Source organism: Oncorhynchus kisutch, linkage group LG1 (assembly GCF_002021735.2).
Source record: "Oncorhynchus kisutch isolate 150728-3 linkage group LG1, Okis_V2, whole genome shotgun sequence".
In the NCBI taxonomy this organism is placed as follows: domain Eukaryota; kingdom Metazoa; phylum Chordata; class Actinopteri; order Salmoniformes; family Salmonidae; genus Oncorhynchus; species Oncorhynchus kisutch.
In genome coordinates, this window is record NC_034174.2 from 61,833,128 (window position 1) to 61,976,558 (window position 143,431).

General features: G+C 41.9%; 6 protein-coding genes, 1 long non-coding RNA gene and 2 pseudogenes across 25 annotated transcripts; 6 read left to right on the plus strand and 3 right to left on the minus strand.

The window, feature by feature from the left end:
- Window positions 1-3,735: 3,735 nt before the first annotated feature.
- Window positions 3,736-7,426, plus strand: LOC109889883 (BTB/POZ domain-containing protein 3). Of its 3 annotated transcripts, none has more exons than XM_020481669.2 (5): window positions 3,736-3,910; window positions 4,240-4,510; window positions 4,696-4,786; window positions 5,087-5,205; window positions 5,545-7,426. In XM_020481669.2, exons 2-5 carry the CDS (start codon window positions 4,365-4,367, stop codon window positions 6,575-6,577), a joined length of 1,389 nt encoding a protein of 462 aa, XP_020337258.1. In that variant the 5' UTR covers window positions 3,736-3,910; window positions 4,240-4,364; the 3' UTR covers window positions 6,578-7,426. The 3 variants fall into 3 exon arrangements, with proteins under 3 accessions (XP_020337258.1, XP_020337268.1, XP_031684783.1); XM_020481679.2 differs by having other exon boundaries at window positions 4,261-4,510; XM_031828923.1 differs by having other exon boundaries at window positions 4,311-4,510.
- Window positions 6,944-23,141, minus strand: LOC109889874 (ESF1 homolog). Its single transcript, XM_020481658.2, has 14 exons — window positions 23,027-23,141; window positions 21,287-21,750; window positions 17,634-17,965; window positions 17,404-17,517; window positions 17,180-17,289; window positions 16,863-17,015; window positions 16,379-16,493; window positions 10,071-10,239; window positions 9,683-9,850; window positions 9,340-9,467; window positions 9,154-9,244; window positions 8,944-9,029; window positions 8,621-8,770; window positions 6,944-8,264 (listed from the first exon to the last, which is right to left on the minus strand). Exons 2-14 carry the CDS (start codon window positions 21,723-21,725, stop codon window positions 7,923-7,925), a joined length of 2,397 nt encoding a protein of 798 aa, XP_020337247.1. The 5' UTR covers window positions 21,726-21,750; window positions 23,027-23,141; the 3' UTR covers window positions 6,944-7,922.
- A 713-nt stretch (window positions 23,142-23,854) lies between these two features.
- LOC109889324 (arginine-hydroxylase NDUFAF5, mitochondrial-like) lies at window positions 23,855-35,491 on the plus strand (annotated as a pseudogene).
- Window positions 35,492-39,838: 4,347 nt separating this feature from the next.
- Window positions 39,839-69,882, minus strand: LOC109889809 (kinesin-like protein KIF16B). 14 transcript variants are annotated; one of them, XR_004210626.1, is made up of 29 exons: window positions 69,508-69,882; window positions 68,129-68,198; window positions 67,525-67,638; window positions 66,149-66,265; window positions 64,025-64,122; window positions 63,346-63,455; window positions 61,459-61,601; window positions 61,004-61,172; window positions 60,495-60,626; window positions 58,585-58,760; window positions 58,095-58,160; window positions 57,839-57,898; window positions 57,543-57,662; window positions 57,350-57,401; window positions 57,096-57,233; window positions 56,474-56,556; window positions 54,346-54,434; window positions 53,224-53,256; window positions 52,840-52,893; window positions 50,052-51,413; window positions 49,294-49,470; window positions 47,821-47,926; window positions 47,549-47,596; window positions 47,174-47,224; window positions 43,060-43,185; window positions 42,785-42,874; window positions 42,598-42,681; window positions 40,640-40,998; window positions 39,839-40,457 (listed from the first exon to the last, which is right to left on the minus strand). XR_004210626.1 is itself a non-coding variant. In XM_031828951.1 (28 exons), exons 1-28 carry the CDS (start codon window positions 69,552-69,554, stop codon window positions 40,828-40,830), a joined length of 4,083 nt encoding a protein of 1,360 aa, XP_031684811.1. In that variant the 5' UTR covers window positions 69,555-69,882; the 3' UTR covers window positions 39,839-40,827. The 14 variants fall into 14 exon arrangements, 12 of the variants coding, with proteins under 12 accessions (XP_031684811.1, XP_031684807.1, XP_031684826.1 ...); XM_031828951.1 differs by having other exon boundaries at window positions 39,839-40,998; window positions 43,060-43,182; XM_031828947.1 differs by having other exon boundaries at window positions 39,839-40,998.
- Window positions 69,883-69,899: 17 nt separating this feature from the next.
- LOC109889860 (U2 small nuclear ribonucleoprotein B''-like) lies at window positions 69,900-75,736 on the plus strand. Of its 3 annotated transcripts, none has more exons than XM_020481627.2 (7): window positions 69,900-70,003; window positions 70,268-70,362; window positions 70,545-70,717; window positions 70,960-71,094; window positions 73,712-73,750; window positions 74,699-74,787; window positions 75,348-75,736. In XM_020481627.2, the coding sequence occupies exons 2-7, from the start codon at window positions 70,299-70,301 to the stop codon at window positions 75,505-75,507; spliced, it is 660 nt and encodes a 219-aa protein (XP_020337216.1). In that variant the 5' UTR covers window positions 69,900-70,003; window positions 70,268-70,298; the 3' UTR covers window positions 75,508-75,736. The 3 variants fall into 3 exon arrangements, with proteins under 3 accessions (XP_020337216.1, XP_020337226.1, XP_020337235.1); XM_020481637.2 differs by having other exon boundaries at window positions 69,997-70,106; XM_020481646.2 differs by having other exon boundaries at window positions 70,002-70,023.
- On the plus strand, window positions 75,516-80,120 carry LOC109889253 (prokineticin receptor 2-like; annotated as a pseudogene).
- A 2,307-nt stretch (window positions 80,121-82,427) lies between these two features.
- On the minus strand, window positions 82,428-100,369 carry aplf (aprataxin and PNKP like factor). 2 transcript variants are annotated; one of them, XM_020481516.2, is made up of 11 exons: window positions 100,238-100,369; window positions 99,385-99,477; window positions 94,496-94,567; window positions 93,596-93,759; window positions 91,988-92,192; window positions 91,544-91,670; window positions 89,208-89,410; window positions 87,382-87,677; window positions 86,523-86,654; window positions 86,060-86,109; window positions 82,428-84,880 (listed from the first exon to the last, which is right to left on the minus strand). In XM_020481516.2, exons 2-11 carry the CDS (start codon window positions 99,475-99,477, stop codon window positions 84,684-84,686), a joined length of 1,539 nt encoding a protein of 512 aa, XP_020337105.1. In that variant the 5' UTR covers window positions 100,238-100,369; the 3' UTR covers window positions 82,428-84,683. The 2 variants fall into 2 exon arrangements, with proteins under 2 accessions (XP_020337105.1, XP_020337124.1); XM_020481535.2 differs by lacking the exon at window positions 99,385-99,477 and having other exon boundaries at window positions 100,238-100,362.
- A 14,690-nt stretch (window positions 100,370-115,059) lies between these two features.
- LOC109889189 (uncharacterized) lies at window positions 115,060-122,796 on the plus strand. The gene is made up of 7 exons (XM_020480472.2): window positions 115,060-115,304; window positions 117,222-117,514; window positions 117,668-117,764; window positions 120,348-120,521; window positions 120,626-120,793; window positions 120,907-120,953; window positions 122,168-122,796. Exons 1-7 carry the CDS (start codon window positions 115,060-115,062, stop codon window positions 122,719-122,721), a joined length of 1,578 nt encoding a protein of 525 aa, XP_020336061.1. The 3' UTR covers window positions 122,722-122,796.
- A 14,026-nt stretch (window positions 122,797-136,822) lies between these two features.
- LOC109895520 (uncharacterized) lies at window positions 136,823-139,192 on the plus strand. The gene is made up of 3 exons (XR_002255999.2): window positions 136,823-138,271; window positions 138,679-138,791; window positions 138,903-139,192. It is a non-coding gene; the product is annotated as an uncharacterized LOC109895520 (long non-coding RNA).
- The last annotated feature ends 4,239 nt before the right edge of the window (window positions 139,193-143,431 follow it).

Sequence of the window (143,431 nt, forward strand, 5' to 3'; positions counted from 1 at the left end):
TGGACAAAGTCAAGGGGTCTGAATACTTTCCGAATGTGCTGTATACATCCCCAAGAAGAAAAGGACAGTTTAAAAAAAACTATCATCTGACAAGCAACCAGTTAGATGTGGTAATTTTCACATTGTCATACATTCTTAGAATGTTTGGGAATTACGTATATTAAGGCATTGGTGAAAATTCTATAGCAATATAGAGTGGGAAAGCGGCCGTACATTTGGACAATTAATAGACCACGCCAGTAAATAAAACCGGGGGGGAAAAACATCTATCTTGTCCAGGACTGGAATCTACACAGACGGTGCACTATAGCCAATCAGATCTACAGTAGACCTTTATACAAACAAGCCATTTGCCACACGGGCCTGCCATCATTCACTTTGAACTGGACTATGTGTTATTACAGGCAGTTGCAGTAGCACAACTTTAGATCATTAGAATGCATTCGGCCAAAAGCCACAAAATTACACATGAATGGATTTCTGCAAAAATGTAAACACCACGGGAGTCCACTTACATTTGGGAACTTTACATTCCTATTGATCAAACAACCATGACAAGGTAGGCTCTTGTCTCCCTCAATTATGCACATCAACAACAAGGTCAACATCTAATGCAAGCCAGAACAAGATGAGCTAAAATAAAAAATAAAAAGGAACACTAGATAAATTCTCTGAAACTTAAAAAAAATCTAGTTGGCCGTCAAAATTGCACTGATAAACGATGGAGAATTGTAGCCTCCTCGTCCTTCTGCAGCTTGCCTGCCAGTGCATGCTTGCCCCAACAAAGCACCCAAGCTAAAGGTCTAGAGTCGGCTAAATTGAAAGCTAGCTACTTCCAGACACAAATGAGAGAACACCTCACTCTGACCATTTTACTCACCGTAGCAGAGCTGGTTGGGCTGTTTTCATGTTATCTACAGTAGAGTGTTTTTTGCCTATGTTTACTGACACGGTCATATTCAGCAGGTGTTGCGCGTTTGTAAATTCATCAGTTGTTCAGTGCTATGTCAGAGTATATAGTCAGTGTGAATTTATGAATGCAAGAAATATGCTAATTGCATCACAGTATAATAGTTCTTGCTAGCTAACCAAATAACACCTGCGTCTCTCGCTGTGTATAGCCACCGAAATATGATATGAGGGGAAAAAGTCACACTCACCCACTCCTCCAATGGCATGAGAGGACATCCTCCTAGCAGCTAGCTAGCTAGCAACTCTAGCTAACGTTAGGCTCTATGTTTTTAGCTTGCTACATAAATAGATACTCTAACCTATTAGCCACATTGACTGACTTGTGATCATTGCCCTTGCTAGTTTGATTGTATTGACCTTTCCAGCCTCAGTTACATTCATTCGTTTTTTGTCCAGAACATTGAATCATTGAAACTGAAACAGTACATCCCGAATGGAGGCAGCAAACAATGTACCGGCAGCAAACAATGTTCCAGGCCAGCTGTGATTTACAACCTGATAGCAATATTTTTTGAACTACCAAGAAATGTATTGGTGAATTATATTAATCATGCATTGAACGGCATCCATCTATTCAGCCAACAATGCCTTGGTGTAAGTCATGGGACATTGAGTCAAATAGAACCTATTTGTAAAACCTCTTATAAAGTTGGTTTTGTAGCTTAATAAACTGGAAATTGTATATTTTTGACTGATATTATGATTGTCTGTTTGTTTCTGCAAAGTAGTTCAAATGCTATATGTTCCACTTAAAACTTTAGGTCAGGTTACTGTGTGCTAAATGTGAAATGTTTTTTTTGCAATGGGAAGTAATAGTTGTACATTTTGATTGTGAAATGCTTAATGGCTGTGTTTTTGTAAACTTATGATTGGAACCTACTGGTTTATTATGTCTGAGTTTATGGACTGCTTATCCTTTAACATCATGCTGTGTGTGACTCCTGTCTTTCCATCGGCCCTATGCGGTGGTGTAGTGGTGCCTAGAGAAGTGGGTATACTCAAATGTTGCCAAAACGTTCCCAAACGGCCCGCCCAGCGAAGGAAAAGCACCATGTGTGAAAAATACTATGTTTTCCTGTTGTTTTTTTTGTTTTCCAAAACATTTTTAAGATATTCACTCTCAAAATCACACATTCTTTTTTATAGAACGTGGTGGTCTAAATCTACAACAATGCTTAAACCACATCAATGTGATTTGATGGGCCTGTCAGGGCCTGGCTTCCCAGTGATTGGGCCTCTGTCCACAAAGGCCTATCAATGTCTACGCCCCTGATACCCATTGTTCCTTAGTTAGCATTTACTGGTAGAGATCATAAATTGAAACATCTTTCTTACCCTACCGATGTTAAAACCAGTTGAGAGCTGCACACTCTTGCTGCCTGCGGATTATATCCCGTTGAAACTAGGCTGTGTGCGTCGAGTTTATTTTTATTGGGACAGTGCACATTAATCAAGGTTTCAGTAAAAGTGCCGGTTTTAGCCAGCCGGCTAATTTTTTACCGCAGTCCCTGGTCAGGTTATTAAAAACAATTACAATAACAATACAGACAATCAATCAGCAGTGAACACACGCAGAGCAACATAGGACAAGCAAGACGTAGTATGCAGACAAAGTAACAGCACAAAAAGCAACACGACAAAATCCATAAAAGCAACATAGTGTTCCCACACCTCACAAACTACAGACAACATTGAAAGCGGCAATACACAACTATGGATTATGTTCACAAATCTGATTGGCCTTTAGCGATGTATTCATGTTTTTTGTGAAAGTGTGATAGGTAGTGCAGTTGTGTGTCTGATGGCAATGACTTCCAAACATGGGCAGCTCTCACAGAGAAAGCAGATTGACTAAAGGTGCTTTTCCTTAAGGGAACTATATAGTCACCTCTCATGGCAGACCTTGTGGATCAGCTGCCATATGGTTTTCTGTGTAGAGGGGAAGCCTGCCCATTTAGGATCTTGAATACAATTATTGCACAAGATTTTCCAGCTCAGGAGGTGCGGTGCGAATGTGAATATATTTCACGTACTTTGCGATTGTGTAGGCTATTTTGTGCATAATTTCTCTATTGTACTACATAATTGATCAATTGTACACCACTACACTACTTTGATACGCATCAATAGGGACTAAGAAATTAATATGAGCAATGACCACTGACAAAAAAATCGTATACATACGTTGCGTATACCCTGCGTATACCCTCCACTACACCACTTTCCTACATGATTGCGCTGGTATTGCGGTTGCTGTCCTTCCAGAATCACGAACCTGTCACACAATGAAGGCCTATAGGTTCGTCTCTGCGCAATCATGCCTATAATATATATAAAGGCTCTTAATAACATAATCATGTTTCAAGAAAGGAGTGTATAGATTATGACTGGCGAAGGGATTTTATGCGCTGACTGAATGGAAACCGGTAATTATTCGTTGTTTTACTCCGCTTGTCTCGGGAAGAAATTATGAGTTCTCACTGTCGGAGACCGAGTCAAGACCGAGTACAAATGTCAATGACACCGAGACGGTCAATACGTGGTCTTGAGACAGAGTACTAACGTGACAACACTGGGCAGAGGCAGCAGAAACACACACATACTGTGTTACATTTACTTTGAAATAACTTCAATACCTACAAAAATATATCTCAGTGACAATCTGCTTTAATATTTTTCTTCTTTATCAATGTCACAAAAATGAACAAAAGCGTTTTGAAAGGATTCCTGTTCAGCATTCTACAAAAAAACAGGAGTACAGCCCTCCTTAACTCGTAGTGGTATGAACTTGTATGACACCTAAACAATAGTGCCTGGCAGATGTGTATTGTGTACACTCGAGTTGTGTAGCAAGCTATTTGGATGTGGAAACGTTTCATACAATCGTCGGGCGCCCACTTTACGATTGGTGATAGCTACTAGACGTCAAATGCGGCAGGTAAGAGGATAGCTACATTTCTTAGTTTTGCCAAATAACAAAAAAACAAGCGTTCATTATTAGCCACTTCCTGTATCACATCTGGCCAGTCTTGGCCGCAGTCTAGCAGTTAGCAAACTGGCTAAAGGTAGATTTCTAACGTTAGCTAATACGTCTCAAATTAAGCGAGGATTTAAACAACGCTCTAGAATCTTGCTAGCTAACGTTAGATGTTTATCGTGTGTATTTATGCATGTATTGTTTGCCTACATTGCGAACTATTTTACGCTAGCTAACATTAGCCAGCTACAGTAGTTAGGCTAACGTTAGAACTTTGTTTTTGTTGCTAGGATTTCTTTTGTCCTTTCCAGTGTCAGCCACGATCGTCAAATAAGGGCAATTTAAAATATTGCCCCAACAGTCGCAGCCTCGCGCCTGCTATGAGATCACCCTAACAAAAAATAGTGGGGTAAAGATGGCTGCAGAGCTCTTTCCCACCAAGAAGCTGGCCCCAGTATCCTCAACCAAAACAGCTGTGCAGCAATACCAGCAGCAGAACCTGAATAACAACACCATTCACAGCTGCAACTGGCAAGGGCTCTATCCTACCATCCGAGAGAGGTAGGTAACCCCAGTAAGCGGTAGTTCAACTGGGATTCTACTGCATTTTGAGGGGCGGCGATGTGTACATTTTAATAGATTGAAAATGAACAAAGAAAACACATTTCTTGGGTCTACCAGCTCTTACATGCAGATACTGAAGCCATGGACACTGTTTATTAATCATATGACTCGTGCTTTCACAGGAATTCAGTCATGTTCAACAATGAGTTGATGGCAGATGTTCACTTTGTTGTTGGCCCCCCAGGAGGGACTCAGCGAGTACCTGGGCACAAGGTAATCAATTCCCTTTGAACCTGTCCAACATATGTGAGTACTTCACTGCACAAGACAAAACACAACATGTACAGACAGATGAGTCTACTAAATGACCAAAATGTTAAATAAAATGCAATTAGATGTCTCCACACCAGTCTCTTTATGCCAAATCCTTTTGCAAATATCTACATTTATATATGTGTAAATGTATATTCTCTCCACCTTCTATCCCTCATACATCCTCCCACCATAACTTGCTCCCTCTTTGCTTCTCTTCCTTTTATCATGTGACTCCCTATCTTCCATGTTGTCCCTCAGTATGTGCTGGCTGTGGGGAGTAATGTGTTCCACGCCATGTTTTACGGTGAACTGGCAGAGGACAAGGAAGAGATCCGTATCCCTGATGTGGAGCCTCCCTCGTTCCTAGCCATGTTGAAGTACGTGGCCGGTACCTCCTGACATCTCATTAGATGCAGTCCCAGTGTTCATTGTACATTTCAGAATGAGGGCGACCTTAGTTCATTTGAAATGTAGGCTGATTCGTGGTATTTGCAAGTAAGCTATAAAGGAAAAATGCCTCGACTGAATGATGGGACCAAGTTTTTTTTCCAGATTAAAAGTTTTACTTGGCCATATTCAGGTTAGAATGTGTTCCTTTGAATATTCAGCTGACAATGCAATGGCATGTGAAATTATAAAGTTAGCCTCCCCATAAATGAGAAGTTGAAGTGAACTTGTCGAGCTCTAATCTGACTCTCCCCACTCTGGTCTGGCAGGTACATCTACTGTGACGAGATCGACCTGTGTGCTGACACTGTCCTGGCTACGCTCTATGCCGCCAAGAAGTACATCGTGCCCCACCTGGCTCGGGCATGCGTCAACTTCCTGGAGACGAGCCTGAGCGCCAAGAATGCTTGCGTTCTGCTCTCCCAGAGCTGCCTGTTTGAGGAGCCCGACCTGACGCTGCGCTGCTGGGAGGTGATCGACGCCCAAGCTGAGCTTGCGCTGCGCTCCGAGGGCTTCACAGACATCGACTCGGTGACCCTGGAGAGTATCCTGCGCCGCGAGACGCTCAATGCCAAGGAGATGGTGGTGTTCGAGGCGGCATTGAGCTGGGCTGAGGCCGAATGCCAGCGCCAGGACCTGACGCCCACCATTGAGAACAAACGGCTGGCGCTGGGCAAGGCCATCTACCTGATCCGCATTCCCACCATGACGCTGGATGACTTCGCCAACAGTGCGGCACAGTCGGGTGTGCTGACGCTCAACGAGACCAACGACATCTTCCTGTGGTACACGGCTGCCAAGAAGCCTGAGCTGCTGTTTGCCAGCAAGCTGCGCAAGGGCCTGGCGCCGCAGCGCTGCCACCGTTTCCAGTCGTGCGCCTACCGGAGTAACCAGTGGCGCTACCGGGGCCGCTGCGACAGCATCCAGTTCGCCGTGGACAAGCGAGTGTTCATTGCCGGCTTTGGCCTGTATGGTTCCAGCTGTGGCTCAGCAGAGTACAACGCCAAGATTGAACTCAAGAGGCAGGGCGTTCTGCTGGGCCAGAGCCTCATCAAGTACTTTTCAGATGGCTCTAGCAGCACATTACCAGTGTGGTTTGAATACCCTGTGCAGATCGAGCCCGACACATTCTACACGGCCAGCGTCGTGTTGGACGGCAACGAGCTCAGCTACTTTGGCCAGGAGGGGATGACTGAGGTGCAGTGTGGCAAGGTCACCTTCCAGTTCCAATGCTCCTCGGACAGCACCAACGGGACAGGTGTGCAGGGGGGGCAAATACCTGAGCTCATCTTTTACGCTTGAGGTGTCGAATGTGAGGGAAACGTAACCCTCCATCTTTACTGCCACAGTAAATGCACCCCTCCGGCTGTTCAGAAAGCATCAGCTCTTAACTATGGCTTTAAAAGTATACCTGGTTAGGAAAAAAACAAACATATCCAATTTATTGTGGTGGTTATTTAGTTCACTATACAATTGCCTTATGAGTATGTTGGACCTAGTGTGACTGGGTTGCAGTGACCAAATATTTTCTTATAAAGGATAGGTCATAACACATTTAACACTTTTCACACATTTTTGTTCTACTGTTTATGAAGCACAGTTCTCATTTAACAAGAATATTAGTGTGTTGCAGGTATCTTTAAAATTTATTTTTACTTCAAACATTCCTTTTTTTTTTTTTTTTAAGAAAACACTACAACATGAAAACAAAATATTTCAACCTGTGCAAGAAACTCGACATTGATATAGAGGATACTTAATGCATATCAAATATTTTTGTACTTTGTAACTTGATAAATAGTTAAAAAATTTGATGGTGCAATTTCTAAGATTTTGTATTGTTAATATTATTACCTCAATCCAAGTAACCCCTTGGGTTTTCTGTGAGATTAATAAAACTGAGAACAGACAAAAACGCAATGTAAACCTGTGCTGAGGTTTAAGATACGTGGGTATGTTGCCATCTCAGTATATAGCAAACTTTTTTTTGCACTACTATTGGTCCTCTTTTCAAACGGGACAGCCTTTTTGTATCTTGCTTATATTAATTTAGGGCTTAAAAAAATAAAATAAATGAATGAATCAGTATGAATTGTTGAAGAATGAGATTCCAATGAGAATGTTGCCATGCGGTGAGGTTGACAGTATCAATGGATCAATGAATGTGTACTGTTGTTGCATATAGAAAATACAATTAACCAGTTCTCTAAAATTGTGTGAAGTGTCTTTTTATATAAAAGTATTTTAAAGGGCTCAGACTGGGGCTATAGAGCAGGTTTGTATAATGTAAATCAAGAGTAAAAAAAAATACTATTCAGAGATGTATCAAACCACCATTTACTGTTGGCAGTCCCTCAGAACATGGTTTATACAAGTGTCTCAATGTTAATTACGGTAGCATATTTTCACATTCAAATACACAAACTATTCTATCTTCAACTTCGTGTTCCTGATTAGGCCTCTTTTGTAGAGTGATAGTTCACAATAAAAGTGGGCAAGGCTTTTGTCTCAGGCCTCACACACACCAACAGTATCTTCATCACAAAGAGATAGTGTAGCGTAAGGCCGCTGCACATAGCTGCTGGTTAAGAGCAGTCCATAGCTTTTCACCCAGAAACATAGTCCTCAATAGTCCAGTTAAAAAGACCTACATGGTCTTCTGTTTCTTTCGTGCTTGAAACTGCTCCGTTTTGTTCTTAATAGACTTGATGAGCATGGACAGTCCTGGGTCCATTTTCTTGGTGGGTTCAGCCACCGCATGGCCACTGGCATCCGTTTCCTGTTTCTTTGCTCCCACTTCCTGTGCGGGCGGGGCCTGTGAGCTCTTGAGTGCCTCGTCCTGGTTGCGCTGGCGCTCCTCCCTGCGGCGCTGCTTCTCGACCTGGATGCTCTGGGTGGCCTTGGTCTTCTTGTAGCCCGGGTCGGAAGGGTCCAGGTTGTAGAGGTGGGAGGTGAACATGGCCTGGAAACGAGGGTCCTTCACATCCACCTGTCAGAGAGAAGAAATTGGGGGGTGGGGGGGTGAGATTTCATTGAAGTCTATAAAAAATCCTCGACAGTAAAACAAATTGTGCATCTTAAGGCAACAGAAAAATGGTCCTTAATTAATGTTAATGAACTTTGGCAAAGTTGTATGTGTAACCAATTCCACCTTATTCCAGGAAATGTAACCTACACTCCCCTATCAATACATGTATTCATGAAGCCTCTGATTTGAGACTTTACAAAATTATTAATTGATGTCAATGGGAAACGATGGTAAAAAAAAAGAACCACTTCAAAATACTGCCTGTTGAGTACAAGCTATTTCTTTGCCATGAAAAGAAACCAAAAGGCTGCTCTGACCTGGAAGTTGTCCTCCTCCAGGCTAGTGTTGTCCTTCTTCAGAAGCTTCTTCCTCTTCTTTTTGCTCAGGTTCTGCTCCTCTACGATCTTGTCGTAGTTGAAGTGTTTGTGCTTGTCGTCGTCGTCGTCCATGAGCAGGGCCATCTCAGCCTGTGGGTTTATGGAGAAATAAAATAGGTTACTTTTGTTTGGCTTAATCACGAACCGTGTCAAGGCATCTGCTCACAAAACGTAATGTGCAACGTCCTGAATACCAGTAACAGTATTAAGTCCATTGCATTAGTGTATACGAGTGCTTTCAACTCCACGTCACTGACACCTACCTTTTGTTTCTCCAACTCCTCCTCCTCTTCAGGTGTCCTCTCCTCCACCTTTTTGTTTTTCTTGCTCTTTGCTTTCTTTTTCAGATCTGGGAGATTAGGAAGAAAACAAGTCATGGCCAAATCATGCATAAAAGCATATTGTGATTCGTTTTACCAGTGCACTCGAGTAAATGTGGCAACTGATTGAGTATGATTCACGACGCGACTCACCCATAGAACCAAGCTCTTCAGCAAAGAACGGGTCATCAAAGTCGACGTCTGCAGGAAGCTCATCGCCACTGAGGTCCGAATCATCAGATTCCTGGAAAGGGAAAGGAAAGGGGAAAAAAAGTCTGTCACCCTCCAATACAATGTGTGTGAGACATTTAACAACCTTCTTTAATCTAGTGATCTCACCTGCTTTCCTTTGGTCTTTTTCTGCTTTTTCTTGTCCTTCTTCTTCTCAATGAACTCTTCCCAGGGTGTCAGCTTGTCCTTTCCTTCTAGCTTCTCCTTCACCAACTGTTCAGTTGTCTCCTTCAGTCCTGAGGTGAGGAAGATGGGAGTGTAATTGAGGCTGCTTAGTGGTTGGTTGTGCCAACTAAATGCAATTTGTATTGACGAGTCAAAGTCACAGTCTGACAACAAAAAGTTGCACTGTCTGACATATGGGGAAAGGTCGCACTGACATAATGAAAAGTTGCACTACTGACAATGAAAAAGTCTGTCTGACACAGGGGAATTTTTTATTTGTCCCTACCTGGCACCCATGTGATCTCCATCTCCATGCCCTTGTCCTCCTTCTTCTGGTCTTTCTCCTGGATGCTCTTCAGTATCTCTCTGTATTTCTCTATCTGCTTACCGCTGCTCTGCTTCCCTTTCCTGACCTTCTTTTCCACCTCCTTGCTGGCCTCTTCTGGCTGTTTAACTAGGTGACCAAAAGGGGAAATAAAAGTCAACGCAACAAACATAAGCAATAAACATAAAATAACATCTCTCCTTTACATGACAGTAATAGTGATTTGTCCCCGTTGGCAATAATCTACCAGCACAAAGAATAATACCCTTAAAGTCCTTCGGGTATACAGGATTGAAAGGTATTTTATAAAAGCTAATCAAAATCACTTCAAGTGTTGTTTTCTTCTTACCCTCAGGAAGCTCCTCTTCCTTCTCCATCTCCACTCCATCCTCATCATCATCATCGCTGGAGGAGGCCAGGTAGGCGTTGAAATCCATCTGTAGCAGCTCGTCCTTGTTGAACTTCCTGTTCATGGCAGTGACACGCTCATGGTCTGTCTCGTCCCAGGTCAACTCCACCTGGGGTGGAAAACACACAATAGGTCATAAATGTAAAGAACCTGAAATATACAGAGTCCTTTCTCAACTAAAGAAGATGATAGGACTAGAGGGAAATGTACGAGATGCAAATATTCAGCAAAAAATTTCACCCTGAACAATTCATATTTATTCTGAACAAAAACATTTTAAAAAATGCAACATGTAAAGTGTTCCATGTTTCATGAGCTAAAATGAAAGATTTCCCCAAAACTCAATTCACAAAAATTTTAGGCACAAATTTGTTTATATCCTTGTTAGTGAGCATTTCTACTTTGCCAAGATAATCCATCCACCTAACAGTTGTGACATATCAAGAAGCTGAATAAACAGCATGACCATTACACAGGTGCACCTTGTGCTGGGGACAATAAAAGGCCACACAAAAAATTGTCAGACAAGTTTGGTCTCAAGTTTTGAGGGAGCATGCAATTGGGTGGCCTTGGTCTTCTTGTAGAGCTGTTGCCAGATAATTGACATCCGGCTTCTTCACCTGCAGGACTGTCTAAGACCAGCAACTCGGACAGCTGATGAGACTATGGGTGTGTTCACGGATTAATCCTGGTTTCAACTGTACCGGGCTGATGACCGACAGTGTATATGGCGTCGTGTGGGCGAACAGTTTACGGATGTCAACGTTGTGGACAGTGTCCCATGGTGGCAGTGGGGCTATGGTATGGGCAGGCATAAGCTACGGACAATGAACACAATTGCATTTTATAGAAGGTCATTTGAATACACAGAGATACCATGATGAGATCCTGAGGCCCATTGTCATGCCATTCATCCGCCGCCATGACCTCATGTTTAGCATGATAATGCATGGCCCCATGTCGCAAGGATTTGTACACAAATCCTGGAAGCTGAAAATCTCCCAGTTCTTCCATGGCCTGCATACTCACCAGACATGTCACCTATTGAGCATGGTTGGGATGCTCTGGATCAATGTGTACGACAGTGTGTTCCAGTTCCCGCCAATATCCAGTAACTTCGCACAGCCATTGAAGAGGAGTGGGACAACATCCCACAGGCCACAATTTTTATTTATTTTACCTTTATTTAACCAGGTAGGCAAGTTGAGAACAAGTTCTCATTTACAATTGCGACCTGGCCAAGATAAAGCAAAGCAGTTCGACAGATACAACGACACAGAGTTACACAAACATACAGTCAATAATACAGTATAAACAAGTCTATATACAATGTGAGCAAATGAGGTGAGAAGGGAGGTAAAGGCAAAAAAGGCCATGGTGGCAAAGTAAATACAATATAGCAAGTAAAACACTGGAATGGTAGTTTTGCAATGGAAGAATGTGCAAAGTAGAAATAAAAATAATGGGGTGCAAAGGAGCAAAACAAATTAATTAATTAAAATTAAATACAGTTGGGAAAGAGGTAGTTGTTTGGGCTAAATTATAGGTGGGCTATGTACAGGTGCAGTAATCTGTGAGCTGCTCTGACAGTTGGTGCTTAAAGCTAGTGAGGGAGATAAGTGTTTCCAGTTTCAGAGATTTTTGTAGTTCGTTCCAGTCATTGGCAGCAGAGAACTGGAAGGAGAGGCGGCCAGAGAAAGAATTGGTTTTGGGGGTGACTAGAGAGATATACCTGCTGGAGCGTGTGCTACAGGTGGGAGATGCTATGGTGACCAGCGAGCTGAGATAAGGGGGGACTTTACCTAGCAGGGTCTTGTAGATGACATGGAGCCAGTGGGTTTGGCGACGAGTATGAAGCGAGGGCCAGCCAACGAGAGCGTACAGGTCGCAATGGTGGGTAGTATATGGGGCTTTGGTGATAAAACGGATTGCACTGTGATAGACTGCATCCAATTTGTTGAGTAGGGTATTGGAGGCTATTTTGTAAATGACATCGCCAAAGTCGAGGATTGGTAGGATGGTCAGTTTTACAAGGGTATGTTTGGCAGCATGAGTGAAGGATGCTTTGTTGCGAAATAGGAAGCCAATTCTAGATTTAACTTTGGATTGGAGATGTTTGATATGGGTCTGGAAGGAGAGTTTACAGTCTAACCAGACACCTAAGTATTTGTAGTTGTCCACGTATTCTAAGTCAGAGCCGTCCAGAGTAGTGATGTTGGACAGGCGGGTAGGTGCAGGTAGCGATCGGTTGAAGAGCATGCATTTAGTTTTACTTGTATTTAAGAGCAATTGGAGGCCACGGAAGGAGAGTTGTATGGCATTGAAGCTTGCCTGGAGGGTTGTTAACACAGTGTCCAAAGAAGGGCCAGAAGTATACAGAATGGTGTCGTCTGCGTAGAGGTGGATCAGAGACTCACCAGCAGCAAGAGCGACCTCATTGATGTATACAGAGAAGAGAGTCGGTCCAAGAATTGAACCCTGTGGCACCACCATAGAGACTGCCAGAGGTCCGGACAGCAGACCCTACGATTTGACACACTGAACTCTATCAGAGAAGTAGTTGGTGAACCAGGCGAGGCAATCATTTGAGAAACCAAGGCTGTCGAGTCTGCCGATGAGGATGTGGTGATTGACAGAGTCGAAAGCCTTGGCCAGATCAATGAATACGGCTGCACAGTAATGTTTCTTATCGATGGCGGTTAAGATATCGTTTAGGACCTTGAGCGTGGCTGAGGTGCACCCATGACCAGCTCTGAAACCAGATTGCATAGCAGAGAAGGTATGGTCAGATTCGAAATGGTCGGTAATCTGTTTGTTGACTTGGCTTTCGAAGACCTTAGAAAGGCACGGTAGGATAGATATAGGTCTGTAGCAGTTTGGGTCAAGAGTGTCCCCCCCTTTGAAGAGGGGGATGACCGCAGCTGCTTTCCAATCTTTGGGAATCTCAGACGACACGAAAGAGAGGTTGAACAGGCTAGTAATAGGGGTGGCAACAATTTCGGCAGATAATTTTAGAAAGAAAGGGTCCAGATTGTCTAGCCCGGCTGATTTGTAGGGGTCCAGATTTTGCAGCTCTTTCAGAACATCAGCTGAATGGATTTGGGAGAAGGAGAAATGGGGAAGGCTTGGGCGAGTTGCTGTTGGGGGTGCAGTGCTGTTGTCCGGGGTAGGAGTAGCCAGGTGGAAAGCATGGCCAGCCGTAGAAAAATGCTTATTGAAATTCTCAATTATGGTGGATTTATCAGTGGTGACAGTGTTTCCTATCTTCAGTGCAGTGGGCAGCTGGGAGGAGGTGTTCTTATTTTCCATGGACTTTACAGTGTCCCAGAACTATTTTGAGTTAGTGTTGCAGGAAGCAAATTTCTGCTTGAAAAAGCTAGCCTTGGCTTTTCTAACTGCCTGTGTATAATGGTTTCTAGCTTCCCTGAACAGCTGCATATCACGGGGGCTGTTCGATGCTAATGCAGAACGCCATAGGATGTTTGTGTTGGTTAAGGGCAGTCAGGTCTGGGGAGAACCAAGGGCTATATCTGTTCCTGGTTCTAAATTTCTTGAATGGGGCATGTTTATTTAAGATGGTTAGGAAGGCTTTTTTTTTTTTAAATATCCAGGCATCCTCTACTGACGGGATGAGATCAATATCCTTCCAGGATACCCCGGCCAGGTCGTTTAGAAAGGCCTGCTCGCAGAAGTCTTTCAGGGAGCGTTTTACAGTGATGAGTGGAGGTCGTTTGACCGCTGACCCATTACGGATGCAGGCAATGAGGCAGTGATCGCTGAGATCTTGGTTGAAGACAGCAGAGGTGTATTTAGAGGGGAAGTTGGTTAGGATGATATCTATGAGGGTGCCCGTGTTTAAGGCTTTGGGGAGGTACCTGGTAGGTTCATTGATAATTTGTGTGAGATTGAGGGCATCAAGTTTAGATTGTAGGATGGCTGGGGTGTTAAGCATGTTCCAGTTTAGGTCGCCTAGCAGCACGAACTCTGAAGATAGATGGGGGGCAATCAGTTCACATATGGTGTCCAGAGCATAGCTGGGGGCAGAGGGTGGTCTATAGCAGGCGGCAACGGTGAGAGACTTGTTTTTAGAGAGGTGGATTTTTAATAGTAGAAGTTCAAATTGTTTGGGTACAGACCTGGATAGTAGGACAGAACTCTGCAGGCTATCTTTGCAGTAGATTTCAACACCGCTCCCTTTGGCAGTTCTATCTTGTCTGAAAATGTTGTAGTTTGGAATTAAAATTTCTGAATTTTTGGTGTTCTTCCTAAGCCAGGATTCAGACACAGCTAGAACATCCGGGTTGGCAGAGTGTGCTAAAGCAGTGAATAGAACAAACTTAGGGAGGAGGCTTCTAATGTTAACATGCATGAAACCAAGGCTATTACGGTTACAGTAGTCGTCAAAAGAGAGCGCCTGGGGAATAGGAGTGGAGCTAGGCACTGCAGGGCCTGGATTCACCTCTACATCGCCAGAGGAACATAGGAGGAGTAGAATAAGGGTACGGCTAAAAGCTATGAGAATTGGCCGTCTAGAACGTCTGGAACATAGAGTAAAAGGAGGTTTCTGGGGGCGATAAAATAGCATCAAGGTATAATGTACAGACAAAGGTATGGTAGGATGTGAATACAGTGGAGGTAAACCTAGGTATTGAGTGATGAAGAGAGAGATATTGTCTCTAGAAACATCATTGAAACCAGGAGATGTCATTGCATGTGTGGGTGGTGGAACAAATAGGTTGGATAAGGTATAGTGAGCAGGACTAGAGGCTCTACAGTGAAATAAGCCAATAAACACTAACCAGAACAGCAATGGACAAGACATATTGACATTAAGGAGAGGCATGCTTAGTCGAGTGATCAAAAGGGTCCAGTGAGTGGAGAGGTTGGTTGGGGGTCACGGTGATTTAGACAGCTAGCCAGGCCATCCGTAGCAAGCTAGCATAGGATGGAGGTCTGTTGTTAGCCACCTCTTGCGTTCCGTCAGCAGATTAGTGGGGTTCCGTGTGGTAGAGGGGATTAATCCAAATCACACAAAAAAAAAAAAAAACAATAGATATAGTTATAAAGGCCCAAGAAGAAAACATAATAATAATAAAAATAAATAAATTGTCCGATTGTCTATTCAGATAGCAGCCGGTAAGACAGCTAACGGTTAGCAGGCCGCAGATGGGCGTTCAGGTAACGTCGCGACGGAGGAGCCAGCCGGATCTCCTTCAGGTAGATAACGTCGGCAGTCCAGTTGTGAAGGCCCGGTGGGGCTCCGCGTAGGCAGTAAAACGGGTCCGGATAGGTGACTGCAGCCCAGGAGTGATTGACGGAGCTGGCTAGCTCCGGAATAATTGATGTTTGCTCCGGAATCAACGAAGGCCGATAGTCACACGGATAGCAGCTAGCTAGCTGTGAGATCCGGGTATGAATGTCCAGAGAGCAGTCGAAATCCAGGGACATGGAGAGAAAAATTGGTCTGGTATGTTCCGTTCCGAGCCGCGCTGCGCCGTACAGAACTGGCGATAGATTTTCGAGCTAAAGGATAGCTGATGACCACAAACCGTGGTTAGCTGAATACTAACGATTTGCCAGTAAAGGAGCTAACTAGCTTCTGAACTAGCTTCAGATTAGCTTCTGGCTAGTTTCAGGCTAGCTTCTTGGAGTTTCTGGCTAGCTTCTTGGAGGATTACAGATTTGAGGTAAATAATACTTTTTTTATAAATATAAATTGGTGAGGCGGGTTGCAGGAGAGTGTTTTGAAGATGAGTTGATGGAAAAAAAAAAAAAAATGTATGTGAAAAAAGTTGTAAATATATATATATACACAGGACACGACAAGACGAGGACAAAAGACGTCTGAACTGCTATGCCACCTTGGAGTCAATCAACAGCCTGGTCAACTCTATGTGAAGTAGATGTGTCACGCTCCATGAGGCAAATGGCGGTCAAACCAGATACTGACTGATTTTCTGATCCACGCTACTACTTTTATTTTGTAAGGTATCTGTCACCAACAGATGCATATCTGTATTCCCAGTCATGTGAAATCCATAGATGAGGGCCTAATTTATTTATTTAAATTGACTGATTTCCTTATATGAAGTGTAACTCCGTAAAATCTTTGAAATTGTTGCATGTTGCGTTTATATGTTTGTTCAATGTACTGCAGAACCACCGCTCCACAGGTGGTAAGCCTGGGACCGACCATGGAGGAAATATTGCTATGACCATAAGAGATTATTAGACCGAGTGTGTCTAACCTTTGACGTGGCTGCTGCTGTGGAGGTGAAGAGCTTGGGGGTGTAGGCAGACAGGTCCACGTCTGTGGCTAAGTCCTTTGGCTCCTCGTCAAACGTCACATCATCAGGGATAAACCTGTTCCCACAGAAAAGAGGGACCACCACAACAGTTAGCATGGGAGTATAGCGACATCCTAATGTTTAGAATGAACCAGCAGCACACATAATGGTATCATGCTAATAAGTAGTTAGCATGTACAAACGCAATACCTTGATGTACGATATACTGGTAATATATTAAGCAAGGATAAGATTCCTCACTATGTGTGCCATTATGTTATTCTATGTATTGATAAGATGTTGTGTACCACCTCTCTTTTGAGGACAGCTTCCTTACCATGCTTTACATTATCAAGTTATACAGTACATTCTATTACACTTTTATTGAACACATTTTCCTCCAGTGTACACTTCAGTATAAATGAGTGTCTGTCTATTCCCTCACCGCAGGTCCAGGATGGAGCAGCTGCTCTCGTACTCAAAGCCGTCACACTCCTGGTAGATTTTAGCAGCTGTGTCAAGCGAGTCGCACTCCACCACCGCATAGTAGTACTTTAGCCGCTTGAATTGGTAGTCCCGCATCTTCTCTCTGTAAATCCTGCAATACACAAACACATAAATGAATACCAATTCACTTTTCATAGAAACTATTTCACTGCCTACCTTTGATCTGTTAGGACCACTACATGTTATCTCTGGTTCATTTCTGGTTGAACAATACAGGGAGGATAGGGATGTGTGAATGGGGTATCTAGATCATACATCTCCTCCTCTGTGTCTTTGTCCGGATCCTCCGGCAGGGCAATCAGCTCCAGGGGACCCTGGGTCTGTTCCTGCTGAACCCGCTCCTTCCCAAACTCTGAGGGGTAGATCTAAACAAACACACAGTGTTAAACATACACAACATTTGTGACTTGGTCTGGTGAAGCAATGTCACTTCCATCATATTTGAGTGACAGCCAGCAGGCAAATTAATGTAGCCTTACCTTCACAGAGAGCACAACCCCTCCTTTAGGCTTGAAGGAGTTAAACAGAGCCAGCAGGTCCTTGGCTTTCATCCGGTCCCAATCCATGTTACACACGGCCAGCCTTTGCGTTACCTGTTGTAGTAAAAAACAACATTGGAACATGCAATTTCTTATGTCATTTTAGATGACGAAAGGAAATGAGAAGAGGAAGTCCCTCTGGACAATTGAGACACAGCCTTAGACCTCACCTCCTCACTCCGCGGCGCGTCTTTGCACAGCTCGCCCCAGTCGTGCTGGATCTCCTCCTCCTCATGTTTCAAGATGGCTTCCACATCATCATCGTCGTCTTCGTCCGAGCTGGTCTCCACATTGCCTTTCCCCCTGGCCAGATCAGGCCCACTGCTGTTACTGTCCTCATCTGACTCTGAACCGGACTCGTCCTCGGAGCCGCTCTCCACATCTGCTTCATCCTCGTCATCGTCTTCCTCATCCTCACTGCCATCTGAGATGCTGGCCGCCTGGTCCACATCGTCCCCGTCCCCCTCAACGTGAGGCACCTTGTCATCTTCCTCTTCGTCACCTGTAAAAACAGCATGTATTGATTGCAGCAACAAACTTCAAAACAATGAGCATATATATATATATATATATATATACAGTTGAAGTCGGAAGTTTACATATACCTTAAAACTCAGTTTAATCCTGGTAAAAATGTAATCCTAGTAAAAATTCCCCGTCTTAGGCCAGTTAGGATCACCACTTTATTTTAAGAATGTGAAATGTCAGAATAATAGTAGAGAATTATTTATTTCAGCTTTTATTTCTTTCATCACATTCCCAGTGGATCAGAGGTTTACATACACTCAATTAGTATTTGGTACCATTGCCTTTAAATGGTTTAATTTGGGTCAAACGTGTTGGGTAGCCTTCCACAAGCTTCCCACAATAAGTTGGGTGAATTTTGGCTCATTCCTCCTGACAGAGCTGCTGTAACTAAGTCAGGTTTGTAGGCCTCCTTGCTTGCGCACGATTTTTCAGTTCTGCCCACAAATTTTCTATGGGATTGAGGTCAGGGCTTTGTGATGGCCACTCCAATACCTTGACTTTGTTGTCCTTAAGCCATTTTGCCACAACTTTGGAAGTATGCTTGGGGTCATTGTCCATTTGGAAGACCTATTTGTGACCAAGCTTTAACTTCCTGACTGATGTCTTGAGATGTTGCTTCAATATATCCACATAACAGTCCTATTTTTTCATCAGACCAGAGGACATTTCTCCCCATGTGCAGTTGCAAACCGTAGTCTGGCTTTTTTATGGTGGTTTTGGAGCAGTGGCTTCTTCCTTGCTGAGCGGCCTTTCAGGTTATGTCGATATAGGACTCGTTTTACTGTGGATATAGATACTTTTGTACCTGTGTCCTCCAGCATCTTCACAAGGTCCTTTGCTGTTGTTCTGGGATTGATTTGCACTTTCCGCACCAAAGTACGTTAATCTCTAGGAGACAGAACGCGTCTCCTTCCTGAGCAGTATGACAGATGGGTGGTCCCATGGTGTTTATACTTGTGTACTATTGTTTGTACAGATGAACCTGGTACTTTCAGGCGTTTGGAAATTGCTCCCAAAGATGTACTATATTCGTGGAGGTTTCCAATGGTTTTTCTGGGGTCTTGGCTGTTTTTCTTTTTCTTCCCCATGATATCAAGCAAAGAGGCACTGAGTTTGAAGGTAGGCCTTGAAATACATCCACAGGTACACCTCCAACTGACTCAAATTATGTCAATTAGCCTATCAGAAGCTTCTAAAGCCATGACATCATTTTCTGGAATTGTCCAAGCTGTTTAAAGGCACAGTCAACTTAGTGTATGTAAACTTCTGACCCACTAGAAATTGTGATACAATGAATTATAAGTGAAACAATCTGTCTGTAAACAATTGTTGGAAAAATTTGCCAAAACTATAGTTTGTTAACAAGAAATTTGTGGAGTGGTTGAAAAACAAGTTTTAATGACTCCAACCTAAGTGTATGTAAACTTCCGACATCAACTGTATATATCTGAAACAATTTCTGAAAACCTGTTTCCACTTTGTTATTATGGGGTATTGTGTGCAGATTGATGAGGTCTCCACTTGGTGGCAGCAGCAGCTCTGCTAGGACTGAGCAAGCAGGTCAAAGTAAAACCGTCATCCTCTCTAGAGCGCTATCTTCATGTCTTCAATCCAACTCATTGCCCAATGTTTCATCATTTTTAAGTAGAGACTATGCACACTCACAGGACGTTACATACTCACACTCCAACACACACACACAAACGTAACATGCACACACATTCATACTGACTCTACACACACAATCCTCAAATACGCTGCTGCTACTCTGTTTATTATATTTCCTGATGCCTAGTCACCTTATACCTATACATAAGACCCTTTTCCAGTACAAGACATATTGACGGCACGTACAGATGCGCACGACTCTTTGCGGCAGTTGGAAAGCCATCGCCATCTGCACCCATTCAACTTAGCTTAGATTTACGTTTTTATTACTTCTTAAAATAACTGAGGTTCTCATACGCTTACAATGTTTTGATTCTTGCTTGAACAGTCACTAAGATTATATTTACTCATACTCTTCTTATTTCTATTTCTCATGTGTCTTTGTTCTACTTTACTTTACTACTGATATTGATTACTGCATTGTTGGGAAAGAGCTTTTTTTTTTTTTTTAACGGCATTTTACTGTACTTGTGCACGTGACAAAACTTCAAACATTTGTTTTTAACGTATTTTCTTTAGCAGGGGCCCTGAGGCATAATGCATCTTATGGGTCATAAGTAGACGTCGACCGATTAATTGGAATGGCCGATTAATTAGGGCCGATTTCAAGTTTTCATAACAATCGTAAATCGGTATTTCAATGACGGCCTAGGAACGGTGGGATAACTGCCTTGTTCAGGGATAGAACGACAGACTTTCACCTTGTCAGCTCGGGGGAACCAATCTTGCAACCTTACAGTTAACTTGCCCAACGCAATAACGACCTGCCTCTCTCGTTGCACTCCACAAGGAGACTGCCTGTTACGCGAATGCAGTAAGCCAAAGTAAGTTGCTAGCTAGCATTAAACTTATCTTATAAAAAACAATCAATCATAATCATAAGTTAACTACACATGGTTGATGATATTACTAGATATTATCTAGCGTGTCCTGCGTTGCATATAATCTGACTGAGCATACAAGCATCTGACTGAGCGGTGGTAGGCAGAAGCAGGCGTGTAAACATTCATTCAAACAGCACTTTCGTGCGTTTTGCCAGCAGCTCTTCGTTGTGCGTCAAGCATTGCGCTGTTTATGACTTCAAGCCTATCAACTCCCGAGATGAGGCTGGTGTAACCGAAGTAAAATGGCTAGCTAGAGGGACGGAAGCTATACTGTTACACTGGCAATACTAAAGTGCCTATAAGAACATCCAATAGTTAAAGGTTAATGAAATACAAATGGTATAGAGGGAAATAGTCCTATAATTCCTATAATAACTACAACCTAAAACTTCTTACCTGGGAATATTGAAGACTCATGTTAAAAGAAACATATGTTCTCATGTTCTGAGCAAGGAACTGAAACGTTAGCTTTCTTACATAGCACATATTGCACTTTTACTTTCTTCTCCAACACTTTGTTTTTGCATTATTTAAACCAATTTGAACATGTTTCATTATTTATTTGAGGCTAAATTGATTTTTATTGACGTATTATATTAAGTTAAAATAAGTGTTCATTCAATATTGTTGTAATTGTCATTATTACATAAAAAAATAATTGTTATAGGTAACGGCGTTGAAAAAAATCATAAATCGGTCGACCTCTAGTCAGGTCATACAATAAGGTCCCCTCTTCTACTTACCCTCCTCACACAGTCTGACTCCTCTGATAGGCTGGTCTCCTTTAGGCCCACTCTTTATGGACTGTGAAGCTTTTCCTTTCTTCAAAGGCTTTTTAGGCTCATCCACTACCTTATCCTCTCCCTCAACAGAGCCCAACTTCGCTTGGGTCTTATTTTTCTTCCTCTCCTCCTCCTCCTCTTTATCCTTTCCATCCTCCCTTTCCTCCTCAGAGTCAGAGAGATTGTAGAAACGTTTCAGGTCCTCGGAGGAGGTGTGGTTGATGGGTCGGCCGCGCTTGTCGACCGTGTACTTGAGCTTGAAGCGATCGTCGTGGAACATGGACTGGAAGCGCTTGTCAATCTTGATTTTGTGCTCTTTCTCTGGCATTTCCCAGAAGCGGGGGTCCTTTTTCACTTTTTGGAAGCGGTCATCGCCGCTTTGGTCCTTTTTGGAAGCCATGATGGCTAAGTCGTCGGAGCAGTATCTATAAAGAGGACAGACAGTTTGTCAATGGAAGTTATTACATCAAATATATTTTTATATATTTGGCACATGCCGAATACAACAGGTGTAGACCTTACATTTTAAGAAAATACCCCCAAAAAAACAAAGAGATAAGAATAACAAATTATTAAAGAGCAGCAGTAAATAACAATAGGTGGTCTATATACAGGGGGTCCCGGTACAGAGTCAATGTGTGGGGGCACCGGTGTCGAGGTAATATGTACATGTAGGTAGAGTTATTAAAGTGGCTATGCATAGATAATAACAGAGAGTAGCAGCAGCATAGAATATTGGGGGGGGGGGCAATGCAAATAGTCTTGGTAGCCATTTGATTAGCTGTTCAGGAGTCTTATGGCTTGGGGTAGAAGCTATTTAAGAGCCTCTTGGACCTAGACTTGCTCCGCTACCATTTGCCATGTGGTAGCAGAGATGACTAGGGTGACTGGAGTCTGACAATTTTTAGGGCCTTCCTCTGACACTGCCTGGTATAGAGGTCTTGGATGGCAGGAAGCTTGGCCCCGGTGATGTACTCGGCTGTACGCACTACCCCCTGTAGAGGCCGAGCAGTTGCCATAATGATTCATGCTATGTAATTTATGATGACAAAGGGCAAAGAAAACCACATTTTGACATTCATTTCATAGTACTCTCTTGAATTGCCTCATTTTCTATACATTGTACAGCAGCAAGTGAACACTCTACATTATAGCATATGTGACAGAGCCAGAGGCCATCTCAACTTTAAAGTAGTCCATTTTCTTCTTCACGGTTGGCTGATCCCTTCTAATGACCAGGTTGGACATGACTCAAACTGGATCATCAGGAGGGATCAGCCAATGAAGTTGGAAGTCCCATCCAGTTGACTACATTAAAATGGTGGAAGCCCTCAATGGCGCTAACCTTTTGGCCACTATCATTCTCTATGGGCACCCAAGCTAGGTAGTTAGTTAGTTAGCTAGGTAAGCTCAGAATGACATAAGCTAATTCCCACTCTCTATTAGTCCTAATAGGTACACTGCACCACAATGCAATACCCTAGGTGCATAATACTATTCTAACGAGTGAGTGTTTTATTGCATAGCTTACAAGCAAGCTAACACTTTTGATACATAAGTCAGACACACGAGTCAGATATGTAAACAACACTTGATAAGGGCCATTCCAAGACCTGCAGTTAGCACAAGGAACACAATTAAACTGAGAAATATTTGGCAGAGATAAAGAGTGCAAAAGTATTTTAGTGAATAGAGACTTACCAAAACAACTTCTCCAGTGAAATCGTACCAATATCCACGTGTTCTCCCAGCATGCACCACTTCCGTGACCTTTTTCTTGTCCCACCCCTTTTCGCAATACGGCAAGCCAGGAAGTACAAAACCACAGTTCAGTCCGTATTCAATACATAATGTATTCAAATTCAATACATGTATCATTCGAGCTTTAAAATGAAATCAGCACCATATGCATTAGCCTTTACAACAAGAAGAGGGGGTAGAACTAGTGAACAGACTTAAATCCAGTTCCACATTTTCTATCAAATGAATTAAAAAACTGTTCCATATTTTCTGTTTGTCCACTTTTATTTATTTTATTTATTTCACCTTTATTTAACCAGGTAGGCTAGTTGAGAACAAGTTCTCATTTGCAACTGCGACCTGGCCAAGATAAAGCAAAGCAGTGTGACACAAACAACAACACAGAGTTACACATGGAGTAAACAAACAAGCCAATAACACTGTGACGAGGTCAGTCAATGGGGACGACTGGAAGAACACGCTCCAAAAATATATATTTGTTGTGCAATGGTTTGCTACGTATTACTGTAAATGGTTCGTTTGTCTGTAAACAATTAGTAAAAATGAACAATGCAATAGGTAGTCGTTTTCTCAATGGTAGTTGTGTCTGCCGGCGAGTCTTGAAAATATGCGGCTTTAGATGTCTGGTCCCTCAGCAACATGATGCAGCTCATTCACAAAGAAATGTCATGACAGCTCATTCAAGGTTTCCACCGGTGAAAGAGTTGACTTCTTCCAAAATGCGGCGTTTTCAATGGGCTGGAATTCAGATGCAGTTGTCAGGCAGGGATGGAGGTACAATGAATGTATTTGACACGACTATGAAGAGGAGTCAGAAGAAATGGGCTGCATCAATACAAGACAGTGACAAATATGACTATCTGAAGAGATGAGGTATACAGTAGCTGTATTTGTATGGGATAGTTTGTCCCGTCCTAGCACTCTTTTATCCAAGAAAATATATGTGTTCTGGTACTGTTCATATTCATTTGTAGGTTGGAAGCAGAGTTGCAAACAGGGCCTATGACATTGCAAGTTAAAGCAACAGAAGTTGTGATGCATGGACATAGTCTATGAAAATTGTCACATTCATGGCACTGTTGTTGAAATTGAAGTTTATATCTGTGCTTGTGAGGGTGTGTATTTTGCTGACATTTTGGAATTATTTTCACAGGACATTTCTTTTGGCATTGGACATTGGCTGTGGGATAAGTCACATTGCTGAGCATTTGTACAAAGTAGCCTTCAATGGTTGCTCATAAACAGGCAGGCAGCTTTTTAAACCATAACAAAGCATTCCCCGCCCCTGTTTCGGTAGAAAGTTGAGGGATGAGGCTGGAGAAATGTAACCTCTCTCAAATGCATAGTCAGAGCTATGGCTGCAATATATCCATGATATTAAAATTATAGTTTTAACCATGTTTTGAGGCTATATTGTGTTTGTTTACTTTTACTTTGTTGACAAACATTGGAGTAAAATAAGCTTATACATGTTTTGGGTTCTGATGGGGTACAACAGTTGAACTAAGCTTATGAGGCATTTATTAGCTGTATTTGTCAAGAATCAATGGGTACATATTAATTTATATTAATTAATTTATAAGTCAAAAAATGGATGTAGCAACTGCAAATTGCCCCTTTTAGGGAAAACGTTAACTCACTATGTATGGCTGAATAATTGGCATCTCAGAAAAGTCTTTGGTGAGTTAAATCTTCTCCTTATATCCCTTTAAATTACTAATAGGAATTCTAATATGTATTTCTGTTAGAACATCCATAGCCTAGGTGGAATGATTGGGTTTTTGAGCAGAGACCACTAATTATAGATAAATAGATTGATAGAATGGTCTGTAAAATCAGAGGCATGTTATGGAGGGACTTCTGTTTTTTGGGGGGATGATCTAACGCTCTTCTCGCTCCTCAGAGAAACACAAGAGAAAGTGAGATCCCTACCCGCTGTGTCATGGCCGATGAAGAGTTTCTGCCCTTTAAAGAAAACACTGGTGATCTGGTGGTCAGCAGCTTGAGGTGATTTGGCCCTGTAGATGTTTCTGACATAATATTCGATTTGAGCCCTCCATGTCCCATTTCCCAGGGTTTTGTATGGCTTACTTGCAGCACGCATTTATCTAGGACTGTATGTTTCTCCTGTTTAGCCTACACTGGATCAATGATCTCCCTGGTGCCTTGGGACAGATAACTGACAGCCTCATACGATTTTTTACATCAGTACTTTATTGTCTATTGCCTTTTGCCGGCTGTTTTTTCAAATACGTCTCCTTCTTATAACAACATAATTACACATAGGATTCAGGATTACAACAATCCAGGTTTTCAGTGTGTATCGCTGTGCTCTCATTCTAATCCCTTTCCTTTCCCAAAGATCAACCAGGTCCTGAAGCCAGATGTGGTGTTCATGGGGGCCATGGTGGGCAGGGAGACCCTGTACAAGCTGTGCTGCTCCCTGCAGCTGGCTGAGCTCGAGCGGGAAGGGGGGTTCTCCCCCCACGTGTCCCCCTACATGGCCGTCACAGACCTGGGCAACCTGCTGGACCAGGCAGGCAGGCTTCAGTATGCTGACAGTGGTGAGGCCTTGGGTTTCTTCGCCATAGATATACAATATAGGCTAATATGAGTGTTCTATTTTATCCTGTGGTCCTAGCTGTGATACTAGCGATTAGCGCAAAATGATAATGTTTGTGGCAAGCGATAATATTGCATTTTCTTTTTCTGTAGGACATTGATGAAATTCAAGTGCACTATCCTGAGATACTTGAGGTCATGAGTGACCTGCAAGGTAGGTTTACTGTATACCACAGTTATACTGTTGTAGATCTGTGCTTTTTGTTCATAGTGAGTTTTTATAGTTTAATTGTTTCTATTCTATTTTTGTTCTATTCATCATCTGAGGTGATTTGGCCCTGTAGATGTTTCTGACATAATATTCGATTTGAGCCCTCCATGTCATATTTCCCAGGGTTTTCTATGGCTTGTATGGCTTACTTGCAGCACGCAATTATCTAGGACTGTATGTTTCTCTTGTTTAGCCTACACTGGATCAATGATCTCCCTGGTGCCTTGGCCATTAAATCATGTTTAGTGCCCGAATGCTGAGTTTTCACCGTTGTTTCAACTCTCTAGGGAGAGCAACTGCACTTGGAACAAGAAGTCCATGTTGAACAGAGACACCATTTTAGCTGCAGCTTCAATCTACCAAGGTGAGCTACATAGTGGAGAAAGACGTACTTGAAATGAAACCGTCTTATACTATTATTATTATCATCCACACAGTGCATTCGGAACGTATTCAGACCCCTTGACTTTTTCCACATTTTGTTACATTACAGCCTTATTCTAAAATTGATAAAATATTTTTTTCCCCCCTCATCAATCCACACACAATACCCCATAATGACAAATCAAAAACAGGTCTTTAGAAGTGTTTGCACATTTATTACAATATAAAAAGTAAATATCACATTTACATAAGTATTCAGACCCTTTACTCAGTACTTTGGCAGCGATTACAGCCTTGAGCCTTCTTGGGTATGATATACTACAAGCTTGGCACACCTGTATTTGGGGGGTTTCTCCCATTCTTTTCTGCAGATCCTCTCAAGCTCTGTATGGTTGGATGGGGAGCATCACTGCACAGCTATTTCAGGTCTCCAGAGATGTTTGATCGGAATCAAGTCTGGGCTCTGGCTGGGCCACTCAAGGACATTCAGAGACTTGTCCCAAAGCCACTCCTGCTTTGTCTTGGCTGTGTGCTTAGGGTTATTGGCCTGTTGGAAGGTGAACCTTCGCCCACGTCTGAGGTTCTCAGTGCGGCAGGTAGCCTTGTGGTTAGAGCGTTGGGCCAGTAACCGAAAGCTTGCTAGATCGAATCTCCGAGCTGACAAGGTAGAAATCTGTCGCTCTGCCCCTGAACAAGGCAGTTAACCCACTGTTCCTGGGCCGTCATTGTAAATAAGAATTTGTTCTTAACTGACGGTAAAAAAAAGATTAAGATGAACAAAGTACATCTTAGAGCATGTTTTCATCAAGGCTCTTTTTGTAATTTGTTCATCTTAATTAAAGAAAAAAACATTTTACCCCCTTTTTCGTGATATCCAATTGCGATCCAATTACAATATTTTCTCATTGATGCAACTCCCCAATGGGTTCCACAGAGTCATGCGTCCTCTGAAACATGACCCACCAAACCACGCTTCTTAACACCCGCCCGCTTAACCCGGGAAGCCAGCCTCACCACTATGAGGCTGGCACTGTTCAACTGACGACCGAAGTCAGCCTGCAGACACCCGGCAAGGAGTCGCTAGAGCGCAACAAGCCAAGTAAAGCTCCCCCGACCAAACGCTCCCCTAACCCAGACGACGCTGGGCCAATTGTGTGCCGCCCTATGGGACTCCCGATCATGGCCGGTTGTAACACAGCCTGGGATCGAACCCGAGTCTGTAGGGACTCTATAAGCACTGCAATGCTGTGCCTTAGACCGCTGCGCCACTCGGGAGGGCTCTGTTCATCTTTTCCTTGATCCGGACTCGTCTCCCAGTCCCTGCCACTGAAAACATCCCCACATGATGATTGCCACTACCATGCTTCACCGTAGGGATGGTGCCAGGTTTCCTCCAGAAGTGACACTTGGCATTCAGGCCAAAGAGTTCAATCTTGGTTTGGCAAACTCCAAGCGGGCTGCCATGTGCCTTTTACTGAGGAGTGGCTTCTGTATGGCCACTCTACCATAAAGGCCTGATTGGAGGGGTGCTGCAGAGATGGTTGTCCTTCTGGAAGGTTCTCCCATCTCCACAGAGGAACTCTGGAGCTCTGTCAGAGTGACCATCGGGTTCTTGGTCTCCTCCATGACAAAGGCCCTTCTCCCCAGATTTCTCAGTTTAGCTGGCCAGTAGCTCTAGGAAGAGTCTTGGTGGTTCCAAACTTCTCCCATTTAAGAATGATGGAGGCCAATGTGTTCTTCGGAAACTTCAATGCTGCAGAAATGTTTTGGTACCCTTCTCCAGATCTGTTCCTCGACACAATCATGTCTCGGAGCTCTATGGACAATTCCTTCAGCTTTGTCAGCTTTGTTTTCCAAATCATGTCCAAGGCCAGCACCACTGTTGACGTTGAGACTGGTGTTTTGCGGGTACTATTTAATGAAGCTGCCAGTTGAGGACTTGTGAGGCATCTGTTTATCAAACTAGACACTAATGTACTTGTCCTCTTGCTCAGTTGTGCACCGGGGCCTCCCACTCCTCTTTCTATTCTGGTTAGACCAGTTTGCACTGTTCTGTGAAGGGAGTAGTACACAGCGTAGTATGAGATCTTCAGTTTCTTGTCAATTTCTCTGCAATTTCTCGCATAGAATAGCCTTAATTTCACAGAACAAGAATAGACTGACGAGTTTCAGAAGAAAGTTATTTGGTTCTGCCATTTTGAGCCTGTATTCAAACCCACAAATGCTGATGCTCCAGATACCCTAGACTAAAGAAGGCAATTTTTGCTTCAACAGTTTTCAGCTGTGCTAACATAATTGCAAAAGGGTTTTCTAATCATCAATTAGCCTTTTAAAATGATAAACTTGGATTAGCTAACACAACGTGCCATTGGAACACAGGAGTGATGGTTTCTGATAATGGGCCTCTGTACGCCTATGTAGATATTCCATAAAAAATCCTCAATTTCAAGCTACAATAGTCATTTGCAACATTAACAATGTCTACACTGTATTTCTGATCAATTTGATGATATTTTAATGGACAAAAAAAATGTGCTTTTCTTTCAAAGACAAAGACATTTCTAAGTGACCCCAAACTTTTGAACGGTAGTGTATATGTAATAAAAATTAAAAAAATCCATAAATCCCTTTAACTGAAATTGAAAAAGCTTGACCCTCCCCCAGTTTCCTCTAGGTACCCATTCTGTAAATGTTGATTCATCCCTAAGCAGAAGTAACTTTTATTTCAAACTTCTGCTTTAGAGAAGTGATCACCAACGTTGGTCCTGGAGAGCTGCTGGGTGTGCAGTGTTTTGTTCCAGCCCAGCATAAACACATCTGATTCAACAAATCTTGATGAGCAGATGAATCGGGTGTGTTTGCGCAGGCTTGGAACAAAATCATGCACAACCAGCAGCTCTACAGGTACCAGTTGTTTTAGATGCTGATACTGTATTTGATTGATTTCCCTCAGAGATGTATGGGATGTGAGAATGGGTCTGTTCCTGCAACATTTGAGATCCTCTACATGATTGGTTGGAAGCTTCATGACTCACAGGTGTGTGATCTTCGCTCATATGTTTACAAATTATATTTGCGGAAATATGTCAATGGTAAAGATACAATGTTTAATGCTCTTTTGTTTTTTGGCAGGCGAAACCAGCTAAAAGAGGCTCTGCGAACGTGTCTTTTGGGGACCCCTCGAAGGTCAGCCAGCCATCAACTAAAGACCAGTCTTGGATGAAACATCTGCAGCCATTGCATAAAGAAAATGAAACAGCAATGAAATTAAAGTACAGGGTAAGTTCCAAAGTAGATAGGTGACTGTCTCCCAAGAGTCCACTCAGTGACATCAGTCAGATGTCACCGTTTAGTTACAGTGTATCACTTTACTAATACTATCAACAGAAATTCAGTGTAAGCCAGACAGTGATTGAGAAAGGCTACAACACTGTGTTGTAACAGTGACTGATATACATGCTGCATGACAGATCATTTGTTTCTCACCAATTAATAGCAAATGCATACATTTCTACATTACATTTATCATTTAGTGTCTTGTGTTCCTGTCTTACCATGCTTCATGTTCTTAAAATAAATGCTATGATATTTAATCTCCACTTTATGCCAGATGATGGATTGTAATGTGTACTGTTTATACAGTGTGTACATCTGAAGGTAATACTGTATGTCAGAAGTGGAAAAATGTGTACTCAAATGCCAAATGTGGTGAAAGAGCTCTATTTTCATGTCATCTGACCATAGCACCGCCTGGAGTTTGATAAATGGCATTGGTATTTGGACCATCAAGAGCATCCTCACTGGTTGCATCACCGCCTGGTATGGCAACTTCTCGGCATCCTACCGTAAGGTGCTACAGAGGGTAGTGCGACAGCCCAGTACATCACTGGGACCAAGCTTCCTGCCATCCAGTACCTATATACTAGGCGGTATCAGAGGAAGGCCCAAAAAATTGTCAAAGACTCCAGTCACCCAAGTCAGACTGTTCTCTCTGCTACCGCAGGGCAAGTGGTACCAGAGTGCCAAGTCTAAGTCCAAAAGGCTCCTTAACAGCTTCTACCCCCAAGCCATAAGACTGCTGAACAATTAATCAAATGGCCACACGGACTATTTACCCCCCCCCCTGCCTACATGTACAAATTACCTCAACTAACCTGTGCCCCTGCATATTGACTCGGTACCCCCTGTATATAATCAATATTTTAGCCGTTAACACGTTTTTTGTAATCGGATTACGTGTAATCGGCTACTCCCCAAAACATGTTTGTCAGTCAGACATTACACAGCCAATTTACTGAACAGAGATGTTCATTTGTATACACTTTCTCGTCTTTGGGTATTTCTGCAGTGCCTATACTGGTAAGTACATTTTGATGTGCTCAAAAGCAATGTCTTTCTTTGACGTTGTGGTGCGTGAAAGTATTAAGCGGTGTTATCATGAGCTCAGTATTTGGAGTAAACGACACAATTGTCCACCATCTATTGTTGTATCCTCAGATCTAGAAGTCATTGTTAATTCATGTTCCTTATGACAAAGATAATCAAGCAGACAGTGCCTGAGAGGAATGCAGCTAACCTGAGCTGGAATCACCCGGTGGGGAGCAGAGAAATAGATGGTCGACATTCTCACTGTTCAAGATGAAGTCTACGTCAAATACATTTCTGATCCAGGCAAACATGGTTCAACAACAGACAAAGGCATTGGTTATAGTTAGAGTGAAAACCCCCAGACTGGTACACATACTACTGCAATTGGCAACCAATGGCAGATCTAAGAGTTACATAAAAATCTGCAAAAGAGGTCCCAACGTACCCCACCACAGAGTGAAACCAATATAAATGTACAAAGCAGAACAAATACATGTAGAAAATAGAAGACCAACAACCTCCCATAGCCCGTTGGATAGTGTGTGTTGCTTTAGTCAATGGTTTTGGAGTTCTTGTGAATGACAACGATTATCTTCTTTCTGATATATTGGTCAGAAAGGAGAGCCGTTGAGCCATTGGTGAAACTACTATTGAAGACATCGAGATGGGGCCATGAGTTTGACCACGTGAATGTAGGGCTCTAAATCAAATCAAATCAAATCAAATTTATTTATATAGCCCTTCGTACATCAGCTGATATCTCAAAGTGCTGTACAGAAACCCAGCCTAAAACCCCAAACAGCAAGCAATGCAGGTGTAGAAGCACGGTGGCTAGGAAAAACTCCCTAGAAAGGCCAATACCTAGGAAGAAACCTAGAGAGGAACCAGGCTATGTGGGGTGGCCAGTCCTCTTCTGGCTGTGCCGGGTGGAGATTATAACAGAACATGGCCAAGATGTTCAAATGTTCATAAATGACCAGCATGGTCGAATAATAATAAGGCAGAACAGTTGAAACTGGAGCAGCAGCACAGTCAGGTGGAAGTTGAAACTGGAGCAGCAGCATGGCCAGGTGGACTGGGGACAGCAAGGAGTCATCATGTCAGGTAGTCCTGGGGCATGGTCCTAGGGCTCAGGTCAGTTGAAACTGGAACAGCAGCATGGCCAGGTGGACTGGGGACAGCAAGGAGTCATCATGTCAGGTAGTCCTGGGGCATGGTCCTAGGGCTCAGGTCCTCCGAGAGAGAGAAAGAAAGAGAGAAGGAGAGAATTAGAGAACGCACACTTAGATTCACACAGGACACCGAATAGGACAGGAGAAGTACTCCAGATATAACAAACTGACCCCAGCCCCCCGACACATAAACTACTGCAGAATAAATACTGGAGGCTGAGGCAGGAGGGGTCAGGAGACACTGTGGCCCCATCCGAGGACACCCCCGGACAGGGCCAAACAGGAAGGATATAACCCCACCCACTTTGCCAAAGCACAGCCCCCACACCACTAGAGGGATATCTTCAACCACCAACTTACCATCCTGAGACAAGTCTGAGTATAGCCCACAAAGATCTCCGCCACGGCACAACCCAAGGGGGGGGCGCCAACCCAGACAGGATGACCACAACAGTGAATCAACCCACTCAGGTGACGCACCCCCTCCAGGGACAGCATGAGAGAGCCCCAGCAAGCCAGTGACTCAGCCCCTGAATAGGGTTAGAGGCAGAGAATCCCGGTGGAAAGAGGGGAACAGGCCAGGCAGAGACAGCAAGGGCGGTTCGTTGCTCCAGAGCCTTTCCGTTCACCTTCCCACTCCTGGGCCAGACTACACTCAATCATATGACCCACTGAAGAGATGAGTCTTCAGTAAAGACTTAAAGGTTGAGACGGAGTTTGCGTCTCTGACATGGGTAGGCAGACCGTTCCATAAAAATGGAGCTCTATAGGAGAAAGCCCTGCCTCCAGCTGTTTGCTTAGAAATTCTAGGGACAATTAGGAGGCCTGCGTCTTGTGACCGTAGCGTACGTGTAGGTATGTACGGCAGGACCAAATCAGAGAGATAAGTAGGAGCAAGCCCATGTAATGCTTTGTAGGTTAGCAGTAAAACCTTGAAATCAGCCCTTGCTTTGACAGGAAGCCAGTGTAGAGAGGCTAGCACTGGAGTAATATGATAAAATCTTTTGGTTCTAGTCAGGATTCTAGCAGCCGTATTTAGCACTAACTGAAGTTCATTTAGTGCTTTATCCGGGTAGCCGGAAAATAGAGCATTGCAGTAGTCTAACCTAGAAGTGACAAAAGCATGGATTAATTTTTCTGCATCATTTTTGGACAGAAAGTTTCTGATTTTTGCAATGTTACGTAGATGGAAAAAAGCTGTCCTCGAAATGGTCTTGATATGTTCTTCAAAAGAGAGATCAGGGTCCAGAGTAACGCCGAGGTCCTTCACAGTTTTATTTGAGACGACTGTACAACCATTGAGATTAATTGTCAGATTCAACAGAAGATCTCTTTGTTTCTTGGGACCTAGAACAAGCATCTCTGTTTTGTCCGAGTTTAATAGTAGAAAGTTTGCAGCCATCCACTTCCTTATGTCTGAAACACATGCTTCTAGCGAGGGCAATTTTGGGGCTTCACCATGTTTCAATGAAATGTACAGCTGTGTGTCATCCGCATAGCAGTGAAAGTTTACATTATGTTTTCGAATAACATCCCCAAGAGGTAAAATATATAGTGAAAACAATAGTGGTCCTAAAACGGAACCTTGAGGAACACCGAAATTTACAGTTGATTTGTCAGAGGACAAACCATTCCTGGAGACAAACTGATATCTTTCCGACAGATAAGATCTAAACCAGGCCAGAACATGTCCGTGTAGACCAATTTGGGTTTCCAATCTCTCCAAAAGAATGTGGTGATCAATGGTATCAAAAGCAGCACTAAGGTCTAGGAGAACGAGGACAGATGCAGAGCCTCGGTCCGATGCCATTAAAATGTCATTTACCACCTTCACAAGTGCCGTCTCAGTGCTATGATGGGGTCTAAAACCAGACTGAAGCATTTCGTATACATTGTTTGTCTTCAGGAAGGCAGTGAGTTGCTGCGCAACAGCCTTCTCTAAAATTTTTGAGAGGAATGGAAGATTCGATATAGGCCGATAGTTTTTTATATTTTCTGGGTCAAGGTTTGGCTTTTTCAAGAGAGGCTTTATTACTGCCACTTTTAGTGAGTTTGGTACACATCCAGTGGATAGAGAGCCGTTTATTATGTTCAACATAGGAGGGCCAAGCACAGGAAGCAGCTCTTTCAGTAGTTTAGTTGGAATAGGGTCCAGTATGCAGCTTGAAGGTTTAGAGGCCATGATTATTTTCATCATTGTGTCAAGAGATATAGTACTAAAACACTTGAGCGTCTCTCTTGATCCTAGGTCCTGGCAGAGTTGTGCAGACTCAGGACAACTGAGGTTTGGAGGAATACGCAGGTTTAAAGAGGAGTCCGTAATTTGCTTTCTAATAATCATAATCTTTTCCTCAAAGAAGTTCATGAATTTATCACTGCTAAAGTGAAAGTCATCCTCTCTTGGGGAATGCTGCTTTTTAGTTAGCTTTGCGACAGTATTAAAAAGGAATTTCGGATTGTTCTTATTTTCCTCAATTAAGTTAGAAAAATAGGATGATCGAGCAGCAGTAAGGGCTCTACGGTACTGCACGGTACCGTCCTTCCAAGCTAGTCGGAAGACTTCCAGTTTGGTGTGGCGCCATTTCCGTTCCAATTTTCTGGGAGCTTGCTTCAGAGCTCGGGTATTTTCTGTGTACCAGGGAGCTAGTTTCTTATGAGAATTTTTGTTTGTTTTTAGGGGTGCAACTGCATCTAGGGTATTGCGCAAGGTTAAATTGAGATCCTCAGTTAGGTGGTTAACTGATTTTTGTCCTCTGGCGTCCTTGGGTAGGCAGAGGGAGTCTGGAAGGGCATCAAGGAATCTTTGTGTTGTCTGTGAATTTATAGCACGACTTTTGATGTTCCTTGGTTGGGGTCTAAGCAGATTATTTGTTGCAATTGCAAACGTAATAAAATGGTGGTCCGATAGTCCAGGATTATGAGGAAAAACATTAAGATCCACCACATTTATTCCATGGGACAAAACTAGGTCCAGCGTATGACTGTGACAGTGAGTGGGTCCAGAGACATGTTGGACAAAACCCACTGAGTCGATGATGGCTCCGAAAGCGTTTTGGAGTGGGTCTGTGGACTTTTCCATGTGAATATTAAAGTCACCAAAGATTAGAATATTATCTGCTATGACTACAAGGTCCGATAGGAATTCAGGGAACTCAGTGAGAAACGCTGTATATGGCCCAGGAGGCCTGTAAACAGTAGCTATAAAAAGTGATTGAGTAGGCTGCATAGATTTCATGACTAGAAGCTCAAAAGACGAAAATGTCATTTTTTTTTTTGTAAATTGAAATTTGCTATCGTAAATGTTAGCAACACCTCCGCCTTTGCGGGATGCACGGGGGATATGGTCACTAGTGTAGCCAGGAGGTGAGGCCTCATTTAAAACAGTAAATTCATCAGGCTTAAGCCATGTTTCAGTCAGGCCAATCACATCAAGATTATGATCAGTGATTAGTTCATTGACTATAATTGCCTTTGAAGTAAGGGATCTAACATCTACAGCGAGGTCATGACCACGGTGTTCATTTTTAAAATGATCTTGTTCAATTTCAAGATTATTAATTGATACAACTGACAATCCCTTGTTTCTGTTAGAATTTTATATTTTTTTTATTTTTTATTTCACCTTTATTTAACCAGGTAGGCAAGTTGAGAACAAGTTCTCATTTGCAACTGCGACCTGGCCAAGATGAAGCATAGCAGTGTGAACAGACAACACAGAGTTACACATGGAGTAAACAATTAACAAGTCAATAACACAGTAGGAAAAAAAAGAGAGTCTATATACATTGTGTGCAAAACGCATGAGGAGGTAGGCGAATGATTACAATTTTGCAGATTAACACTGGAGTGATAAATGATCAGATGGTCAGAGATATTGGTGTGCAAAAGAGCAGAAAAGTAAATAAATAAAAACAGTATGGGGATGAGGTAGGTAAAAATGGGTGGGCTATTTACCGATAGACTATGTACAGCTGCAGCGATCGGTTAGCTGCTCAGATAGCAGATGTTTGAAGTTGGTGAGGGAGATAAGTCTCCAACTTCAGCGATTTTTGCAATTAGTTCCAGTCACAGGCAGCAGAGAACTGAAACGAAAGGCGGCCAAATGAGGTGTTGGCTTTAGGGATGATCAGTGAGATACACCTGCTGGAGCGGTGGGTGTTGCCATCGTGACCAGTGAACTGAGATAAGGCGGAGCTTTACCTAGCATGGACTTAGATGACCTGGAGCCAGTGGGTCTGGCGACGAATATGTAGCGAGGGCCAGCCGACTAGAGCAGTGGTGGGTGGTATAAGGTGCTTTAGTGATAAAACGGATGGCACTGTGATAAACTGCATCCAGTTTGCTGAGTAGAGTGTTGGAAGCAATTTTGTAGATGACATCGCCGAAGTCGAGGATCGGTAGGATAGTCAGTTTTAGGAGTGAAGGAGGCTTTGTTGCGGAATAGAAAGCCGACTCTTGATTTGATTTTGGATTGGAGATGTTTGATATGAGTCTGGAAGGAGAGTTTACAGTCTAGCTAGACACCTAGGTACTTATAGATGTCCACATATTCAAGGTCGGAACCATCCAGGGTGGTGATGCTGGTTAGGCGTGCGGGTGCAGGCAGCGAACGGTTGAAAAGCATGCATTTGGTTTTACTAGCGTTTAAGAGCAGTTGGAGGCCACGGAAGGAGTGTTGTATGGCATTGAAGCTCGTTTGGAGGTTAGATAGCACAGTGTCCAAGGACGGGCCGGAAGTATATAGAATGGTGTCGTCTGCGTAGAGGTGGATCAGGGAATCGCCCGCAGCAAGAGCAACATCATTGATATATACAGAGAAAAGAGTCGGCCCGAGGATTGAACCCTGTGGCACCCCCATAGAGACTGCCAGAGGACCGGACAGCATGCCCTCCGATTTGACACACTGAACTCTGTCTGCAAAGTAATTGGTGAACCAGGCAAGGCAGTCATCCGAAAAACCGAGGCTACTGAGTCTGCCGATAAGAATATGGTGATTGACAGAGTCGAAAGCCTTGGCAAAGTCGATGAAGACGGATGCACAGTACTGTCTTTTATCGATGGCGGTTATGATATCGTTTAGTACCTTGAGCGTGGCTGAGGTGCACCCGTGACCGGCTCGGAAACCAGATTGCACAGCGGAGAATGGTGGGATTCGAGATGGTCAGTGACCTGTTTGTTGACTTGGCTTTCGAAGACCTTGGATAGGCAGGGCAGGATGGATATAGGTCTGTAACAGTTTGGGTCCAGGGTGTCTCCCCCTTTGAAGAGGGGGATGACTGCGGCAGCTTTCCAATCCTTGGGGATCTCAGGGGATCTCAGACGATATGAAAGATAGGTTGAAGGTACTTTTCGGTCTGTCAATGTTGTGTGCCGAATTGTAAAAATGTTGTGTTATTTCTTAAACTTGATATGTGCAGCGTCCAAATGATTTTTTCTTGTACTAATAGTACAGTGCATTCAGAAAGTATTCAGACCTCTTGATTTTTTCCACTTTGTTAAATTACAGCATTATTCTAAAATGGATTACATCCTTTTCCCCCACTCAATCTACACACCATACCCCATAATGACAAAGCAAAAACAGGTTTGTAGAAATGTTGGCAAATGTATTAAAAATAAAAATGGATGTATCACATTTACATAAGTATTCAGACCCTTTACTCAGTACTTTGTCAAAGCACCTTTGTCAGCGATTACAGCCTTGAGACTTCCTGGGTATGACGCTACAAGTTTGGCACACCTGTATTTGGGGAGTTTCTCCAATTCTTCTCTGCAGATCTTCTCAAGCTCTGTCAGGTTGGATGGGGAGCATTACTGCACAGCTATTGTCAGGTCTATCAAGAGATGTTCGATCTGGTTTAAGTCAGAGCTCTGGCTGGGACACTCATGGACATTCAGAGACTTGTTCCGAAGCCACTCCTGCGTTGTCTTGGCTGTCTTGTGCTAGGGTTAGGGTCTTGTCCTGTTAGACTGGGGTGAATGTTCACCTTCCGAGGTCCTGACCGCAGGTTCATCAAGGATTTCTCTGTACTTTGATGAGGGGAAACATTTTTATAAATCAACTTTAGAATAAGGCTGTGACGTAACAAAATGTGTCAATACTCTCTGAATTCACTGTATCTACAGGGAGGAGACCAAGAATCAGATGGTCACTCTGACAGAGCTCCAGAGTTCCTCTGTGGAGATGAGAGAACGTTCCAGAAGGACAACCATCTCTGCAGCACTCCACCAATAAGGCCTTTATGGTAGAGTGGCCAGACGGAAGCCACTCCTCAGTAAAAGGCACATGACAGCCTGCTTGGAGTTTTCCAAAAGCCACCTAAAGGATTCTGACCATGAGAAACAAGATTTTCTGGTCTGATCAAACCAATATTGAACTCTTTGGCCTGAATGGCAAGCGTCACTTCTGGAGGAAACCTGGCACCATTCGTACGGTGAAGCATGGTGGTGGCAGCATCATGCTGTGAGGATGTTTTCAGCGGTAGGGACTGTGATACTAGTCAGGATCGAGGAAAGATGAACGAAGCAAAGAACAGAGAGATCCTTGAAAACCTGCTCCAGAGTGCTCAGGAACTCAGACTGGGGTGAAGGTTCACCTTCCAACAGGACAACGACCCTAAGCATACAGCCAAGACAACGCAGGAGTAGCTTCGAGACAAGTCTCTGAATGTCCAAATACAGGAGTACCAAGCTTGTAGCGTCATACCCAAGAAGACTCGAGGTTGTAATTGCTGCCAAAAGGTGCTTCAACAAAGTACAGAGTAAAGGGTCTGATTTACTTATGTGAATGTGATCAGTTTTTAAAAAAAATACATTTGCAAATAATGTCTAAAAACCTGTTTTTGCTTTTTCTTATGGGGTATTGTGTGTAGATTGATGAGGGGAAAAAAACAATTGAATACATTTTAGAATAAGGCTGTAACGTGACAAAATGTGGAAAAAGTCAAGGGGTCTGAATACTTTCCGAATGCACTGTAATTCTAGTGGTTCCTATTCATGCACAAATTGCACATTATCCCCCTGCGTTCATGCCTTGATATAGTTTTTACTTCTTGTATAACTGCATTGCAATAATATATCATTTCCATTTAAGTTTGGACAGTGCTCTTTATTTCATAGCTGGATTCACACATCTGAATTTGTGGTCACTGACAAAATGTGAGTTTACACATTGTTCTCATATCCTGTACTAAATGTAAACTTGATTTTTATAATGGATAAATAAAGTATGTTTTATATATTTCTTTTAAACAATTAGATTTGAAAAGGGGAGGTGCTTTTACAAGCCTCTTGTTTTTTTATGTCTCCTGCACATGTGCATTTATTTAGTCTTTTAATTATCATAATTTTGTCTTTTTCTTGTTTAAATAAACATTTAATAATGTAGCGTATGTACTTAACATGGAAAATATGCAGTGGTCAATCTTGAGAAATAACCATTAAAACACATTAAAATACAATGAGTCTCTAATACAGTATGTTGAATGATAGTCTTATACAATTCATACATATAACATGGTCTAAGTGTGTATGTACAAACACATGCACACGCCCATGCTTCAGTAATAGTCAGAAGTTCCTCATATGAACAAAAATGTGATTGGGGTCTGACCTTAGTTCCCAGTCAGCCAGACAATTTACAGAGCAAAGATGTTCATTTACCTTAACTTTCTAATCCTTGGGTATATCTGCAATACCTGCGCTGGTAAGTACATTTTAAAATGTGTCCAAATCATTGTATTTGATGTTTGAAAAACTGGACAAGGTGTGCACCTGTGGTAGTATGATGAGCTTTGTTGGCTAATGGGAAAAACTGTACACAACTATTCAGTCTATTTTAACCTCAGTCTAGTCTGATCGATGCTCAGTCTTGCTTATGACTTCATTGACCATCATAGGCAGCAAAATTCATATTTTCCTACTCAATTATCTGAAAGAATAGACTACTATAGGGTTAGATCCAGGGTAAAAAAAAATATATATAGCATCTTGAAGTGTGGATCCTAACCCTTTATTGATGTTTCTTATGACAGGGTTACGCCAAAAGACAATGCCCGAGAAACAAACAGTAACCTTGAGCTGTAATCACCCTGTGGGAAGTTGCGTAACATGGAGCAGAGAAATAGATTGTAAGACAGTAGACATTGTCACTTTTCAAGATGGAGTCGATGACAGAAAGCACATTTCTGATCCAGGCAACCATTATGGCTCAATAATAGACAAGTCATTGGTTATAGTGAGTTTGAAAGCCTCAGACTCTGGGACCTACTTCTGCAACATGCAACCAACAGTATATCTAAGAGTGACATCAAACAATGGCAATAGTGTCCCAATAACCAACTGTTCTGGAGAGAGAAGACCAAACACTAAACACAATAATACTAAGCAAGTGTTGGTTGGTGTAGTTTCTGGTTTTGGGGTGCTTCTGTTAATGAGCATCTTCATCTGGAGATATTTCTCAAAAAGAAGAGCAGTAAGGGCTGAAGCGGAAGGCAAGAACATTGCAGATGACCACATCTATGCTGTCGTAAAGGATCATGGGGCCAGGCCGAGAGCAGAACGCAGCACTCAGGGTCAGAATGAGTCTATATATCACCTGGCAGTGCTGCAAAGCCTGCAAAGAGCGAGTAGGAAAGGAAGGAGAGCGAGTAGGAAAGGAAGGAGAGCGAGTAGGAAAGGAAGGAGAGCGAGTAGGAAAGGAAGGAGAGCGAGTAGGAAAAATGTAGTAAGGTAAGTAGTAAGTTAGATATCTGTTCCTTAGTGCCTCTGATAACTTGGTTGTACTGAGGTCAATACCTAGACTGCACCTGCGAAGGCACTGCACACTTTGGTTTTGGGATTAAAGCTGCTCCATCGTAGCCTGGTCACAGATCTGTTTGTGCAACTCCAATGGGCAATGCATGACAATGACCATAGGAAATGGCAAAACAGCACAAAAAGATCTGGGGCAAGGCTAGCTCCAACCGTCCTCATCTAAAATGTCTTCAACCAGTTCCATGGCTGCTGTAGTCAAAGACGCCCTTCTTGAAGAACGGGGAGAAGTTACAGACGGTGTACTTGGACAGCTGCAGACCACCCTCAGAGTCCGAATCAGTGCGGAGTGGAGAGCCCGAGGATGGCGACATCATAACCCTGAAGAAGTTTTTCAGATATTTCTGGAGGAGCAAACGGAGAAGAGTGAGGAATGACTACAAGTAAGAGTTTTTTAAAAAGAGAGTAAAAAGTAAAATTTACACAAGTCAAAAAGAAAACAAAGATAATGTACTTTCCAGAAGAGAGAGAGTGTGTGTTAGGTCTGTTTGAGAGAATACTATAGATTAGTAGGGTGTGAATTAGCAATGACAGTAGCATGGAGCATTTATCTCCTGCTTAGTCATCCAACATTAGAACAATATTTCTTCTTATCCATACAATGGATATCAATCAATATAATAATAATTCCTACAGTGCCATCTACAGTTCAAACACACTTTAAAAATCAGTGGTCACCAACCTTTTCGTAGTCAAAAAGCAAACAGAGATCTACCGCTCAGATTATTATTTTTAAAACATGACTTAAAAGAATGTAAGCCTACGCAACATGAATGAGCTTTGTGCAGTAGGCCCAATACATTATTACAACACATTTCACTATGCTTGGCCTTCAGACTATATTATATTTCAAAACTTAAGCCTTGATAACAAGAGATTGATAACAAGATCAGTTGTTGTATAACTTGCAAGACACAGCTGAGCATGAATTGAAATATTTTGCAACAAATTAGCTTTAGTTTTTTACTGTACTGATGGTACCTGCATCTGATGGTCAGTTTCAATGGAGGGAGAGAGCAGCAGAGGGTCTGCCTCTCAAGTTCCCTGCTCTCTCCTTTCCTCGGGGAGACTGACCAGAGAGAGAGGGGACAGTCTTCCACCTAATGGCGAAACTCAAGTCGCACTACATTATTTCTGCCTCATGCACAAATTCACGTTGTTCTTATGACTAGAGAAAGGGGCGAAAAACATCAACAACAACAAAAAAGACGACGAGCTGCTAATAATGAAAACACAGGCCTGTTGATACATTCATTGCAGCTGCAGTGGTGGTTGTAGCGCGAGTAGAAGTAGGGAGAAACGCTTTAAGTTTAGTGAAAGTGTTAAATAAAAACAGTGCTGAATAAAACAAACATGAACTCACTGAAACACATCAGCTACTTGCTGCATCTTTGACAGTCTCGCTTTAGTCAGGGTTTTAAAAGTTATGAACTCTCACCTAGGCTAGTATCAAACTTTGCTGTGGGTTCGTGGAAGCTGTAGGCATGGTGATTTGAGCTATCTGATTTGCCAGCGCAGTAGGCACACTTGATTCAGCTCTCTTGGTCTGCAGGGTAGGCAGAGTTTATCCCTTCAGACAAATTAAAAGTTCAAAAATGGAAACACTTTTCCTACCCAGCGTGCAGGGCTTCTGAAGCAAGTGCACCTACTGCCAACAGCGCAAGACTAATAAAAACAAAACATTTGAGCGTAAGGATTTAACATCGGCGTTTCTACAGAAATGTTTGGTGATCGACTAGGAATGCCTTACAATGGACAGTTTGGTGACTACTGCTTTAAAATGTCTGTCAAGGAACAATTAGGTCTCTGAACTGACGGATGAGAATGACAAACCTTCAGACTTTTGTCAGTGACTGACAGATTTCGATAACCCTGTCAGTCATTACAACTTAATTATACTACTGTTAAGAAACTCAATAGTATGTGTCAATGGCAGCACCCACCTCCAAGTGACTCTGCCGCTCAGCAACCATTCTCTCATCTCGGTTTCCAAAGAGTTTTTTGGGAGGGAATTCTAAAGCGGCAAGCTGGTATGGAAGGAGGTCATTAAGATCGCATCAATTAAACTACAATTATCTCCAATAGGGGACGACATGTTGTATGTGGTAATTCCTAGTTCAGTCTTTTTACCTCGGGGTATTTCATCTTGAGAGTTTTGTGCATTTCCCGAAAGCGGCTGTATCTCCTGAAGACGGTCCACGTTTCATCCATTACAGTGATCTAAAGAGCGAGGAAAATAATACTGAGTACAAGACTGATACAACGAACTCATTGAATAACGGCAGAATTTTAAATGGAGCACTAAGTAAGTAGTAAGACATGGACCTGTCAGACATGTACGAAAGACCAGAGACAGCAAAGTGACGATCCTGGGTCTTGAGAGATACTTAACAAGAGAAGCGTACCTTAATTTCAAACTCAAAGTGCTCATCTTTCCCTTGCCCTCTGAGAACGTAGCGAGGAATGCTAATTTTAACGGGGTCCTTTAGGCAGCCGGAGTTGGTCCCAAGAGGGACAGAGACAAATCGCTGCTGGGAAAGACATGGGTGGAACAAAAGGAAAATGGGAGAGAGAGAAACATGGACAGGAAGGTGTAGTCTTATTTATATGACAACAGTGAACAGGTATGAAACAGAACAGCCAGATACCGCCAGGCAACAAAGGCTTATACAGAACACCATCTTTATTTTTTTGTTAAAACAATTAAACATATTTTATTAACATTATTACAGTGATCATAGTCACAAGCCATATTGTACATCAGACATTCTTCATGTTACTTTTCACACATAGTCCTCAAAACCATATTGCACATTACCATATGATTGATATGCATAAACGTACACAAACATATTGAAGAAAACAATTTCACCAGCCAAAAATGATTTGATGTGAGCATTCATGTAAGAACAGAGAAGGAGAGCTAAGTTGACTAAACAAAAAGGTCAACCTATTCCCTGTAGTGGGGAAGAAAATCGATGAAATATCCAATTAATCAACTACACCAATACAAAACAATTAGGTTTGTGAGTAAAACTGTTCTTAAAGTGACAACGATTTGATTAAGGTGTACCACCACATTGGCAGTATGTTAAGAGAAGCATTCAAATATACTATAAAATACTTTAAAATCAATAGCAGCCATTGGAGTTACACCTTTACATTTTAGTATTTGATGTATATTCATAATATGGACATGTATTTTCTTATAACACAATGCTCATGAGGATTCTGTAGATACGTTTCAATAAAATGTTACATTGACATTGTGGATGTAAGTTAACAATTACAAAAGGCATGGTTCCCATGTTACAATAATGATGTTTTTTTTTTGTTTTTTTAAATAGAATTTTCAACTAATCAAAAAAAATCATTTAAACAGTGTTAAATACATATTGAAGTGGTATGGCGGTGCCGTCATGCTCAAACAAAATAGGATTTACAAGTGAAATATTTACTATAATGTTGCTAAACTCTTATAGTATGCAAACCTTAATGTCATCAGTCTAGCTAGCTGATGATTAACCTCATAACTGCCAACTCACCATGGCTTTCTTGCTCAAGTGCAAAAAAAATAAAAATAAAATAAAGTTCAGCAGGACGGCACGGTCATTACACTTCAGGCCTGCAGTGGCAGTTAAACTCCTTTCCTTTTATTACCTACTAGCATTACATCCTTTTATGACCTGTAAGCACAGCCTTAAAAATCAGGTTGACAGATGATTGATAAGGATTGCTGCATCCGAGGTAGAGCTGAAAGTTAATTTCCAGGAATCAGCTGGGGGCCTGCAATCAGAAGGAAAAGGGACAATGGCGACGCCTTTCCTGGTCTTTCTTTTGGTCTCATTCTGCCCTTTGTGAGCCGTGGAGAATGCGATGTCAAGCACCATACATCTATCGCTGTGTCTCACAAGCACACATCGGATGTCTGAGCGTCTGCGCAGCTCTAATCCCTGAAACTGGGGTTGGATGGGAACCAGAGTTGAGCCTCGAGGTACCGGGTGAAACACAACATCCTCTTGCACCAGGCCTATGTGGTTGTCTGTGAGAAAGAACTGGCAAAGGACATCTTGGCGCGAGGTGGAATAGTTTTCCACCTTGATGGAAGTGTAGATAAGAAGGTGTATGTCAGCCAATGAGGGCTTGTTGGGTCCTTCCATGTTGCCGTGCAGGATGTAGAGCAGGTCAGCCATGATCCTCTTAAAGCGTGAGGTAACACAGAGGCCACAATCCAGCTGGAGGTCTGGAACGTGGGACCTCCAGTCCAGAGAGAGGCGTGAGAGGTCTCCACGAAGCAAGGGGTGGGCTCCTGGGCCTTCCTGAACCTCTGCCGGGGCAAGGATTTTCAGCAGGGTACAGCATAGCTCCTGGGTAAGCTCTTTGCTGTGGGTGAAGATGACCAAGATGGTGTCTTCAGTGGAGCCCAGGAGTCGTACATGCTGCCCAGCAAAGCTCACTTGGATCTCCTTGATGTGCAAGAGACTGAAGTGCTGAAAAACTGCCAAAGGCTGGTTGTTACCTAAACCAGTACCAGCGGAGACTGCATAGAGGTCGGTTTCAGATAACAGTAAGCAACTTGGTTGTGGTGTAGGCTGTTTGCAATTGGCAACGCTTAGCCAGTAGATACCCAAAAGGTGGTGGGAAGTGGCAGCGATTTTGGGCGTCACACAATACAAACGAATGAGAATCTTCTGAAGTGGAAGAGACTGTAATTCCGAAAGGAAGATGGGAAACTGCACGAGCGTCTGACAATAAACTACAGGCTTCCCATCTTTGTAGGTTGTCACAGAGCCTTTAGGCCATAATGAAATGTCCGTAATTGCAGACATATGACCTTTCTCAGGTACATTGAAAAGGCAATTGCCTGTCAAATTGGCAAAATGAACTTTATTCTGCCTTGAGTCGGGTTTCATTGAATGGTCAAGCTGCTTTTTCTGAACAAATGGAAGATCTTTTGTAACTATGGTCATATACTGAGAGAATGTAGTAGTCAATGCTGAAGTCTCTCCTGCTCGAACCTGCCTAATGATATCCCGTGTACTCTGCAGATATCGTCCAGCGTCGTTGTAAACTCCAGACAGCTTGCCTGCCAAGTATCCAAGGACGTAACTCTGTTTGGCTCCCAGTTCCTTGGTTAGTCGATCCGGTTCTGAAGTTACCAGACTCCTCTGCACCAGCCCATTTACAGACTCTTTGGGGATCTTGTTGAGACCAAAGTAGCCCTTGATGACGATTTGTCTCTTTGAACTTTGTCTCAGTATGGGGACTTCAGAGTTGATCATGGTTGCAGTGTCGTTACTTGTCTTGCTTGTGTTCTGAACTTGGTCTTTGGTAGCTTCCACAGAGTCAAACTGTGTGAGTCCGTGCAACACTGGGTTTTCTGTTCTGGTTTCTCTGGACTGAGAATATGATAGACTTTTGGTCTTGTCAACAATGCAGCAACTAAAATTGGTTACTCCCTCATCTGGGCTACATTGGCTGTTACTTCCATCCTCACTGACTATGGTGTTTGTAGACTTAAATCCCCAGTCCTTGGTTTTAAAATCACAGCCATTGTTCTCGCTCTCAGCTTGGTCAACCTTCCCCTTCACTCCCACCTGCCACCATTTTGCTTTTTCACCCTCTTTATAAGGCAATATGCCCTTCTGTGCCAAGACATTGGTTTCCCCTTCTGGATTGTGAATTTTATCTAACTCCGAGTGATCTTTGCCACCTTCTTCTGAACTTGTTGTATGCCCTTCCAGATGAGTGCTCGTCTCAAGTCCTGGGACATACAGGTAGCTACGCCACAGCAAGGGCATGGAGTCTTTCTGTGTGGACAAGGGGGGGATTCCATGACTATAACTTCAAACCAGAGATCACAGCTCTGAATTATAGTCTTTCAATTATTCATTCTCACCCCAGTAAATTAAGTTCTTCCTCCACCAAGTGTAAAAATCCAGTTGTGATTGAAATAAAATCGAGATGAGCAAGATCACAATTCAAAACAGAATTAAAAGAGATTGATGATTGTTATGCAGCAGGAATACAAAATTACACATCCCAGGCTTCCATGCAATCTTGTTCTTTTCTTACAAAACCAGATACCAACCTTGTTTGGCTGGACATTTCTCCTTATCCTGTTCTACACTTAGGTCGGCCTCCTCGGTCAGTGACTGGTTTCCTTTAGCCAATTCAGTATTTTATAAAATGTCCTGCTTCTTTGTGATTGTGTGGATTTTTCTAGTCAATATCCCCATAAACAGCTATATTCTTATGTTTTTGCCATTTCTTTATAAAGGTCTTAAAAAGGTTCTTGGTTTAGGAATCTTATATGGTTTATCAGATACAGGTATCCCAAATGTGTAAAACAGAATGTTCCCTAAAGCGCCTTTTACAAACGGCATGTATTTTTTCCATAGTTGGTGTGGTGGTTTGTGAAGATTCAACATGATTGCCACTCAAGTTAAATTACTGTTTAAAAATGTCTGGTTAGTTTCTCAATCTCCAACAAAAAAAAAGAAATTACTCAAGTCTTACCTCATATTTCAATTTCCTAGGGTTGACAGGGTTTTGCAGCTTGTTGTCATCCTGTAATGAATAAGACCACACCTCTAAGCAATGACAAACAAATCCTAAAAGATACACTGCAATGTCAATTTCATCTCAAACTAAAATTGCATATGTTGCAGCAAATGGACAACTTCAGCATCAGGCAGCAGAGTCTGCCTGGTGGCAGACCCATCTCCTATTGGGGAAAATAAAAGCAAACAAGGCAAAACATCATCCATATAATTAGAGAAAGGTTGGAAAAAGATCCCACGTGATTGGTCCATGTAACCTCTATAGAGAATTATCAGAAATGCATGCAGATTATAGTTCATTCTGTATAGCGTGTCGGGGACCTGGGCTTACCTCATCTGTTAATCTAACAGAGCTAGAATCATTAACTTCTTTGTCCTCCTGTAGGATTGAAGAACTTCATATAATTGCTATTTTTTGAAGGCACAATTTCCAAATGGGGTTTTCTTTATTAAGCTCCTATTGTATGGGAAACTACAGTGACTAAGACTTTATGAGTTTGAACATCAATAATATATTAGTGAGATTGAGAAACATCACCATCTGAATTTTGCATACGCTCTGTACAGAGAATGCAAACAAAACAATGCATCACTGATGCTTACCTGCAGAGATTCAGATGAAAGCGAGAGCTCAATGTTTTTGTCGCCATTGATGCGGTTCAGCTTCTGTAACCTTCTCTTAACCTCCTCCTCAATATATGCATTTATCCTGTCAACGGTTAAGGAAACTTAGACACTCAATCTACAATAGCCAGGTCAACCCAAGGGTCCAAAAATAAGGCATCTTCAATATGATCATCTGGTAGTTACGTTGACATCTACATTTTACCATTCCCAATCCTACAACAAATTTGCCTGTGCTGTTTCTGGCAATCATTGTGAATATTGCATAGGATTTGACACATACAGTTCCTTCAGAAAGTATTCACACCCATTTACATTCTCTTCATTTTGTTGTTACAAAGTGAGATTAGCTCGATTCCGTTTATTTTTTATCCTGGAAAAACTCCCCAGTCCTTGACAATTACAAGCATACCCATACCATGATGCGGCCACCACTATACTTGAAAATATGGAGTGTGATACTCAGTAATGTGTTGCATTGGATTTGCCCCAAAACATAACATATTATTTTACTGCCTTGTTGCAAACAGGATGCATGTTTTGGAATATTTTTTATTCTGTACAGACTTACTTCTTTCCACTCAGCCGTTAAACCCTGTTTTAAAGTCACCATTGGCCTCATGGTGAAATCCCTGAGTGGTTTCCTTCCGTTCCGGCAACTGAGTTAGGAAGGATGCCTGTATATTTGTAATGACTGGGTGTATTGATACACCATTCAAAGTATAATTAATAACTTCCCCATGCTCAAAGGGATATTCAATGTCTGCTTTTTATTTTAAAAATGATCTACCGTGCAGTTCTTTGCGAGGCATTGGAAAACTTCCCTGGTCATTGTGGTTGAATCTGTATTTGAAATTCACTGCTCGACTGAGGGACCATTCAGAAAACTGTACGTATGGGTACAGAGAAGGTAGTCCTTAAAAGAAAATCCTGTTAATCACTATTATTGCTCACAGAGTGAGTACTTGCAACTTATTATGTGACTTGTTAAGCAAATGTTTACTCCTGAACTCATTTATTGGAGTGGCAGGTAAACCTAGTGTTTAGAGCGTTGGCCTAGTAGCCGAAATGTTGCAAGATTGAATCCTTGAGCTGACAAGGTAAACATCTGTCGTTCTGCACCTTAACAAGGCAGTTAACCCACTGTTCCTAGGTTAACCCACTGTTCCTAGGCAGGCAGTCATTGAAAATAAGAATTGGTTCTTAACTGACTTGTCTAGTTAAATAAAGGTAACATTTTTAAAAAGTAAAATAAAAATGTAGGCTTGCCCTAACAAAGGGGTTGAATACTGCTTGAATAAATACATTGCAGCTTTTCATAGTTTTTTTTGTGTTCAAATTTGTAAAAACATATTTCCATGTGGTATTTTGTGTAGGCCAGTGATGACAAAAATCTATTTTAAATTCAGGCTGTAACAACAAAATGTGGAAAATGTCAAGGGGTGTGAATACTTTCTGAAGGCACTGTACCCGTCATCTGCGATAGGAAGCACTGGGGGTAGGCTCTGGATTGGGCTGACAGGGGGGGTGCTGAGACCGGTCTTTTCATCTCCGCTCCCAGTGTGACTCCTTCCACTTCCCTCAGTTTTACTGATCCTCTGCTTCAGCTTATGGATCTCCCGCTCCACCCTGAGGACATGGAGAGAAGATGGTAAGTTGTCATGTGTCTATCAACCCAAAGAGTTATGATAAATACGCTCATTCCACAAAACTATTAGTACAATATCATTATAAAAAGGCGGAGTTACTCATTTATCATGTCCATAATCATATTACCAATTGAGGAACACCATTTTAAACAGGAGAGATTGACCAATGTGATAATACCATCCTCACTCAATGACACCATCTCGCATCATATCATCTCTTGAAACTTTGACATAAGCTTATCTACATTTTCCATAATTATGTGGACAGTGTTAACTCAAATACGACAAGGTTCCAGTTTAACAACGTTTACTCAACCGTATTAGCACAATACATGGTTGCCATTACACTCAGGACAGGTTCATCAATGAGACTCCTGCACAGGCGCACTAATAACAGAGTGATAGCACCGTATAATAACAGAAATATAAGGATACTTAAAACATGACCTTAACAGACAGCAATGTGTCTTCTACACACCTTCCACTAAAAGGTCAAATGTTTTACTATTAATTGATTCTACAGATTGATCTGTAGTGACAATAAATAACAAGCATGCTCACCTCTTCTGGTCGAGTTCCCGCACGGGCCCCAGAATGGAGGCCGTGCGCCTGGATTCCTCACTATCAGAGACTAGCGAGACACTGCGCCTCAGCGCTAAGTGCCTTCTCTCCAGGCGCGCCACCGCCTGCTCTAGGGCCTCACGCTGCTGCTTCTCCCGCGACTCCAGGATCTCCTTCTCCTTGCGCCGCACTTTCTCCTCCTGGCGCGCCACGTTGGCCGTGAACTCGTACGTCTCCTGCAACTGCTGAAGCTGCTCGGCACTGGCGCAGTGCGAGGTAAGGCGCTCCTCCTTCTCCTCAAGTTCCTTCTCCACCTGGTACAGGGTGTTGTCTAGTCCCAGGGATATGTTGGATATGCTGTCAGCACCAGTGGAGGTTCCGAGTTTCAGCAGCTCCTCCGCCCTCTGCCTCTCCTCGGCCACCGCCGGCAAGAGGCTGTCGGTTAGGCTGGCTAGCCGGCGCTCCTTAAAGAGGAGGCACTGCTCGGCCTGGTGCATCCGCTGCTCCTCTTGGGAGAGTTCAGAGGCATCCTGCGCTCCCTTCTCCTGGGTCTCTCGCAGCTTTCGCTGCCGCTCCTTATGGGCGTGGACCAGGAGGGCCAGGGCAGCGCGCTCTGAAGCCACCTCCTTCTCCAGGCACTTCTTCTGCTGCAGGAGCCCCTCCTCTAACTGACCCAGCTCCTCCACCTGTGCTGCCTTGAAGTCCGTGTAACGGACCTGGGCGGCGTGCCCAGCCTCCACACCCATTCCTTCACAGTCGGAGCGCCCGCTGGCCTCCTTGGCGCAGAGCAGGGCCTCGCGGATCTCGGCCAAGGCACGGCGCTCCTCGTCCAGTCGCCGGGTGTCCTCGCGGGTCAACAGGGCAGCCGCCGCCTCGTGGCGCTCCCTCAGCTGCTCTTCCAGGCGCCCAACCAGGCCTAGCTGCTCCAGCTCGCCCTCCTCCAGCCTCCGCCTCTCCGCCTCCAGCCGCACCGCCTGCTCCACGTTCTCCCGCTTCAGCCGTTCCAGCTCACGGAAAATCTCTGTCTGCTCGGCACGCTCTGCCGCCTCGCTATGGCGGCGCGCCTCCTCGTCCTGTGGCTTCTCATCCTCGCGCTCCTCCTGCTGCTGCTTCAGCCGCCTCTGTAGCTCCAGCTCCTTGGTCTCACGGTGGCGCTCCTCCTCAAAGCGCTGCTTCTCAGTCAAGAGGTCGCGCAGGCGGCTCTCGATGTCCTGGCTGCGGCAGCGGAGGGTCTCCTCCTGGTGGCGGATGCGCTGCTGCACCTGCTCAGACTCCTTGCGCTGGGATGTCACCTCGTGTTGCAGGCGCTCCAGCTCCGCCTTCTCACACTTCTGCCTGTCTTCCATCTCCTTAATTAGCCTCCTGCACCCCAACCAAATACAGATAATACATTACAATAATAGTGAAGACATCAAAACTATGACATAACACACACACACACACACACAAAATCATGTAGTAACCAAAAAAGGGTTTATATAAAATCAAAATATATTTTATATTTGAGATTCTTCAAAAGTAGCCACCCTTTGCCTTGATGAGAGCTTTGCACACACGAGGTAGTCATCTGGAATGCATTTCAATTAACAGGTATGTCTTGTTAAAAATACATTTACATTTCCTTCCTTCTTAATGCATTTGAGCAAATCAGTTGTGTTGTGACAAGGTAGAGTTGGTAAACAGAAGAGATAGCCCTATTTGGTAAAAGAACAAGTCCATATTATAGCAAGAACAGCTCAAATAAGCAGAGAGAAATGACAGTCCATCATTACTTTAAGACAAGAAGGTCAGTCAATCCGGAAAATGTCAAGAACTTTGAAAGTTTATTCAAGTGCAGTCGCAAAAATGATCAAGTGCTATGATGAATCAGGCACTCATGAGGACCGCCATAGGAATGGAAGACCCAGAGTTACCTCTGCTGCAGAGGAGAAGTTCATTAGACACAGAGTAGGTGAACGCATGAACTCTGCATGTGTGGTTCCCACCGTGAAGCATGGAGGAGGTGTGATGGTGTGTGGGTGCCTTGCTGGTAATATTGTCAGTGATTCATTTAGAATTCAAGACACACTTAACCAGCATGACTACCACAGCATTCTGCAGTGACACACCATGTCATCTGGTTTGCGCTTAGTGGAACGATCATTTGTTTTTCAATAGGCCAATGACCCAACACCCCTACAGGCTGTGTAAGGGCTATTTGACCAAGGAGAGTGATGGAGTGCTGCATCAGATGACCTGGCCTCCACAATCACCTGACCTCAACCCAATTGAGATGGTTTGGGATGAGTTGGACCGCAGAGCGAAGGAAAAGCAGTCAACAAGTGCTCAGCATATTTTGGAACTCCTTCAAGACTGTTAGAAAAGCATTCCAGGTGAAGCTGGTTGAGAGAATGCCAAGAGTGTGCAAAGCTGTCGTCAAGGCAAAGGGTGGCTACTTTGAAGAATCTAAAATATGTTTACTACATGATTCCATGTGTTACTTAGTTTTAATGTCTTCACTATTATTCTACAATGTAGACAATACTAAAAATAAAGAAAAACCCTTGAATGAGTAGGTGGCCATACTTTTGACTGGTACTGTACATAGCAAACAAGGCATTTTTTCTATTATGACTAGTATTGTACGACTAACAATAAGAGTCTCCAATAATCATGTGATGTCAGCATATTTGCTTTTAAAAAGCACACCGTTCCTACAATGTGGTGCATTGCAGGTGACTAGTGAGTCAACATTGGACTTTTTGTACAGTCAAAATGTGAGCATGCGTGTGTGCGTCTCCCCTCGCACCTTTTGTGTTCCAGCTTCTCCAGCTCTTCCCGTTGCTGCCTCTCAATTTCCAACCTAGGCAAGTACACCAATAGCATTCAGCTGGCTTAAAAACCATGACAGGGAGACTGTACTCAAACACACACACACACTAGAGTATTACTCAGCGAGACGGCATGATCACAGAAATGAAGGCTGCAATTGGCATGACTAAAGAGCTTCATACAAAACAGTGATTGAAACAAGCGGGGCGACGTGCAAAATCATAACAAAAAAAACAAGACGATGACGACTTATGTTCAAACAAACAGCAGTGGCGTCAGGAGACAAAGTGAAAAAGATGTCATGTTTCACTAGCATTGTTAAAACAAAGCAGTGAACATTGACCACTCTGGTCGGGTCTACCTGAGATAGATGGGCCCCTTTTCAGTGAAGAGACTGCCAAGGGAGGGTTCAGAGATACATGAGTTACTGTACTTTTAAAATTAGACTCAATGAAGAGCAATAATTACACAAAGGAGTTAAAACACAGCCATAACTGTTACCAACGTTCACTAAATACTGGCTGTGTATTCCTCAAAATATCCATGGTTGCTCTGGACCTACTAATTTCGTTGTTGTTTTTTGTCTGTGTGTGCATACCTACGTAGTAGGTACCTAGTTGGTTGCTCTAGGTAAAAAAAAAAAAAAAATTAAATCCAGTTTAGGTCTAAATTAGGAGTAAGTGCTATGGAATTACTTGTTGTATTGGACAAAACTGAAAATACTACGTACTTCCTCCACAAGGGGTGCTGTAAAACAACAAAACCAAAGCATTCTCGGGCAGTTCTGTACAAGCAAAATTAATCTCTGGCACAACAGATTTTTGGAGAGTTAGTAATAGAATCAATGAAGGCCATACAGTTTGTGTGATGTGGCATTTGTGACGAGCAGCGTTACCAGCTCACATGATTTAGGCTTGAGTCACAGCAGTTGCAATGTTACAGACCTCCTCCAATCCAAAGTAAATATTTTCCCCATTTCCATTTTGAGCTACACCTGTGCCAACTGCCTAGATTGTCATAAAGACTTCCACAACACTGATGTCTTTGACTGGGCACTGTAACATTGTATTTCAGCAAAGAAAATGTCACATTTTTATTTGTTGAATTCTTTTTTACAATCAATCCACTGCTTCAGTCAGTGGTCACGCGGGTGAGCAGCAACGGATAAGCGAAAGTAGGAAAAGGAACTCCTGAAAAGGCATGGGGAACTGCGCAGAGGGAGTTGGGGTGAATCATTCATGTGCTGGAGCATACATTTGACTAATCCCAAACCAGTCCCTATTGCCTACTCCCCATGCACTTCTGGCCATCTGAGAGGAATAAATTAGTATAAGCAATATGGGAATAGCTTCACCTTGCCCTCTTGAGTTTTCACCATATTGCCTATAACTATCCAATCCTCTCAGATCTCCACAAGTGCATAGACAGTAGGGGCTAGAGGCCGATTTGGGATTAGGTGATACATACACCCACGTACACTCACCCTGGGTTGTAGAGCATTACTGTGGAGAGGTTCTCACATGATTTGTTGAGATCGGTCATAGACGGACTAAAGGAGGAGAGCAGTCCACTCTGGGAAAAATGTCCAACACACAACAAAGTTCAACAACATGACCATTGACCTCATGATGACTCATTGGTCAAGACGACTGCATCCTAAAAGGCTTACAGTAAACGTGCCCTTCCACTAGATGGTTATTTCAAATCAAAGTTCACTGGTCGCGTACACAGATGTTATTGCAGGTGCAGCGAAATGCTTGGCTACATGAGTAATAAGCTATTCGAGTCATGACTAGAGGTCGACCGATTATGATTTTTAAATGCCGACACCGATTATTGGAGGACCAAAAAAAAGTTGATACCGGTTAAATCGGACGATTTTTATAATATATATATATAATAATGACAATTACAACAATACTGAATGAACAATAAACACTTATTTTAACTTAATATAATACAGCAATAAAATCTATTTAGTCTCAAATAAATAATGAAACATGTTCGATTTGGTTTAAATAATGCAAAAACAGTGTTGGAGAAGTAAAAGTGCAATATGTGCCATGTAAAAAGCTAACGTTTAAGTTCCTTGCTCAGAACATGAGAAAGCTGGTGGTTCCTTTTAACATGAGACTTCAATATTCCCAGGTAAGAAGTTTTAGGTTGTAGTTATTATAGCACTATTTATCTCTATACCATTTGTATTTCATATACCTTTGACTATTGGATGTTCTAATAGGTACTTTAGTATTGCCAGCCTAATCTCGGGAGTTGATAGGCTTGAAGTCATAAACAGCGCAAGAGCTGCTGGCAAACGCAGTAAAGTGCTGTTTGAATGAATGCTTACGAGCCTGCTGCTGCCTACCACCGCTCAGTCAGACTGCTCTATCAAATCATAGACTTAATTATAATAACACACAGAAATACGAGCCTTAGGTCATTAATATGGTCAAATTTCGGAAACTATCATTTCGAAAACAAAACGTTTATTCTTTCAGTGAAATACGGAACTGTTCCGTATTTTATCGAACGGGTGGCATCCAGAAGTCAAAATATTGCTGTTACATTGCGCAACCTTCAATGTTATGTCATAATTACATAAAATTCTGGCAAATTAGTTTGCAACGAGCCAGGCGGCCCAAACTGTTGCATATACCCTGAAGCTGCGTGCAATGAACGCAAGAGAAGTGACACAATTTCCCTAGTTTAATATTGCCTGCTAACATGAATTTCTTTAAACTAAATATGCAGGTTTAAAAAAAAAAATGTATTGATTTTAAGAAAGGCATTGATGTTTATGGTTAGGTACATTTGTGCAACGATTGTGCTTTTTTCTCAAATGCGCTTTTGTTAAATCCTCCCCCGTTTGGCAGTCTTTGGGAAGAAATAGTCCAGGCAGCTCAAACTGCTGCATTTACCCTGACTCTATTGCATAGAACGCAAGAGAAGTGACACAATTGACCCACTTAAAAGAAATCCATGTTAGCAGGCAATATTAACTAAATATGCAGGTTTAAAAATATATACTTGTGTATTGATTTTAAAAAGGCGTTGACGTTTATGGTTAGGCACACATTGGTGCAACGACAGTGCTTTTTTCACAAATGCGCTTGTTAAATCACCCGTTTGGAGAAGTAGGCTGTGATTCAATGATAAATTAACAGGCCCCGCATCGATTATATGCAACGCAGAACAAGCTAGATAAACTAGTAATATAATCAACCATGTGTAGTTAACTACTGATTATGTTAAGATTTATTGTTTTTTTATAAGATATATGTTTAATGCTAGCTTGCACCTTACATTGGCTCCTTGCTGCACTCGCATAACAGGTCGTCAGCCTGCCACGCAGTCTCCTCTTGGAGTGCAATGTAATCGGCCATGATCAGTGTCCAAAAATGCAGATTACCGATTGTTATGAAAACTTGAAATCGGCCCGAATTAAATCGGCCATTCCGATTAATCGGTCGACCTCTAGTCATGACTTACTTGATTTAAACCCTTGGGGAGCATAGATCATCCACATAATAATAATATTATAACAACTGAATAATACCGCAACTAATAAGCTTCTTTAAAAGGCCTTTGAGAGAATGTGCCTTTGGTGTTACCTTCCTCTTTTCCCTTAGTTTAGCTGCCTCTTTAGGGTGGTTGAAGCGGAACATGTTGGTTCTCCCCAGTAGGACAACAGCACCTATCAAACACAATAGAACAATAAACATTGAATAAAGGTAATAAGGGGGGGAAAAAAAATACTTCTTAAATGACTAGAGATGAGTAAATGTGGGATTGGACATTCACAGAACAATCATTGTGTTGGCTGCCGGGAACACACTGTCGTACACGTCGATCCAGAGCATCCCAAACATGCTCAATCTGTGACATGTCTGGTGAGTATGCGGGCCATGTAAGAACTAGGTCATTTTCAGCTTCCAGGAATTGTGTACAGATCCTTGCAACATTATCATGCTGAAACATGGTGATGGCGGCAGATGAATGGCACGACAATAGGCCTCAGGATCTCGTCACGGTATCGCTGTACATTAAAAATTGCCATCAATAAAATGCAATTGTGTTTGTTGTCCATACCATATCCCCACCATGGGGCACCATGGGACACAACGTTGACATCAGCAAACCGCTCGCCCACACACGTGGTCTGGGGTTATGAGGGCGGTTAGACGTACTGCCAAATCCAGACAATCCAAATAATGTGCGACCAAAAGCGCATACCTTGGTTTAGTGGGGAGGCTTCTGTCACTTGCACTCCATTCACAGAGCACTGGGCCCCATTGAGTGGAACCAGGGTGACGGTGCCAGTCTGGTTCGCAAACATGCAGTGTTCACTCTCCAGGTCCAGCCCATGGAGAACTACAGAGAGGATGAGAGGGAAAGACAGTGTATATATTACCATTATGAATTGTTTCTTTGTCCCGATTTGTAGCAAAGTATGACAGCGGATAGAGTATGTCACAGAGGCCACTCACCAATGTCCTGAACAGTCGACGCATCGTCTCGACCAACGTATGTCCTGCCCTCCTGGGACAAAAATGAAAGCGATACAGTATGTCAAGTCCATGTAAATTCTATTTAAGTTTAAAAGGAGGACATATTAACTTGTGAATCAATCTGAGAGAAAAAAAACTACTTGTAAAAATAATCAAATCAACTGTGACTGACCTTTAGATGGTAGAGGATGATGCCAGTACTTAGGAGGTCGTCGTCGATACCAATTAGATGAGGCAACTCCGAATCAAGGACGACACCGATTCCCTCTTTCCTCAGGGCAAGGGTTTCTTCCTGTAAAGACGAGATCAATGAAAGACAGATACCCAATCATTAGGAACTCATTGAGGTTTCTGACTTAGAAGTCAATTAAAATTTCACAGCTGACTATAAAAAAAAAGGTATATAACCAGAGTGCTTCTGTGAGCTAAATTGAATTAGACATTTTATACAAATATATACCCACTCACCTTGAGAATGTTCTGAGTTTCATTCCACTTGTTAGTCCACTCCTTGGTTAACTCCAACACCTATGACAGAAATAGCACAAAAATGATGTATTGAATATCAAAGATGAGATCACATCACTAACTTGCTGAAAATGGTTGACCTGTTTGTTTATTGATTTGAGGAATAACACACCGCACTTGCAAAGTGTCGATAGCTTATTTCGGGTAATCGGGTTTATTTTTTTACTCTAAAAAGGAACAATCCACATGGCCTTACTCTGGCTTCATTCTGGTGTAGTTTCTCCTCCATACTCAGAGCAGTGGGTGAATCCAGAAGTGCAATCTGAAAAGGATGAAAACCAACCAACAATCAATACATTATTGAATCACACCTCAATACTCTAAGTCAGTGCGATCTAGTTAGATTAGATGGGACATTTAAAACACAACAAGGTCATAGGCCAGTAGCTGGAAAGGTGGACATGTTAAATTTCAATAAAACATAATGTTCTATTTATGCATTAGAAAAATGTGCCCATAAATTAACAAAATAGATGTTTGCTATACCCATTTGTATACAGTAACAGTTTTTTTTACATAATTTGTAAGGCAGTGTATTGAAGAGCTGTTTTGTTTATGAAATAAATACACTTGAAGGGCCAGAGAAAATGTTGTAGTGGACAGGATAGTTGAGTTCCAATGCCCTAAACTATCAACACACACACACACACACAAAACAATTCAGATCAGTGTGACAAATCCCCCACCTGGTTTCCCTGGACCAAAAGGGCCTTCAGCCGGGCGATTTCAGCCCTGAGCTCTCGGATGAGCTTGACGTTGAAGTCCTCGTTGATAGTGGGCTTGTTGATGATATTCTTGGCGCGGTTGGCGTAGCGCAGAGTGCTCAGCGTCTCGCCGTAGTTGACGTCAGCAGGTGAAATGGCTGCAGCAAACAAGAGCAAAACATCTTTGAAACCTTTGTCGTACTACAAAACACTTTTACATTTGCCGTGTCCTAATGTTGTATCTTTGACTGCAAACATACCACAGATATTTAGCTTATGGCCACTCGCCACACTTAAGCGTCTTATACATAAAGGTCAGCCTTAACAAGTGTTTAGAAAGCCATGTTCTCAAATTCTAGCACCAAGTACACTGGACTAGGAACCCAGAAATGTCTGAAAAGCACATTCATGCTTCTTGCTGTGGTAAAATTGTAAAAAAATTGGGGTCCCTATTGTTTTATGGCAAACACTGCAGATCGAGGTAACCTCCCCATCCCGCCCCCCCCTGGATCCCTTTTCCCCTGAGCTGAAGAGCCTAATCACATTATGCGCATGATAGGACTGCCAGAGTTAAATCAGTTAACTTTGTGTGATTTTAGTGTGTTGAAAATACACTGAAAACGTCCAAAATACATAATCTATACAGCTAAAATGTACAATGACATGTTGACTGTAGCAAAGTTTCCATCCAATTGGAAAAATATTTTAATGAGAATATTCTAAAATCCTCAAACAAAATATGAGAAGTTTTACACCAGGGGTGTGTTTCCACCAAACAAACTTCTTGCAGATAAATGTCACGACTTACGCCGAAGTTGGTGCCTCTCCTTGTTCAGGCGGCGTTCTAGCTGCCACCGATCTACTTTTCGTTTTCCATTTGTCTCGTCTTGATTGTACACACCTGCTTCCCATTTAGTTATAATTTATTCCCTATTTAACCCTCTGGTTCCCACATGGTTTTGTGTGTGATTGTTCTTTGTTTAGTGTTTTACTTCTGTGAGCTGGTGTGTTTCCCTGAGTGGAATTGTTGGTTGTTTCTTTTCAAGTAAAGTACGTATTTTACTCAGTTCTGTGTCCCGCACCTGACTCCATCCTACCGCTGCACACTGACACATGACAATAAAAGTCAGTGCGTGCTGACGTAGTGCACACAAAATTCCCTTTTTCGCTTAAGTTTTCATGCACTGAATAAAAATCTAAAAGTTCAATACATTTCCAACTCACAGATAGTTTTGTCACAAAACTGTGGCATTAAATATCAAATGTGCTTACTCTGGTCTTGCAGTTAAATAGCAAATGTGCACATTTTTGAGCAGATGGTGTTAAACTTTAGGATAGTCTACCTGTGTTTAGTTTAAATCAAAGCATATATTTTGCCTCGTGGAACATGCAGTTTTGGCCACATGAGAAAATATATATATTTTGCACCATCATGCTAAACTCGCATATAAGTTTTTTTTGTTGTCTTAAAGTAAAAAGTTATACTATCATATTAGATGATATCTTGCAGACATTGATTAAGCTTTGATCCAACTTTATTAAACGAGCACCATTCGTTTAATAAATAGCCTGTTCTCTATGAGTAAAGCAGAGACTGTGCTTAAAGTAGAGAATCCCGCACATGTGCAGAAGCTTCGGGACCTTGAGCTGTCAGGAAGAAGGGCCCAGAAAAGTCAGATCCGCAGCAATGCCGTTGTTTTATCCCAGTAAGAAGCATAGCTGGCTCAGGATCTAATCTAGAGATATATTCATGAGAATCCAGGATTCCCCTTATATACTGAAGTGGACAGATAAAAACCAGGGTTCCGAGTCCGGTGTATTTGGGGCTTTTCAAGGGGAGGATTGGAAACATTTGATTAAATGCAAGACATTTTGCATTATTAAGGACTCACTAGCGATCATGATGGTCTTGGAGTTGCCTCCCAGGCTGTCTTTGAGGAGCCACGTTAGCACAGAGTCTCTGTAAGGCACAAACACCTGCTTCTTCTTCAAGTTGGTGTTCACTCCGTCCTGGCTCAGGTCCGCTGGACCAAGACAGGGGAAAGATTTCAGATCAATCAATAAGAAAAATAATTGGCACTTCAGGCAGGCTAGCCTGCAAACACTCAAAGTATTTGATAGATTTCAAGTTGTATTTGAATCCAGGTCTGATCAATAGGTAAATCAACAGAGAGAAGAAAACTCACGACTCTGCATACTCCGTAGAAGTAAGACATTGGAACACTACTGTGGTTCAAATATTGTAAGGAGAAAACATTGTGGCCTGCATAATCAAGCTAAAAGACATTGCCAGATAAGGGTTTTTATTCCATACAAAAAATATATTATTATGCGACTTTAATGAATATGTCCTCATATCTGCTGTCTCATTGATATTACAGTTGGTATAACAGTTACCCACCTAGAGCGGAGATGACGTTGCCCAGAGTGACCAGTGACTTGTTGATGTTGCCGCCCTCCTTGAGCCGGACTCCCGTGGCACAGGTGGCATCCGCTCTCTCGCTGCCCGCCAAGTCCACCAGGTGGATTTGACTGATCGTCTCGCAGGGCATCTCTGCATCAAACTTAGCCTGGAGAGGAAGGAAGTCTGATGAAGACCTTTGAGTCGAAATGTTGCGCTTAAACTGTGGGTGCGATCTATTTTTCCTAGAATGGTTAAGTGCCTCACACAGATGCTATTATTGGCAACCCCTTTAATGGCATTGATTGGCTAGGAGTCCACTCACTTCGTAACTGAATCAGTCCCTAACTAACAAACAAGGACAACTACACTGCGGCCCTTGTGCACTGGAGTTGAGCATTCCTGGAGTAGCGGTAGCTAGCCTAGCGGTAGCATTAGCTCGCCGAGAGGCCCACCTGGGTGAAGTTGATGGTGAAGATGGCGTGCGAGCGGCTGCTGGTGTCGTTCATGCCCGTGGCGGCTGTGGTGCGGTTGATGTTGCCCGCCTCCATCAGCTCCTCCACGTCATGATAGTTCTGCACCAAGTGCTTGGACAGGTCTGGGGTCAGATTGGATTAACACATTAGTTCATAATATGGAGAGACAGACATCCACTGTTTAAATTAGAGCTCGACCGATTAATCGGCATGGCCGATTAATTAGGGTCGATTTCATAACAAATCGGTAAACTCCATTTTGGACACCGATTATGGACGATTACATTGCATTCCACAAGGAAACTGCATGGAAGGTTGACCACCTGTTACGCAAGTACAGCATGGAGCCAAGGTAAGTTGCTAGCTAGCATTAAACTTATCTTATAAAAAACAATCAATCTTCACATAATCACTAGTTAACCTAGTAATATCATCAACCATGTGTAGTTAACTACCTTGTCCTGCATTGTATATAATCAATGCGTTGCCTGTTAATTTATCATTAAATCACAGCCTACTTCGCCAAACGGGTGATGATTTATCAAAAACGCATTCGCAAAAAAAGCACAATCGTTGCACGAATGTACCTAACCATAAACATCAATGCCTTTCTTAAAATCAATACACAGAAGTATATTTTTTAAACCTGCATATTTAGTTAAAAGAAATTCATGTTAGCAGGCAATATTAAACTAGGGAAATTGTGTCACTTCTCTTGCGTTCATTGCACGCAGCGTCAGGGTATATGAAACAGTTTGGGCCGCCTGGCTCGTTGCGAACTAATTTGCCAGAAATGTACGTAATTATGACATAACATTGAAGGTTGTGCAATGTAACAGCAATAGTTAGACTTTGTGTTGCCACCCGTTCGATAAAATATGGAACGGTTCTGTATTTCACTGAAAGAATAAATGTTTTGTTTTTTAATTGTTCGTTTACGGATTTGACTATATTAATGACCAAAGGATCGTATATTTCTGTGTTTATTATATTATAATTAAGACTATGATTTTATACTTGACTGAGCAGTCTGACAGCGGTGGTAGGCAGCAGCAAGCTCGTAAGCAGTCATTCAAACTTTACTGCGTTTGCTAGCAGCTCTTAGCAATACTTGAAGCACAGCGCGGTTTATGACTTCAAGCCTATCAACTCCTGAGATTAAAGTGCCTTTTAGAACATCCAATAGTCAAAGGTATATGAAATACAAATGGTATAGAGAGAACTAGTCGGTGTGTCATAATTCCTATAATAACTACAACCTAAAACCTCTTAACTGCGAATATTGAAGAACTGGGAATATTGAACCACCAGCTTTCATGTTCTGAGAAAGGAACATAAACATCAGCTTTTTTACATGGCACATATTGCACTTTTACTTTCTTCTCCAACACTGTTTTTGCATTATTTAAACCAAATTGAGCATGTTTCATTATTGATTTGAGATTTTATGTATATATTAAGTTAAAATGAAAAAGTGTTAATTCAGTATGGTTGTAATTGTTAACAGAATTATTATTATTAACAAAAAATAAAAATAAATAAAATTGTGCAATTAATCTGTATAGGCTATTTTTGGTCCTCCAATAACTGGTATCGGCGTTGAAAAATGCTAATCGGTCGACCTCTAGTTTTAATGAGTTTGGGAGCCATCGTTCTGGCTGAGACAGGTCTGGGGTCAGATTGGATTAACACAGGGAGTTCATATACAGAGATATCCACTGTTATAATTAGCTTGGGAGCCATCATTCTGCCTTACAGACAGGTGTGGGATCAGTCTTAGAATGAATAGAGAAAATACAGTATGGAAGACCAAATTAGGTCCCTTATGTCCATATTGATTATGATCCAAAAATAATAACGTCTTACCTTCCACGTAGGGTCCATCTTTTGGGTGCTCCCTCACCCTCAGGTTGTAGGTTTCGGTAGACTTCCTCCTGAGCAGGTCCCTGACACGTTCATTGTAAATCTCCAGGTAGCTGATGACAATGAGAGGATAAAGAGGTCATTCAGAGGTCAAGTTTAGCCTGATGACATCTACCAATTATTTATTATTATTATGGGACCCTTTTTGTCATCTCTTGGATGAGGTACAAATTGCTGGAACATCTATTGATCATGTGCAATCCCTTTTTAATATATTTAAAAAGTGTTCACTGAGCCACCATTGAAAATGAAAGATCCACCCATTTTGAATGTTATATAGTTTTTGTGCATCTCTGAACGACGTTCTATCGATTCCCGGGGTCATTTAATGTTTTCATGTGTATTGGACCTATTGCCACTCAAACAGGTAGAAATACAGCCAGTGTATGACAGGTTTCGCATCATATGATGCAAAACGCATCACACAAGCTGTGACAACCTGTTATGAAAGTTATATCATCTTGACATTTTTATTGCTGACATGCTCAACATTTTGGGACAGTATCAACAGTGGACTAATGCAACAAATACCAAAATATTGTTTGAGTGGATTATTCCTTTAAGCTTCTTAATTAATTATTCAAAATATTCCAGGGAATAACAATGGATACAGTTTTCTTACCTGACCTCGGTGCGGAATGAGGCCTCATCCCAACGAGTCATCCCAGCAATCCGGCTGAACAGACCCTCACATATCCGTGGAATGAGACCAGCATCTCCCTGATGAAAAGTCAATCCATAGAGCAAACGCTTAATCAAACGCAGAAGTTAAGTTCACGATAAGTCTGACAACGATTGACCCTGTTCAGTGGCCGACTGGACTGAGGAAACCTGTTGATATGTTACAGAACAGTTCTTTAAAATAATCCATTACTCATTACAGGAAGACTCTAAATATGTCACATTTGGCTTTAGTCTTTCTCCAAAACAAGAGTCCACAGAGAAAACTGACACTATGAACTTTGTACTTTCCCCTAATCGCTTTCCCCTAGACTTGTGAAAGCAAAACTGGACTGTCGGAGCCTTCGTTCGTTACTGTGATATTTGCTTAGGGTCTCCACGACTGATTGAAGTCCCAATAGTCTGATAACAAAAACAGCCCCTTTGAGTAAGCAAATGTTGTGGAAAGTTCCAGAAATGTCATAAACAAAGTAGACCCGATGGTTGTACATTATGCAGTACCAGTCAAAAGTTCGGACACACCTACTCATTCAAGGGATTTTCTTTATTTTTCCTATTTTCTACATGCTTTTCCAACAGTCTTGAAGGAGTTCCCACATATGCTGAGCACTTTTTGACTGCTTTTCCTTCACTCTGCAGTCCAACTCATCCCAAACCATCTCAGTTGGGTTGAAGTCGGGTGATTGTGGAGGCCACGTCATCTGATTCACCACTCTCCTTCTTGGTCAAATAGCCCTTTCACAGCCTGGAGGTGTGTTTTGGGTCATTGTCCTGTTGAAAAACAAATGATAGTGGGTCTAAGTGCAAACCAGATAGGATGGCGCATTGTTGCAGAATGCTGTGGTAGCCATGCTGGTTAAGTGTTTCTTGAATTCTAAATAAGTCACTGACAGTGTCACCAGCAAAGCACCACCATACCACCTCCATGCTTCACAGTGGGAAATACACATGCGGAGATCATCAGTTCACCTACTCTGCGTCTCACAAAGACACAGCGGTTGGAACCAAAAATCGCAAATTTGGACTTATCAGACCAAAGGACAGTTTTCCACCGGTCTAATGTCCATTGCTCGTGTTTCTTGGCCCAAGCAAGTCACTTCTTATTGGTGTCCTTTAGTAGTGGTTTCTTAGCAGCAGTTCAACCATGAAGGCCTGATTCACGCAGTGTCCTCTGAACAGTTGATGTTGAGATGTGTCTGCTACTTAAACTCCGAAGCATTTATTTGGGCTGCAATCTGAGGTGCAGTTTACTCTAATGAACTAATCCTCTGCAGCAAATCTGGGTATTCCTTTCCTGTGGTGGTCCACATGAGAGACAGTTTCATCATAGTTCTTAATGGATTTTGCAACTGCACTTGAAGAAACCTTCAAAGTTCTTGAAATGTTCCATATGGACTGACCTTTGTATCATAAAGTAATGATGGACTGTCGTTTCTCTTTGCTCATTTGAGCTGTTCTTGCGATAATATGGACTTGGTCTTTTACCAAATAGGGCTCCTCTGTATACCACCCCTACCTTGTCACAACACAACTGATTGGCTCAAACTCATTAAGAAGGAAAATAATTCCACAAATGAACTTTTAAGAAGGTACACCTATTAATTTAAATGCATCCCAGGTGACTACCTTATGAAGCTGGTTGAAAGAATGCCAAGACTGTGCAAAGCTGTCATCAAGGCCAAGGGCGGCTACTTTGAAGAATCTCAAATATAAAATCTATTTTAATTTGTTTAACACTTTTTTGGGGTTACTACATGATTCCATAGGTGTTATTTCATAGTTGATGTCTTCACCATTATTCTACAATGTAGAAAATAGTCACACAAAAAACTTTTGACTGGTACTGTATATTTAAACATTCCACAACGTTGTGCCCTGCTGAACACAGCCCAGTCTTTGATTTGGGAATCCAGGACCTGTATTCATAAAGCGTCTCAGAGTAGGAGTGCTTTTTTAGATAATTATGAATAAGATTATATAGACAAGGGGGACCTGATCCGAGATCAGCACTCCTACTCCGATATGTTTTATGACCACAGGCCAAGAAAGGGAATGTTCGTCTCACTGGATTTCCCATCATGGTGTAGGACTTCCCCGAGCCGGTCTGGCCGTAGGCGAAGATGCAGGCGTTATAGCCTTGGAACGCAGCCTTGAGGACATCTGAGCCCAGGTCTTTGAACACCTACAAAGGAAGAGGGCAAACATGGGCTTGTTCAAAAAGGTAAAATGTTCAGAGCGTTGGCAAATTGGAATGTAGCTGATATGAATCACAATGACAGGGACTCATTTGTTCCAAACAGTACATTTAGATCTGAATGGTCTGTACAGTTGCGGCAACCTGAACAGGCCCCAGATCTAACTAGCTAAAACAGATCTCACTTTAAGCAGTCAGTGAAAGAAAGAAACTAGCCAATACAGCACAAACTCAAAAATATGGAATTTATGCATGCAAAATGTTAACATATTTATAACAGTTAACTCATAGGCTGTGTTACTGTTGATACTGCACTGACATTATGCCAGGGGTGAAAGTGAGCCAGTTGAACATAAGCCTTTCACAATAATTAAAACAAAGATTCCAAGAAAACTCTATCATTACCGCATTGTCACCCACCTGAAAAATTAGCAAATGGACTTGAAAACGTGTGGAATACGCTCCAAAATGCGATGCGGTTGGGCAATAACACATTTTGCAAAGACAGAAGAGTGGCTGTGACCGAGATGCACGTGGACAGACGCAGCAATTCAGGCTACAAGTGTAAGCCTGACCAAAAACGATCACTGAATGTCATTCATGGTGTTTTGTTTTGTTACAGATGTCTCTTTCCATTATTCTAATGGCGGGTGCACAGTATGCAGTCAGGAATTATTTTAGAGTAGCGGAATGTGCGCAGGTAACCAGGCTTACAGGAGCGTTTTCATCCGATTGTTTGATAATCAGATGAAAACATAATGACTGGTTATGTTAATGCCACGTTAAAAATAAATACATTCAAATGAAACAGGTCTTTACCAATTGGCCCACAGAGATCTTAACAGGGATTATATAAGTCATTCTGTTTAGGCCTCCAAAAACAAAATGTGCGCATGTGAGAAGGTACTGAACCAGAAATTAAATCTACTTTGACCCCTGTATGATGAAATATTATGATAAAAATAAAATAAAAAGTTGCACAACTGTAAGTCATAACTTATGTCTGAAGCTAGTGAGTCAACATGTAGACTAACAGAACATTAGCAAACTGCTTTGACTCAAACTTCCATCCATAACAAAAATGTCCTACAAGTAAAATAAATAAATGTAATGACCCCTGAACAGAGGCAAATGTAAGCTGCTTTGACTATAAATCGGATTTGGACAACAACAAAAACGTGAGAAAAAAACAAAAAACAGAAAGTGTTAGTCCAGATCACATTTTCCGACCAAAATATGACATTTACCTTTTCTTGAGAGACAAAAGTGTTGCTTTTACTGTCGGCGGAATCATAGGAGAAGTCATAGGTGAAGGTTTTTTTTCTCTCCCTCATCGAATCGCCGGAAATGCCATCTGGTATCTAATGAAATAGAACAAAATAGGCTGAAATATACTGTAAACACAAAGCTGAGTGCAATTGTATTTATTTAACCTTTATTTAACTAGGCAATTCAATTAAAAACTAATTCTTATTTACAATGACGGCCTACCCCGTCCGAACCCTAATCCGGACGACGCTCGGCCAATTGTGTGCCGCCCTTTGGGACTCCCAATATCACAGCCGGTTGTGATACAGTCTGGAATCGAACCAGGGTCTGTCGTGACACCACTAGCACTGAGATGTAGTGCCTTAGACCGCTGTGACTCTCAGGAGCCCCGAACACAAGGCATGTTCACTGATCATATGTTAAGACCAAATAATTAAATAAACTGATGAAATAGAACTAGTATTAAAAAATAATATTCAATAACACATTATGCTAAACATCTGCCAAACAGAAAGAAATACAGGCCTAGCTATGGGTTAATTGATTATTATTGTAGAAAGGCTGTTTAAAACTTAAAATTACCCTCAAGTTTGTAATGGTGGTCTTGTCCCCTTTTATTTCAATTATGTTTTTGGCAGTCAAATCCTTCTCCCTGTAAAAATAAAAACATAAAACAGGTTAATACTTCCAAATAATTAAGCTTTCCCTTTCTGAGCCAAACCATGATGCAACAGAGACAGTGAACCAATGAAGGAGCATCAGAGTAAGAAAAGTATTACTTTCAGGTTGTACCACATTGCAGTACTTTGTGATTCACAAATTGGACCAACAAGAAAGGTACCTGTTACATTAGCAACAAAAGACAAGATATTAAACAAATTTACTGTGACTATTTACTTCATCTATTATGTTGGGCATCGTCATCTTTGTAGAAGACTACATTCTCTCTAAGATGGGGCCGTCTGGGATCTGGAAGAATGCCCCAACTGAATCCTCTCAGTTCTTATTTGCTTAATTGATCACTAGAAGTCTGGAGGAAATGTTTCTTGGTATGACTCTTCCTAGTCCCTCTGTGGAAGTATTCAGTTCAAGCTTTAATTATTAGTGGCCTTTCCAGTAAGACATACTGGAATTAAATAAAACTGTACGAACAGATTACCATCAACACGATGCCAACTGGATCAGGTTATACTCTGGGCTGCTTGGTCAAAAAAAATGTGTGAAAGGTTACTTCCTTCAGAATCCTTCCTTGTTTTTCCACAGGTGCATAGTGCATCTTACTTATTTGGCATCTGTACATCATATTTCACACACCCACATTTAACATAGGTGTGTAGAGTAAGTGGCAGGGTGGTTGTCTTCTGTCATGCAGCTATGTATGTATGTATCCTATTTACTGTTGGAAATAGTTTGTCAGAAAAGTATTAAGGCGTCCCATAATCCCAGGGTGGCTGCCAATACTAACTCCCAATACCAGACACAGCACAGCCATGATAGCTCTAGTTCCTACTCTTCGTGTTTGCTTTGTTGGTTAAACTTGTTCACCCGTCAACTTGCCAGCTGTCTGCTGCCTAAAATAATGTTTGTGTGCCAACATCCAGGCGTTCTTATTGGTGGTTTAGCAAGAGGGTGTGTGGAGGGCTCGTGTTCCTTTGAGTGCGGTTGGCATTTACATCCCAAATGCTGTAACCCGTTACATTTTGGAAGAGACACTTGTGGCAACGTCAGTGTTTGTTATGACACGTATATTAAGCAGTGTTCCTGCAACATGGCCAGTCATATGATGCCAGTCAAATTAGAGTGCATTAAACTGTTAGAAGTTAGAACTGGTTACAATGTATCACAGTGAACCAGTGTCCAGCCGAGCGCCTCTCTTAAAATGAAACAATATAACCATTAGTAACAACAATAGCAGCATTTGTTCGTTTTTGTTTGTTTAGTATGTTTTCTGATTTACTTACCGTCTGTTCATAGGCCTGAGCCGGACAGCCACCCGCACCGATGCCATTGCACATCCCCTTTCTGTCTGCTTCACCTGTTACTAGATCCAGTTGTCCTTGAAAGGCACAACCCAATCGTGTTAAGTACAAATAAATGTGGCAAGCGCGTTTCTGTATATTGAGTATGTGTCCAGTTCCCTCTGTACCTCCCGACCGGTTGCACACAGAGCCAAGGTTACTTTCAAAAGAAGAGCGCTAGCTACTTGTGCTCCCTCCTGAGACCTGAGCGTGCCATTTATATTAGCCTGCACAGAAAAATAACAAAATTCACTGTGTCATCCGTTAGTAAATCACAAAGCTGATACGAGTAGTCGGAGAGGACAAAATACATTCGTGGGGAAAATAGTTACACTCCTGTACAGACGATGGCGGTAGAGAACTATTGATTAACCGAAGAAGAACCAAGCAGCGCGCAAACATTTACTTCCTGTGTTTTCTGGAAAGTGTGTTGAGAGAGGTGAGCTCTAACAGTTTCAAGTCAGTTTATCTGCACACATACAAATGTTGATCTGTTTAATCTGTACATTTGTCTGGTCAGTAGCACCAGCTATCAGTTCGAGGTGATGAAGCTTATTAGAACTGTTAACTAGCTAGCTAATGCTAGTTAGCGTGCCTTACCACTTCATTTTACTGTACCTGCTAGCCAGTAGTAGCTACAGCTAGTTAGCAAGCTAAAGTACCCAGCTAATGAGGCGATGTTTTTGTTTTGTTGTTGTTCCAGGTAGAAGAGCGCTAGGGGACAGTTGTTAATCATGGATATTCGACCAAACCACACCATTTACATCAATAATGTAAATGATAAGATCAAGAAGGATGGTAAGAATCACAGTGCATCTTTGTTCCAAGATCATGTAGTTAGCTACAGCGTTCCTTCAGAACTAGATAGCAATTTATCCTCTTGTACTGGAGCTGTAGTAAGTTTACATAGATTTATTTGTCTGTGTCGATGGTCTATAAGTAACAACAGTGAAGTAACATTTGTTGTTGTTGCCTTCTAGAACTGAAGCGGTCACTCTATGCCCTGTTCTCGCAGTTTGGGCAAGTCATGGACATTGTTGCCATGAAAACCATGAAGATGAGAGGGCAGGCATTTGTGGTGTTCAAAGAGCTTGCATCAGCTACGAACGCACTGCGTCAACTTCAAGGATTCCCTTTCTACAATAAGCCCATGGTAAGTTATTACTTGGTAGTTGTGTATGTCATTTTCACAAATGGCAGTAGTACAGGGTGGTATTCATTACCGTATATGAGCAAAACGTTTTGCACAGTAGCAGCAAAACATTTTGCAATGAAAACGGGAGTTTCAGACACTTTCTCCGCTTTTCGGTCTGTTTTCTACCATTTGGTTTCTTGTGAATATGACCCAGGTCTGTGCTTGGCATACATCTGATTGTACTTATCTCTCATTTTCAGCGCATTCAGTATGCTAAGACAGACTCAGAGGTGATCTCCAAAATCAGAGGCACATTTGGGGACAAGGACAAGAAGAAGGACAGGAAGAAGAAGGCTCAAGATCAAGTGGCCAATGTGGCCAAGAAACCAGCACTGGTGAGACTAGTATATAACATTTTCAAATGTTATTAGTCACAAGCGCCGAATACAACAGGTGAAATGCTAACTTACAAGCCCTTAACCAGAAATGCAGTTTTAAGAAAAATAAGTGTTAAGTGAAAAATAAAAGTAACAAATAATTCAAGAGCAGCAGTAAAATAACAGTGGCGAGGCTATATACAGGGGGTACCGGTACAGAGTCAATGTGCGGGGGCACAGGTTAGTTGAGGTAATTGAGGTAACATAGAGGTAAAATGACTATGCATAGATAATAAACAGAGAGTAGCAGCAGTGTAAAAGGGGGAGGGGGGCAATGCAAATAGTCTGGGGAGCAAATTGATTAGCTGTTCAAGAGTCTTATGGCTTGGGGGTAGAAGCTGTTAAGAAGCCTTTTGGACCCAGACTTGGCGTTCCGGTACCGCTTGCCGTGCGGTAGCAGAGCGAACAGTCTATGACTAAGGTGACTGGAGTCTTTGACAATTTTTACGGCCTTTCTCTGACTGCCTGGTATGGAGGTCCTGCGTGGCAGCACTACCCTCTGTAGTGCCCTGCGGTCGGAGGCCGAGCAGTTGCCATACCAGGCAGTGATGCAACCAGTCAGGATGTCCTCAATGGTGCTGCTGTGGAACCTTTTGAGGATCGGAGGACCTGTGCCAAATTTTTTCAGTCTCCTGAGGGGGAATAGGCTTTGTTGTGCCCTCTTTATGACTGTCTTGGTGTGTTTGGACCATGATAGTTTGTTGATGTGGACACCAAGAAACTTGAAGGTCTCAACCTGCTTCACTACAGCTCTGTCAATGAGAATGGGGGTGTGCTCGTCCTCCTTTTCCTGTAGTCCACAATCATCTACTTTGTCTTGATCTCTTTGAAGGAGAGGTTATTATCCTGGCACCACATGGCCAGGTGTCTAACCTCCTCCCTATAGGCTGTCTCACCATTATCGGTGATCGGGCCTACCACTGTTGTCTCTGTTGGAGTCGTGCCTGGCCATGCACGCATGGGTGAACGGGGAGTATAGGAGTGGACTGAGCACGCACCCCTGGGGGGGGCCCCCAGTGTTGAGGATCAGCGTGGCGGATGTGTTGTTACCGACCCTTACCGCCCAGGGGCGGCCCATCATGAAGTCCAGGATCCAGTTGCAGAGGGAGGTGTTTAGTCCAATGGTCCTGAGCTTAGTGATGAGCTTCTGAGGGCACTGTGGTGTTGAACGCTGAGCTATAGTCAATGAATAGCATTCTCACATAGGTGTTCCCTTTGTCCTGGTGGGAAATGGCAGTGTGGAGTGCAATAGGGATTGCATCATGTGGATCTGCTAGGGTGGTATGCAAATTGGAGTGGTTCTAGGGTTTCTGGGATAATGGTGTTGATGTGAGCCATGACCAGCCTTTCAAAGCACTTCATGGTTACAGACGTGAGTGCTACGGGTCGATAGTCATTTAGGCAGGTTACCTTAGTGTTCTTGGGCACAGGGACTATGGTGGTCTGCTTGAAACATGTTGGTATTACAAACTCAGTCAGGGACAGGTTAAATGTCAGTGAAGACACTTGCCAGTTGGTCAGCGCATGCTCAGAGGACACGCTACGGAGAGCGTGATCACACAGTTGTCCGGAACAGCTGATGCTCTCATGCATGTTTCAGTGTTGCTTGCCTCGAAGCGAGCATAGAAGTAATTTAGCTTAGCTCGTCTGGTAGGCTGGGCACCTCGGCTGTGCTTCCCTTTGTAGTCTGTAATAGTTTGCAAGCCCTGCCACATCCAACGAGAGTCAGAGCCAGTGTAGTATGATCCAATCTTAGTCCTGTTTTGACACTTTGCCTATTTGATGGTTCGTCGGAGGGCATAGTGGGATTTCTTATAAGCTTCTGGGTTAGAGTCCCGCTCCTTGAAAGCGGCAGCTCTACTCTTTATCTCAGTGCGGCTCTTGCCTGTAATCCATGGCTTCTTGTTGGGGTATACGCCACAGTCACTGTGGGGATGACGTCATCAATGCACTTATTGATGAAGCCAGTGACTGGTGTGGTGTACTCCTCAATACCATCTGAAGAATCCCGGAACATATTCCAGTCTGTGCTAGCAAAACTGTCTTGTAGCTTAGCACCTGCTTCATCTGACCACATTATTATTGACAGAGTTACTGGTTCTTCTTGCATGAGTATTTGCTTGTAAGCAGGAATCAGGAGGATATAATTATGGTCAGATTTTCCAAATGGAGGGTGAGGGAGAGCTTTGTACGCATCTCTGTGTGTGAAGTAAAGGTGGTCTAGAGTTGTAATACTTTTCCCTGGTTGTACATTTAAAACATGCTGGTAGAAATCAGTTAAAATGGATTTTAGTTTCCCCTCATTAAAGTCCCCGGTCACTAGGAGTGCCGCCTCTGGATGAGCGTTTTCCTGTTTGCCTGTAGCCATATTCAGCTCATTGAGTGCGGTCTTGGCGCCTGCATCGGCACATAGGCTGTATGTATGCTTCCCAAATGGCATCCAATTCCCTATACTATATATTATAGTCAATCTTTTTGACCAGAGCCTATATGCCATCCTGTACGCTTTTGAATGTAGCCAGTCATTTTACTCCCAACGTGATTTTCATAACTTGTTTATCTTTTATATTAACAGGGATCAGCCAGCACAAACAACGCTCCAACGACCATGCAGGTAAGCCTTTCTAGCCCTATCAAGTATAATAACCTAGAATGTTAAGTGAACTTGTTCATTTCCCTTTTGCTGAGTAAACTCCGCATCATATACATCTCAGTGGCGTTGTGAGTGTACCTCCGACTACATCAAGTCGTTATCAGTCAATATTTGTACCTTGTACCTGTGTTCTTTTCTTTGGGTGCTGCCACCTGGAGTTTATGATTTAAAAAAAAAATTACTCTGTGTAACCCACAGTTTTTCAATAGAATATGAAGTTGGTGACTTCAAACATGCACTACCACGCGTTGCTTCTAGAAATGATTTGATGCTAACAGTGTACCTGTGCTTGTCCCGATTGTTATAGAGTTGTCAGTGGGAGTTGGGCTCCATAGTTTTTGATAAGAATTTGCTTTCTTTGCATCTCCTGCCCCCCCCCCCCCCCCCCCCAAATGAATCAGCTGAGCAATGACGTGGCTGCACCTTCTCCGTTAACAAACAACAGCCCCCTTTGCAGAGGTTGTGTAAAATAATGTTTCCCTAAAAACGACGGATTGCAGCACCCAGAGAATAGAACATAGTTACACAGGAGAAACATGGGTACAAGGTACACATTTTAAAGTATCGACTGATACCGACTGGAATAGGGGGTACACTACGCCGACAATCATCACAACTCAACTCCATTGAGATGTCTATGGGGTCGTGTTTACTCAGCCCCTTGTGAGTGACTAAATCACTAGTGCTGATATGGACTCTTTAATAAGCGCAATGTTGCCGTGCCTTGTATTCTTGCAAAAATCTCTACTCTCACTACTTTAGGAACATTTTACTGTTTGATGCGCCCTGTTTTGGGTTAACGGTTGGAGTGCTACAGATAGTCTGGTCCGCTTATTGACTAAGCTGTAACAAAATGTTTTATGGGACGGTTTCATGTGACAATTAGACTGATTTCTTTTGTCTTTTTAGGTTCCAGACAATCCACCCAACTACATTTTATTCCTTAATAACCTGCCAGAGGAAACTAATGAAATGATGCTCTCCATGCTGTTCAATCAGTGAGTATTGAAATGATCTTGTTGTCAAATGAGTAAACTAGCCTAGATGCCCGATTTGCATTCATTCAACTTCGGCAGCAATTGTTATTGAGTCTGGCTCATGAACTTGTGAAATATACAGTAGTAGCTTTATATCAGGGTTTCTTGAACTATGGGGAGGAGCCCTGGGCACGTGAGAGAAGTGGGTTGCGTGTTATGAGAATACATGTATAATCACACACGGTTTCTTCTTAATTTGGGTCGTTGGAGGACGATTTGGGTCACAGAAGGACGGTCAATTTCTCATTTGGGTCGTGAGGCTGAAAACGTTTAAGAACCTCTGCTTTATATCATTCACATTAAAGACTTCACCATTGCCAGGTGGTGAAGTCTTTTGATATATTATATTTTGCAGCATGGTAACTGGGGCTCTGTTCAAGAGTGTGCAAAACTATAGAACATTCAAATAGAAATGCCATGTAGAAAAGGGAGATCACGTCGGCTCTATCCCATTACATTTGTGATTTCTGAACATTTCCTTTCTCTCAATACACCTGTGATTTCTCTTTTTTTCCTCGTAGATTCCCTGGTTTCAAAGAGGTGCGACTCGTCCCTGGCAAACACGACATCTCCTTTGTAGAGTTTGAGAGCGAGGGCCAGGCGGGAGTGGCCAAAGACGCACTGCAGGGCTTCCGGATTACGGCCCAATGCGCCATGAAGATCACTTATGCCAAGAAGTAGTTCCCGCGATGACGTCACTGGACAGGGGACACATATTGGACTCTGGGTTAGAGATTGGTTGGACCCCCTGATTGTTTTTCCCCCCTTTGTTTTTATGCATCGACTGGAGTTTTCCTAGTTTTCTTTTGACTGATTTCTGTGCCGTCGCTGTGAGGTGGAGTGTGAAGAGAATCCTCGAAACATCGTCTCTATTTTATATGGCACAGTAATAAAGGACTTTTGTGTAACTGTGGTGGCCTCAGATGCTTCCTCTGACATGTTCTGAATTTATAGCCCTGGTCCCGAAGGCCCCAAAAGGACAGCTGGTGATTGTAGATTCAAGCCGAATAACATGTAAAAATGTAGTGCCATGATATCCTTACTCTCTGAACATAAATGTGAAATAGTTTTCTTCTGCAAATTCACATTGGGGATGCTAATCATTGGTCCAGTGATCAAGTGGGCAAATTGTTATAGTTCCCATCCCAGTCACATGTAAAAAATGGTCAGATTTGCCAAATCCGCTTCAGCGAGGGAGAGCTTTGTACGCGTCTCTGTGTGTGGAGTAAAGGTGGTTGAACATTTAACATGCTGGTAGAAATGAGGTAAAAACGGATTTAAGTTTCCCTGCATTAAAGCCACTAGGAGCGCTGCCTCTGGATGAGCGTTTTCTTGTTTGCTTATGGCCGTACACATCTCATTGAGTGCGATCTTAGTGCCAGCATCGGCACATAGGTTATATGACTTATGGTCAGATTGACCTGAATACAGTTATTACAGCTCAATTTAAACTTCAGAAACCCCTCTAGCCAGTTCTGTTGGGTTTAGCATCTGGGCTCTCCTGCAGTCATTAGCCCAAAACAATACTTAAATGTGGCTGGGTTGACTTTCTGAATTTGAATTGGAGGTTAATGCAAAGCTCTTGGATCAGCATTCCCAACAATAGTAAATTCTCTAGTATTCATTCAGACTGTTCAATCTTTTTGATCTAGCACTGTCTGCCTGCCTTCGTAATACTTCAGCATCTCAACTGACAGGCACATCAATAATATTGTCTACGAATATATAGTCAACACAACGTGTTCATCAGATGTCTGGTGAAAGCTTGTGCAGACAATGGGGTCAGCAATTTCCAAATGAACCTTTGTCATTATACCTTCGTCATGAAGTTGTATATGTTCCCTGGAGCAATGGAGAGAGAAGGGTCAAATGAGAAACCGATTTATCTCCCAAAGATATCTCAAGTGTGATGGCGTCACGACGAGTCCAGATGTTCACTGCTTTTGACTATCGCACGCTGTGATAAATAAAGTGCCTCGTGAAGATAGGACACATTTTCCATTGGGGGGGGGGTGTTCTGGTAAATGGTCCAACTGGTTTAAGATAAGATACTGTATGGGTGCGTCCCAAATGGCGCCCTATTCTCGTATTTAGTGCTGCTCCAGTCAAAAGTAGTGCACTTTTTGGGTAATAGTGTGCCATTTAGGACGTGTGTCTGGATATTGATCTGCTCCACTTCTAACTGGTCTGCTTGAGCGGTAGTACTATATTCTGCTCTATATTAGCACTGACTGGCATCAAAGAGAGCCATTTCCACAAAGCTAGTCCTCTACACATGTCCCAATGTTTTACTGTCAGGGTAATTGAAACTTAATTTTACCAGGCAGGTACCACACAAACATACACACTCATGTGTTGGCTCAAAGTGCAGGATAGAGTGCAGTCACTGACCGATTGTTTGGGTCCCCACTAAGGGACTCTGGATTTCCTCCCACACATACCTACACTGAGTGTGAGGAGCATTAGGAATACCTCAACTAATATTGAGTTGAACACCCTTTTGCCCTCAAGGGCATGGACTCTACAAGGTGTCCATGTTGACTCCAATGCTTCCCACAGTTGGCTGGAATACCTATGGGTGGTGGACCATTCTTGATACACACGAGAAACTGGTGAGCGTTAAAAACCCAGCAGTGTTGCAGTTCTTGGCACACTCAAACCGGTGGGCCGGTGTACTTTCCCATTCACATTCTGAATTGCACACATACACAATTCATGTCTCAAGGCTTAAAAATGCCCCCCCCCCCTCCCCATCTACACTGATTGAAGTGGATTGAAATGAATAAGGGATCATAGCTCTCACCTGGTCAGTCTATATCATGGAAGAGTAAAGAGTTCCTAATGTTTTGTAACCTCAGTGTATATTATCTAACCCTCTATACCTATAACATCTATAGAATCTATATATTCTGATGAGGTTGTGGATCCGGAGTCTTTCAAGGGGACTGTTGCCGTGTGCGAGACCTGGAGAGGCCTACAAGCCACTGTCTCGCACCTACTGTGAAATTTGGTGGAGGTTTGGTGATGATCTGGGAGTGTTTCAGCAAGGCTGGAATCGGGCAGATTTGTCTTTGTGAAGGACGCATGAATCAAGCCAAGTACAAGGTTGTCCTGGAAGAAAACTTGCTTCCTTCTCTTCTGACAATGATCCCCAACTCTGAGGATTGTTTTTTCCAGCAGGACAATGCTCTGTACCACACAGCCAGGTCAATCAAGGTGTGGATGGAGGACCACTAGATCAAGACCCTGTCATGGCTCATGCTGCCAAGCATACCCTTATAAAACGGACCATCCTACCAATCCTCGACTTTGGCGATGTTATTTACAAAATAGCCTCCAATACCCTACTCAATCAATTGGATGCAGTCTATCACAGTGCCATCCGTTTTGTCACCAAAGCCCCATATACGACCCACCACTGCAACCTGTACGCTCTTGATGGCTGGCCCTCGCTTCATACTCGTCGCCAAATCCACTGGCTCCAGGTCATCTATAAGACCCTGCTAGGTAAAGTCCCCCATTATCTCAACTCGCTGGTCACCATAGCAGCACCCACCTGTAGCACGTGCTCCAGCAGGCATATTTCACTGGTCACCCCCAAAGCCAATTGCTCCTTTGGCCGCCTTTCCTTCCAGTTCAATGACTGGAACGAATTGCGCAAATCACTGAAGCTTGAGACTCATATCTCCCTCACTAACTTTAAGCACCAGCTGTCAGAGCAGCTCACAGATCACTGCACCTGTACATAGCCCATCTGTAAATAGCCCATCCAACTACCTCATCCCCATACTGTTATATTTTCTTTTTGCTCCTTTGCACCCCAATATCTCTACTTGCACATTCATCTTCTGCACATCTATCACTCCAGTGTTTAAATTGCTAAATTGTAATTATTTTGTTATTGACTGTATGTTTGTTTATTCCATGTGTAACTCTGTGTTGTATGTGTCAAACTGCTTTGCTTTATCTTGGCCAGGTCGCAGTTGTAAATGAGAACTTGTTCTCAACTAGCCTACCTGGTTAAATAAATGTGGGGAATTTTTTTTATAAGATATATAGCACTGACAAATAGCCATGTTGTGTGGTAACAACATTCCCAGTGAAGTAAGAGCAATTGAACAAAACCAATGGGTTTCCCACCAAAAATCCATCACCTGCTTTAAGTTAGTCCTATCACACTGCCCTTCTAGAATCATATGGGAGGAAGTTACTTGGAGGCCACGTGCTCCTATTAATCATTGCTGACATGCCCAACTATGTAAAAATAGCTATTTAATCTCCCATCTCAAAATGCTAAAGCATTTCCAAATGATTGCTATGTGCAGGGTTTGGTAGGAAGCCAAGAGACTGTAAGCTCCATAATATCATTTCAGGTTTGGGATATAAATAATTTGCCCTAGTTAACAGTCCCATCAATCAAGTTCTACATTGTGACAGATTTTCCAAGAACATTCAAGATCATTCAATAACCTCAGAGATCACTTGGTCTTTCCAACTCCCTGGCATATAAAGCTTGACATAAAACACCTTGACACTCATAACTCAAACCTTCCAACTGGTTTCTTTGCATTGTCTGTATTTTCCTTGTGTTCCCAGGTACATGGCCATCGTCCACCCTATGAAGCCTCGCATGAAGTACCAGACGGCCTAGAGCCTGATCCCGGGAGTGTGGATCGTACCCATCGTCATCTCCATCCCCTCTGCCTACTTTGCTTCTGAGACCACATACCCGCACATCTCCAGTCAGAGCCACAAGACCTTCTGCGCCCAGGTCTGGCCCGTGGGATCACCAGCTTTACTACCACTCCTACTTCCTCTTCATCTTCGCCCTGGAGTTCGCCGGGCCCGTGGCCGTCAAGGCCCTGTGCTACGCCAGGATCTTGCGGGAGCTGTGGTTCAAGAGCGTGTCTGGCTTCCAGACAGAGCAGATCCGGAAGTGGCTGCACAGGCGCAGAGGATGGTGGTGGTGCTGATTCTGGTGCTGGCTGCCTACGTGCTCTTGTGCTCTGCTGGGCACCGTACTACGTCTTCACACTGGTGTGGGACTTCCATTCCACACTGATCTCCAGGGACAGGAACTCCCTGGTGGCCTTCTACATTATCGAGTGCGTCGTCATGAGCAACGGGGTCATCAACATGCTGTGTTTCGTGAGAGTCCGCGACAACGCCAAGTGCATGCGGACAGTGACCAGGCTGCTCTGGAAGTCTGTCAAATGTGCAGCGGAACGACAGCGGATGAGCACACCTCGTCTTTACGCATGACAGAGGATGTAGAGTGCACACGCCTGAGATAGAGGCCTGATCCTGAGATGATCGACACTATCGAAAGGTAGAACCACCAGTAGGCCAAGTGGATTCTGGCATGTTGCACAATTTTCCCATTCTTTAAGATCCAAAAGGGTGAGATATAAGATTGAGTCAAGGGAACGGTTTGGCGTTGGACAAGAGGTCCAGACAGTTGACACAGAGTAGGGCTGCACGATAATGGCAAAAAATCTAATAGCGATTTTTCTGACCAAATATTGCGATATACAGTAGATCAAAACACTTCGGTGAATTATATAAATACAATTTACATTTACAAGCTAAGTGGAAAGCAGCATTGTTCTTGTTTGGAACAATGTGTTAACTGCATTTGACCTAACAGAACAGCATGCAACCTTAGAGTGAATCTAACAGCGAGGAGGAAGAACTGCACTGCTCAAGTGACAGGAGGCGGGGGTTTGTATGTGGGAAGCAGCCCCAAGAGAGATGACGGAGTAAACTATAAAAACGGACATTACACGCAGCCGAGTGTCGTTTCAAAATACTGCATGTTTCTGCGATACGGACATTGTACATGTCAATATTGCGATTTTGATGTGAATTTGATTGATTGTCCTGCCATGTTGATAACTTAATTCATACTAGTACAAGGCCTCACATTGTCACTGCTATCATGGAGGACATTTTGAAAAAACATGAAAGTTTAATGGAATTAGAATTTCTTCACAATGTGGAATCACTCACGAGGAGGGCATTAGACTTTGAAAGGATTTTTCCACGTATTTATTCAAGAGGCTTGATTTGATGAAATCCTGGAGGTGAAATCCTGGAGGTTACCAAACAGGTTACTTCAGGTGGTTATTTCAAGTCTCTATGTCTTACAATAAGTAATTGATCAGTTTATAGTGCTTTCTAATACACATTTGTATATGAAATATACAACATATTATCATTTAAAAACTAAGAGCGCTCTCGATTCTTCTTCAAAAACAATTATAATCCAAGAGAAACGAGCAGACTTATCGAATCGAAGAATCTAAAATCGAATTGTGGCGCGGGGCTAGATAGACAATTAAGAGTTAGGTTAGATCAATTAATTAAGACGTGCTTTCTTGTTTGACTTTTTTTTTTACCATGCATACTCTCAAAACACATGATTGAATAACATTCCATTCACAAATCCTGACACATGACTTTACTTTGACATTTCCTAACATGCCATTCCCCACCAGCACCTACACGACAGTGCTCTTATGGCAGGTAATCATGAGACCAAGTGGAGAATACTGTGTAGTGGTGCACCATTAACAAAGAACATAATCCCATAATTAAAGTATTAATCTACCAAGCCAGCTACCAAAATGGCACAATACCAAGTAAGCATTTCACGTTGTATTCGCTGCATGTAAACAAATCAAATTTAATTTGACAATGGCCATCAGAGGAATCACTCTGTAAAGCCTGGCATGTGACAGGAGTGAGATTGGGGGGAAATAACCGCTGCAAGTTGGTGCTGGTCCCAGATCAGCTTCAAAAGCATGGGAGGATCTTTTTGGTGACATTGTCACTGCTTCTTTCGCTATCAATTAGTTCCTCAGTTTTCATCTGTAATGTTAAATAAATGGCTGAAAGAAATTCACTAATGATAATCTGTTCAGGTAGAGGGTGAAATAAAAATTGAAATCACCAGGTTCAAATTGGCGTTGAAATTCCTCAGGCTACTTTGAGTTCTCACTGCTAACTTTTGGGATCTCAATAATGATAACTATAAACGATTAGGTTGAATCAAAAGCATATTTTAGGAGTGAATCAATTATAGAAAGTGTGTCACTGTTGTAGCCTACCAATTTTTCTTTCTCTTTTACAAATTTGCTGTTAACGTATGGTAGCGCCATACGCAATTACATTTGTTATAGTATAAACAAAAATAAATGTCTTTGCCTTGCTTGTTATGCTTACGAGACCAACAGGAGGGTTTTCTCCAGTTAGCTTGTACTTGTTATGAGACATGCGCTTGCCATTTACAGTAATTCAAGTGAGAACCCTTACAACTTCTAGGCTTGAATTAGTCATAGGAATCAAACAACCTGCCTCCAAATTATGTATGTTTTTCCAGCAGGTTCCAGAAAATGGGAAAGGAGAACATGCCAATTAGGATCATTTCAGTATTTTCACCTTTAATCTATTTTCCTGTTTCTTATGAACACGTGTTTTACAATGTATGGAGCTGTGTTTACCTGTTTTTGTTATGCTGTCCACAAAAAAAAAAAAAAAGAGGGTGAATTGTGAGAGAGATGTTATTAAAACCACTGCCCAGTGAAAACCATGAGGCCGTCTGGCAGTGTTTTTGTTTATGAATTAATGCATGTTGATTGGATTACAAAACGAGAGGTCAAACTGGATGACAAAATACATTTAAATTTGTTCACAAAAAAACATAGAATTAAACACTGTATTACACTCTGGGTTCTCATGATCCCAGAGGTGATTATGTAATTGGAACCATGAATAAGGAAGCGAATGTGTCAGGTTTAGAATGCTTTACAATGACCAAGTGAAGGGTCATGAAAATTGTAACTAATATTCAGCATACAACAAACATGTTCAAACTGCATTACCATCTTGTGTATTTTTACAAATCTTTCTACATTGAGACAGACAAAGAATATTGTTCATTAAAAGCATATTTACTGTAGAAAAACATGACACTGGCATTGCGTATAAAAAGCATGACAAACTACTGTCAATTAAACACAACTTCTGGTATTATACATTATTTATAATGCCTTCAGAAAGTATTCACATCCCTTGAACTTCTTCCACATTTTGTTGCGTTTACAGCCGGAATTTAAAATGGATTAAAGAACTACATTTTGTGTCACTGATCTACACACAATACCCCATAATGTCAATGTTTTTTAGTTGTTTTTTTAGAATGTTTTACAAATGAAAAAAAAAATGGCTGAAATGGCTTGAGTCAATACGTATTCAACCTCTGTGATAACAAGCCTAAATAAGTTCAGGAGTAAACATTTGCTTAGCAAATAACATAAGTCGCATAATAGTGGTTAACATGATTTTTGAATGACTAGCCCATCTCCATACCCCACACATACAATCATCTGTGACATCCCTCAGTTGAGCTGTGAATTTCAAGCACAGATTCAACCACAAAGACTAGGGAAGTTTCTCAATTCCTCGCAAAGGTGGCCATCGATTGGTAAATGGGTAAAAATCAAATAAAGCAGATGCTGAATATCCCTTTGAGCATGGTGAAGTTATTCATTAGGTCAATACACCCAGTCATTACAGAGATATAGGCGTCCTTCCTAACTCAGTTGCTTGAGAGGAAGGAAACCCCTCAGGGATTTCACCATGAGGTTACTCCATAATACTAACCTACATGACAAGAGTGAAAAGAATACAGTGTACAGAATACAATTATTCCAAAATATGCATCCTGTTTGCAAAAAGACACTAAAGTAAAACTGTGAATAATGTGGCAAAGAAACTAACTTTTGTCCTGAATACAAAGTGTTATGTTTGGGGAAAATTCAACACATCACTGAGTACCACTCTTCGTATTTTCAAGCATGGTGGTGGCTGCATCATGTTATGGATATACTTATCGGCAAGGACTAGGGAGTTTTTCAGGAAAAAAATAAGCGTAGAGCTAAGCACAGGCAAAATCCTAGAGGAAAACCTGGTTCAGTTGTCTTTCCAACAGACACCGGGAGACTAATTCACCTTTCAGCAGGACAATAACCTAAAACACAATGCCAAATCTACACTGGTGCTGCTCAGAAAGACAACATTGAATGTTCCGGAGTGGCCTAATTACAGTTTTGACTTTAATCTGCTTGAAGATCTGACAAGACTTGAAAATGGCTGTCTAGCAATGGTCAACAATGAACTTGACAGAGCTTGATTTTTTTTTTTTACAATAATGGGCAAATATTGCACAATCCTGGTGTGCAAAGCTCTTAGACACTTACCCAAAACAATTCACACCCAAAGGTGTTTAACATGTACTGATTATTTTCCTTAATAAATACAAAATCTAGCAGTTTTCTTTGAAATTACAAAATATTTTATGTGTATATCATTGACCAAAAAAGGACATTTTAATCCCACTTTGTAACAACAAAATGTGAAAAAAGTCAAGGGGTGTGAATACTTTCTGAAGGCACTGATAATTTATTTTTAAACGAAGTAAAAAATAAAAAATAAACTGCTTGTCCATACTATTCAAACAAACCAATAACCAAGAATTCATACACTTCAAAAATGCTTGTGATTAATTACTATCCAAGAAAGTATCAGTGTATCACACATAAATTTAAAAAGGTAAAGTCAGAAATATGACATCCTCATACACAAATCAGTCAAGAATCCCGTTATTGATTCTTCCCAACTGATGGGGTAAATTGCTGACTGTATTTTCCCAGCACAGGGAGACTAATATTATTCGAGATTGTAGACCTGCTGGATTCCAAGGGTGTTTAAATAGAGGAAAAAAGGTATACTCCGCTTAAATAGCACGCTTAGTTTAAAACAGGTAAGGGGAGATTAGTCCAGTTTAGGCCACTAGTTCATTTCGGCCTTGTGAAGGCCTTGGCTTCTTTCTTGAGTGTTTCGAGGTCCTCTTTGCCACTGTCGTCTGAGTCAGGTGGCTCATAGTCAGAGTCTTCACCAATGTCCTCACTCTCATCATTGATGAAGCTGTCATCGTCCCCAAACTCATCATCATCATCATCATCATCGTTGTTGTATGATACCGGCTTTTTCGCTGTAGAAGGGATTGTATAACATTATTAACGGCCATTTATAGTATTATTAACGTGCTGTATAATTCCATTGATGCTAGCACAAGACATTGGTTGTGTCTATCAATATTTTATGGTGCGTTGCACAAAAACAGCTGACGGTAATTTATTACATTCACTCATAAAAGGATTCAAATAGGTATCATTCAATTCAGCATGGGGAAAAAAAGGCGCAAGTTTAAGTTTGTTCCCACTTGAGCGAGTCCGACCTCAAGTCTTCTTCTAATGCCTTTTAAGGGGAACTGAAAGCAATTTGCCAGGTAACTAGTAACTGGAATGGATTGTATTTAGAAAGTAACCTACCCAACCCTGTGACCTATGCTCTGGGGTGACATTTCCCTTGGTAATGATCTAGAACAGGGGTGGGCAAACTATGGCCCACAGGAGGTTTGATGGTGGTGGGGCATTATAAATATAAATAAAAATGGAAATGATTTTGACAAACAAATCGTTAAAAAAAAAAAATCTGCGTGGCCCTCCAATGAATTTTGAAATCCCGATGTGCCCCTCGAGCCAAAAAGCTGGCCCAACCCAATCTTGTATTAGCACCCCCTTCCCATATCCTTTACCTTAACCATTAGTGGGGAAAACGCAAAAGTGACCCAAGATCAGTGTCTAGTCATGTTCAAAAACATAACTATGAGTCTGTTTGGTGAGGCAATACAAATTGAGTTACACACCTCCCTTTCAGAAAGTCAATGTTACCCAATGAGTTTATAGATCGTGCTGACGTCATGTCAGAGAAATGGAGTGCAATTGGTTTGATCGTTTTTGCTTCTTTAAACTCTGGAGGAGAATGTGGATTATAGGTTTGTTCAATGTATTCACTAGTGCGACAGTGTATTGATATGCATACACATCGCTGTCTGACCAAATCTGGAAAGATAAAAACAAACTATCCAATAGCCCAGATAAGATTGTTGGGCATCTGCACAACCCATGGCATTTACATCATTGCTTCAGATCAAAGGTTTCTCTTATGTCTCTGCTTTCGCTCTGCTCTGCACACCAGTTGGATTCATTTGATGCATGGCTGATTATATTCTGCATTGAAGAGGAACCACAAATGGAACCAACAAAAACATTTGGGGTGGTGGTGAGAGGTTAGCATGTCTTTCTCTCTCAGGTATAAATTAACATACCTCGAGTCTTCTTGGTGTGTTTGTATTCCTTCCAGTGGAGAGGGTTTTTCCTGGAAAGAAAACAGGGAAAATGGTTGATTTACTACCAAGGACTACTAGTATTGTCAAATGCCAATGAGGCTAAAATGTCAGACTCTCCTTCTGTTCAAGCCTTTTGGTCGCTGATGTCAACCGCTCAAGGTTAAAATAGAGGCCAACAAATTGTGTCCACTCTGACATCCGAGTCCTATGATTGCTGGCTTATTCTTTTATTCAACCTTCCTGTATCCAGAATGTTCCATTGAGGTCAAAATACCTCTTTTACAGGGGAGATCTGGCTATAATAAATAGGTTATTTTCTCTTTTCCTGTTGAAATTGTAGGAGCTATTAGGCTACTTTTTTTCCTGACAATAATGGTCTTGAGACACGATTACCAGTCTCTTTTATCCTGTAATGGTGACTACATTGTGGTGTGCATCCCACCTATAGCAGTCTGTGCCGTACGGACACTCAGGTCGGTCCGCGTCCTCCTCTTCCTCCTCGTCTTTCGCGGAACTGTCCTCGTAGTCGCTGTCGCCGGGGTGACTGCATTCTTGGAAGTGGACTGGGTTTTTCCTTTGATAGAAATAACAATTTTGAGAAGAAAATCATTGAAAGTTATGGTCGATCCCATTTTGATTGGTATTCTTTGAAGAACATTTAGCTTTTGAGCTAGCACTTTCTCTTTGCTCATTTCATTTGCCTCAATAAAGAGAGAATCTACATTTGAACCTGCTCTCTGCCATTTAGTTTTGGACCCTGAGGTCTATTCTAGGCTAATCCTTGTGTATGTCCCAAATGGCACCCTATTCCCTATATGTACACATGCAGTGCACTACTTTTGACCAGAGCCATAATAGGTCCTGGTCAAAAGGAGTGCACTATAAAAGGAATAGGGTGCCATTTGGGACGCACATCTTGTCTTGGAGAATACAGTAGCTTATCCCATGCTTCACGTAGTTGTTCGTTAACTATCAGTGGTTTGACAATAAACAAAACCTTAAATAAGATAAACTATCTGGGGGGGAAAACATACTGCACATGTTCAGTTCTTTGATATCAGAAAGAGCTGCCGTGGAACCAATTTGAACAGAATAGATTTGTTTTGTAACATGCATAATAGATAAAGTGCACTTATCTCATCTGTAGTACCTGGAGCAACATAAAATAGAAATACCCATTCAATTACTTGTTGGAACATTTGCCGGCCTAAATTAATGTTCTCGGACGTGCAGGTCTTTTCAAGTACTATCTTCAACATTTCTAACAGTTATTGTTCAGACAACGTTATGTGGGGATGTACCTGTAACAGTCCTTTCCATAGGGGCAGGTCGTCCTGAGCCGAGCTTTGGACTGGGCGGGGCCTGAAATGTCACTTGACCCTTGAGGCCCCTTGCCGACCTTCTGACCATTCTGAGGCTGTCTCTCCCTGTCCTCGGACTCGCTGGCCTCCGCTCTGCTCGTAGAAGTGCTGCTGCCTTTCCCTGGGGAAGCTTCTCCTCTTCTCTTCTCTCCATCATCCTCCTCCACGTCAAAGTGGTCCGACTCCTCACTCTCCTCTACTTTACTAGGCTTCACCTGCTGCCTGGCTTTAAATGCCTGCGGAGTGATATACCATATACTGTAAATGTACATTAACCAACAACACACAACAAACACAATACTGCACATTAGAGAACAACAGTGGAGGCTCCTCAGAGGAGGACCATCCTCCTCTGTGTATTTCTGAAAAATGTAAATGGTTAAACATTTTAAAAGTTATTTTTAGACAAAACTATACTAAAATATATTCACGTCACCAAATAATTGATTAAAACACTGTTTTGCAATAAAGGTCTACAGTAGCCTCAACAGCACTCTGTAGGGTAGCTCCATAGTGTAGCCGGAGGACAGTTAGTTTGCGTCCTCCTCTGGGTACATTGACTTCAATACAAAACATAGGAGGTTCGTGGTTCTCACCCCCTTCCATAGACTTATACAGTAATTATGACAACTTCCGGATGACATTCTCCAACCTATCAAAGCTCTTTCAACATTAACTGACATGTTGTCCACCTAATCAACAGATCAGATAATTCATCTAGTACTGAAAGTATAAGCTACAGCTAGCGCTGCAGTGCATAAAATGTGGTGAGTAGTTGACTCAAAGAGAGAGGCTAACCAACACAAACTCTTACAAGTCAAGGCATACTTTAGTTGTATTCATTTATTGCCACTGGGGCTCACCAGCGTAACTGCTTGCTAACTGTACATTTTATTGGATGATTGTAGCGGATTAACTAACACGTTAATTTAGTAGCTATGTTGACTTGATGTTAGCTAATATGGTGACAACGGTGTAGGCTGTGTGTAGCGTTTGGCGGTTATGATGACATGAAGGTTTGGTTAGGAAAGGTTCTCTCGGCTGGTCACATACAACTGATGTGTTGTGCATTGAAGTCCACAAGCGACGGGAAAAGGTGAAAGGAGGAGAGTGTGTAGATGTGAGAAGGAATTATCCAACGATCAAAGGGATCATGCTGTTTGTATGTGGCTGCTATGAAAGTGAACTGTGTTTGATTGTGATCAGGTTGTATTCATTGCGCAGAGCAGATCCTGTTGAAAAAATATTCTTAAACGGAAGCAAATGGAACAAAACGGAGATAAACATTCCTGAATTTGTCCAAAAGAAACTCTTGTACTAATGATTACACCCTAGATCAGCTAGATCCAGGCAAGATTGTGCATGGCGGTATTGAATATGTCATTGTCCGTCACCTTGATTACTCAAATTTCTTTCAACCTGTGGACCTACAGTACCAGTCAAAAGTTTAGACACACCTACTCATTCAAGGGCTTTTCTTTATTTTTGTAAAATGTTCTACATTGTAGAATAATAGTGAAGACATCAAACTATGAAATAACACATATGGAATCATGTAGTAACCATAAAAGTGTTAACCAGCTTCACCTGGAATATTTTTCAACATTCTTGAAGGAGTTCCCACATATGCTGAGCACTTGTTGGCTGCTTTTCCTTCTACAATGTAGAAAATAGTAAAAAAATAAAGAAAAACCCTTGAAAGAGTAGGTGTCCAAACTTTTGACTTGTACTGTGTGTACACACACACACGTTAGTATACACTCAACTGTTGTAGACTGGACCTCTTCCTCATTGTCCTCATCCTCGTCACTCTTCTTCCTCCTCACCCTCTTCCTGGGTGTTGGCTCTGCCTCGCTGTGTTCAGACTCTTCCTCCCCTGACAAGGGCGCTGTGTACCTGGCCCGTTTGGCCGCGCCCTGGTTGGTGCTTGTCGTTGGGGTTGCGTTTCCTCTGCCTCGATTTCCAAATCCTAAAACGAGGACGATTCTGGGTGAACGGGTCGACTGTGTCATGTAACAAACTACCTATTACATTTACAAGATAGTCGAGTGACTGCTATATCAATGAAAATATATGTTCTCAAAAGGCAGGTGAAAACATGCGACACCATTCAGGCCGCCGACGACTGGAGTTGCCCATCCTTGATAAAGGGACACCAGGTGCAAATCACAATGAAAACAGCAGAGATGGGGAAGCTCTGATCATCAGGGCCCAGTTTTTCAAAAGTTGTCAATCTGGATTTTCCCTATTGGATAGGATTAAATGCGTAGAAATAGAATGAATAGAAAGGACAAATCATTGACTTGAATGGGGACTCCCATTCTATTCCTTCTATTTTTATGCATTTAATCCTATCGGATAGGCAAAATTCAGATAATAAAAAATAAAAAAAACTGGGCCCAGGGGCTGCAGTGTCCACCCTGGTTTCAGTTTCTCCCTGGAGTTTAATTATTCACTTAATGCCATTCATTGCCCAGACCTATTCTCAAAGCGTCTCAGAGTAGGAGTGCTGATCTAGGATAAGGTCCCCACTGTCCATGTAATCCTTTTCATTATGAATGAAAAGGGAAAACTGATCCTAGATCAAGATAGGAAATTAGGAATCTGAATAAGGTTATGTGCTGTCGACCGCTGATTGACGTAACCTAAAATATAGATTGACGGTCCCTGTTAAAAGGCTTGCTCAGAGGCATTGGCTATCAATAATCAGAGCAAGCCACTGTTTGCACCATTTACAAATCTAAAGCCTAATGGATAACCTTTTTGACATTGTTGACTATAATGTCAGCACTATGTAGCCTAAATTAGCATTAGGAAACCATGGTTGCGTCCCAAATGGCATCCTATTTCCTACAAAGTGCACTACGCGTCCCAAATGGCATCCTATTTCCTACAGAGTGCACTACTTTTGACCAGAGCCCTATCGGCCCTGGTCAAAAGTAGTGCACTCTATGGGGAAATAGGGTGCCATTTTGGATGCAGCCATGGTAAATGGGTCACTAGACTCCAGATGGAGTCAGTATGAGGAAGTTTCAGGGGAACTTTAAGGAAACTAGGGCAACGATGTGAGGAAATAACAACGACTTGATCCAAAAGAGTAAGGTTTGGCAGCACGTCGAAGAGGATATTGACATCTTCAAGAGTGGTAGGTTGTTTCGAAGTGTTCCACTCGTCGACGTACAAAATTACACATCACAGCGACCGTTGAGGTAATGTAGGCCTAGCTCTCAAGATTTGAAATTCCCAAGTTTTCCATTTATCAACTACTGTAGTGAGTAGTGATTGCCAATAGAATAGGCTATGGCTTGGCCTCTGCTGTTGTGGTACAAGACCTTGTAAGAGTTGTGTGTGTTGATACATCCTTTTGTACATGTTCTATCTCACACACACACACACACACACACCTAACGCCATGTTGTTAAAGGCTGGCTATATGTAAAGTAACAAGCAATTGGCCTCAAGTTTTATTGAATGTAAGTAAGAGTTTAAAACCAATGCAGTGCATCTTGTTGAGACAATGGGTTGTAAACCCCTTATATTATTATTCATTTAAGTAGGATTCGATTCTTAAGAACTGGCTCTCAGAGGAATCCTAACATGGAGCCTTGTAAAGCTAGCAACTATTCGTAAACTTAATGCATTTGATTTTCTTTTTTGCAAGCATACATATGGATTTGAGCACAGATCTGCCATTTCTCGTGCTTTTTCAGCTTTCTTTTCACATAATTGACATAGAACTACAGTTCAATACCGTTCCTCGGGAGCAGTGGACACAGCTTACTGCTTCCAGCGCAGTTCATTCAGTGCGTGAATCGAGTGGGACAATAATCTTCTATAAAAAAATGGTGGAAGTCTGACTAGTTAGACCTATTCAGAAATAGCAACAGCAGTTAACAACTAGGTTATTCCGTCTCTCTCATGCACTAACCTTGTGTCAATAGTAAAATGTGCCAATCCACTCCAACCTGGCATCATTCATTTGATGAGGAATCTTGTCTTAATTTGTAACAATAACAATTCTAACGTTAATTGCAGTCATATGCATGACAATTAATTGTTATCCAAAATTCCATTATGTCACTGTCCTAAATAGGAGCGATACCTTTGGTGGTGGTGGGGTTCTTGGGAGATGCAATGGGTACAGTCATCCAAGCAGGTAACACTCTTTTCTTTGGTTCAAGTTTCAGCTCGTTCTTGTCATTTTCTGCTTCAGCTACCCCAGCTTCTGTCTGTGAGCACACAACCACAACGCAAACCGGGTTTATCGGTACCACCATACTCACAGGAAACATTTATAAATATACATATTAATTGGAGTCACGAGTGGGATTCCCTGGGAAATTGGTGTCCGAAGTGGGATGCCAAAGTTAATAGCTGTTACAAGTGAGATTCCAATGGTAAATGGTGCCAGGCATGGGATTACAAGGGTAAATGGTGCAGGAAGCGGAATTTGAAGCGGAATTGGTGTCAGCAGTGGGATCCCAGGAAAATTGCAGTAGGATACATCTCAAGATAAAACTTTTGTTGACACTACAGATTTCCTGACCTGGTTTGAGGTAGGTGGGTTAGGTAACTGTTCATCTGGCTCCTTCTGGTCCACACTACCTCCCAGTCTAGATTGTTGTTCATGGGAGCTTGGTGTCCACCCCTTGCCCTGTCGAGTGGGGTAAGCAGGTTCGTCGCTTGGTTCAGGGGAGGCAGGAGGAGACTTAATAACAGCCTCGTCTTCATCTTGAAGAGCCTGACTGTTTCTGCAAGGAAGAGACAACTTGTTGCAAACACGAGCACCTTCTCTGCACCGGTTACATGAGTCATGCACGTTCCTTCTTTAGTGTAGGCAGTAGACAGCAGCTAAATTGACTCGAGTGTCTGGTTAGGATCCTTTTGATCGAAACTTCAAACAAAAATGAAACATGAAAATAAAAACTGAAATGTAAGAATTCAGAAACAAAAGACCATAATTGAATGTTGCTTGGGTGTTGGTTTTACATAGAAAGAGATAAAAGACACTGCTATTTATTCCAATTCAGTACACTCAGTCTAGCCTGTCTTCGGGAGATGAAAGGCATAAATGAATGTAATCATTTGCAAACCAATTAGTAAAGCTATTGTCTGATGCCAGTGCCAGAGAACAATCCTTATCTTTCCAAATCTGTCTAAGGGTGGTCAGGATGCACGGGGATGAGAGTCGTTCATAAATCACAATGTGCATATTGACCGGCAAATAGATAATGACGTTTGCGTGTATACAAAGGAAACATAGAAACGGGGAGATATAAAACTCTTCATTAAGGAGTCAGGAGACAACTCGCTCTACTAGTGTGACCTTTTATATAGCAATGTTAAGCGACTAATTATTCTCCACAAAATATGTTGCTACTGGAGACGTAATGTCATGCCACCATAGTGACTAATTCTGACATGTTTTCCCAATGGGAAAAAAAAGCTAACACCTCTAGAAGGTTTAAACCTGAGGTGAAAGTAGGAATACATAAGCATGGACCCAAAAAACATATTAAGTAGTCTAGGTAATACATGATTTGATTTCAAAGATGTCAGCTCCATTATGAGACCTTTATAGGTAAAAAGAGGGTGATGTTGAAAAGCTGAATTTAAAAAAGGAATCAGATGGTCTTATATGCCAATATTTGTTAAGACTATAGATTTGATATCACGACTCCCATCGTATAAGGTGAGTACGTAATTCATAGAGAAAATAATTTTTCTGAGAATATTTATTTGTATTTAAGCCTTTTTAAACCTCAAATACACTACAAGTTAAAAATGTCCTGGATTGCAGGAACGTTCTCTTGCAAAAGGATGATCAAATTAAGATCCTACATGTGTAGAACTTTGTTGTATGCTGTAGTATGCAGGTTAACCAGAAATGTGAAAATGCATGGAGGAGACTGAGGATCATTTTATGCGCTTTAACGCTCATGGTTACCAAGAGAACTGGCTAACTATAGCATACAAAGGTCAAATGCAAAACTGCAAACAATAGTTATTAGACAGAGGCACGTGCATTCTTTGTGCACGTGCGAACCAGTCATCATTTTTCAGATTTCATTGTTTATTGGTTTCAAGTTTTAGCCAATTTGATACTTAGACCTTGAGGGGAAACTGCAGGGGTTGAGATGAGGAGTAGAGTTACCTGGGTGTTCCATCTTCTCCACTCAGGGCCACCACCTTGTAGATGTACTTCCCAGGAAGGAGGGAGATGATGTCTCCCTGTCCAAGTTTATGCCACTGGTTCCTGTCCAGGGGTTGTGGGAGGTCGTCCAGCGAGGACTGACAAAAGCAGGGGTTCACATGCATCTGGGATTGGAAAGAATAAGAATGGTATTTTTTTGAGTTATTGGTGGCCATAAGGTGCAGTTGGATATACTTGTTATTTCTGCCCAACAGCTGGCTGTAAACAATTGGAGGTCTTTTAAAATAAGTGTCTTTCTCACACCACTCTTCACTTTAAAGGGCTAGCATGCTAACGCTAGTTAGGTTGAAAATACTTGAATTCAAATGTTCCTACTGTTTTTTCTTAACCTTAATTCATCTGCAGCAATGTTGCAGTCCAAAGGCCTTACTACATCCTCAGGCTGTGACCTTTGACAAAATGGAGAGAATCTCTGTCCTTTTACAGGCAGCCTGAGGGGTTTTAGCCCAAACCGTTACTGAAAATGAATCTGCTGCGCAACTAAAATAAACAATTGAAATCAGAGGTGTTATGCCCTATTCCCTTACTCTGTAAACTATTAAATAAAAACATTTCTAATAAAAAGGTGTGGTAAAACCACACAAGACAGTGTCCCTGGGGTAAAAATCTACAGGTTCTCAAATGGTTCAAGAACGCTTCCAAAACATAAAAAGAAAACATGATGATTACCGAGGGGCCTTTCTGAACATACTATTGATGTCGGATTTCAAAGAATTGTTGTTTTTGGCACAATAGACCGCCTCGGCATTTAGCTGTCTTAATAGGGTCGGCATGCACTTGAGCCCTAGATGAGAGAGAATAGTCTACTCGGAATAAAGAATAAATTCTACTTAAGCCTACAGGTTTGATGCGCAGCTTCCCATTCAGGTTCTCAAGGAGGCAGTGGTGTCTGGAGACTCTTTTGTCGCTGACCTGAAACACACAGAGAGTGTAAACTCACAGATCAGGGCCCATATTTAAGATATCTAAAGCATCTCAGAGTAGGAGAGCTGAAAAGGACCAGTTTAGCCTTTTAGATCCTCATGAAGATTATATGGACAGGGAGATCCTTCATCAGTGTACTCGGAGATGCTTGATACATACGGCCCCAGACCTGAGAGACAATGGCCATTCAGCAGGCGGGAGGTCCGGACAATACAAATCAATACAAAATGAAGAAGGGCACATCCATAGTAAAGGGTCCTGAATCCTGAGAATAAAAAAGTTTTGGGCTGCTGAAATAGGGTTACAAGTGCATGTTGATAATATGTGACTCACATTCAAATGATTATCCTAAGTCCTGATCTTTAATTGAAATTCGCGTCAAAAGCATTTTCTTTACAAATTCAATACATATATTACACTGTAAGACTGATCTGATTGCAGTCTAAAAATCTGCCACTGCAAATTGAAAGGCACTTCAGTAAGACACCAAGGGACCGTTTAATTAGATCCAAAAGAAGCCTACTCCTGGACTAAAAATCATGATATTCAGTCCAGGAGAAGGCTTCATCTGGGTCCAGGAAACCAGCCAGGAAATGCATATTTTAACTTCACAATCAGGTAACCTAGTCAGCTGCATCTTTGCCTCATGGTAGATGTTGTGTGTGTGTGTGTGTGTGTGTGTGTGTGTGTGTGATATACAATGCCTTGCGAAAGTATTCGGCCCCCTTGAACTTTGCGACCTTTTGCCACATTTCAGGCTTCAAACATAAAGATATAAAACTGTATTTTTTGTGAAGAATCAACAACAAGTGGGACACAATCATGAAGTGGAACGACATTTATTGGATATTTCAAACTTTTTTAACAAATCAAAAACTGAAAAATTGGGCGTGCAAAATTATTCAGCCCCTTTACTTTCAGTGCAGCAAACTCTCTCCAGAAGTTCAGTGAGGATCTCTGAATGATCCAATGTTGACCTAAATGACTAATGATGATAAATACAATCCACCTGTGTGTAATCAAGTCTCCGTATAAATGCACCTGCACTGTGATAGTCTCAGAGGTCCATTAAAAGCGCAGAGAGCATCATGAAGAACAAGGAACACACCAGGCAGGTCCGAGATACTGTTGTGAAGAAGTTTAAAGCCGGATTTGGATACAAAAAGATTTCCCAATCTTTAAACATCCCAAGGAGCACTGTGCAAGCGATAATATTGAAATGGAAGGAGTATCAGACCACTGCAAATCTACCAAGACCTGGCCGTCCCTCTAAACTTTCAGCTCATACAAGGAGAAGACTGATCAGAGATGCAGCCAAGAGGCCCATGATCACTCTGGATGAACTGCAGAGATCTACAGCTGAGGTGGGAGACTCTGTCCATAGGACAACAATCAGTCGTATATTGCACAAATCTGGCCTTTATGGAAGAGTGGCAAGAAGAAAGCCATTTCTTAAAGATATCCATAAAAAGTGTTGTTTAAAGTTTGCCACAAGCCACCTGGGAGACACACCAAACATGTGGAAGAAGGTGCTCTGGTCAGATGAAACCAAAATTGAACTTTTTGGCAACAATGCAAAACGTTATGTTTGGCAAAAAAGCAACACAGCTCATCACTCTGAACACACCATCCCCACTGTCAAACATGGTGGTGGCAGCATCATGGTTTGGGCCTGCTTTTCTTCAGCAGGGACAGGGAAGATGGTTAAAATTGATGGGAAGATAGATGGAGCCAAATACAGGACCATTCTGGAAGAAAACCTGATGGAGTCTGCAAAAGACCTGAGACTGGGACGGAGATTTGTCTTCCAACAAGACAATAATCCAAAACATAAAGCAAAATCTACAATGGAATGGTTCAAAAATAAACATACCCAGGTGTTAGAATGGCCAAGTCAAAGTCCAGACCTGAATCCAATCGAATCTGTGGAAAGAACTGAAAACTGCTGTTCACAAATGCTCTCCATCCAACCTCACTGAGCTCGAGCTGTTTTGCAAGGAGGAATGGGAAAAAATGTCAGTCTCTCGATGTGCAAAACTGATAGAGACATACCCCAAGCGACTTACAGCTGTAATCGCAGCAAAAGGTGGCGCTACAAAGTATTAACTTAAGGGGGCTGAATAATTTTGCACGCCCAATTTTTCTGTTTTTGATTTGTTAAAAAAGTTTGAAATATCCAATAAATGTCGTTCCACTTCATGATTGTGTACCACTTGTTGTTGATTCTTCACAAAAAATAGTTTTATATCTTTGTTTGAAGCCTGAAATGTGGCAAAAGGTCGCAAAGTTCAAGGGGGCCGAATACTTTCGCAAGGCACTGTATATATATATATATATATATATATATTTCTACAGCTTTTTATAGTCTGAAATCAAATGGGAAATCAGAAACTGAATAAAAACCAAGTCAAACAGTACTAGGAAATTCCCAAGAATTACCATAGTCAATTGTGTACAGACTGGGCAAAGACAACTGTTTGTACTGTAGGTATATTATGCATGAACGTAATGTTGTATGGCTAGGGATTTTAAACATCCACTGACATCAATTTCTTTCCATGAGACAGAAGAGATATAACAAGGTACAGTTCAGTATATCCTTTTTTCCTCCAAGTTTCTAGTTAGGATATTTGTCTAAATTGACGGGTAGGACGTCATTGTGAATAAGAATTTGTTCTTAACTGACTTGCTTAGTTAAATGAAAAAATATATTATAATAATAATAATTTGGTGAGCAATTAAATGCTTGGAAGTCTACCAGCATAAAGTGGAAAGGTCATAATTAATTTATTGCAGATTAAACCAATGAAGCATTAGCTAGAGCAATTGTCACCAACTCTAGTCCTGGAGAGGTACAGGCCAGGGGATGCCTGCTTTTAGCGTCATACGAACCACCCTGATTCCTCTCTAGTTACAGATTGTATGCCAGATAATGTGATATAACCAAAGATTTGGTTATTTTCTGGAAACTGTCATTTGTAAGTTAATTTTTTCACCGAAATGAGAACAAAGTAACCTAAGAATAGGTTAGTTGAAAAAGAAAATCTATGGCAGCGGTTTGTATGGGGCTTTCCTGTACTGGCCAGTAATATACACCAAGAATCTTTGGTTATATCTAGTAGCGCTCCAGGTCCAGGGTTGGGGAACACAGATGTAGCTAACTCTACTAGCATGGAATGCCTTTTTAACATACACTGAGTGTACAAAACATAAAGGACACCTGCTCTTTCCATGACTGACTGACCAGATGAAAGCTATAATCCCTTATTGATGTCACTTGTTAAATCCACTTCAAATCAGTGTTGATGAAGGCGAGGAGACAGGTAAAAAAAATATATTTTTCAACCTCGAGACAATTGACACGTGGATTGTGTATGTGTGCCATTCAGAGGGTGAATGGGCAAGACAAAATATTTAAGTGCATTTGAACAGGGTATGGTAGTAAGTGCCAGGCACACCGGTTTGTGTCAAGAACTGCAACGCAACTAGGTTCTTCACACTCAACAGTTTCCTGTGTGTATCAAGAATGGTCCACCACCCAAAGGACATCCTGCCAACTTGACAATTGGAGTCAACATGGACCAGCATCCCTGTGGAACGCTTTCGACACCTTGTAGAGTCCATGGCTTGACAAATTGAGGATGTTCTGAGGGCGAAAGGGGGTGGTGCAACTCAATATTAGGAAGGTGTTCTTATTGTTTGATATACTCCGTTCACTCATTTTATTATATCAATAATTGTTTTTGTTTTTTTAAATATCAATATTTTACATTTTTATATCAATACATTTGAATTTTTGATCGCTAAATCATTTTTTTAATACATAAAAAGTATATGATAATGACCTTCATAGGGGCAGGATCACATTTGCATGCTCCTATATAGGTTCTCTTCTCCCAACAGGAAGCCACCGCAACTGTGTATTTCTCCAAGTTAGAAGGAGCATTGCAGCAAAGATGTGCAGGACGCTGTGACCCTGACGCTACAGTAATATGCACATTATGTAGGCCTAAGCATGGCTCTTCTGCTGCTGTTGAAGAGCAGCAGTGGATAGTATTTTCGGGGAGGAAAAAAGTTTGTCTGCAGGGGGAATCGAACTCAAACTCACTGCATCTAAAAGATTATTAGCCTTGCACGTTAGCATCTTGCGCCACCTACAAGCGATGTTAGGTGGGGGAAAAGCGGTTAGTGATGTTATTAGATAAACAAATGTAATTATTGATTTCTCATGAGAGAATAAAACTTTAGCTGCATTGTTATAATGATCTTCACATATGCCTTATTCGACTCGAAGAGGAGCAATGGATTTGTTTTGGGTGACCAGTTGGTCTGCAGGGGGAATCTAACATTCACCTAAAAGAATACTAGTGCAGCACATTAATGGCTTCTGCCACCTGCAAGTTAAATTATTTCAGGGAAAATGTGGTCAGTCGAAGCGGACTGGTTTTCAGTGTTAGTTTAGTTATGATAAAAAAATTCAAACGATGTATCAATCATTTGATTGATCAAGAATTTTATTTTATATAAAAAAATGCAATTAATCTAAAGAAATGAATTATGGATATACATTTGAATTGTTGATTTCAAAAATGCAATGCTATGGGGAATTATTGATATAAAAAAATAAATTACTGATATCATTTTTTTTTTTTAAATGAATATCGATCATTCGAATTTTTTTATGTAAAATTCGAATTATCGATATAAAAAAATACAATAATTGATATAAAAAATGCAATTAATTTATGTTAAAACGGATTTCCATACTACTAGTCTAGACTTTCCAACTAAAGCTAGCTACTTACGCCAAGGAATGGACCCCTTCCCAGCAGTGTCTCCCCCTCGGGCAGGTGTATTGGACTGCCACCATCTACAGGCACGAGATCGAACCCCGCCATCTGCGGGTGGTTGTTGTAGTCAGAATAACATGCTTTTAGCAAAGACTATGATAACTATCCCCTTTCATCTGTGGTAGGAAACCATCCTTTGGTAGCTATGAATGAATGTGGAGTTCACTACAGGCTAGTTTCGTTAGCTAGTTGAAAATAAGTGTTGTCATGGCAAACAAGGCAGCTTTAATGAGGATGTATGTTTAGTTAGCTGGCTGAACTACTTGTTTTTCCAAACTGTTCTCTTCTAGCGTAATGCTAGTTAGCTAATTAATTAAACTGACAAGCGTTTGACGGACACTAGACTCAAAGATTATCTATTATATTGACAAGATAGTAGAGTGCCTGCTCAAACAATGGCAATTAATGTCCTCAAAGCTGGAAGGCAGACGAGAGGCGAGATAAGACCATTTTAGCCAACTACCAACAACAATAACAAATTTGCCGAAATGCGCGTCCACTTATACCAGTGCATTAGTAACAACCTAACCATTACGAAACTTATATTCGATCAAATAAGTCTCACGTAGCAAATCAACAATTACATTTTTATTTAACCAAATTCGACACCCTCATTTGACCGCCATACAAAATGTAATTACTTCGTGCACAGATTTTGAGCGGAGTAAACCCTCTCGCTTCGCCTCTTCCTCTCTGCTGGACTTCCAGCTTGGAGCTTGTATCTACTGAATAGCAGCTCAGATAATTACCTAACTGACCAACCAGCGTATACTGCTTAGTGCAAAATGATTTATATACATTATTTTACCTGTTCTAGGTAGCTTGGTGCTGAGAAAAACGTGAAAACTTATTGGATTTCTTCAGAAACTTCCGGGCTGTTATGTAGAGAGCGTGCATTGTCTCACGTCAGAATGCGTCACTCCTCAGCGACGATCGTGTCTCTCCAGAATCCAGTGTAACCAGAGAGGAAGAGAGAAATCTGTCTCCCTCCAGCAGGTGGCGTTTTTTCGCCCACCAAGCAAGGAGTTTTTGTATGGCGGTCAAATGAATGTCGACTTTGCGCAACAACAAAATAAGTAGGATTTATTTGCCAGGTGAGGCTTATTTGATCTAATAAAAGTGTTATAATGCTTAAGTTGTTAGGAGTGTAGTGATATAAGAAGGACACGTGACATCCTAGAAACTTTGAGAAAAAAACACTTTATATGGGAGTTGTCTATGCATATTCATGGCATGAGGGTAGTAGCATAGCAGCTCTCTACCATCCAATCGTTTTTTCACAATTTTCTGAAATATAGGAATCCACAAGAAAGATTGTGAGCTTGTGTGAAATGGAAAAGCTTTGTGGTAGCTATTGATGAAGAAGAACATAAAGACGAAGCAGCTGCTTTACCAGTGGGATGCACTGTTTTACCGCTACATCCGGAAGGGGTTCGTGCTGATTGTACAGAGATTTGACAGCTGGTTAAATAGCGCCCCTTGACAAGGCAAGAACAAGATGTATATCAGGAGAAGTGCAGTATTATCATAAGGAGACTTCTACTTGGAATATGGAGGGGGTCTAAGACAGCGAGGGGGGAAGAGGGTGAGCTTGAGTCGGGTAAAATGGCGGAAAAAAGGGAGATGGTTTGTTAAATAAGAATGGTAGAAAGTGTAAGCAGAGTGAGTTGAAGACTGGAGGAGAAATGGAAGTGGATGAGGGCAAAGTATCAGAGGTGGTAGGTGTGGAGCCCAAGTTCCCGGAGCCCAAGGCTTGCACTGAGGGTCAGGATAATGATGAGTCTGTGACAGTAGGAGTGAGGTTTTTGGAAAAAGTGGACCCTTGCCTTTTGGCTGATCCATTCATGGTTTCAGGGTGGGTGAAAACAGAGTTGGGTGCTGTGAGGGTAATCAGAAGTGGTCTTGTGATAATTGTTTGTTTCTGCTGGTCAAAGGGAGAAGGCACTCCATGTTAAACAAATGGGGGTGAGAGATGGGAATTGTTTTGCTCTCAAGAAATGGAGCCATTGAAAGGAGTGATTACTGGGGTAGTGTTAAATGTGAAAGCTGACCAATTGAAGGGGAAGATTCCCGGTGTTTGTGATGCTCGTCGTTTGGTGCAATGCAGACAGGGTGGCGTGAGTGGAGAAACAGAAGAGTCATTGTCTGTTCTTCTGAGTTTTGATGTTGAGTCTTTGCCGGACAAAGTGATGTTAGGATATATAAGTTATCCTGTATGAGCTTTTGTGCCGAATATATTATGTTGTTACAGATGTCAAGCTTATGGGCATGTGGCAGCAGTGTGTAGGAGGGAGGTTCCTAGGTGTGAGAACTATGCAGAAAGGAATGTGTAGCATTGGGTGAAGTAGCGGTATATGTTAATTGTAGGGGTGCCCATGCGGCTGGGGATCATACATGTCCCGTGTGAGAGAGGCAGGTTGAGGTTTTCAGGGTTAGAGAAGTGAAGAAGTTGTCATATGCCGAGGCAATGAAGAAAGTAGAGGAAGATGTGTCAAGGGGGAGGGATCCTGAGAGGAGTGGTGTCAGTAGTAGATCTGTACCAGTACAGAGGGATAAACCAATAAGTTGATGTTTCAGTAAGATTGGATTTTTGGTATTTATAGCAATGGTTATCAACTGTACTGCAGGGATGGAATGTAAATCGCAGAAAATAACATTTGTGGTGGCAGCTGCAGAGCGGTATTTTGGTGTGCAAGACTTGACAGAAGAGTTAGAGGGTGTGTTAAGTGGTGTCCCATCCTTTCAGGCTGTTGGCCTGGCGTAGGACTGAATAGATTTAAATAGTAGTGTAAAAAAAGAAATGGGGGGCTGAGTTTAGTGTTAGATGGTAGAGTATTTGTTGTATTTATTTCATATAATTATAAATAATCTATAAACAAAGTATAAGGGAGATTTATACTCCAGTCTAGTGTGTGGCGGTAATGCAACATTTATTGGATGCCAACCGCTGTTAAACCTCATCGAAGAAGAATACATTTTTTTCACCATTCATTTTTGCATCAGGATTTTAGAACTACTTAATTTAAGGTCTGTGTTTCGTGTAGGCTTACCCTGGCGTGACGTTTAGATAACCGTGCAAATCTCCGACAAGGTAACTTTTTCAACATATTCACCTTTTCAAAAAATGTAATGCAAATTAACCACTTATGTGGCTATTGCTGTGTTGACATTTCTGACTTCTGACTGATTTTGTCACTTCTCTTGCGTTCATTGCACGCAGAGTCAGGGTATATGCAACAGTTTGGGCCGCCAGGCTCGTTGTGAACTAATTTTCCAGAATTTTACATAACATTGAAGGTTGTGCAATGTAACAGCAATATTTAGATTTAAGGTTGCCACCCGTTCAAAAAAAATACGTAACTGTTCCGTATTTCACTGAAAGAATAAACGTGTTGTTCTCGATATTAATGACCAAAGGCTCGTATTTCTGTGTTTATTATATTATAATGAAGTATATGATTTGATATTTGATAGAGCAGTCTGACCGAGCGGTGGTAGGCAGCAGCAGACTCATAAGCGTTCATTCAAACTTTACTGTGTTTGCCAGCAGCTCTTAGCAATACTTGAAGCACAGCTCTGTTTATGACTTCAAGCCTATCAACTCCTGAGATTAGGCTGGAAATACTGAAGTACCTAATAAACATCCAATAGTCTGTCACGGCAGATTTCTTCCTCTGAAGAGGTGAAACGAGGACCAGACCAATACGCAGCATGGTAGGTGTCCATGGTTTTTAATAAGAAAAACTAAACATGAACACAAATACAAAAGTGAACTGGCAACGAAACAGTCCCGTGTGGCACTGACACAGGAAACAATCACCCACAAAATACCCAAAGAATATGGCTGCCTAAATATGGTTCCCAATCAGAGACAACGATAGACAGCTGCCTCTAATTGAGAACCAATCTAGGCAACCATAGACATACAATGTACCTAGAAAGGAAACAGCCCCATAAACTTACAAAAACCCTAGACCCAAGACAAACACATAAATCCCCCATGTCACACCCATGCCCGAGTTACACCAGGAAAGCACAATCCCTCCATCAGCACAGACTGTCCGCAATAGGCTGAGAGAGGCATGACCTAACCAAATTAATAAAGAAAACAACGATAACTAAGGCCAGGGCGTGACATAGTCTAAGGTGTATGAAATACAAATGGTATAGAGAGAAATAGTCGGCGCGTCATAATTCCTATAATAACTACAACCTAAAACTTCTTAACTGGAAATATTGAAGAACTGGGAATATTGAACCACCAGCTTTCATATGTTCTGAGCAAGGAACTTAAACGTTAGCTTTTTTACAAAGCACATATTGCACTTTCACTTTCTTCTCCAACACTGTGTTTTTGCATTATTTAAACCAAATTGAGCATGTTTCATTATTTATTTGAGACTAAATAGATTGACTCAGGTTGAATCTGTCCACAGAATATTTTGCCAGAAGCGCTGTTGAACATCCAGGTGCTCTTTTGCAAACTTCCTCGCTCTCTTCCGTGGTGACCTCTGTTGGGGATGTATCAGAATAGTTGGGTAACATAGATAAGATGTTTTATTTTCATTATATGCTTGTGAGTTACTTCTCATTTAGAATGTATCTTGTTGTACTATGGTGGCCATTTGCAGTATCCTTTCTCTGTCCTGGGTTCAGTTACTTGGGCCGCAGAGAAGGGAGAGGTCAAGCTTGTCTTCATATGTAAACATATCTTTTAAACCATGTGAAGGGATGATTGAGGGGGAACCAATTATCTCTTGGCTCCACAATGTCTGTGTGCCAGTCACTGTGTCTCTGATCTTGTCCAGGAGGGGTGTATTTGATATATGCTAGTGGATGAGGTTTTGTTTTTGGTCCTGAGTGGTACTAAGAGCGAGATAAGAACATAGTTTAGGAGACAAAGCTGAACGATAATTTATAGCCAATGCTGTCTGGCTATGGGATACTCCTCTCTCAAGTTAAGTCTTCCTTTGTAATGTTCCTAAGATCTGTTATTCGTCATGTGAGTTGAGATGGGTGTGTCTTGGCTATAAATGATACTAAGAACTGTTTTGTAAGCACTCTCAGAGAATTCATTTTTCAACACTGAATTAATCTGAGAGTCACAGGGTTGTGATGGAGCTCATACAATTAAAGATGGACTTTATGATAACTCTGACTTGTGTGTGGTTTGCTCTCATGATTTGGTAAATACAGGAAATTTCCACTACACCTCCTATGAACACCATTCTTGTTTAGTGTTTTACGTATCATAGACTCATCAGAGATGTTAGCATGTTCCAGAGATTTCTGTAAGGCTTTAGCTGACACTCTAGAATTCTTCTTTACCTCATTGAGCATTCTGCACTGTGCTCTTGCAGGACGGCCACTCCTAGGGAGAGTAGCAACAGTGCTGAACTTTCTCCATTTATAGACAATTTGTCTTACCATGGACTGATGAACATCAAGGCTTTTAGAGATACTTTTGTAACCCTTTCCAGCTTCATGCAAGTCAACAATTCTTAATCTTAGATCTTCTGAGATCTCTTTTGTTCAAGGCATGGTTCACATCAGGCAATGCTTCTTGTGAATAGCAAACTCAAATTTTGTGAGTGTTTTTTATAGGGCAGGGCAGCTCTAACTAACATCTCCAATCTCGTCTCATTGATTGAACTCCAATTAGCTGACTCCTGACTGCAATTAGCTTTTGGAAAAGTCATTAGCCTAGGGGTTCACGTACTTTTCCCAACCTACACTGTGAATGTTTAAATTATGTATTCAATATAGACAAGACAAATACAATCATTTGTGTGTTATTAGTTTAAGCACACTGTTTGTCTATTGTGACTAAGATGAAGAACAGATAAAATGTTATGCCAAATGTATGCAGAAATCCAGGTAATTCCAAATGGTTCACAGACTTTTTCTTGCCACTGTAGTATATACTCACTGTATACTACATACTTAATATGTTAGTATGGGTATTGGAACACAGCTTTCGTCAGGTGGGCTAGCTAGTTAGGCACCTTGGTTGGCTAGCTAGCTCAAAAAGTGTTTTCCCCATACTAAACACAAACGGTTTTGCTCCACGAGTGCATCTGTTGTACATGACTAATCAAATGACCTATGAAGTCAGTTATACATGTCAGCAGGGATGGAAATTAAGCTATCCCGAGTAGGCTGGGCTAGTAGACAATGTGCCACTACAATGTGTACTACTGACCGGAACTGTTGAGATGCACTCAGACTGGCTTTTGTGATTGAACTTAGGTTAACTACATTACTTTAGTTGGCTGCTTTGAGCAAAACTTGTATGTAATATAACCTATTCTGGGAGCCTATTGTTTGTGTATGATCTTTATTCATTGTTCAGGTACAGGCAGGGATGACTGGGGCCTTCAGCAAGTAAGACCGGGGCTAAGAAATTGTTTCAACATCACAGATATAAATTCCCAATGTGCCCATGATGAAGTTAACTACATCATTTTAGTTGACTGCTTTGAGCAAAACTTTTATGCAATATAACCTATTCTGGGAGCCTAGTGTGTGTATGAACTATGTGTAATATTTTTTCGACCATTTGTTTCCCTGAAAACAGGTAGAGACAGGAGGAGCAATATGCATTTGTATTTTATTAAGATCCCCATTAGCTGTTGCAAAAGCAGCAGCTGTTCTTCCTGGGGTCCACATGAAACATGACATTACAGAACATTAATAGACAAGAACAGCTCAAGGACAGAACTACATTCATTTAAAAAAGGCACACAGCCTACATATACCAATGCATACACATAAACTATCTAGGTCAAATAGGGGAGCGGTGTGCCATCGGGTGTTTTATCTAAAAAATAAATAAAAAATGAAACCAGGTTTGCTGTTCATCTGAGCAATATGAGATGGAATGGAGTTCCATGTAATAATGGCTCTATATAATACTGTAAGCTTCCTTGAATTTGTTCTGGATTTAGGAACTGTGAAAAGACCCCTGGTGGCATGTCTGGTGGGGTAAGTATGTGTTTCAGAGCTGTGTATAAGTTGACTATGCAAACAATTAGGTATTTAACACATGAATGTTTCTTATAAAAATAAGTGATGCAGTCAGTCTCTCTGCTTAGCCAAGAGAGACTGGCATGCATACTATTTATATTAGCCCTCTGATTACAATAAAGAGCAAGACATCCCGCTCTGTTCTGGGCCAGCTGCAGCTTAACTGGGTCTTTCCTGGCAGCACTCGACCACACGACTGGACAATAATCAAGATAAGACAAAACTGGAGCCTGCAGGACTTGCTTTTTGGAGTGTGGTGTCAAAAAAGCAGAGCATCTCTTTATTATGGACAGACCTCTTCCCACCAGGGTAGCCTAGTGGTTAGAGCGTTGGACTATTAACCGGAAGGTTGTGAGTTCAAACCCCCGAGCTGACAAGGTACAAATCTGTCGTTCTGCCCCTGAACAGGCAGTTAACCCACTGTTCCCAGGCCGTCATTGAAAATAAGAATGTGTTCTTAACTGACTTGCCTGGTTAAATAAAGGTTAAAAAAAATTTTAAAAAAATAATAATCTTTACAACCATTGAATCTATATGTTTTGACCATGATAGTTTACAATCTAAAGTAACACCAAGTAATTTAGTGTCCTCAACTTGTTCAACAGCCACACCATTCATTGCCAGATTCAGCTGAGATCTAGAACTTATTTGTACCAAATACAATGCTCTTAGTTTTAGAGATGTTCAGGACCAGTTTATTACTGGCCACCTATTCCAATGTGATGTGTATATCGTTGAATCATCAACATACATGGACACACATGCTTTGTTTAATGCCAGTGGCAGGTCATTGGGGAAAAATAGACAGGAGATGCACTGCGGTACACCATACTTTACATGCTTGACATTAGAGAAGCTCCTATTAAAGAAAACTCTTTGAGTTCTATTAGATAGCTCTGAATCCACGATATGGCAGAGGTTGAAAATCCATAACACATACACTACCGTTCAAACGTTTTGGGTCACTTAGAAATGTCCTTGTTTTTGAAAGAAAAGCTCATTTTGTCTATTAAAATAACATCAAAATGATCAGAAATACAGTGTAAACATTAATGTTGTAAGTGCCTATTGTAGCTGGAAACGGCAGATTTTCATATGGAATATCTACATAGGCGTACAGAGGCCCATTATCAGCAACCATCACTCCTGTGTTCCAATGGCACGTTGTGTTAGCTAATACAAGTTTTTCATTTTAAAAGGCTAATTGATCATTAGGAAATTATCAGTTAAATTAGCACAGCTGAAAACTGTTGTCCTGATTTAAAGAAGCAATAAAACTGTCCTTCTTTAGACTAGTTGAGTATCAGGAGCATCAGCATTTGTGGATTCGATTACAGGCTCAAAATGGTCAGAAACAAAGATCTTTCATCTGAAACTCGTCAGTCTATTGTTCTGAGAAATGAAGGTTATTCCATGTGAAAAATTGCCAAGAAACTGAAGATCTGGTACAACGCTGTGTACTACTCCCTTCACAGAACAGCGTAAACTGGCTCTAACCAGAATGGAAAGAGGAGTGGGGGGCCCCGGTGCACAACTGAGCAAGAGGACAAGTACATTAGTGTGTCTAGTTTGAGAAACAGATGCCTCACAAGTCCTCAACTGGCAGCTTCATTAAATAGTACACGCAAAACACCAGTCTCAACGTCAACGGTGAAGAGGCGACTCCGGAATGCTGGCCTTCTAGTCAGAGTTCCTCTGTCCAGTGTTGGTGTTCTTAATCCCATCTTAATCTTCTCTTTTTATTAGCCAATCTAAGATATGGCTTTTTCTTTGCAACTCTGCCAAGAAGGCCAGCATCCCGGAGTCACCTCTTCACTGTTGACATTGAGACTGGTATTTTTTCACCCTATTTTCCATTCTAAGCTTCTTGATCAGAGAGGCTTGGGAAATTATATAACCCCCTATGGTTGCTTTAGCAGCATCCCAGATAGTTGCAGCTGAGACAGGAGAGAATTGATTGTCGAGACAATAATAATCACAGAGCAATTCATTGTTAAGCAGAGACATATTAAGTCTCCAATATCTCGTTTTGGGGACTGTTTTGCCAATTTCAATATCTATATGCACTAGGGCATGGTTTGGAAATGACTAGAACCAATAGCACATGACTGGACAACATGCCGCCACGCATGCAACATGCGGGGCAGCAGGGTAGCCTAGTGGTTAGAGCATTGGACTAGTAACCGAAAAGTTGCAAGGTCAAATCCCTGAGCTGACAAGGTACAAAATCTGTCGTTCTGCCCCTGAACAGGCAGTTAACCCACTGTTCCTAGGCCATCATTGAAAATAAGAATTTGTTCTTAACTGACTTGCCTAGTAAAATAAAGGTAAAATAAATAAATGCATGTAAATAGAGGGCATACATTACTATTGTCCAATCTAGAATCTGAATTATTGGGTCTAGAGTAGAAAGTATAGTCTCTGACATTAGGTTTTTAGCTCTCTCAATATGTCTACTGAACAAGATTAATCACAAATGTGTCTAAGAGTATTTGAGGCTATGTGATTCAAGACTGGAGCAGTTGTCACGTTTGATGTATGGAGAAGACCAAGGCGCAGCGTAAGACGAATACATACTTCTTTAATGAAGACAAAGAACCACTAAACAAACCAACCGTGACACTATATAATATAAGTGCAGCCACAAGCAACTAATAAATAGACAATAACCCACAGAGAACCTAAGGAATATGGCTGCCTAAATATGGTTCCCAATCAGAGACAACGATAAACAGCTGCCTCTAATTGAGAACCAATCTAGGCAACCATAGACATACATAACACCTAGACTAGTAAACACTCCCCATAAACATACAAAACCCTTAGACAAGACAAAAACACATAAATCACCCTTGTCACACCCTGACCTAACCAAAATAATAAAGAAAACAAAGAATACTAAGGTCAGGGCATGACAGCAGTTGATGATTTATCCAGTTTACCCAGAATATACTTAAAATCTCCTGAAATAAACTCAAGTCCCTTGCAGTGTTGATTAAATAATAAAATCATGGTAGACATATATTTGGGCGAGTCTGAGTTCGGGCCATATACATTTACCAAGTATATTATCTGTAATCAAAATAAATTGTCGCTCAAATATAACTGGGACATTTTTATTTACAAGGATGGCGGTGCCTCTTTTGTTTGAACTAAAAGAAGAGAAGTATGCCTGGCCCACCGAGTCCCTCTTCAGCTTATCATGTTCTGTTGAAGATAAATGAGACTCCTGTGGCACAGCAATTGAAACCCTTTCCTTTAAGAATGTTAGAATTTTCTTCCTCTTGACCACATGACCAGGAAACTGCTTTAAATTAACTATTTATTTTACAGTAGTATTGAAGAATTGTAAGGTTCTGTATTTATTTTCTTAGTTTACCTTGTGTTCTGTTTCGTTGTGTTCTTAAACGTAGCCCTGATTCTTTGCGTTCTTGAACGTAGCCTGTCTTTCATTTTTGTTTATTAATTTCACCTGTGTTAGTTACTCACCTGGTCTCATCAGCTCCTTATTTAGTTCAGTTCATTCTGTTTGTGCATTTGTGAGGTATTGTTCGATTTGGCTCTTACTAAGCCTTTTCCTAGCTCGTTTGTGAGAACCAGTTATAGCCTTCAGTCCTAGTTTTGATTCACCTGCCTGTTTGCCTACCTGTGTATGACCATTGCCCGCCTGTGACCAAGATTCCAGCTATTTGCGAAGGCGAAATAAACAACTGCCGCGCTCTGCGTGTGAATCTACACCTTTTTCTCCCTGAGTATTCATTACAAGAGTAACTTAACCCAGACAGTGCATAACAAAACAATTAATAAGATTTTTGTGTAAACCTAAACTAAAATATATATATATATTTTTTTAACCCCACTGCCCTGTTTTCTGTCATGTTACTAACAGGAAGCCCATTAAGGGTTTTTAAGGAGAAAAACTAAAGTTTCACCATGTCCTATGTTGAATAAAGGGAATTAACATAGATCTATGGACATGTGGATGAAGAATTAATAACCTAATATTTTGTCTGTCATAGTTGAAGTGTACCTATGATGAAAATTACAGGCCTCTCATCTTTTTAAGTGGGAGAACTTGCACAATTGGTGGCTGACTAAATACTTTTTTGCCCCACTGTATAAAAGATATTTGGATTTTTTTAACACATTTTTGGTTACTACATGATTCCATATGTGTTATTTCATAGCTTTGATGTATTCACTATTATTCTACAATGTAGAAAATATTATTTATAATCAAATCAAATCAAATGTATTTATATAGCCCTTCGTACATCAGCTGATATCTCAAAGTGCTGTACAGAAACCCAGCCTAAAACCCCAAACAGCAAGCAATGCAGGTGTAGAAGCACGGTGGCTAGGAAAAACTCCCTAGAAAGACCAAAACCTAGGAAGAAACCTAGAGATGAACCAGGCTATGTGGGGTGGCCAGTCCTCTTCTGGCTGTGCCGGGTGGAGATTATAACAGAACATGGCCAAGATGTTCAAATGTTCATAAATGACCAGCATGGTCGTATAATAATAAGGCAGAACAGTTGAAACTGGAGCAGCAGCACGGTCAGATGGACTGGGGACAGCAAGGAGTCATCATGTCAGGTAGTCCTGGGAAATGGTCCTAGGGCTCAGGTCCTCCGAGAGAGAGAAAGAAAGAGAGAAGGAGAGAATTAGAGAACGCACACTTAGATTCACACAGGACACCGAATAGGACAGGAGAAGTACTCCAGATATAACAAACTGACCCTAGCCCCCCGACACATAAACTACTGCAGCATAAATACTGGAGGCTGAGACAGGAGGGGTCAGGAGACACTGTGGCTCCATCCGAGGACACCCCATCCTCATAATACAGTTTCTTCTTCTTTTAGTTGAGTTTAGTCACATAATTTCTCAATTTGCAGTAAGTCAGCCAGTCAGATGTTCAGCCAGACTTATTAGCCACTCCTTTTGCCCCATCTCTTTCAACCATACAGTTTTTCAATTCCTCATCATTCTATGATGCCTTAACAGTTCTAACAGTTTCGTAACAGGTGCATGTTTATCAATAATTGGAAAAGCAATTTCATAAATTCATCAAGTGCAGCATCTATCAGACCAATAAAACATTTTGTTTTTACATCATCCACATAAGAGTCACAGCAAAATATATTGTTAATCTTCTATACACATCTTTTAGGCCCAGCTTTTGGAACTTTGGCTTTCCTGTATATAGCCACTATATTGTAATCACTGCATAGCAATTTGTAGCAATGTTGCAATTTGTATAGGTTGCAACCTAACTTATAAAAGTGATACTACCTATGAATTAAGTGGCCTGGTGTAGCTGGTGCAATCAGTTTTACTTGACTTTGACTGCATTTGCTTGCGCTAAAGTTGATCATTACCATTGTGCACCCGCAGCCTAATCATGAAGCGTCTCAGAGTAGGAGTGCTGAGCTAGGATCAGGTCCTCCCTGCCCATATAATATTATTCATTATGATCTGAAAAGCAAAACTGATATAATATCAGCACTCCTACTCTGAGATGCTTTGTCAATATGGTCACAGACTTCCTCCGGGTGAGGTTAATCAGTAGCCCAACTAGAATGATACACCGATGCCTGTTACACAATGTACACAATGTACACGTTGTCTTTGGTCAAAACTTCAGTGATGTGCCATGTTCTGTCTGTCAATGGGAATAAAAAAGGTAAGGGTCCTATATTTGATCACGATAAAACTCATAGTGAAGTGAATACTGTGATTTGAGTATAGTTGGGTGTAAATAAATGGCTTGGATCAGACACTCCATTTCACCTGGGACATGTAAGTGTAAGTACTTTAGGTTAAAACAAGTTGAGCTGACAGCCGTTTTGCTCTTTTTCGCTATGGCTTTAGTCATCAATCTAGCAAGAGAGCAATATTTTTATAATGTAGTAATGTTTCCCCCCCTAGATAGCTATGACCTTTGGCGATCACCTGGAATTTTTTATTTATGTCTGAGAAGAAAAAAAACGTTTCAACCCATATGTCAAGTAGTAGGCTACACAATAAAAGTATAATAAAGCATATTCAAATATGATGATATGATCAAATATAAAAGTATTCACACCCTTTGACGTTTTCCACATTTTGTTGTGTTACAGACTGAATTTAAAACTGATTGAATTGAGATTTTGTGTCACTGGCCTACACACAATGCCCCATAATGTGAAGGTGGAATCATGTTATTGCTATGCTTATTATCGGCAAAGACTAGGGAGTTTTTTTTTTTTTTTTACAATAAAAGGAAACGGAATAGAGCTAAGCACAGGGAAAGTCCTTGAGGAACACCTGGTTGAGTCTGATTTCCAACAGACACTGGAAGACAAATTAACTTTCAGCAAGACAATAACCTAAAACATTTAATAAACTAGAGTTCCTTACCAAGACAACATTGAATGTTCCTGATTGGTCTATTTACAGTTTTGACTTAAATCAGCTTGACATGAAAATGGCTGTCTAGCAATGATAAACAACCATCTTGACAGAGCTTGAAGAATTTTAAAAAGACTAATGTGCAAATATTTTACAATCCAGATGTGCAAAGCTCTTAGAGACTTAACCAGAAAGACTCAAATCTGTAATCGCTGCCAAACGGGATTCTAACATGTATTGATTCAGGGGTGTTTAATACTTATGTCAATTAGATATTTCTGTTTTTCATTTTCAATAAATGTGCAACATTATCTAAAAACATATTTTAACTTCGTTTATTATGGGGTATTGTGTGTAGATAGGTGAGAAAAAATGTGCAATAAGTCAACAGGTATGAATACTTTCTTAAGATACTATACATGTAACAAAAGTATGCAAGAGGTGGAGCTTTCTTTGCATAGGCCTATTGTTACATGTATGGACAAGAGTCTGTTGAACTAACTAACCTGTATATAATGTGCATTGTTCAATGTGTGTCATGCTATATGTATGTTTTATGTATGTCTTTACCCTGTAAACTGTTAAAGGTTGATTTATATATACAGTTGAAGTCAGAAGTTTACATACACTTAGGTTGGAGTCATTAAAACTCGTTTTTCAACCACTCCACAAATTTCTTGTTAACAAACTATAGTTTTGGCAAGTCGGTTAGGACATCTACTTTGTGCAGGACACAAGTAATTAAAAAAAAAAATGTTTACAGACAGATTATTTCACTTATCACAATTTCAGTGGGTCAGATGATTACATACACTAAATTGACTGCCGTTAAACAGCTTGGAAAATTCCAGAAAATGATGTCATGGCTTTAGAAGCTTCTGATAGGCTAATTGACGTAATTTTAGTCAATTGGAGGTGTACCTGTGGATGTATTTCAAGGCCTACCTTCAAACTCAGTGCCTCATTGCTTGACATCATGGGAAACTCAAAATAAATCAGCCAAGACCTCAGAAGAAAAATTGTAGAACACAAGTCTGGTTCATCCTTGGGAGCAATTTCCAGACACCTGAAGGTACCATGTTCATCTGTACAAACAATAGTACACAAGTATAAACACCATGGGACCACACAGCCGTCATACTGCTCAGGAAGAAGACGAGTTCTGTCTCATGGAGATGAAGGTACTTTGGTGTGAAAAGTGCAAATCAATCCCAGAACAGCAAAGGACCTTGTGAAGATGCTGGGTACAAAAAGTATCTATATCCACAGTAAAACAAGTCCTATATTGACATAACCTGAAAGGCCGCTCAACAAGAAAGACGCCACTGCTTCAAATCAGCCATAGAAAAGCCAGACTACGGTTTGCTATGGCACAAAGATTGTATTTTTTGGAGAAATGTCCTCTGGTCTGATGAAAAAAAAAAATAGAGCTGGTTGGCCATAATGACCATTGTTATGAATTGCTTTATTGGTGTGTGTGTGTTGCTTTATATATAATACTAACAAAGAATAATTGCAGGTGGAAAATGTACGACCCCCCCTGCAAATAATATTTAAAAATAATAATAATAATATCTGACCTCGTAAGAATATAGTTGAATAGTCCTCCTCCTAAATCTACAGGTTATTAAAGAAGTTGAAGAAAAGTTCAAATTGTCTCCTCCTCTTTCAAAACCAAATACAAATGTCCATTTTGGGTCAGTAACCGAAAGGTTGCTGGTTCAATACCCGAGCTGACAAGGTGAAAAATATGTCAATGTGACCTTGAGCAAGGCACTTAAACCTAATTTGCTTCAAGGGCGCCATACTACTGTGGCTGACCCTGTAAAACAACACATTTCACTGGATCTATCTGGTGTATGTGACAATAAAACATTGTTTTTTAATAACTTTAATATCAATAAAACATTTATCTTAACTCCCACACCCGAGAGTGCCTACACCACTGTGCGAAGGGACTATATATTGACTATTTATTTATTTAAAAATATATATTTATCCTTTATTTAACTAGGCAAGTCAGCCAAACCCTAACCCGGACAATGCTGGGCCAATTTTGCACTGCCCTATGGGACTCCAAATCACGGACAGTTGTGATACAGCCTGGAATTGAACCAGGGTCTGTAGTGCCTTAGACCGCTGCGCCACATCCCTTTTAAGGCAAGCCTCACTATTTTTTGTCTGCTCCTTCCTAGTGTTCCATGATCTACAATGGCCACATCTACTGCAGAGCTGCTTCTGGCCACTCTGACAGAGCTGGGTATGGATGCGTTAAAGACATTTAAATGGTACTTTATCTCCCAGTTGGGCTTCTCTCCCATCCCAAAATGCCAGTTAGAGGGTGCTGACAGAGAGGACATTGTGGACAAGATGGTGGAGACCTACAGCTTTGTGACCGCTCTGGATATCTCACTGAAGGTCCTGAGGAAGATGAAACACAACAATCAAGCTGAGAAGTTAATGACAGACTGTAAAAAAGGTCATTCAGAATTGTTCTATTTCTGCACATAAAGTTAACATAATGTTTGCCAACATTCCTCTGTCTTTTACTGATAGTCAGACAACATTCTTGACAAACTTAATTTATTAGAGGAAAAGGGTCCTATAATGTTAGGGTGCTAACCAGTCAAAGCCCCTCCCCTCTTTGTCCTAATGAGATGCCAGTGGTTAGCAAGAAAATGCTGGGAGAACATCCACCATTTCACATCAGGGAGCTTCTGTCCATCCCACCATCAGTGCTCAGACAGGAGGCCATGTTATTTCCCCTGCACTCACTGGCTGCCATATTGATGGTCCAGTTAACATCAGCATCCATGTCAACTCTCCAGAGGCTGGTGAATAATATCATATGGTGTTTCATTCTGATTGTATGTTTGTACACGATTATTAGTATTCTATTTCTCTTTCCCAATTCAGTTGAAATGTTTTTTTTTAATTGAATTGTGGTTATGTAAGATGTTTGGGTGGGATGACAATCTTATCCTTTAATCAATCAGAATGTCATTTCTAATAGGAGAAAAGACCTTAGAGCAACAGCATAACTTCACTGTCGGATGATAACCTCTTATCTACAAAACAGACATTTTCCTGGAAATGGAGAAAGCGTCCATATTTTCCCATTAACGAACACACAATTATACAATTTCAGAAGCTATTTAGAATACATTTTATTGGTTTTAGTGTCATGAAATGTTCCGAGTACATTGAGGGGTTACTGCTTTCAATTAAATAATAAAAAATAAAAAATGAGTTACCATGTCTTCATCCGACAGCGACGATAATCTATCATGATTTTGTTTCTGTTAGAGTGCTGCGTAGAACCCTTACTCCTTCTGTTTTAGGAGAGGTTGGTGTTGAGGAAGCGCCAGAGAAAACATCTACGACTCAGGCTGCTTCTCCAGCCAACAGCAATGAGACTGGAGGCCTTGTTATTGCCACAGCAAACCCTCCTGTAAACTCTACAGAAGATGCAAAATAATAAGAGGAGACACAAAATAAAAGTGAATTAATTGAATCATTTTAGTTGCTGGTAATCTTGGTGAATATGTTTTTTTTGTAAATATGTTTTTTTCTTGTCTTAGACTGGTTGTATTGGATTTGAAAGTCATATTTTGAATTCATTGCTAGGTCTCTCAGATGGGTATGTTATGATGTGCCAACAAAAACTACAATCCAATCTGCGGAAGAACTGTCAACGTGTATTTGAGGGAGTGGCTAAGCAAGGCGTTACAAAACTTCTCAATGAGATCTACACAGAGCTCTACATCACAGAGGGTGGAAGTGGAGAGGTCAATCTCGAACATGAGGTGAGACAGATCGAGGCGACATCCAGGAAACGACCAGAGACGCCATTCAATTGTAATAACATTTTTAAGACCTTACCCATACAAGACAACCAAATCAGAACTGTGTTAACAAAAGGAGTTGCTGGAATTGGAAAAACAGTATCTGTGCAGAAGTTCAGTCTGGATTGGCTGGAAAGGGAAGCAAATCAGGTTGTCCAATTCATCTTTCCCCCCCCTTTTCGGGAGCTGAATTCAATGACTGGGGGAAAAACACAGTTTGGTAGATATTCTTCATGAATGTATCGAATATGCAAAAGGGATTGAAAAATAATTTCTCAACCACCTTTTTATGACATTGAAAGTATCAGGAAATTACAGTGAGAGCAAGTAGAAAGATTTGATTGTCCTTGATGGTCTGGATGAGTTTCACATGACTCTAGACTTCCAGAGCAAGAATTGTAAGTATGATGTCACAGAGTCGACCTCTGTTGAAGTGCTGCTGACGAACCTCATCAAGGGAAATCTGCTTCCCTCTGTCCGCCTGTGGATAACCTCTCGACCTGCTGCATCTAATCAAATTCCTCCTAGGTATGTTGACCTGGTGACAGAGGTACGAGGGTTCAATGACCCTCAAAAGGAAGAGTACTTCAGGAAGAGAATCAGCGATGAGAACCTGGCCAGCAGAGTCATCTCACACATAAAGACATCAACGAGCATCTACATCATGTGCCACCTACCAGTCTTCTGTTGGATATCTGCTACAGTTCTAGAGAAAATTAGTGAAGAAGAGATTAGAGAGATGCCAAAGACCCTAGCTCAAATGTACACACAGTTTGCAGTTGTCCAGGCTAAACAGATGAATGTGAAGTATTATGGGAAATGTGAGACAGATGCTCATTGGAATCCAAAGATCATACTATCACTAGGAAAATTGGCTTTTTGGCAGCTTGAGAAAGGTAATCTTATTTTCTGTGCAGCAGAATAACTCTCACCTGCCCAGTGGTCAGCTCTGGTCTTTGTGTTGTTGATGTCAGATGAGGACTTGGATATGTTTGAACTCAAGAAGTACTCCAGATCAGAGGAAGGTCGGCTGAAGCTGCTGCCATTGGTCAAAGCTTCAAGAACTGTGAGGTAAGTACCTGGATATTTAAATACTAATCATCCGACAGAAATATATATTTATTTACAAAAAATGTTTTATTCACTACTCTTCTCAATTTACTTTATTAATTTAAATCAAACAAACATTTTATTTGTCACATTCGCCGAATACAACAGGTTTACTGTGAAATAATAGCTCACGAGCCCTTCCCAACAATTCAGAGTAAAAAAAATAAATAAAAAAAATAATAATAATTGTAACTAGAGGAATAAAATACACAAGAATAAAGCTATATACAGGAAGTAGCAGTACCAGATCAATGTGCAGCTATATACAGGAAGTACCAGTACCAGATCCATGTGCAGCTATATACAGGGACTGCCAGTACCAGATCAATGTGGAGGTATATACAGGGAGTACCAGTACCAGATCAATGTGCAGCGGTACGCAGAATTTGAGGTAGATATGTACATAAAGGCAGGGTAAAGTGACTAGGCATCAGGACAGATAATGAGAGTAAAAATAAAGAACTGAGTAGCAGCAGTATATGATGTGTGAAAGTGTGTGTGTATGTGTGTTGTGTCGGTATGCATGTGTGTGAAAGTGTGTGTGTGCGTTGTGTCGGTATGCATGTGTGTGAAAGTGTGTGTGTGTGTGTGTGTGTGTGTGTGTAGAGTGAGAATGTGTTTTGTGTCGGTATGCATGTGTGTGTGCATATGTGCGTATGTTATGTGTGAATGTGTGTGGGTTTTGTTTGAGTAGCAGTGTAGTGTGTGTGAGTGAGTGTATATAGTGTGCATACATAGTCGTGTGAATGTGCATAGATTCAGTGCAAGATAGGGTCAATGCAGATAGTCTGGGTAACCATTTAATTAACAATTTTGCAGTCTCCTGGCTATTTAGCAGTCTTATGGATATTTAGAAGTCTCATGGCTTGGGGTCTTAGAAGCTGTCTCGAAGCCTGTTGGTCCGGTACCGTTTGCCGGAAGGTACCAGAGTGAACTGTCTATAGCTTGGGTGGCTGAAGTCTTTTTTGGGCCTTCTGACACCACTTGATATAGAGGTCCTGGATGGAAGGGAGCTTGGCCTCAGTGATGTACTGGGCCATCTGCACCACCCTCTGTAGCGCTTTGTGGTCAAGGGTGGTGCATTTTCCATACCAAGCGGTGATGCAGCTAGTCAAGATGCTCTCGATGGTGCAGTTGTATAATTTTTTGAGGATCTGAGGGCCCATGCCAAATCTTTTTAGCCTCCTGAAATGGAAGAGGTGCTGTATTGCCCTCTTCATGACTGTGTGGGGGTTTGTGGACAATGTTGATTCCTTAGTGGTGTGGATGGCAAGGAACTTGAAGCTTTCAACCCGCTCCACTACAGCCCTGTCAATGTGGATGGGGGCGTGCTCTCCCCTTTTTCTCCTGTAGCCACCATCGGCTCCTTTGTCTTACTGACGTTGAGGTAGAGGTTTATGTCTTGGCACCATACTGCCAAGTCTCTGACCTCCTCCCTGTAGCCTGTCTTATTGCCATTGGTGATAAGGCTTACCACCGTTGTTTCGTCAGCAAACTTGATGATTGTGTTAGTGTCGTGGATGGCCACGCAGTCATGGGTAAACAGGGAGTACAGGAGTTGACTAAGCACGCACCCCTGAGGGGCCCCAGTGTTGAGGGTCAGCGAGGTGGAGGTGTTGTTGCCTACCCTCATCACCTGGGGACGGCCCGTCAGAAAGTCCAGTATCCTGTTGCAAGGGAGGTGTTCAGTCCCAGGGAGGGGACAATGGTGTTGAACGCTGTAGTCTATGAACAGCATTCTCACATAGTTATTTCCCCTCTTGTCCAGGTGGGAGAGGGCAGTGTGAAGTGCAATTGAGATTGCGTCATCTGTTGATCTGTTGGGGCGGTATGCGAATTGGAGTAGGTGTCTGGGATGATGGTGTTGATGTGTATCATGACCAGCCTTATAGTCATTTAGGAAGGTTACCTTGGAGTTATTGGAAACAGGGACAATGGTTGTCAGCTTGAAACATGTTGGAATTACAGACTGGGACAAGGATAGATTGAAAATGTCCGTGAAGACACTTACCGTCTGGCCCGCCTTGCGAGTGTTTACCTGTTGTTTACTCTCATCGGCCATGGAGAGAGATCACACGGTCATTCGGAACTTTGGGCTTTCGTGCAAGACTCGGGTGTTATTTTCCTTGGAGCTCGTTTAGCTCATCTCACGGCTGGGTTTGTAATCCGTTATTGTCTGCAAGCCCTGACACATCCGAAGAGTGTTGGAGCCTGTATTGTCCTTTTGCATGTTTGATGTCTCATCGTAGCGGGCTTTCTTGTATGCGTCCATGTCCGTGTCCGATTCCTTGTAAGCGGTAGCTCTAGCCTTTAGCCCAGAACAGATATTGCCTGTAATACATGTTTTTTGGTTTGGATACGTTCGTATAGTCGCTGTGGGGACGACGTAGTCTATGCACTTATTGATGAAGCCCGTGACTGATGTGATAAACTCCTCAATGCTATCGGATGAATCCCAGAACAATTCCCAGTCTGTACTACTAAACAGTCTTGTTACTGTTTTTGTTGTAAACTGTTATGATTTCTTTTTTACACATAATTTAGGCTGAACCATTGTAACCTCTCAGAAGGATGCTGTGAAGTGTTGGCCTCAGCTCTCAACTCCTCTTACCTGAGAGAGCTGGACCCGAGTGACAATGACCTGCAGGATTCAGGAGTAAAGCTACTCTCTGCTGGACTGGAGAATCCACACTGTAAACTGGAAACACTAAGGTCAGTATTCCTGTATTTGTTGAATATCGTGTGAAAAAACAACATATGCTTCTGCCATTTTCTGTATTACTAAATGGTAGCAGTGTGTGAAGTCTTGATCAACTCTCTACAGGCTGTCAGATCACAGATGAGGGCTGTGTTTCTCTCGACACAGCTCTGAGGTCAAACCCCTCACACCTGAGAGAGCTGGATCTGAGCTACAATCACCTAGGAGACACAGGAGTGAGACTGCTTTCTGCTGGACTGGAGGATCCACACTTGAGACTGGAGAAACTCAAGTATGTAGAGGGTTTGTATAAATCCACATTAATAAATTATACCTTTGTTCTGAGTTATGCGTTATGTAGGTGTGTGCATATGTGCGTCACTCAAAACATTTCTATCTCTACAGTATGGAAAATGGTGGAGAGTGCAGGATCAAACCTGGACCTAAAAAATGTGAGTGTTGACTGCAATGAAGACTAAGTGTGTATTTCATGTTGACTCAAATGTTGGCTCTCATTCTATGGAAGCAGAATTCAGAGCTCAATGAGTTATAAGCAGTACATTATATTTACAGTCTAGCACAGTAACTACAAAGTACACTACCGGTCAAAAGTTTGAAGGGTTTTTCTTTGTTTTTACTATTTTCTACATTGTAGAATAATAGTGAAGATATCAAAACTATGAAATAACACATATGGAATCATGTAGTAACCAAAAAAGTGTTAAACAAACTAAATATATTTTATATTTGAGATTCTTCAAATAGCCACCCTTTGCATTGATGACAGCTTTGCACACTCTTTGTCACGTCCTGACCTTAGAGATCCTTTTTATTCTCTATTTGGTTTGGTCAGGGTGTGACTAGGGTGGGCAATCTATGTTTTCTCTTTCTTTATTGGCAGGGTATGGTTCCCAATCAGAGGCAGCTGTCTATCGTTGTCTCTGATTGAGGATCATACTTAGGCAGCCTTTTTCCACCTGTAGTTTGTGGGATCTTGTTTTTGGTACTGTGCTGTTTAGCCCTACTAGACGGTATGGTTTGTATTTGGTTTTTTTTCGGTGTTCATTTAATAAATTAAAATGTCCGCCTACCACGCTGCACCTTGGTCCGATCCTTCCATCGACGATCGTAACACTCTTGGCATTTTGACCGGTAGTGTAGCCTAACACACATTGCTGAAGAGCCATGGCTATCTTTCTTGTTTTGTTCATGATATAACTATAACTATCAAACTACATGCAGCACATAGCCCATACCTTTCGTTACATCATTTATTGATGAGGCTATTTTCATTGGTTATTTTTGGTTTGTCTTCATATGTTACATCGAAGGACCTCTCATACGGCAAGAGCCCCAACACTAAAATGTGAGCTCATTGCAGCGAACTCCCCCAATTCACCACTAAGCTGTGAATATTACAGAATACAGTGTTTGTGGCATGTTAGACAGTGCTGCATGTAAATTAGGGACAGTTTCAATGAACATTGATGCTGTTTACAACTGGGAATGTTTTGTATGATTCTCTCCTATGCTTCTTCTGTTCATATGCTAATAATGAGACGCACCCTGAAGTTTCACTCGGCAGGTAAGAGGGTGCACAGTGAAGTTAAAAATATATACCTCTTGATGATTTGTAAAATACGTATTGTGTCCTGATCCCCACCAGATGCTTGTGAGCTCCCACTGGACCTAAACACAGCACACAGACTCCTCACACGGTCCCAGGAGAACAGAAAGGTGACATGGTTGGAGGAGCAGCCGTATCCTGATCACCCAGAGAGATTTAAACAAAGGGAAATGGTGCTGTGTAGAGAGGCTCTGTCTGGACGCTGTTACTGGGAAGCAGAGTGGTCTTTTAGGTCTTACATGGGAATGACATATAAAGGAATCAACAGGAACAAGGGGGATGATGACGGTGTGCTTGGATCCAATGACAAGTCCTGGAGTCTACACTGCTCTGATAAAAGTTACTCTGCCTCCCACAATAAGAGTGCCACTGACATACCTTTCCCCTCCTCCGGCTCCCACAAAGTAGGAGTGTATCTGGACTGGCCGGCCGGCACTCTGTCCTTCTACAGTGTCACCTCTGACACACTGACCCACCTCCACACATTCCACACCACGTTTACTGAGCCCCTCTATGCAGGGTTTTGGCTTCTTGAGTGCAACACCTCAGTGTCCCTGTGTAAGGTAAAAAAGCTTCATGTGTCCAGTGGATAGTTTGTTAATTTGTTGGTGATGTGGACGCCAAGAGACTTGAAGCTCTCAACCTGCTCCACTACAGCCCCGTCGATGGGAATGGGGGCGTGCTTTCTGACCTCCTCCCTATAGGCTGTCTCATCGTTGTCAGTGATCCGGCACTGTTGTGTCATCAGCAAACTTAATGATGGTGTTGGAGTCATGCCTGGCTGTGCAGTCATGAGTGAACAGGGAGTACAGGAGGGGCCTGAGCACACACCACTGAGGGGCCTCCGTGTTGAGGATCAGCATGACGGATGTGTTGTTACCTAACCTTACCACCTGGGGGCAGCCTGTCAGGAAATCCAAGGATCCATTTGAAGAGGTAAGTGTTTAGTTCCAGGTTCCTTATCTTAGTGATGAACTTTGCACTATGGTGTTGAACGCTGAGCTGTAGTCAATGAATAGCATTCTCACATAGGTATTCCTTTTTTCCAGGTGTGAAAGGGCAGTGTGGAGTGCAATAGAGATTGCATCATCTGTGGATCTGTTGCTGTGGTATGCAAATTGGGATGGGTATAGGGTTTCTGGGATAATGGTATTGATGTAAGCCATGACGAGCCTTTCAAAACATTTCTTGGCTACAGATGTGAGTGTTATGGGTCGGTAGTCATTTAGGCAGGTTACCTTAGTGTTCTTGGCCACAGGGACTATGGTGGTCTGCTTGAAACATGTTGGTATTACAGACTCAGACAAGTGTCAGTGAAGACACTTGCCAGTTGGTCAGAGCATGCTCTGAGTACACATCCTGGTAATCCATCTGGCCCTGCGGCCTTGTGAATGTTGACCTGTTTAAAGGTCTTACTCACATCGGCTGCGGAGAGAGTGATCACACAGTCGTCCGGAACAGCTGATGCTCTTATGCATGTTTCAGTGTTACTTGCCTTGAAGCGAGCATAGAAGTTATTTAGCTCGTCTGTTGGGCTCGTATCACTGGGCAGCTCTCGGCTGTGCTTCCCTTTGTAGTCTGTAATAGTTTGCAAGCCCTGCCACACTAAATGCATTCTTTTCAATCGATCGCTGCCCACACCTGCTCGCCCGTTCAGCATCACTACTCTGGACGGCTCTGACTTAGAATACGTGGACAACTACAAATACCTGGGTGTCTGGTTAGACTGTAAACTCTCCTTCCAGACTCACATTAAGCATTTCCAATCCAAAATTAAATCTAGAATCTGCTTCCTATATCGCAAAACAAAGCATCCTTCACTCATGCTGCCAAACATACCCTCGTAAAACTGACCATCCTACCGATCCTCGACTTCGGTGATGTCATCTATAAAATAGCCTCCAACACTCTACTAAACAAACTTTATGCAGTCTATCACAGTGCCATCCGTTTTGTCACCAAAGCCCCGTAAACTACCCACCATTGCGACCTGTACGCTCTCGTTGGTTGGCCCTCGCTTCATACTCGTCGCCAAACCCACTGGCTACAGGTAACCCACTGGCTACAAGTCTCTGCTAGGTAAAGCCCCGCCTTATCTCAGCTCACTGGTCACCATAGCAGCACCCACTCGTAGCACGCGCTCCATCAGATATATCTCACTGGTCACCCCCAAAGCCAATTCCTCCTTTGGTCATCTTTCCTTCCAGTTCTCTGCTGCCCATGACAGGAACGAACTGCAAAAATCTCTGAAGCTGGAGACTCACATCTCCCTCACTAGCTTTAAGCACCAGCTGTCAGAGCAGCTTACAGATCACTGCACCTGTACATAGCCCATCTGTAAACAGCCCATCTATCTACCTACCTCATCCCCATACTGGTATTTATTTATTTATTTATTTTGCTCCTTTGCACCCCAGTATCTCTACCTGCACATTCATCTTCTGCCAATCTACCATTCCAGTGTTTAATTGCTATATTGTAATTACTTTGCCACCATGGCCTATTTATTTCCTTAACTTACCTCATTTGCACTCACTGTATATAGACTTTTTGTTTTCTTTTGTTCTACTGTATTATTGACTCTATGATTTGTTTATTCCATGTGTAACTCTGTTGTTGTATGTGTCGAATTGCTACGCTTTATCTTGGCCAGGTCGCAGTTGCAAATGAGAACTTGTTCTCAACTAGCCTACCTGTTTAAATAAAGGTGAAACATTTATTTTTTTATTTTTAAAAGGTTGACACCTGGTCCTGCCGTGGCTGTGACACTGTCCTCTGAAGTCTCTCTCCGCGGCTCTTCCCCTTTCACCACCCTCACTGACGCATAGTCTGTCTCCTAGAAAATAAATAAGGTGTTTGCTGTACTCCTAACTACCAGTACCCAAAGGGTGGGAGGTCGCAATCTTTTGAAACTTAAAAACGCACAATTAAGGGTCTATAATCAGCACAATTGGTTTCATTGTGTATTCTTAATATTATTGACATTACATACTGTAGTTATGTTTACAGTGATATATTGGGGGGTCAAATCAGATTTTTCCCAGGATAGTGTACGTTGTGTGTGTCCCGTCCCCCCTGGGATTTCTGCCTATGTGTCGGAGGGCATAGCAGGATTTCTTGTAAGCTTCCGGGTTAGAGTCCCGCTCCTTGAAAGCGGGAGCTCTACCCTTTAGCTCAGTGCGAATGTTGCCTGTAATCCATGGCTTCTAGTTTGGGTACGTACATACAGTCACTATGGGTACGACGTCCTCGATGCACTTATTGATAAAGCCAGTGACTGATGTGATGTACTCCTCAATGTCATCGGAAGAATCCCGGAACATATTCCAGTCTGTGCTAGCAAAACAGACCTGTAGTTTAGCATCTGCTTCATCTGACCACTTTTTTATAGGCCGAGTCACTGGTGCTTCCTGTTTTAATGTTTTCTTGTAAGCAGTAATCAGGAGGATAGAATTATGGTCAGATTTGCTAAATGGAGGGCGAGGGAGAGTTTTGTACGCATCTCTGTGTGTGGAGTAAAGGTGGTCTAGAATTGTTTTCCCCTCTGGTTGCACATTTAACATGCTGATAGAAAGGAGGTAAAACTGATGTAAGTTTCCCTGTATTAAAGTCCCCTGTCCACTAGGAGCACCGCCTCTGGATGAGCGTTTTCCTGTTTGCTTACTGCGATATACAGCTTATTGAGTGCGGTTTTAGTGCCTGCATCGGTCTGTGGTGGTATGTAGACAGCTACAAAAAAATACAGATGAAAACTCTCTTGGCAGATACCATGGTCTACAGTTTATCATGAGACACTCTATCTCAGGTGAGCAAAGCTTCGAGACTTCCTTAGATATCGTGCACCAGCTGTTGTTTACATATATTCATAGGCCCCTGCCCCGTGTCTTACCAGAGGCTGCTGTTCTATCCTGCTGATAAGAGTGTTTTAACCGCCAGCTGTATGTTGTTAATGTCGTCGTTCAGCTACGACTCAGTGAAACATAAGATATTACACTTTTTAATGTCCCATTGGTAGGATCTGGAATCAACAAGCACCCAAGTGGCCCAGGGTACCAAATTCCATATCAGACTGGAGTTAGGACACCTGCAGAAAAGAAGGCTGATATCGAGGATGTAATTCTGGGAGAAGTGGAGAAAACTCCCCTAGACCTAAACCATTGCTGAATGGTGGAACATGAAGGATCTTCCCTATGTCTGTGCCTCAACACAATCCTGTCTCGGAGCTCTACGGACAATTCCTTTGACCTTATATGGCTTGGTTTTTGCTCTAACATGCACTGACATCTGTGGGATCTTATATAGACATGTGTGTGCCTTTCCAAATCATGTCCAATCAATTGAATTTACCACAGGTCGACTCCAATCAAGTTGTAGAAACATCTCAAGGATGAGCAATGGAAACAGAATGCACCTGAGCTCAATTTCGAGTCTCATAGCAAAGGGTCTCAAACAAAAAATCCCAGAATTTTCCATACACACAAAAATATTATTTCAAAAAAATGTTGTGCACAAATTTGTTTACACCCCTGTTAGTGAGCATTTCTCCTTTGCCAAGATAATCTATCCACCTGACAGGTGTGGCATATCAAGAACCTGATTAAACAGCATAATCATTACACAGGTGCACCTTGTGCAGTGGACAATAAAAGGCCACTTTAAAATGTTCCGTTTTGTCACACAACATGATGCCACAGACGTCTGAAGTTTTGAGGGAGCGTGCAATTGGCAGTATGTTCACCCCAGGACCTCCACATCCGGCTTCTTCACTTGCGGGATCGTTCGAAATTAATTAAGCCCTTTTGTGGGGGAAAACTCATTCTGATTGTCTGGACCTGGCTCCCCAGTCATGTGAAAATCCATAGATTAGGGCCTAATGTGTTTGTTTCAATTGGCTGATTACCTTATATGAACTGTTACTGAGTAAAATATTTGAAATTGTTGCATCCTGCGTTTATATTTTTGTTCAGTATAAGTAAGGGAAGTTTGTATGGGCAACAATAAACTTGTGTGAGAAACAATACTTGTGCATTTATCTAGCATATAGCCATAATTATTGGACTTTTGGAATGGTTTTAGAGTGATTTCCTAAACTGTTCTCTCTTCCTGAATATTTATGATCATGACGGTTTACACTTAAAATTAGCAGACCTACAGGTGGATAGATATCCAGAAAGACGGATGGGCTACCCTAGTGTAGATACAGTTCAAAACAAGTCGGTTCGATTACACAGATCAGGTTAAATATCTTTATTATGGAGATAATCAACAATAAGTTAGTCTCTGTAATTGTGACGACCCTCCCACTGCCGAATTCGTTCTCTTTGTTCTTGTTTTCCTTAGTCGGTGGGCAGAACCGGGAGGGTCATCAGCGAAATGAGACACACCTCGGCCCGGGTGTGTCCCCGGGATAAATACACCACTTCCCCATTCATTGAGGGGACTCTCTCCATGCAGACACTGTTTGATTTTGGTTGTGGCATTTTTGTGGCCGGTTTGTTTGCTTTGGTATCTTTCAACACTCCTCGTTATCACATCTATGCACGCAACCACTCACTTACACTACTGATTACACACACCGTTGTTAATTGTATATAGGACACCTCAGTTAATAATTATATTTTTGTTATTCCTTATCTCCACGTTGTCTCCTTTTTTGTTACAGGCATTGAGCCGGTTCGTGACAGTAATCATCCTCAAAATTACAAAAGCACAGTGTGTGGGAAACATTCTGATAAAGTATTGAACTGATATCACCCAGAAAAATAAGAAAAAAAACGACTTACAAAGATATAACCAAATGGAGTATTTTTCCTGATTGGGATCCAAATGAAGAATAAAGTACATTGTAGTCATGCAAAGTGTTGACCTGTTATGTAAACATACAATTGAATATTACAGTGGTGAAATGGCAGCAGTTGTGTGTTCTAAGGAGCAGGAGTCTCCCTGCAATTCACGCAGCTGCACTCGCGAGTTTGTCCAGTCAATCGGGCAGCCCTTTCAAGGTCTTCCTGTCCCATTCTTTCCGCAGCCCTGCCTGTGCCCCTGGGCAGTTTGTGGCTCTTCAAAACTGGACTCCTTCAGAGAAAAACATGTACAGAACACTGTTATTAGGACTGTATTGTAATGTTCACTAGATGGTACTCTATGTATAATAAATAAGGATTTTCATGCAGATGTCGGGTATAACACAATCCATACACAACATCTTCATAGCCATACCTCACGATAATCAGGGGGCCATCCCAGTAATGTTATTAGCTAATATAGGAATCTTAGAATGGCAAATGTATTGCCAAAGCCAAGGTTATTTTTCCATGAATGCAGAGCTACGTTAGTCAAAATTCAATATTTGACACTGCTTTTTTAAAACATAAGTGTGATAACTGATGTATGGAAGAGTGCCACCAGGTGGTGTACTTGGGGAGTACTTTAAAAAGTGGCAATATGTCGAGAATAAACTCGAAATGTAATTTGGAGGATAAAGTCAACATTTTGAGAACAATGTCGCACTTATATACATCATATCGGTCCGCTAATACAGGACAAGTAAAGGCCTAGTGCACTACTTTTGGTTTTTTTTTTGTGCTAACTGCATTTGGATGTTTACTAGCATTTTGTATAGATAATTATCTATACAAAACGGTTCATCTGATAATTCTGGTGGAATATAAAATAAATGCTTGATATTTGTTTTTTAGTTTCTTGAAATACTTTGCAAATGCAACTTATATGTGAAAACTGAAATGGTCTATTAATTCCCTTTCCATTTTAGTAGACGCTAAGCCAGAGCAATTTACAGTAGTGAGTGCATAAATGTTCACACTTTTTCCCTGTAGGAATCAAACCCAAGCGCCATACTCTGCCAACTGAGCCACATCATCACATCACACCATCACAAACCACTTGATGTCTCAATGTGCACAATTTGGGGAGAGCGAGGTATGTTGTCACACTTTTCACATTGTCTAACGTTTACCATGCACAATACGTCACAATGGTATAAATGTTATACTTAATGAAAGAAGGAAGTCTTGGGCACATATTTTGTATCATTACACCTTCATATATTATTTCAGTACGGAGTTGCAAGTCATGCCTTTCAATCAAAACAATAATGCAGGCAGAGCACACATTAAGTAAGTGGCACGACCACTTTACTTTGAACTTTGAAATCGAACGTTCTCTGGCTTGCACATAGATCCACGGTAATTGTTGGAATCGGAATGGAATGTAGTAATGCTGCAGATATCTTGCTTAAATGTTTAGTTTAGATTTTTCTTTTTTCAGCTGCCTTCTTGTTCTGTGCAGATCCAGATTTTGCCTCCCCCCCCTTGCTTCCCTTTCTTCGGAAACAGCATTTTGCTAGATTGTGCCTTATTCTTTTCCATTACTAGTGCCTGCTTCACTGGTATGTCAGTTAGAATTGCTGTTTTGCGCCTTTTCTTCCTTAGCAAGCTGGTTTTCGGGGTCCAGCTTTTGGATATGGCCAGATGTCCTCTGGAGTTGGTAGTCCACTGTCAGCAATTTTTTTTTTTTTTTTTTTTTTTTCACCTTTATTTAACCAGGTAGGCTAGTTGAGAACAAGTTCTCATTTGCAACTGCGACCTGGCCAAGATAAAGCATAGCAGTGTGAGCAGACAACAAAGAGTTACACATGGAGTAAACAATTAACAAGTCAATAACACAGTAGAAAACAAAGGGGGGGTCTATATACAATGTGTGCAAAAGGCATGAGGAGGTAGGCAAATAATTAAAATTTTGCAGATTAACACTGGAGTGATAAATGATCAGATGGTCATGTACAGGTAGAGATATTGGTGTGCAGAAGAGCAGAAAAGTAAATAAATAAAAACAGTATGGGGATGAGGTAGGTGAAAAGGGTGGGCTATTTACCGATAGACTATGTACAGCTGCAGCGATCGGTTAGCTGCTCAGATAGCTGATGTTTGAAGTTGGTGAGGGAGATAAAAGTCTCCAACTTCAGCGATTTTTGCAATTCGTTCCAGTCACAGGCAGCAGAGTACTGGAACGAAAGGCGGCCAAATGAGGTGTTGGCTTTAGGGATGATCAGTGAGATACACCTGCTGGAGCGCGTGCTACGGATGGGTGTTGCCATCGTGACCAGTGAGCTGAGATAAGGCGGAGCTTTACCTAGCATAGACTTGTAGATGACCTGGAGCCAGTGGGTCTGGCGACGAATATGTAGCGAGGGCCAGCCGACTAGAGCATACAAGTCGCAGTGGTGGGTGGTATAAGGTGCTTTAGTGACAAAACGGATGGCACTGTGATAGACTGCATCCAGTTTGCTGAGTAGAGTGTTGGAAGCCATTTTGTAGATGACATCGCCGAAGTCGAGGATCGGTAGGATAGTCAGTTTTACTAGGGTAAGCTTGGCGGCTTGAGTGAAGGAGGCTTTGTTGCGGAATAGAAAGCCGACTCTTGATTTGATTTTCGATTGGAGATGTTTGATATGAGTCTGGAAGGAGAGTTTGCAGTCTAGCCAGACACCTAGGTACTTATAGACGTCCACATATTCTAGGTCGGAACCATCCAGGGTGGTGATGCTAGTCGGGCATGCAGGTGCAGGCAGCGACCGGTTGAAAAGCATGCATTTGGTTTTACTAGCGTTTAAGAGCAGTTGGAGGCCACGGAAGGAGTGTTGTATGGCATTGAAGCTTGTTTGGAGGTTAGATAGCACAGTGTCCAAAGACGGGCCGAAAGTATATAGAATGGTGTCGTCTGCGTAGAGGTGGATCAGGGAATCGCCTGCAATGGCATTGCTGGGCAAAAGGGTGAGCTGATGCTAGCATAAGAACTGGGCAGGTCTGTGTCTGAGCTTGTGTTGTGCTAGGTAGGGCTGGAATGGTGCTGGGTCTGGCAGGGCTGGAAAAGTGCTGGAGCCTGGCAGGTTGGTGCTGGGGCCTGGCAGGGCTGGAATAGTGCTGGAGACTGGCAGGTTGGTGCTGGGGCCTGGCAGGGCTGGAATAGTGCTGGAGCCTGGCAGGTTGGTGCTGGGTCTGGCAGGGCTGGAATAGTGCTGGGGCCTGGCAGGTTAGTGCTGGAGCCTGGCAGGTTGGCGCTGGGTCTGGCAGGGCTGGAATAGTGCTGGGGCCTGGCAGGTTGGTGCTGGGGCCTGGCAGGGCTGGAATAGTGCTGGGGCCTGGTAGGTTGGTGCTGGGGCCTGGGAGGGCTGGAATAGTGCTGGGGCCTGGCAGGTTGGTGCTGTGCCCTGGCAGGGCTGGAATAGTGCTGGGACCTGGCAGGTTGGTGCTGGGGCCTGGCAGGGTAGGGTTGGGTTCTGAATGGGGCGATCTGTATTGGAGGATGGCGCATTCTCGGTTTCCAGAATTACACCCCTGTTGTAAGGTTGTACCCCAGCCAGCCTGAATGTTCAAGGGGGTTGCAGCCAGAGGATAGGTGATTGCCACAATCCCAGGAATGTCATAAATTGACATTGTCTTCCTGCATCACACGCGGTGTTGATGTGCCTCTTTAGCGGCCCGTAGACAGACCTGTCTAAGGATTGAAGCCGATGAGAGGAATTGGGTGGGAATGACAGCATAATTATGCAATTTTCTTATGCATAATTGAGTCCATCAATGGACAGATGAGACTCGTGGGTTTTGTCCAAAAGGAGTAAACAGGGCTTCTCCTTTGAACACTTCCTATGCTCGACGAAATGTTTCAGGAAGTCAACAAAGTGCACATCTTTCATCCACCCAGAGGGATTTGCCTCTCCTTTGCTGCCAGGTGGCCCGTTGATCAGGAAATGATCACGGAAGTTGACACGGGGGAATATAAAATACGGAGGTATACTATTCCCTGTGGCTGAGACAGCACAGGCCAGTGTGACGAGGGTTCCCCTTTCAGCGGAGGTCAGTGACCCTTGACTACATGTGAACAGGAAGTTGACCATAGAACATGTAGTCACACAAAGTAGCTATTTGATGTTTGAGATAGCACCTCTAGTGTTGGAGGTATGAACAGTTTGACAACTTACCCGTGTGACAACTTACCTCACTCTCCCTTACTGTTTTGTACATCGTTTTTCTTCAAGGGGATGGAAAGTCAACAGGTACAAACCTAGATGGCCAGCCTATGTACAATAGAGTAATGTACATTTACATGAAGTGGTTTGTAAGGATGGTAAATGAATACTGCACAAAAAGTTGTTGTTTTCCATGTTATTTGATCAAGATTTCCAATGAAGTAGCCTCATAGGCTTAATGTAGGTCACAGATTGCGTGGAGGATTGTGCGTTCCTATCCGGCTCAAGGGCTTCCACCAAACCCCTGTCATGGACCTTGCATAGCCACGGGGCAAGGGTTTGAGTAAAGCCCCATCTGAGACAGTCATTTGACGTTCCATTATTATAACCTAACAGCCAACAGGTCGAGTCACAAGCCTCTATAAAATGAACAGGTGGTAGCCTAAATTAGTGGTAAATCTGAAACAAATAGTCTATAATGGAGATGACTCCCCTGTTTTAGGATAACCTATATGCATCCTTCATTCCTCCCATCCTTGAAGACCGATAGATGGATAGTGAAAGGAGATATTACGCTAGGCCACCAAACAAGTCATGTAATATATTCAAACAGCGGCTCAGATTAGCTGGTTTGCGTATGCAGGAGTGGTCCTTGAGTTGCCTGTCCTCCTACAGACACTTGCGTAAAACCCCTGCTTCATTGTTCACTCCTCCCGCAGCTGTTGGATAGGCCTATAATTTAATTTAACTTTCCCATCGTAACGTGTGATTAGCCTACTTGTTTTATGTTTCATTTATTCGCACCAAGGAAAAGAAGTGAAAAACAAAACAGTACAGATTTTTAAAAACTAGTAAAAAAATTGTGCAGGTGAGATTGGAATGCCAAGAGGGCTTCCCCACAGTGGGGAGGGTGAAGGTTATCGCAGTGTCTTGTGTTATATGGATGGATTTCAGAATGAACCTGGAAGAATCCATTGAAAGGTTTATGTAAACTGTCTGGGAGGTATGAGTATTTGTAGATGAAAGTGCATAAGTGGTGTACATTAATGTCGTAAATAGACAAGATATTGAGTTTCTTAAACAAAGGTGCAGATGGAGTCAGTTATTTGGAGGAGGTGACTAGTCTTGCAAATGTATTTTGTATGATGAGCAATTTGTAGGTAGGAGGCATATGTACTGGCCCAGACAATATCACAGTAAATGAGATATGGGTAAACTAAGCTATAGTATAAAGTTAGGAAGCAAGCCTGATGAACCAAACCACTAATCTTGTCACACCCGGATCTGTTTCACCTGTCCTTGTTCTTGTCTCCACCCCCCTCCAGGTGTCGCCCATCTGCCCCAGTATCCCCTGTGCATTTATACCTGTGTTCTCTATTTGTCTGTTGCCAGTTCATCTTGTCATGGTAGGTCTTACCAGTATGCTTTCCCGTCTTCCTGTTGTTCAAGTTCTGTTTCCTAGTTTTTCCCGGTTCTGACCATTCTGCCTGCCCTGACCCCGAGCCTTCCTGCCGTCCTGTACCTGCCTGACTCTGACCTAATCACGAACCGCTGCCTGTCCTCGGCCTGCCCGGTGTTTATAATAAATTATCTGAGAACTGTACTATCCGCCTCCTGTGTCTGCAACTGGGTTATATCCTGAGTCGTGATAAATCTTTCTGATGATACCAACAGATTTCATCACTTTTACAGACAAATTGAATAAGATCTTTCCAGGATAACTTTTCAACAATTAGAACTCAGAGGAATCTAGTGGATGTGACTTGTTCCATTTCATTCCCACCAATTGAGATTCTGTCTCTTTCTTTTTTTAAACAATATTTCTTATTCCTTCTAATATTTTGTTTTACATTTAAAGATAAAATGTTTATCTGGAACTATTCAGAAAAGTTGGCCATACCTGAGTTTGCTTCATTAATTAGTGAATCAAAATGATTGTGATAAAATCTAATTGGTATCATCAGCAAAGAGAAGGGGAAGTACGGTAGAAGTTACAGCAGCAAGGTCATTGTCCTGATAATAATAAATAACATTCGGACCAAGGAGCAGCGTGATATGGGTTCCACATCTTTTTTTCCGTGAAACGCACAAAACAAGAAGTAAAATAAAATAAAAACGATATGTGAAGCTATGGAGTGCTCACAGGCAACTACACATAAACAAGACCCCACAAAACACAGTGGAGAAATGGCTGCCTAAATATGATCCCCAATCAGAGACAACGATAAACAGCTGCCACTGGTTGGGAACCATACCAGGCCAACATAGAAAAAAAAAACTAGATTACCCACCCTAGTCACACCCCGACCTAACCAACATAGAGAATAAAAAGGCTCTCTATGGTCAGGGCGTGACAGTCATTGATATAGATTAGGAATAACAAAGGTCCAATCATTGAACCCTGTGGGACGCCACAGGATATCTTGGCCCTTGTAGATACACAGCCGTATGCATAAACAAATTGTTCTCTATCATAAACAGAACTATATAACCAATTATATGTTTAATCATGAAAATAGCAATAATGCAATTTGGAAAGTAACATTTCTTGACCATGTCAAGAGATTTGGATAACTCTAAAAATATACCAAGTGTGTATTCATTGTTAAGGGCTGTAAAGATGCAAAAAAGCAATATCTGTGGAGTAGTTTCACGAAAACCATATTGGTGCTCATATAGAATACAGTGTTGATTTAAATGTTTCAACATTCTCTGATACACCAATTTTTCTAGGATTTTAGAAAAACATGGTGGTACAGATATTTGTGTGATAATTCGTAACTTTGCCAATTTTCTAATCTTTAGGAAGAATAACAGATTGCATAGATTTAGTGAAGATATACAGTACATTAGAGGCTCAGTAATCAAGGAAGACACTGATTTCACCAGAGGCACCAGTCTCATCATGACCTTCTGCTGATATCTTTAAGTTACCAATTACCTCCATCACTTCCATAACATCAGGTGAATCAAACTGAAGCAGAGAAGGGAAATGTCCTTTAATGTAATCCAATGGATTTCCATCAGTTTTCTCAATTTTCATTGACAGAGGGGAACATACATTCACAAAAAAGTTATTAAATTCACATGAAATAACATCAGGATCACTATAGATCTTATTTCCAACAATACATTCAGATGGAATAGTTGTAAATGCATTTTTCTTATTCAACAATTGATTGATGATTTACCAAGTTTACTTTATATTGTTTAATGATTCTTGGAATTTGTTAGTAAAATAACTTATTTTGGATATCCGAAGTAGGTGAGTAAATGTGTTTTTATACTTTCTGCAATTTTCAGAATTCAGGGGAACCCTTCTGCTGCTCTCTTATGTGGTTTATTAACTAAGGTAAAGCAGTGGTGAAATACAGAATTGAAAGATGTGAGAAACATATTGTAAGCAGACCACATCGGCCTGATTATAAAACATTTCCCATAAAATATCACCAATCAACCTCTTAATAAAACACACAATTACTTTAGTTAAATATTCCACATTAAATGCACATTAAATGCATTCCCATCTGTTCATTTCCTGCTGACAAAGAGAAGTGGAAAATTGGAAAGTGGTCAGATATGTCAGTATAAAGTATACCTGTATTAGCCACATTATTCAAAGAATTTGTAAAAATATTATTAATAAGGGTGGCGGATGAACTGGTCTTTCTTGTGCGCTTATAGACGAGGGGATACAGATAGCTGGAGTATAAACTATTCAAAAAATCTTAATTATCAATCAAATCTGAGGCTGATGCAAGGATATGAATGAAACTAACCAATGTCAGAATCGATAGATGCAGCCAATTACCACGTTTTACCACCCAAAAAATGAACCAGAGGGAATTTCTATGAAAAGAGATTCAACATCAATGTTATTAGATGTAAGTGCGAGGTCCTCTCTTACAAATAATTGAACACGTTTATGAACAAAAATGGACACTCCTCCCACTCTTGATGTTCTACGGTGGTGAACAGTATTATAAGGAGACATGTCATAAAGCATGGTTGTCTCCTCAGTCAGCCATGTTTCTGAAAAAAAAATGGAAAATGCATGACTAAGAGAAGACGGATAATGAACAAGGTGGTCAAGATTTTTAGGAAGACTGCGAATGTTCAAATGAAAGTTAGAAATTGGAAAATGAGCTTGTCTTGGAATTAGATCAACTGCTATACAGGTTGTTTAATTAACATTATATTAATCAGAAGGGATAATACTTATTTCTGGTCAATTTCAGGAAATTTTAATCTGAATCAACACAATTATTATACTGTATTTAGCATTCGCTTCGTTGATATCTAATGGGTTAAAAACCATGTTATCAGGGTTGATATCTTGCCCAACTAGGAGAGATACACAGTCGGAATCATCCAGAGTGGAAAGGAAAGATAGAAGTGCATGCCTCACATGTCCAAAACAACCATATGTGTGTTAGTGTTATCAATAGGGCTACGCTTCCTGTACTTCCATTGACACAGTCCACATAACACCACTGAAGGCTTCCTAGGGTTATGACATTTAGAGCAAATGTGTGTTTTTGGTCATGAGTTTAGATAAAACGTATGAACAAATTAGCGTAAATATTTGTGTGTATGTCGTAGGGTTGCCAACTGTCACGTATTAGCCCGGATGTCCCTTACATTGTGCTAAATTGGTTTGTCCCATACGGGACCTCCCTTGTCCCGTATATTCATCCAATCACAGAATAGCGTAAACGCGCCAATTCCTGCAAAGTCATTTCTGTTGTTCGGTCGGTTTGGCAGATCAAGGAAATATGGATAAACCTGCAAAAAAGAAAATACTGTGCAGCTACAACAAACAATTGGAAGCAACAAAGACGTGGGTTAAGCCCGTCAGTGGTGACTCGATGAAAGCGTTCTGTACTTTATGCCGTCGGGAATTCTCAATTGGCCATGGAGGGGAGAATGACTTAACTCAGCATGCATCCATGGAAATGCACAAGAATGCCATGCTAGCTAATAAAGGTGCTAGCAATATCGGTGCATTATTCGTAAGTAACTGCGGGATATTTTGGATGATTATGTACCGTCCGAAGGTGAGCCCGTGTATTTCTTAGTTGCCAGTGATGCCTCAAACAAGGGAAATAGACAAATGTTTCCAGTGCGTGTGATATTTGTGTTTAATGGAATGGAATGGAGTGCAGTGCAAGTTGTGATGAAACTACAAATGGCATACATCAAGCTCTGATGAACTGTCTGGAAAAGCATGAGCTGGATATTAGACACATCACAGCCTATGCAGCAGATTACACCAATGTCAACTTTGGAAAACACCACTCCGTTTACCCGTTATTGAGCAGCGCCAACAATCCCATTCTAAAAGCTCACATAGCTCATAATGCCTGCAAGCACGCCTGCTGTCAGTGGATATTGAGACCATTGTTTTAAAGCTCTACATGCGCTTCTCAGTATATGCTTCCCGAAGAGAGGAACTGGGTGCATTTTTTGCCATTGTTGACATTGAGTGGCGTGAAATTCTGCGACATGTTTGTACACGATTGGCCCTCGCTTCATCCAGCTGTAGTTCGTCTCCTGCAAAGCTGGCCAGCTCTTACTTCATACTTCAGGTCCCTTGGGGAGACCTGCCCTGTGGCACTGAAGAGTATCATTACATACATTGACAAGTGGTTTGATTTGTCACCAGAAAATGTCATGGTGAAACTGAAACCGATTGGCCTCTATGAGCTCTCCTTCACTGACCTGGAGCAAGTGGTGGTTGCCCTCAAAATGACAGAGACAGTCAGTATGGACCAACTCTATGAAGAGTTTTGTGCTAGCCGGGAGGAAATACAGAAAACCAGACAGGATACCACAAAATACACCAGTGAGAAGTGGGTGGCAGTTTTTCAAAACCTAGAGAAAGCCAACTTGATCAACATGTTCAGGATTGGTCTCATTTGTCCTCAGTGTGCCAGGCTCAAATGCCTTTTGTAGAGAGGATTTTCTCTCTGATGTCCATTTAAATGGTCAGACTCAAGAAACCGATGCAGCACAGAGCTGATCACAAATGAACTTCAAATATCTGTGAACTGTGACTTGTCATGTAAGGACTTCTCTCTGGCTATGCAAAAGGACAAAGGACTTCTTGAATCAGTCAAGAGCAGCAAAAAATATCCATGGAAAAAGTAGACTTGGTGAGTGACTCATGCCCCTCTTTTCCTCTTTTGCATTTGAAATGTTTTTATTTTTATTTTTTTTGCTGTGAAGGTCCAAATTGTTATTTCTTTGTTCATTTATTTTTAGGTTTATTCACATAAGTTTACATAATAATACCGTTTGAGTGAAGTTATAGACTAAATGGAATATAAAAATGTTTGCCTTTCCAATTGAATATGAATGTACACTGTATATTCATTCACACAACACCATACCCACACTGCCGTGGCACCGTGCACTCGCCATACACACGCCACCTTTTGTCCCTTATTTGGTAGTGAGAAAGTTGGCAACTCTAAGCGGTGTTGCCTTATTTTCGTTCTTAAATTAGTCGTGGCAGCAGTTCGGAGAAGTCTTCATTGATTAAGATTTTGTTTCCCTTCAGGCACTTGGCTCTTCTGAGAATCTCCTTTGAACCTGAGCAGTTTCACCACTAGATCTAGGCTGTCCAACTGGGAAGAAAGTGCCATTCATATGTGCGCTCTCGATGAGTTTAAGGTACAGTTTGAGTTGATCTGCCAGGAGTTTCTTGGCCTTGACTTCTGTTTCAGTCTTTACATCCTCAATTCCATTGATTTAAGATGTTATTGTACTCTATTTGTTTTCCAGGTAGTCTCCTTTGGAAGAGTGCTTGTCAAGTGGTGTTTGGAATATTGCGAAATCCCCAACATGGTTTTGAATGCGGTCTGGCTGGAGACATTCTCCTCCTTTATCTTCTCCACCTCTGACTGCGTAAACTTCAAACTGTGTTTCAATTCTATTACATCCTTAAACAGATCATCAACCCTTTTGTTGGTACAATCCATACAGATTTTTATATAACTGTTTTTGTTGATCGAGTAGTTCATGGAGTGTAGTGCTTGAAACGTATTCCTCTTCTGAATTGAGTATTTGTATTTGTTTTTAAATATACTTAGGTATCAAAAGTAAATGTAATGGCAAAAATTTACTTAAGTGTCAAAAGTAAAAGCAGAAGTCATTTCACATTCCTTATATTAAGCAAACCAGACGGAATGATTTTCTTGTGATTTTAATTTAAACTCCAACGCTCAGACATAATTTACTAACAACAAATGTGTGTTTAGAGTGTCTGCCAGATCACAGGCAGTAGGGATGACCAGGGATGTTCTCTTGATAAGTGTGTGAATTAGACAAAGTACTTTTGAGTGTCGGGTAAAATGTATGGAGTAAAAAGTACATTATTTTCTTCAGGAATGTAGTGGAGTAAAAGTTGTCAAAAATATAAATAGTAAAATGAAGTACAGATACCCCAAAAAACTGCTTAAGTAGTACTTTAAAGTGTTTACTTAAGTACTATTTGCACTGATTCACTACATTTCCACACACGCACACATTCACTAACGCACGCAGGCCCTGCATGTCCCCAGGCACCCTCATTTGTTGACTTCTGTGTTCGAAAAAGCCTTGGTTTCATGCATGTCAACATCAGAAGCCTCCTCCCTAAGTTTGTCTTACTCACTGCTTTAGCACACTCTGCTAACCCTGATGTCCTTGCTGTGTCTGAATCCTGGCTCAGGAAGGCCACCAAAAATTCAGAGATTTCCATACCCAACTATAACATCTTCCGTCAAGATAGAACCGCCAAAGGGGGAGGAGTTGCAGTTTACTGCAGAGATGGCCTGCAAAGTAATGTCATACTTTCCAGGTCCATACCCAAACAGTTCGAACTACTAATTTTGAAAATTACTCTCTCCAGAAATAAGTCTCTCACGGTTGCCGCCTGCTACCGACCCCCCTCAGCTCCCAGCTGTGCCCTGGACACCATTTGTGAATTGATCGCCCCCCATCTAGCTTCAGAGTTTGTTCTGTTAGGTGACCTAAACTGGGATATGCTTAACACCCCGCCAGTCCTACAATCTAAGCTAGATGCCCTCAATCTCACACAAATCATCAAGGAACCCACCAGGTACAACCCTAACTCTGTAAACAAGGGCACCCTCATAGACGTCATCCTGACCAACTGGCCCTCCAAATACACCTCCGCTGTCTTCAACCAGGATCTCAGCGATCACTGCCTCATTGCCTGTATCCGCTACGGAGCCGCAGTCAAACGACCACCCCTCATCACTGTCAAGCGCTCCCTAAAACACTTCTGTGAGCAGGCCTTTCTAATCGACCTGGCCCGGGTATCCTGGAAGGACATTGACCTCATCCCGTCAGTTGAGGATGCCTGGTCATTCTTTAAAAGTAACTTCCTCACCATTTTAGATAAGCATGCTCCGTTCAAAAAATGCAGAACTAAGAACAGATACAGCCCTTGGTTCACCCCAGACCTGACTGCCCTCGACCAGCACAAAAACATCCTGTGGCGGACTGCAATAGCATCGAATAGTCCCCGTGATATGCAACTGTTCAGGGAAGTCCGGAACCAATACACGCAGTCAGTCAGGAAAGCTAAGGCCAGCTTCTTCAGGCAGAAGTTTGCATCCTGTAGCTCCAACTCCAAAAAGTTCTGGGACACTGTGAAGTCCATGGAGAACAAGAGCACCTCCTCCCAGCTGCCCACTGCACTGAGGCTAGGTAACACGGTCACCACTGATAAATCCATGATTATCGAAAACTTCAATAAGCATTTCTCAACGGCTGGCCATGCCTTCCGCCTGGCTACTTCAACCTCGGCCAACAGCTCCGCCCCCCCCGCAGCTCCTCGCCCAAGCCTCTCCAGGTTCTCCTTTACCCAAATCCAGATAGTAGATGTTCTGAAAGAGCTGCAAAACCTGGACCCGTACAAATCAGCTGGGCTTGACAATCTGGACCCTCTATTTCTGAAACTATCTGCCACCATTGTCGCAACCCCTATTACCAGCCTGTTCAACCTCTCTTTCATCTCGTCTGAGATCCCCAAGGATTGGAAAGCTGCCGCAGTCATCCCCCTCTTCAAAGGGGGAGACACCCTGGACCCAAACTGTTACAGACCTATATCCATCCTGCCCTGCCTATCTAAGGTCTTCGAAAGCCAAGTCAACAAACAGGTCACTGACCATCTCGAATCCCACCGTACCTTCTCCGCTGTGCAATCTGGTTTCCGAGCCGGTCATGGGTGCACCTCAGCCACACTCAAGGTACTAAACGACATCATAACCGCCATCGATAAAAGACAGTACTGTGCAGCCGTCTTCATCGACCTCGCCAAGGCTTTCGACTCTGTCAATCACCATATTCTTATCGGCAGACTCAGTAGCCTCGGTTTTTCGGATGACTGCCTTGCCTGGTTCACCAATTACTTTGCAGACAGAGTTCAGTGTGTCAAATCGGAGGGCATGCTGTCCGGTCCTCTGGCAGTCTCTATGGGGGTGCCACAGGGTTCAATTCTCGGGCCGACTCTTTTCTCTGTGTATATCAATGATGTTGCTCTTGCTGCGGGCGATTCCCTGATCCACCTCTACGCAGACGACACCATTCTATATACTTTCGGCCCGTCTTTGGACACTGTGCTATCTAACCTCCAAACAAGCTTCAATGCCATACAACACTCCTTCCGTGGCCTCCAACTGCTCTTAAACGCTAGTAAGACCAAATGCATGCTTTTCAACCGGTCGCTGCCTGCACCTGCATGCCCGACTAGCATCACCACCCTGGATGGTTCCGACCTAGAATATGTGGACGTCTATAAGTACCTAGGTGTCTGGCTAGACTGCAAACTCTCCTTCCAGACTCATATCAAACATCTCCAATCGAAAATCAAATCAAGAGTCGGCTTTCTATTCCGCAACAAAGCCTCCTTCACTCAAGCCGCCAAGCTTACCCTAGTAAAACTGACTATCCTACCGATCCTCGACTTCGGCGATGTCATCTACAAAATGGCTTCCAACACTCTACTCAGCAAACTGGATGCAGTCTATCACAGTGCCATCCGTTTTGTCACTAAAGCACCTTATACTACCCACCACTGCGACTTGTATGCTCTAGTCGGCTGTCCCTCGCTACATATTCGTCGCCAGACCCACTGGCTCCAGGTCATCTACAAGTCTATGCTAGGTAAAGCTCCGCCTTATCTCAGCTCACTGGTCACGATGGCAACACCCATCCGTAGCACGCGCTCCAGCAGGTGTATCTCACTGATCATCCCTAAAGCCAACACCTCATTTGGCCGCCTTTCGTTCCAGTACTCTGCTGCCTGTGACTGGAACGAATTGCAAAAATCGCTGAAGTTGGAGACTTTTATCTCCCTCACCAACTTCAAACATCAGCTATCTGAGCAGCTAACCGATCGCTGCAGCTGTACATAGTCTATTGGTAAATAGCCCACCCTTTTCACCTACCTCATCCCCGTACTGTTTCTATTTATTTACTTTTCTGCTCTTCTGCACACCAATATCTCTACCTGTACATGACCATCTGATCTTTTATCACTCCAGTGTTAATCTGCAAAATTGTAATTATTTGCCTACCTCCTCATGCCTTTTGCACACATTGTATATAGACCCCCCCTTCGTTTTCTACTGTGTTATTGACTTGTTAATTGTTTACTCCATGTGTAACTCTTTGTTGTATGCTCACACTGCTATGCTTTATCTTGGCCAGGTCGCAGTTGCAAATGAGAACTTGTTCTCAACTAGCCTACCTGGTTAAATAAAGGTGAAATAAAAAATAAAAAAACGCACACACATTTAGTAACGCACTCACACACACCACTGCTGCCTTTATGTATTATTATTTATTTACCAGTCTACCTTGTTCCTAACTAGTTACTATTTGTACAGTGACCTAGTATATTCTGTACATTTTACAATATAGTTCTTGTTTTTATAAAATAAAATAAAAATAACTTTATTCTCTACTTTTTGTAACACTTTTTTTATTACTGACATAGTATTTATATTTGTGACTGCTCTAGTTTTCCTGCTCATTTTATTATTTATTACAATGTTGAGGAAGATCGCAAGTAGGCATTTCATTGCACTGTTTACACTGTATCCTTTGCATATGATGAATAAACTTTGATTTGATTTGAAATGTGTTTTGAATTGGTTTAAGCATGTGTAATGTAGTTGGAGAGGCTTTGGGGTCAAAGCAGTTTGTTAGTGCCCTCCAGACCTGGTTTCAAATACAGTGTATTTGAGAATTTAATATTTAAATTACTTTTTTCTGTGTATTTTTACATTTTCAAATACACA

Coding starts and splice junctions, on each gene's coding strand:
- LOC109889883 (XM_031828923.1), top strand. Junction 4,511..4,695: donor TATCCTACCATCCGAGAGAG/GTAGGTAACCCC, acceptor GTGCTTTCACAG/GAATTCAGTCATGTTCAACA. Junction 4,787..5,086: donor AGCGAGTACCTGGGCACAAG/GTAATCAATTCC, acceptor GTTGTCCCTCAG/TATGTGCTGGCTGTGGGGAG.
- LOC109889874 (XM_020481658.2), bottom strand. CDS start 21,725: ATGGCTTCCAAAAAGGACCAAAGCGGCGATGACCGCTTCCAAAAAGTG. Junction 17,290..17,403: donor GGGTTGTGCTCTCTGTGAAG/GTAAGGCTACAT, acceptor GTGTTTGTTTAG/ATCTACCCCTCAGAGTTTGG. Junction 9,030..9,153: donor TGAAGAGCTTGGTTCTATGG/GTGAGTCGCGTC, acceptor CTAATCTCCCAG/ATCTGAAAAAGAAAGCAAAG.
- LOC109889809 (XM_031828929.1), bottom strand. CDS start 69,554: ATGGCATCGGTGCGGGTGGCTGTCCGGCTCAGGCCTATGAACAGACG. Junction 66,266..67,524: donor CTTTTGTCTCTCAAGAAAAG/GTAAATGTCATA, acceptor CTTCCTTTGTAG/GTGTTCAAAGACCTGGGCTC. Junction 53,257..54,345: donor GTAATGCTCTACAACCCAGG/GTGAGTGTACGT, acceptor CTCCCTTGGCAG/TCTCTTCACTGAAAAGGGGC.
- LOC109889860 (XM_020481627.2), top strand. CDS start 70,299: ATGGATATTCGACCAAACCACACCATTTACATCAATAATGTAAATGAT. Junction 70,363..70,544: donor TGATAAGATCAAGAAGGATG/GTAAGAATCACA, acceptor GTTGCCTTCTAG/AACTGAAGCGGTCACTCTAT. Junction 73,751..74,698: donor ACGCTCCAACGACCATGCAG/GTAAGCCTTTCT, acceptor TTGTCTTTTTAG/GTTCCAGACAATCCACCCAA.
- aplf (XM_020481516.2), bottom strand. CDS start 99,477: ATGGCGGGGTTCGATCTCGTGCCTGTAGATGGTGGCAGTCCAATACAC. Junction 86,655..87,381: donor TATGGAAAGGACTGTTACAG/GTACATCCCCAC, acceptor TTTCTATCAAAG/GAAAAACCCAGTCCACTTCC. Junction 86,110..86,522: donor TACGGCACAGACTGCTATAG/GTGGGATGCACA, acceptor TTTTCTTTCCAG/GAAAAACCCTCTCCACTGGA.
- LOC109889189 (XM_020480472.2), top strand. CDS start 115,060: ATGGCCACATCTACTGCAGAGCTGCTTCTGGCCACTCTGACAGAGCTG. Junction 115,305..117,221: donor CACAACAATCAAGCTGAGAA/GTTAATGACAGA, acceptor AATTCCTCCTAG/GTATGTTGACCTGGTGACAG. Junction 120,794..120,906: donor TTGAGACTGGAGAAACTCAA/GTATGTAGAGGG, acceptor CTATCTCTACAG/TATGGAAAATGGTGGAGAGT.